Source organism: Aegilops tauschii, chromosome 7 (genome assembly GCF_002575655.3).
Source record: "Aegilops tauschii subsp. strangulata cultivar AL8/78 chromosome 7, Aet v6.0, whole genome shotgun sequence".
Lineage (NCBI taxonomy): Eukaryota > Viridiplantae > Streptophyta > Magnoliopsida > Poales > Poaceae > Aegilops > Aegilops tauschii.
The window spans coordinates 126,066,896-126,211,074 of NC_053041.3; positions in this window are offsets into that span (position 1 = coordinate 126,066,896).

Sequence of the window (144,179 nt, forward strand, 5' to 3'; positions counted from 1 at the left end):
ACAAATCGGAAAATGACTGAAAAACAGCAAATGATGTCAGAACGTGTTGGAAATTGATGACGTCGCTTTGAATGATGCATACTGAACGCAAAAATAGGCTGGAGTTCAAATAAGTTTAAAAAACATTGAAGTGCCCGTGTAAGAGATGAGTTCTCGTCCGAAACCCTGATACTCCGAAAGAGATTGTCCAGTTTGTACACGAGGTGCGTCCAGTTTTCGCCGCGACCCTCTCTACTCTTTTGCACATGCTATGCGGGTGAAATGATGATACCATGCCAAGTTCCAACATTATCAGAGTTCATTTTGTAGTGATTTTCAATTTCACCGTCATTTAGCTCTCTAAACAAATCGGTAAATGACTGAAAAACTGCAAATGATGTCAGAACGTGTTGGAAATTGATGACGTCGCTTTGAATGATGCATACTGAACGCAAAAAGAGGCTGGAGTTCAAATAAGTTCAAAAAACATTGAAGTGCCCGTGTAACAGATGAGTTCTCGTCCGAAACCCTGGTACTCCGAAAGAGATTGTCCAGTTTGTACATGATGTGCGTCCAGTTTTCGCCGTGACCCTCTCTACTCTTTTGCACATGTTGTGCAGGTGAAATGATGATACCATGCCAAGTTCCAACATTTTCAGATTTCATTTTGTAGTGATTTTCAATTTCACCGTCATTTAGCTCTCTAAACAAATCGGTAAATGACTGAAAAACAGCAAATGATGTCAGAACGTGTTGGAAACTGATGACGTCACTTTGAATGATGCATACTGAACGCAAAAATAGGCTGGAGTTCAAATAAGTTCAAAAAACATTGAAGTGCCCGTGTAACGGATGAGTTCTTGTCCGAAACCTTGATACTCCGAAAGAGGTTGTCCAGTTTGTACACGAGGTGCGTCCAGTTTTCGCCGCGACCCTCTCTACTCTTTTGCACATGCTATGCGGGTGAAATGATGATACCATGCCAAATTCCAACATTATCAGAGTTCATTTTGTAGTGATTTTCAATTTCACCGTCATTTAGCTCTCTAAACAAATCGGTAAATGACTGAAAAACTGCAAATGATGTCAGAACGTGTTGGAAATTGATGACGTCGCTTTGAATGATGCATACTGAACGCAAAAATAGGCTGGAGTTCAAATAAGTTCAAAAAACATTGAAGTGCCCGTGTAACAGATGAGTTCTCGTCCGAAACCCTGGTACTCCGAAAGAGATTGTCCAGTTTGTACATGAGGTGCGTCCAGTTTTCGCCGTGACCCTCTCTACTCTTTTGCACCTGTTGTGCAGGTGAAATGATGATACCATGCCAAGTTCCAACATTTTCAGAGTTCATTTTGTAGTGATTTTCAATTTCACCGTCATTTAGCTCTCTAAACAAATCGGTAAATGACTGAAAACAGCAAATGATGTCAGAACGTGTTGGAAATTGATGACGTCGCTTTGAATGATGCATACTGAACGCAAAAATAGGCTGGAGTTCAAATAAGTTCAAAAAACATTGAAGTGCCCGTGTAACGGATGAGTTCTTGTCCGAAACCCTGATACTCCGAAAGAGGTTGTCCAGTTTGTACACGAGGTGCGTCCAGTTTTCGCCGTGACCCTCTCTACTCTTTTGCACATGCTATGTGGGTGAAATGATGATACCATGTCAAGTTCCAACATTTTCATAGTTCATTTTGTAGTGATTTTCAATTTCACCGTCATTTAGCTCTCTAAACAAATCGGTAAATGACTGAAAAAAGCAAATAATGTCAGAACGTGTTGGAAATTGATGACGTCGCTTTGAATGATGCATACTGAACGCAAAAACAGGCTGGAGTTCAAATAAGTTTAAAAAACATTGAAGTGCCCGTGTAACAGATGAGTTCTCGTCCGAAACCCTGATACTCCGAAAGAGGTTGTCCAGTTTGTACACGAGGTGCGTCCAGTTTTTGCCGCGACCCTCTCTACTCTTTTGCACATGCTATGCGGGTGAAATGATGATACCATGCCAAGTTCCAACATTTTCAGAGTTTAGTTTGTAGTGATTTTCAATTTCACCGTCATTTAGCTCTCTAAACAAATCGGTAAATGACTGAAAAACAACAAATGATGTCAGAACATGTTGGAATTTGACGACGTCGCTTTGAATGATGTATACTGAACGCAAAAATAGGCTGGAGTTCAAATAAGTTTAAAAAACATTGAAGTGCCCGTGTAACAAATGAGTTCTCGTCCGAAACCCTGATACTCCGAAAGAGATTGTCCAGTTTGTACACGAGGTGCGTCCAGTTTTCGCCGTGACCCTCTCTACTCTTTTGCACATGCTGTGCGGGTGAAATGATGATACCGTGCCAAGTTCCAACATTTTCATAGTTCATTTTGTAGTGATTTTCAATTTCACCGTCATTTAGCTCTCTAAACAAATCGGTAAATGACTGAAAAACTGGAAATGATGTCAGAACGTGTTGGAAATTGATGACGTCGCTTTGAATGATGCATACTGAACGCAAAAATAGGCTGGAGTTCAAATAAGTTTAAAAAACATTGAAGTGCCCGTGTAACAGATGAGTTCTTGTCCGAAACCCTCTCTACTCTTTTCGCCGTGACCCTCTCTACTCTTTTGCACATGCTATGTGGGTGAAATGATGATACCATGCCAAGTTCCAACATTTTCATAGTTAATTTTCTAGTGATTTTCAATTTCACCGTCATTTAGCTCTCTAAACAAATAGGTAAATGACTGAAAAAAAGCAAATGATGTCAGAACGTGTTGGAAGTTGATGACGTCGCTTTGAATGATGCATACTGAACGCAAAAACAGGCTGGAGTTCAAATAAGTTTAAAAAACATTGAAGTCCCCGTGTAACAGATGAGTTCTCGTCCGAAACCCTGATACTCCGAAAGAGGTTGTCCAGTTTGTACACGAGGTGCGTCCAGTTTTCGCCATGACCCTCTATACTCTTTTGCACATGCTATGCGGGTGAAATGATGATACCATGCCAAGTTCCAACATTTTCAGAGTCCAGTTTGTAGTGATTTTCAATTTCACCATCATTTAGCTCTCTAAACAAATCGGTAAATGACTGAAAAACAGCAAATGATGTCAGAACGTGTTGGAAATTGATGACGTCGCTTTGAATGATGCATACTGAACGCAAAAATAGGCTGGAGTTCAAATAAGTTTAAAAAACATTGAAGTGCCCGTGTAACAGATGAGTTCTCGTCCGAAACCCTGATACTCCGAAAGAGATTGTCCAGTTTGTACACGAGGTGCGTCCAGTTTTCGCCGCGACCCTCTCTACTCTTTTGCACATGCTATGCGGGTGAAATGATGATACCATGCCAAGTTCCAACATTATCAGAGTTCATTTTGTAGTGATTTTCAATTTCACCGTCATTTAGCTCTCTAAACAAATCGGTAAATGACTGAAAAACTGCAAATGATGTCAGAACGTGTTGGAAATTGATGACGTCACTTTGAATGATGCATACTGAACGCAAAAATATGCTGGAGTTCAAATAAGTTCAAAAAACATTGAAGTGCCCGTGTAACAGATGAGTTCTCGTCCGAAACCCTGGTACTCCGAAAGAGATTGTCCAGTTTGTACATGAGGTGCGTCCAGTTTTCGCCGTGACCCTCTCTACTCTTTTGCACATGTTGTGCGGGTGAAATGATGATACCATGCCAAGTTCCAACATTTTCAGAGTTCATTTTGTAGTGATTTTCAATTTCACCGTCATTTAGCTCTCTAAACAAATCGGTAAATGACTGAAAAACAGCAAATGATGTCAGAACGTGTTGGAAATTGATGACTTCACTTTGAATGATGCATACTGAACGCAAAAATAGGCTGGAGTTCAAATAAGTTCAAAAAACATTGAAGTGCCCGTGTAACAGATGAGTTCTTGTCCGAAACCCTGATACTCCGAAAGAGGTTGTGCAGTTTGTACACGAGGTGCGTGCAGTTTTCGCCGTGACCCTCTCTACTCTTTTGCACATGCTATGTGGGTGTAATGATGATACCATGTCAAGTTCCAACATTTTCATAGTTCATTTTGTAGTGATTTTCAATTTCACCGTCATTTAGCTCTCTAAACAAATCGGTAAATGACTGAAAAAAAGCAAATGATGTCAGAACGTGTTGGAAATTGATGACGTCGCTTTGAATGATGCATACTGAACGCAAAAACAGGCTGGAGTTCAAATAAGTTTAAAAAACATTGAAGTGCCCGTGTAACAGATGAGTTCTCGTCCGAAACCCTGATACTCCGAAAGAGGTTGTCCAGTTTGTACACGAGGTGCGTCCAGTTTTTGCCGCGACCCTCTCTACTCTTTTGCACATGCTATGCGGGTGAAATGATGATACCATGCCAAGTTCCAACATTTTCAGAGTTTATTTTGTAGTGATTTTCAATTTCACCATCATTTAGCTCTCTAAACAAATCGGTAAATGACTGAAAAACAGCAAATGATGTCAGAACATGTTGGAATTTGACGACGTCGCTTTGAATGATGCATACTGAATGCAAAAATAGGCTGGAGTTCAAATAAGTTTAAAAAACATTGAAGTGCCCGTGTAACAGATGAGTTCTCGTCCGAAACCCTGATACTCCGAAAGAGATTGTCCAGTTTGTACACGAGGTGCGTCCAGTTTTCGCCGTGACCCTCTCTACTCTTTTGCACATGCTGTGCGGGTGAAATGATGATACCATGCCAAGTTCCAACATTTTCATAGGTCATTTTGTAGTGATTTTCAATTTCACCGTCATTTAGCTCTCTAAACAAATCGGTAAATGACTGAAAACAGCAAATGATGTCCGAACGTGTTGGAAATTGATGACGTCGCTTTGAATGATGCATACTGAACACAAAAATAGGCTGGAGTTCAAATAAGTTTAAAAAACATTGAAGTGCCCGTGTAACAGATGAGTTCTCGTCCGAAACCCTAATACTCCGAAAGAGATTGTCCAGTTTGTACACGAGGTGCATCCAGTTTTCGCCGCGACCCTCTCTACTCTTTTGCACATGCTATGCGGGTGAAATGATGATACCATGCCAAGTTCCAACAATTTCAGAGTTCATTTTGTAGTGATTTTCAATTTCACCATCATTTAGCTCTCTAAACAAATCGGTAAATGACTGAAAAACAGCAAATGATGTCAGAACGTGTTGGAAATTGATGACGTCGCTTTCAATGATGCATACTGAACGCAAAAATAGGCTGGAGTTCTAATAAGTTTAAAAAACATTGAAGTGCCCGTGTAACAGATGAGTTCTCGTCCGAAACCCTGATACTCCGAAAGAGATTGTCCAGTTTGTACACGAGGTGCGTCCAGTTTTCGCCGTGACCCTCTCTACTCTTTTGCACATGCTATGCGGGTGAAACGATGATACCATGCCAAGTTCCAACATTTTCATAGTTCACTTTGTAGTGATTTTCAATTTCACCGTCATTTAGCTCTCTAAACAAATCGGTAAATGACTGAAAAAAAGCAAATGATGTCAGAACGTGTTGGAAATTGATGACGTCGCTTTGAATGATGCATACTGAATGCAAAAATAGGCTGGAGTTCAAATAAGTTTAAAAAACATTGAAGTGCCCGTGTAACAGATGAGTTCTCGTCCGAAACCCTGATAGTCGGAAAGAGGTTGTCCAGTTTGTACACGAGGTGCGTCTAGTTTTCGCCGTGACCCTCTCTACTCTTTTGCACATGCTATGCGGGTGAAATGATGACACCATGCCAACTTCCAACATCTTTAGAGTTCATTTTGTAGTGATTTTCAATTTCACCGTCATTTAGCTCTCTAAACAAATCGGTAAATGACTGAAAAAAAGCAAATGATGTCAGAACGTGTTGGAAGTTGATGACGTTGCTTTGAATGATGCATACTGAACGCAAAAACAGGCTGGAGTTCAAATAAGTTTAAAAAACATTGAAGTCCCCGTGTAACAGATGAGTTCTCGTCCGAAACCCTGATACTCCGAAAGAGGTTGTCCAGTTTGTACACGAGGTGCGTCCAGTTTTCACCGTGACCCTCTCTACTCTTTTGCACATGCTATGCGGGTGAAATGATGATACCATGCCAAGTTCCAACATTTTCAGAGTCCAGTTTGTAGTGATTTTCAATTTCACCATCATTTAGCTCTCTAAACAAATCGGTAAATGACTGAAAAACAGCAAATGATGTCAGAACGTGTTGGAAATTGATGACGTCGCTTTGAATGATGCATACTGAACGCAAAAATAGGCTGGAGTTCAAATAAGTTTAAAAAACATTGAAGTGCCCGTGTAACAGATGAGTTCTCGTCCGAAACCCTGATACTCCGAAAGAGATTGTCCAGTTTGTACACGAGGTGCGTCCAGTTTTCGCCGCGACCCTCTCTACTCTTTTGCACATGCTATGCGGGTGAAATGATGATACCATGCCAAGTTCCAACATTATCAGAGTTCATTTTGTAGTGATTTTCAATTTCACCGTCATTTAGCTCTCTAAACAAATCGGTAAATGACTGAAAAACTGCAAATGATGTCAGAACGTGTTGGAAATTGATGACGTCACTTTGAATGATGCATACTGAACGCAAAAATATGCTGGAGTTCAAATAAGTTCAAAAAACATTGAAGTGCCCGTGTAACAGATGAGTTCTCGTCCGAAACCCTGGTACTCCGAAAGAGATTGTCCAGTTTGTACATGAGGTGCGTCCAGTTTTCGCCGTGACCCTCTCTACTCTTTTGCACATGTTGTGCGGGTGAAATGATGATACCATGCCAAGTTCCAACATTTTCAGAGTTCATTTTGCAGTGATTTTCAATTTCACCGTCATTTAGCTCTCTAAACAAATCGGTAAATGACTGAAAAACAGCAAATGATGTCAGAACGTGTTGGAAATTGATGATGTCACTTTGAATGATGCATACTGAACGCAAAAATAGGCTGGAGTTCAAATAAGTTCAAAAAACATTGAAGTGCCCGTGTAACAGATGAGTTCTTGTCCGAAACCCTGATACTCCGAAAGAGGTTGTGCAGTTTGTACACGAGGTGCGTCCAGTTTTCGCCGTGACCCTCTCTACTCTTTTGCACATGCTATGTGGGTGTAATGATGATACCATGTCAAGTTCCAACATTTTCATAGTTCATTTTGTAGTGATTTTCAATTTCACCGTCATTTAGCTCTCTAAACAAATCGGTAAATGACTGAAAAAAGCAAATGATGTCAGAACGTGTTGGAAATTGATGATGTCGCTTTGAATGATGCATACTGAACGCAAAAACAGGCTGGAGTTCAAATAAGTTTAAAAAACATTGAAGTGCCCGTGTAACAGATGAGTTCTCGTCCGAAACCCCGATACTCCGAAAGAGGTTGTCCAGTTTGTACACGAGGTGCGTCCAGTTTTTGCCGCGACCCTCTCTACTCTTTTGCACATGCTATGCGGGTGAAATGATGATACCATGCCAAGTTCCAACATTTTCAGAGTTTATTTTGTAGTGATTTTCAATTTCACCATCATTTAGCTCTCTAAACAAATCGGTAAATGACTGAAAAACAGCAAATGATGTCAGAACATGTTGGAATTTGACGACGTCGCTTTGAATGATGCATACTGAATGCAAAAATAGGCTGGAGTTCAAATAAGTTTAAAAAACATTGAAGTGCCCGTGTAACAGATGAGTTCTCGTCCGAAACCCTGATACTCCGAAAGAGATTGTCCAGTTTGTACACGAGGTGCGTCCAGTTTTCGCCGTGACCCTCTCTACTCTTTTGCACATGCTGTGCGGGTGAAATGATGATACCATGCCAAGTTCCAACATTTTCATAGGTCATTTTGTAGTGATTTTCAATTTCACCGTCATTTAGCTCTCTAAACAAATCGGTAAATGACTGAAAACAGCAAATGATGTCCGAACGTGTTGGAAATTGATGACGTCGCTTTGAATGATGCATACTGAACACAAAAATAGGCTGGAGTTCAAATAAGTTTAAAAAACATTGAAGTGCCCGTGTAACAGATGAGTTCTCGTCCGAAACCCTAATACTCCGAAAGAGATTGTCCAGTTTGTACACGAGGTGCATCCAGTTTTCGCCGCGACCCTCTCTACTCTTTTGCACATGCTATGCGGGTGAAATGATGATACCATGCCAAGTTCCAACAATTTCAGAGTTCATTTTGTAGTGATTTTCAATTTCACCATCATTTAGCTCTCTAAACAAATCGGTAAATGACTGAAAAACAGCAAATGATGTCAGAACGTGTTGGAAATTGATGACGTCGCTTTCAATGATGCATACTGAACGCAAAAATAGGCTGGAGTTCTAATAAGTTTAAAAAACATTGAAGTGCCCGTGTAACAGATGAGTTCTCGTCCGAAACCCTGATACTCCGAAAGAGATTGTCCAGTTTGTACACGAGGTGCGTCCAGTTTTCGCCGTGACCCTCTCTACTCTTTTGCACATGCTATGCGGGTGAAACGATGATACCATGCCAAGTTCCAACATTTTCATAGTTCACTTTGTAGTGATTTTCAATTTCACCGTCATTTAGCTCTCTAAACAAATCGGTAAATGACTGAAAAAAAGCAAATGATGTCAGAACGTGTTGGAAATTGATGACGTCGCTTTGAATGATGCATACTGAATGCAAAAATAGGCTGGAGTTCAAATAAGTTTAAAAAACATTGAAGTGCCCGTGTAACAGATGAGTTCTCGTCCGAAACCCTGATACTCCGAAAGAGATTGTCCAGTTTGTACACGAGGTGCGTCCAGTTTTCGCCGTGACCCTCTCTACTCTTTTGCACATGCTGTGCGGGTGAAATGATGATACCATGCCAAGTTCCAACATTTTCATAGGTCATTTTGTAGTGATTTTCAATTTCACCGTCATTTAGCTCTCTAAACAAATCGGTAAATGACTGAAAACAGCAAATGATGTCCGAACGTGTTGGAAATTGATGACGTCGCTTTGAATGATGCATACTGAACACAAAAATAGGCTGGAGTTCAAATAAGTTTAAAAAACATTGAAGTGCCCGTGTAACAGATGAGTTCTCGTCCGAAACCCTAATACTCCCAAAAAGATTGTCCAGTTTGTACACGAGGTGCATCCAGTTTTCGCCGCGACCCTCTCTACTCTTTTGCACATGCTATGCGGGTGAAATGATGATACCATGCCAAGTTCCAACAATTTCAGAGTTCATTTTGTAGTGATTTTCAATTTCACCATCATTTAGCTCTCTAAACAAATCGGTAAATGACTGAAAAACAGCAAATGATGTCAGAACGTGTTGGAAATTGATGACGTCGCTTTCAATGATGCATACTGAACGCAAAAATAGGCTGGAGTTCTAATAAGTTTAAAAAACATTGAAGTGCCCGTGTAACAGATGAGTTCTCGTCCGAAACCCTGATACTCCGAAAGAGATTGTCCAGTTTGTACACGAGGTGCGTCCAGTTTTCGCCGTGACCCTCTCTACTCTTTTGCACATGCTATGCGGGTGAAACGATGATACCATGCCAAGTTCCAACATTTTCATAGTTCACTTTGTAGTGATTTTCAATTTCACCGTCATTTAGCTCTCTAAACAAATCGGTAAATGACTGAAAAAAAGCAAATGATGTCAGAACGTGTTGGAAATTGATGACGTCGCTTTGAATGATGCATACTGAATGCAAAAATAGGATGGAGTTCAAATAAGTTTAAAAAACATTGAAGTGCCCATGTAACAGATGAGTTCTCGTCCGAAACCCTGATAGTCGGAAAGAGGTTGTCCAGTTTGTACACGAGGTGCGTCTAGTTTTCGCCGTGACCCTCTCTACTCTTTTGCACATGCTATGCGGGTGAAATGATGACACCATGCCAACTTCCAACATCTTTAGAGTTCATTTTGTAGTGATTTTCAATTTCACCGTCATTTAGCTCTCTAAACAAATCGGTAAATGACTGAAAAACAGCAAATGATGTCAGAACGTGTTGGAAATTCATGACGTCGCTTTGAATGATGCATACTGAACGCAAAAATAGGCTGGAGTTCAAATAAGTTTAAAAAACATTGAAGTGCCCGTGTAACAGATGAGTTCTCGTCCGAAACCCTGATACTCCGAAAGAGATTGTCCAGTTTGTACACGAGGTGCGTCCAGTTTTCGCCGTGACCCTCTCTACTCTTTTGCACATGCTATGCGGGTGAAATGATGATACCATGCCAACTTCCAACATTTTTAGAGTTCATTTTGTAGTGATTTTCAATTTCACCGTCAGTTAGCTCTCCAAATAAATCGGTAAATGACTGAAAACAGCAAATGATGTCAGAACGTGTTGGAATTTGATGACCTCGCTTTGAATGATGCATACTGAACGCAAAAATAGGCTGGAGTTCAAATAAGTTTAAAAAACATTGAACTGCCCGTGTAACAGATGAGTTCTCGTCCGAAACCCTGATACTCTGAAAGAGATTGTCCAGTTTGTACACGAGGTGCGTCCAGTTTTCGCCGTGACCCTCTCTACTCTTTTGCACATGCTATGCGGGTGAAATGATGATACCATGCCAACTTCTAACATCTTTAGAGTTCATTTTGTAGTGATTTTCAATTTCACCGTCATTTAGCTCTCTAAAAAATCAGTAAATGACTGAAAAACAGCAAATGATGTCAGAACGTGTTGGAAATTGATGATGTCGCCTTGAATGATGCATACTGAACGCAAAAATAGGCTGGAGTTCAAATAAGTTTAAAAAACATTGAAGTGCCAGTGTAACAGATGAGTTCTCGTCCAAAACCCTGATACTCCGAAAGAGATTGTCCAGTTTGTACACGAGGTGCGTCCAGTTTTCGCCGCGACCCTCTCTACTCTTTTGCACATGCTATGCGGGTGAAATGATGATACCATGCCAACTTCCAACATTTTCAGAGTTCATTTTGTAGTGATTTTCAATTTCACCGTCATTTAGCTCTCTAAACAAATCGCTAAATGAATGAAAACAACAAATGATGTCAGAACGTGTTGGAAATTGATGACGTCTCTTTGAATGATGCATACTGAACGCAAAAATAGGCTGGAGTTCAAATAAGTTTAAAAAACATTGAAGTGCCCGTGTAACAGATGAGTTCTTATCCGAAACCCTGATACTCCGAAAGAGGTTATCCAGTTTGTACACGAGGTGCGTCCAGTTTTCGCCGTGACCCTCTCTACTCTTTTGCACATGCTATGTGGGTGAAATGATGATACCATGCCAAGTTCCAACATTTTCAGAGTTCATTTTGTAGTGACTTTCAATTTCACCGTCATTTAGCTCTCTAAATAAATCGGTAAATGACTGAAAACAGCAAATGATGTCCGAACGTGTTGGAAATTGATGACGTCGCTTTGAATGATGCATACTGAACACAAAAATAGGCTGGAGTTCAAATAAGTTTAAAAAACATTGAAGTGCCCATCTAACAGATGAGTTCTCGTCCGAAACCCTAATACTCCGAAAGAGATTGTCCAGTTTGTACACGAGGTGCATCCAGTTTTCGCCGTGACCCTCTCTACTCTTTTGCACATGCTATGCAGGTGAAATGATGATACCATGCCAAGTTCCAACATTTTCAGAGTTCATTTTGTAGTCATTTTCAATTTCACCATCATTTAGCTCTCTAAACAAATCGGTAAATGACTGAAAAACAGCAAATGATGTCAGAACATGTTGGAAATTGATGACGTCGCTTTCAATGATGCATACTGAACGCAAAAATAGGCTGGAGTTCAAATAAGTTTAAAAAACATTGAAGTGCCCGTGTAACAGATGAGTTCTCGTCCGAAACCCAGATACTCCGAAAGAGATTGTCCAGTTTGTACACGAGCTGCGTCCAGTTTTCGCCGTGACCCTCTCTACTCTTTTGCACATGCTATGCGGGTGAAATGATGATACCATGCCAAGTTCCAACATTTTCATAGTTCACTTTGTAGTGATTTTCAATTTCACCGTCATTTAGCTCTCTAAACAAATCGGTAAATGACTGAAAAAAAGCAAATGATGTCAGAACGTGTTGGAAATTGATGACGTCGCTTTGAATGATGCATACTGAATGCAAAAATAGGCTGGAGTTCAAATAAGTATAAAAAACATTGAAGTGCCCGTGTAACAGATGAGTTCTCGTCCGAAACCCTGATACTCCGAAAGAGGTTGTCCAGTTTGTACACGAGGTGCGTCTAGTTTTCGCCGTGACCCTCTCTACTCTTTTGCACATGCTATGCGGGTGAAATGATGACACCATGCCAACTTCCAACATCTTTAGAGTTCATTTTGTAGTGATTTTCAATTTCACCGTCATTTAGCTCTCTAAACAAATCGGTAAATGACTGAAAAACAGCAAATGATGTCAGAACGTGTTGGAAATTCATGACGTCGCTTTGAATGATGCATACTGAACGCAAAAATAGGCTAGAGTTCAAATAAGTTTAAAAAACATTGTAGTGCCCGTGTAACAGATGAGTTCTCGTTCGAAACCCTGATACTCCGAAAGAGATTGTCCAGTTTGTACACGAGGTGCGTCCAGTTTTCGCCGTGACCCTCTCTACTCTTTTGCACATGCTATGCGGGTGAAATGATGATACCATGCCAACTTCCAACATTTTTAGAGTTCATTTTGTAGTGATTTTCAATTTCACCGTCAGTTAGCTCTCTAAACAAATCGCTAAATGAATGAAAACAACAAATGATGTCAGAACGTGTTGGAAATTGATGACGTCTCTTTGAATGATGCATACTGAACGCAAAAATAGGCTGGAGTTCAAATAAGTTTAAAAAACATTGAAGTGCCCGTGTAACAGATGAGTTCTTATCCGAAACCCTGATACTCCGAAAGAGGTTATCCAGTTTGTACACGAGGTGCGTCCAGTTTTCGCCGTGACCCTCTCTACTCTTTTGCACATGCTATGTGGGTGAAATGATGATACCATGCCAAGTTCCAACATTTTCAGAGTTCATTTTGTAGTGACTTTCAATTTCACCGTCATTTAGCTCTCTAAATAAATCGGTAAATGACTGAAAACAGCAAATGATGTCCGAACGTGTTGGAAATTGATGACGTCGCTTTGAATGATGCATACTGAACACAAAAATAGGCTGGAGTTCAAATAAGTTTAAAAAACATTGAAGTGCCCATCTAACAGATGAGTTCTCGTCCGAAACCCTAATACTCCGAAAGAGATTGTCCAGTTTGTACACGAGGTGCATCCAGTTTTCGCCGCGACCCTCTCTACTCTTTTGCACATGCTATGCAGGTGAAATGATGATACCATGCCAAGTTCCAACATTTTCAGAGTTCATTTTGTAGTCATTTTCAATTTCACCATCATTTAGCTCTCTAAACAAATCGGTAAATGACTGAAAAACAGCAAATGATGTCAGAACATGTTGGAAATTGATGACGTCGCTTTCAATGATGCATACTGAACACAAAAATAGGCTGGAGTTCAAATAAGTTTAAAAAACATTGAAGTGCCCGTGTAACAGATGAGTTCTCGTCCGAAACCCAGATACTCCGAAAGAGATTGTCCAGTTTGTACACGAGCTGCGTCCAGTTTTCGCCGTGACCCTCTCTACTCTTTTGCACATGCTATGCGGGTGAAATGATGATACCATGCCAAGTTCCAACATTTTCATAGTTCACTTTGTAGTGATTTTCAATTTCACCGTCATTTAGCTCTCTAAACAAATCGGTAAATGACTGAAAAAAAGCAAATGATGTCAGAACGTGTTGGAAATTGATGACGTCGCTTTGAATGATGCATACTGAATGCAAAAATAGGCTGGAGTTCAAATAAGTTTAAAAAACATTGAAGTGCCCGTGTAACAGATGAGTTCTCGTCCGAAACCCTGATACTCCGAAAGAGGTTGTCCAGTTTGTACACGAGGTGCGTCTAGTTTTCGCCGTGACCCTCTCTACTCTTTTGCACATGCTATGCGGGTGAAATGATGACACCATGCCAACTTCCAACATCTTTAGAGTTCATTTTGTAGTGATTTTCAATTTCACCGTCATTTAGCTCTCTAAACAAATCGGTAAATGACTGAAAAACAGCAAATGATGTCAGAACGTGTTGGAAATTCATGACGTCGCTTTGAATGATGCATACTGAACGCAAAAATAGGCTAGAGTTCAAATAAGTTTAAAAAACATTGTAGTGCCCGTGTAACAGATGAGTTCTCGTTCGAAACCCTGATACTCCGAAAGAGATTGTTCAGTTTGTACACGAGGTGCGTCCAGTTTTCGCCGTGACCCTCTCTACTCTTTTGCACATGCTATGCGGGTGAAATGATGATACCATGCCAACTTCCAACATTTTTAGAGTTCATTTTGTAGTGATTTTCAATTTCACCGTCAGTTAGCTCTCTAAACAAATCGGTAAATGACTGAAAACAGCAAATGATGTCAGAACGTGTTGGAATTTGATGACGTCGCTTTGAATGATGCATACTGAACGCAAAAATAGGCTGGAGTTCAAATAAGTTTAAAAAACATTGAACTGCCCGTGTAACAGATGAGTTCTCGTCCGAAACCCTGATACTCTCAAAGAGATTGTCCAGTTTGTACACGACGTGCGTCCAGTTTTTGCCGTGACCCTCTCTACTCTTTTGCACATGCTATGCGGGTGAAATGATGATACCATGCCAACTTCCAACATCTTTAGAGTTCATTTTGTAGTGATTTTCAATTTCACCGTCATTTAGCTCTCTAAAAAATCAGTAAATGACTGAAAAACAGCAAATGATGTCAGAACGTGTTGGAAATTGATGACGTCGCCTTGAATGATGCATACTGAACGCAAAAATAGGCTGGAGTTCAAATAAGTTTAAAAAACATTGAAGTGCCCCTGTAACAGATGAGTTCTCGTCCAAAACCCTGATACTCCGAAAGAGATTGTCCAGTTTGTACACGAGGTGCGTCCAGTTTTCGCCGCGACCCTCTCTACTCTTTTGCACATGCTATGCGGATGAAATGATGATACCATGCCAACTTCCAACATTTTCAGAGTTCATTTTGTAGTGATTTTCAATTTCACCGTCATTTAGCTCTCTAAACAAATCGGTAAATGACTGAAAATAGCAAATGATGTCCGAACGTGTTGGAAATTGATGACGTCGCTTTGAATGATGCATACTGACCGCAAAAATAGGCTGGAGTTCAAATAAGTTTAAAAAACATTGAAGTGCCCCTGTAACAGATGAGTTCTCGTCCGAAACCCTGATACTCCGAAAGAGGTTGTCCAGTTTGTACACGAGGTGCGTCCAGTTTTCGCCGTGACCCACTCTACTCTTTTGCACATGCTATGTGGGTGAAATGATGATACCATGCCAAGTTCCAACATTTTCAGAGTTCATTTTGTAGTGACTTTCAATTTCACCGTCATTTAGCTCTCTAAACAAATCGGTAAATGACTGAAAACAGCAAATGATGTCCGAACGTGTTGGAAATTGATGACGTTGCTTTGAATGATGCATACTGAACACAAAAATAGGCTGGAGTTCAAATAAGTTTAAAAAACATTGAAGTGCCCGTGTAACAGATGAGTTCTCGTCCGAAACCCGAATACTCCGAAAGAGATTGTCCAGTTTGTACACGAGGTGCATCCAGTTTTCGCCGCGACCCTCTCTACTCTTTTGCACATGCTATGCGGGTGAAATGATGATACCATGCCAAGTTCCAACATTTTCAGAGTTCATTTTGTAGTCATTTTCCATTTCACCATCATTTAGCTCTCTAAACAAATCGGTAAATCACTGAAAAACAGCAAATGATGTCAGTACGAGTTGGAAATTGATGACGTCGCTTTCAATGATGCATACTGAACGCAAAAATAGGCTGGAGTTCAAATAAGTTTAAAAAACATTGAAGTGCCCTTGTAACAGATGAGTTCTCATCCGAAACCCTGATACTCCGAAAGAGGTTGTCCAGTTTGTACACGAGGTGCGTCTAGTTTTCGCCGTGACCCTCTCTACTCTTTTGCACATGCTATGCGGGTGAAATGATGACACCATGCCAACTTCCAACATCTTTAGAGTTCATTTTGTAGTGATTTTCAATTTCACCGTCATTTAGCTCTGTAAACAAATCGGTAAATGACTGAAAAACAGCAAATGATGTGAGAACGTGTTGGAAATTCATGACGTCGCTTTGAATGATGCATACTGAACGCAAAAATAGGCTGGAGTTCAAATAAGTTTAAAAAACATTGAAGTGCCCGTGTAACAGATGAGTTCTCGTCCGAAACCCTGATACTCCGAAAGAGATTGTCTAGTTTGTACACGAGGTGCGTCCAGTTTTCGCCGTGACCCTCTCTACTCTTTTGCACATGCTATGCGGGTGAAATGATGATACCATGCCAACTTCCAACATTTTTAGAGTTCATTTTGTAGTGATTTTCAATTTCACCGTCATTTAGCTCTCTAAACAAATCGGTAAATGACTAAAAACAGCAAATGATGTCAGAACGTGTTGGAATTTGATGACGTCGCTTTGAATGATGCATACTGAACGCAAAAATAGGCTGGAGTTCAAATAAGTTTAAAGAACATTGAACTGCCCGTGTAACAGATGAGTTCTCGTCCGAAACCCTGATACTCCGAAAGAGATTGTCAAGTTTGTACACGAGGTGCATCCAGTTTTCGCCGTGACCCTCTCTACTCTTTTGCACATGCTATGCGGGTGAAATGATGATACCATGCCAACTTCCAACATCTTTAGAGTTCATTTTGTAGTTATTTTCAATTTCACCGTCATTTAGCTCTCTAAACAAATCGGTAAATGACTGAAAAACAGCAAATGATGTCAGAACGTGTTGGAAATTGATGACGTCGCTTTGAATGATGCATACTGAACGCAAAAATAGGCTGGAGTTCAAATAATTTTAAAAAACATTGAAGTGCCCGTGTAACAGATGAGTTCTCGTCCGAAACCCTGATACTCCGAAAGAGATTGTCCAGTTTGTACACGAGGTGCGTCCAGTTTTCGCCGTGACCCTCTATACTCTTTTGCACATGCTATGCTGGTGAAATGATGATACCATGCCAAGTTCCAACATTTTCAGAGTTCATTTTGTAGTGATTTTCAATTTCACCATCATTTAGCTCTCTAAACAAATCGGTAAATGACTGAAAAACAACAAATGATGTCAGAACGTGTTGGAAATTGATGACGTCGCTTTGAATGATGCATACTGAACGCAAAAATAGGCTGGAGTTCAAATAAGTTTAAAAAACATTGATTTGCCCGTGTAACAGATGAGTTCTCGTCCGAAACCCTGATACTCCGAAAGAGATTGTCCGGTTTGTACACGAGGTGCGTCCAGTTTTCGCCGTGACCCTCTCTACTCTTTTGAACATGCTATGCGGGTGAAATGATGATACCATGCCAAGTTCCAACATTTTCAGAGTTCATTTTGTAGTGATTTTAAATTTCACCGTCATTTAGCTCTCTAAACAAATCGGTAAATGACTAAAAAAAGCAAATGATGTCAGAACGTGTTGGAAATTGATGACGTCGCTTTGAATGATGCATACTGAACGCAAAAATAGGCTGGAGTTCAAATAAGTTTAAAAAACATTGAAGTGCCTGTGTAACAGATGAGTTCTCGTCCGAAACCGTGATACTCCGAAAGAGATTGTCCAGTTTGTACACGAGGTGCGTCCAGTTTTCACCGTGACCCTATCTACTCTTTTGCACATGCTCTGTGGGTGAAATAATGATACCATGCCAAGTTCTAACATTTTCAGAGTTCATTTTGTAGTGATTTTCAATTTCACCGTCATTTAGCACTCTAAACTAATCGGTAAATGACTGAAAACAGCAAATGATGTCAGAACGTGTTGGAAATTGATGACGTCGCTTTGAATGATGCATACTGAACACAAAAATAGGCTGGAGTTCAAATAAGTTTAAAAAACATTGAAGTGCCCGTGTAACGGATGAGTTCTCGTCCGAAACCCTGATACTCCGAAAGAGATTGTCCAGTTTGTACACGAGGTGCGTCCAGTTTTCGCCATGACCCACTCTACTCTTTTGCACATGCTATGCGGGTGAAATGATGATACCATGCCAACTTCCAACATTTTTAGAGTTCATTTTGTAGTGATTTTCAATTTCACCATCATTTAGCTCTCTAAACAAATCGGTAAATGACTGAAAATAGCAAATGATGTCAGAACATGTTGGAATTTGGTGACGTCGCTTTGAATGATGCATACTGAACACAAAAATAGACTGGAGTTCAAATAAGTTTAAAAAACATTGAACTGCCGGTGTAACAGATGAGTTCTCGTCCGAAACCCTGATACTCCGAAAGAGATTGCACAGTTTGTACACGAGGTGCGTCCAGTTTTCGCCGTGACCCTGTCTACTCTTTTGCACATGCTATGCGGGTGAAATGATGATGCCATGCCAACTTCCAACATTTTTAGAGTTCATTTTGTAGTGATTTTCAATTTCACCGTCATTTAGCTCTCTAAACAAATCGGTAAATGACTGAAAAACAGCAAATGATGTCAGAACGTGTTGGAAATTGATGTCGTCGCTTTGAATGATGCATACTGAACGCAAAAATAGGCTGGAGTTCAAATAAATTTAAAAAACATTGAACTGCCCGTGTAACAGATGAGTTCTCGTCCGAAACCCTGATAGTCCGAAAGAGATTATCCAGTTTGTACACGAGGTGCGTCCAATTTTCGCCGTGACCCTCTCTACTCTTTTGCACATGCTATGCAGGTGAAATGATGATACCATGCCAACTTCCAACATTTTTAGAATTCATTTTGTAGTGATTTTCAATTTCACCGTCATTTAGCTCTCTAAACAAATCGGTAAATGACTGAAAAACAGCAAATGATGTCAGAATGTGTTGGAAATTGATGACGTCGCTTTGAATGATGCATACTGAACGCAAAATAGGCTGGAGTTCAAATAAGTTTAAAAAACATTGAAGTGCCCGTGTAACAGATGAGTTCTCGTCCGAAACCCTGATACTCCGAAAGAGATTGTCCGGTTTGTACACGAGGTGCGTCCAGTTTTCGTCGTGACCCTCTCTACTCTTTTGCACATGCTATGCGGGTGAAATGATGATACCATGCCAAGTTCCAACATTTTCAGAGTTCATTTTGTAGTGATTTTCAATTTCACCGTCATTTAGCTCTCTAAACAAATCGGTAAATGACTGAAAAAAGCAAATGATGTCAGAACGTGTTGGAAATTGATGACGTCGCTTTGAATGATGCAGACTGAACGCAAAAATAGGCTGGAGTTCAAATAAGTTTAAAAAACATTGAAGTGCCCGGGTAACAGATGAGTTCTCGTCCGAAACCCTGATACTCCGAAAGAGATTGTCCAGTTTGTACACCAGGTGCGTCCAGTTTTCGCCGTGACCCTCTCTACTCTTTTGCACATGCTATGCGGGTGAAATGATGATACCATGCCAAGTTCCAACATTTTCAGAGTTCATTTTGTAGTGATTTTCAATTTCACCGTCATTTAGCTCTCTAAACAAATCGGTAAATGACAGAAAACAGCAAATGATGTCAGAACGTGTTGGAAATTGATGACGTCGCTTTGAATGATGCATACTGAACACAAAAATAGGCTGGAGTTCAAATAAGTTTAAAAAACATTGAAGTGCCCGTGTAACAAATGAGTTCTCGTCCGAAACCCTGATACTCCAAAAGAGATTATCCAGTTTGTACACGAGGTGCGTCCAGTTTTCGCCGTGACCCTCTCTACTCTTTTGCACATGCTATGCGGGTGAAATGATGATACCATGCCAATTTCCAACATTTTTAGAGTTCATTTTGTAGTGATTTTCAATTTCACCGTCATTTAGCTCTCTAAACAAATCGGTAAATGGCTGAAAACAGCAAATGATGTCAGAACGTGTTGGAATTTGGTGACGTCGCTTTGAATGATGCATACTGAACACAAAAATAGACTGGAGTTCAAATAAGTTTAAAAAACATTGAACTTCCCATGTAACAGATGAGTTCTCGTCCGGAACCCTGATACTCCGAAAGAGATTCAACAGTTTGTACACGAGGTGCGTCCAGTTTTCCCCGTGACCCTCTCTACTCTTTTGCACATGCTATGCGGGTGAAATGATGATACCATGCCAACTTCCAACATTTTTAGAGTTCATTTTGTAGTGATTTTCAATTTCACCGTCATTTAGCTCTCTAAACAAATCGGTAAATGACTGAAAAACAGCAAATGATGTCAGAACGTGTTGGAAATTGATGTCGTCGCTTTGAATGATGCATACTGAACGCAAAAATAGGCTGGAGTTCAAATAAGTTTAAAAAACATTGAACTGCCCGTGTAACAGATGAGTTCTCGTCCAAAACCCTGATACTCCGAAAGAGATTATCCAGTTTGTACACGAGGTGCGTCCAGTTTTCGCCATGACCCTCTCTACTCTTTTGCACATGCTATGCGGGTGAAATGATGATACCATGCCAACTTCCAACATTTTTAGAGTTCATTTTGTAGTGATTTTCAATTTCACCGTCATTTAGCTCTCTAAACAAATCGGTAAATGACTGAAAAACAGCAAATGATGTCAGAACGTGTTGGAAATTGATGTCGCCGCTTTGAATGATGCATACCGAACGCAAAAATAGGCTGGAGTTCAAATAAGTTTAAAAAACATTGAATTGCTCGGGTAACAGATGAGTTCTCGTCCGAAACCCTCATACTCCGAAAGAGATTGTCCAGTTTGTACAAGAGGTGCGTCCAGTTTTCGTCGTGACCCTCTCTACTCTTTTGCACATGCTATGCGGGTGAAATGATGATACCATGCCAAGTTCCAACATTTTCAGGGTTCATTTTGTAGTGATTTTTAATTTCACCATCATTTAGCTCTCTAAACAAATCGGTAAATGACTGAAAAACAGCAAATGATGTCAGAACGTGTTGGAAATTGATGACGTCGCTTTGAATGATGCATACTGAACGCAAAATAGGCTGGAGTTCAAATAAGTTTAAAAAACATTGAAGTGCCCGTGTAACAGATGAGTTCTCGTCCGAAACCCTGATACTCCGAAAGAGATTGTCCGGTTTGTACACGAGGTGCGTCCAGTTTTCGCCGTGATCCTCTCTACTCTTTTGCACATGCTATGCGGGTGACATGATGATACCATGCCAAGTTCCAACATTTTCAGAGTTCATTTTGTAGTGATTTTCAATTTCACCGTCATTTAGCTCTCTAAACAAATCGGTAAATGACTGAAAAAAGCAAATGATGTCAGAACGTGTTGGAAATTGATGACGTCGCTTTGAATGATGCATACTGAACGCAAAAATAGGCTAGAGTTCAAATAAGTTTAAAAAACATTGAAGTGCCCGTGTAACAGATGAGTTCTCGTCCGAAACCCTGATACTCCGAAAGAGGTTGTCCAGTTTGTACACGAGGTGCGTCCAGTTTTCGCCGTGACCCTCTCTACTCTTTTGCACATGCTATGTGGGTGAAATGATGATACCATGCCAAGTTCCAACATTTTCAGAGTTCATTTTGTAGTGATTTTCAATTTCACCGTCATTTAGCTCTCTAAACAAATCGGTAAATGAGTGAAAACAACAAATGATGTCAGAACATGTTGGAAATTGATGACGTCGCTTTGAATGATGCATATTGAACGCAAAATAGGCTGGAGTTCAAATAAGTTTAAAAAACATTGAAGTGCCCGTGTAACAGATGAGTTCTCGTCCGAAACCCTGATACTCCGAAAGAGATTGTCCGGTTTGTACACGAGGTGCGTCCAGTTTTCGCCGTGACCCTCTCTACTCTTTTGCACATGCTATGCGGGTGAAATGATGATACCATGCCAAGTTCCAACGTTTTCAGAGTTCATTTTGTAGTGATTTTCAATTTCACCGTCATTTAGCTCTCTAAACAAATCGGTAAATGATTGAAAAAAGCAAATGATTTCAGAACGTGTTGGAAATTGATGACGTCGCTTTGAATGATGCATACTGAACGCAAAAATAGGCTGGAGTTCAAATAAGTTTAAAAAACATTGAAGTGCCCGCGTAACAAATGAGTTCTCGTCTGAAACCCTGATACTCCGAAAGAGGTTGTCCAGTTTGTACACGAGGTGCATCCAGTTTTCGCCGTGACCCTCTCTACTCTTTTGCACATGCTATGTGGGTGAAATGATGATACCATGCCAAGTTCCAACATTTTCAGAGTTCATTTTGTAGTGATTTTCAATTTCACCGTCATTTAGCTCTCTAAACAAATCGGTAAATGACTGAAAAAAGCAAATGATTTCAGAACGTGTTGGAAATTGATGACGTCGCTTTGAATGATGCATACTGAACGCAAAAACAGGCTGGAGTTCAAATAAGTTTAAAAAACATTGAAGTGCCCGTGTAACAAATGAGTTCTCGTCTGAAACCCTGATACTCCGAAAGAGGTTGTCCAGTTTGTACACGAGGTGCATCCAGTTTTCGCCGTGACCCTCTCTACTCTTTTGCACATGCTATGTGGGTGAAATGATGATACCATGCCAAGTTCCAACATTTTCAGAGTTCATTTTGTAGTGATTTTCAATTTCACCGTCATTTAGCTCTCTAAACAAATCGGTAAATGAGTGAAAACAGCAAATGATGTCAGAACATGTTGGAAATTGATGACGTCGCTTTGAATGATGCATACTGAACGCAAAATAGGCTGGAGTTCAAATAAGTTTAAAAAACATTGAAGTGCCCGTGTAACAGATGAGTTCTCGTCCGAAACCCTGATACTCCGAAAGAGATTGTCCGGTTTGTACACGAGGTGCGTCCAGTTTTCGCCGTGACCCTCTCTACTCTTTTGCACATGCTATGCGGGTGAAATGATGATACCATGCCAAGTTCCAACATTTTCAGAGTTCATTTTGTAGTGATTTTCAATTTCACCGTCATTTAGCTCTCTAAACAAATCGGTAAATGACTGAAAAAAGCAAATGATGTCAGAACGTGTTGGAAATTGATGACGTCGCTTTGAATGATGCATACTGAACGCAAAAATAGGCTGGAGTTCAAGTAAGTTTAAAAAACATTGAAGTGCCCGTGTAACAGATGAGTTCTCGTCCGAAACCCTGATACTCCGAAAGAGGTTGTCCAGTTTGTACACGAGGTACGTCCAGTTTTCGCCGTGACCCTCTCTACACTTTTGCACATGCTATGTGGGTGAAATGATGATACCATGCCAAGTTCCAACATTTTCAGAGTTCATTTTGTAGTGATTTTCAATTTCACCGTCATTTAGCTCTCTAAACAAATCGGTAAATGACTGAAAACAGCAAATGATGTCCGAACGTGTTGGAAATTGATGATGTCGCTTTGAATGATGCATACTGAACACAAAAATAGGCTGGAGTTCAAATAATTTTAAAAAACATTGAAGTGCCCGTGTAACAGATGAGTTCTCGTCCGAAACCCTGATACTCCAAAAGAGATTGTCCAGTTTGTACACGAGGTGCGTCCAGTTTTCGCCGTGACCCTCTCTACTCTTTTGCACATGCTATGCGGGTGAAATGATGATACCATGCCGACTTCCAACATTTTTAGAGTTCATTTTGTAGTGATTTTCAATTTCACCGTCATTTAGCTCTCTAAACAAATCGGTAAATGACTGAATAAAGCAAATGATGTAAGAACGTGTTGGAATTTGGTGACGTCGCTTTGAATGATGCATACTAAACACAAAAATAGACTGGAGTTCAAATAAGTTTAAAAAACATTGAACTGCCCGTGTAACAGATGAGTTCTCGTCCGAAACCCTGATACTCCGAAAGAGATTGCACAGTTTGTACACGAGGTGCGTCCAGTTTTCGCCGTGACCCTCTCTACTCTTTTGCACATGCTATGCGGGTGAAATGATGATACCATGCCAACTTCCAACATTTTTAGAGTTCATTTTGTAGTGATTTTCAATTTCACCGTCATTTAGCTCTCGAAACAAATCGGTAAATGACTGAAAAACAGCAATGTCAGAACGTGTTGGAAATTGATGTCGTCGCTTTGAATGATGCATACTGAACGCAAAAATAGGCTGGAGTTCAAATAAGTTTAAAAAACATTGAACTGCCCATGTAACAGATGTGTTCTCGTCCGAAACCCTGATACTCCGAAAGAGATTATCCAGTTTGTACACGAGGTGCGTCCAGTTTTCGCCGTGACCCTCTCTACTCTTTTGCACATGCTATGCGGGTGAAATGATGATACCATGCCAACTTCCAACATTTTTAGAGTTCATTTTGTAGTGATTTTCAATTTCACCGTCATTTAGCTCTCTAAACAAATTGGTAAATGACTGAAAAACAGCAAATTATGTCAGAATGTGTTGGAAATTGATGACGTCGCTTTGAATAATTCATACCGAACGCAAAAATAGGCTGGAGTTCAAATAAGTTTAAAAAACATTGAATTGCTCGGGTAACAGATGAGTTCTCGTCCGAAACCCTCATACTCCGAAAGAGATTGTCCAGCTTGTACACGAGGTGCGTCCAGTTTTCGCCGTGACCCTCTCTACTCTTTTGCACATGCTATCCGGGTGAAATGATGATACCATGCCAAGTTCCAACATTTTCAGAGTTCATTTTGTAGTGATTTTCAATTTCACCATCATTTAGCTCTCTAAACAAATCGGTAAATGACTGAAAAACAACAAATGATGTCAGAACGTGTTGGAAATTGATGACGTCGCTTTGAATGATGCATACTGAACGCAAAATAGGCTGGAGTTCAAATAAGTTTAAAAAACATTGAAGTGCCCGTGTAACAGATGAGTTCTCGTCCAAAACCCTGATACTCCGAAAGAGATTGTCCGGTTTGTACACGAGGTGCGTCTAGTTTTCACCGTGACCCTCTCTACTCTTTTGCACATGCTATGCGGGTGAAATGATGATACCATGCCAACTTCCAACATTTTTAGAGTTCATTTTGTAGTGATTTTCAATTTCACCGTCATTTAGCTCTCTAAACAAATCGGTAAATGACTGAAAAAAGCAAATGATGTCAGAACGTGTTGGAAATTGATGACGTCGCTTTGAATGATGCATACTGAATGCAAAAATAGGCTAGAGTTCAAATAAGTTTAAAAACATTGAAGTGCCCGTGTAACAGATGAGTTCTCGTCCGAAACCCTGATACTCCGAAAGAGGTTGTCCAGTTTGTACACGAGGTGCGTCCAGTTTTCGCCGTGACCCTCTCTACTCTTTTGCACATGCTATGTGGGTGAAATGATGATACCATGCCAAGTTCCAACATTTTCAGAGTTCATTTTGTAGTGATTTTCAATTTCACCGTCATTTAGCTCTCTAAACAAATCGGTAAATGAGTGAAAACAGCAAATGATGTCAGAACGTGTTGGAAATTGATGACGTTGCTTTGAATGATGCATACCGAACACAAAAATAGGCTGGAGTTCAAATAAGTTTAAAAAACATTGAAGTGCCCGGGTAACAGATGAGTTCTCGTCCGAAACCCTGATACTCCGAAAGAGATTGTCCAGTTTGTACACCAGGTGCGTCTAGTTTTCGCCGTGACCCTCTCTACTCTTTTGCACATGCTATGCAGGTGAAATGATGATACCATGCCAAGTTCCAACATTTTCAGAGTTCATTTTGTAGTGATTTTCAATTTCACCATCATTTAGCTCTCTAAACAAATCGGTAAATGACTGAAAAACAGCAAATGATGTCAGAACGTGTTGGAAATTGATGACGTCGCTTTGAATGATGCATACTGAACGCAAAAATAGGCTGGAGTTCAAATAAGTTTAAAAAACATTGAAGTGCCCGTGTAACAGATGAGTTCTCGTCCGAAACCCTGATACTCCGAAAGAGATTGTCCGGTTTGTACACGAGGTGCGTCCAGTTTTCGCCGTGACCCTCTCTACTCTTTTGCACATGCTATGCGGGTGAAATGATGATACCATGCCAAGGTCCAACATTTTTAGAGTTCATTTTGTAGTGATTTTAAATTTCACCGTCATTTAGCTCTCTAAACAAATCGGTAAATGACTAAAAAAAGCAAATGATGTCAGAACGTGTTGGAAATTGATGACGTCGCTTTGAATGATGCATACTGAACGCAAAAATAGGCTGGAGTTCAAATAAGTCTAAAAAACAGTGAAGTGCCCGTGTAACAGATGAGTTCTCGTCCGAAACCCTGATACTCCGAAAGAGATTGTCCAGTTTGTACACGAGGTGCGTCCAGTTTTCGCCATGACCCTCTCTACTCTTTTGCACATGCTCTGCGGGTGAAATGATGATACCATGCCAAGTTCCAACATTTTCAGAGTTCATTTTGTAGTGATTTTCAATTTCACCGTCATTTAGCTCTCTAAACAAATCGGTAAATGACTGAAAACAACAAATGATGTCAGAACGTGTTGGAAATTGATGACGTCGCTTTGAATGAGGCATACTGAACACATAAATAGGCTGGAGTTCAAATGAGTTTAAAAAACATTGAAGTGCCCGTGTAACAGATGAGTTCTCGTCCGAAACCCTGATACTCCAAAAGAGATTGTCTAGTTTGTACACGAGGTGCGTCCAGTTTTCGCCATGACCCTCTCTACTCTTTTGCACATGCTATGCGGGTGAAAGGATGATACCATGCCAACTTCCAACATTTTTAGAGTTCATTTTGTAGTGATTTTCAATTTCACCGTCATTTAGCTCTCTAAACAAATCGGTAAATGACTGAAAACAGCAAATGATGTCAGAACGTGTTGGAATTTGATGACGTCGCTTTGAATGATGTATACTGAACACAAAAATAGGCTGGAGTTCAAATAAGTTTAAAAAACATTGAAGTGCCCGTGTAACAGATGAGTTCTCGTCCAAAACCCTGATACTCCGAAAGAGATTGTCCAGTTTGTACACGAGGTGCGTCCAGTTTTCGCCGTGACCCTCTCTACTCTTTTGCACATGCTATGCGGGTGAAATGATGATACCATGCCAATTTCCAACATTTTTAGAGTTCATTTTGTAGTGATTTTCAATTTCACCGTCATTTAGCTCTCTAAACAAATCGGTAAATGACTGAAAAACAGCAAATGATGTCAGAACGTGTTGGAAATTGATGTCGTCGCTTTGAATGATGCATACTGAACGCAAAAATAGGCTGGAGTTCAAATAAGTTTAAAAAACATTGAACTGCTCGTGTAACAGATGAGTTCTCGTCCGAAACCCTGATACTCCAAAAGAGATTATCCAGTTTGTACACGAGGTGCGTCCAGTTCTCGCCGTGACCCTCTCTACTCTTTTGCACAGGCTATGCGGGTGAAATGATGATACCATGCCAACTTCCAACATTTTTAGAGTTCATTTTGTAGTGATTTTCAATTTCACCGTCATTTAGCTCTCTAAACAAATCGGTAAATGACTGAAAAACAGCAAATGAAGTCAGAATGTGTTGGAAATTGATGACGTCGCTTTGAATAATGCATACCGAACACAAAAATAGGCTGGAGTTCAAATAATTTTAAAAAACATTGAAGTGCTCGGGTAACAGATGAGTTCTCGTCCGAAACCCTGATACTCCAAAAGAGATTGTCCAGTTTGTACACGAGGTGCGTCCAGTTTTCGCCATGACCCTCTCTACTCTTTTGCACATGCTCTGCGGGTGAAATGATGATACCATGCCAAGTTCCAACATTTTCAGAGTTCATTTTGTAGTGATTTTCAATTTCACCGTCATTTAGCTCTCTAAACAAATCGGTAAATGACTGAAAACAGCAAATGATGTCAGAACGTGTTGGAAATTGATGACGTCGCTTTGAATGATGCATACTGAACACAAAAATAGGCTAGAGTTCAAATAAGTTTAAAAAACATTGAAGTGCCCGTGTAACAGATGAGTTCTCGTCCGAAACCCTGATACTCCGAAAGAGATTGTCCAGTTTGTACACGAGATGCATCCAGTTTTCGCCGTGACCCTCTCTACTCTTTTGCACATGCTATGCAGGTGAAATGAAGATACCATGCCAAGTTCCAACATTTTTAGAGTTCATTTTGTAGTGATTTTCAATTTCACCGTCATTTAGCTCTCTAAACAAATCGGTAAATGACTGAAAAACAGCAAATGATGTCAGAACGTGTTGGAAATTGATGTCGTCGCTTTGAATGATGCATACTGACCGCAAAAATAGGCTGGAGTTCAAGTAAGTTTAAAAAACATTGAACTGCCCGTGTAACAGATGAGTTCTCGTCCGAAACCTTGATACTCCAAAAGAGATTATCCAGTTTGTACACGAGGTGCGTCCAGTTTTCGCCGTGACCCTCTCTACTCTTTTGCACATGCTATGCGGGTGAAATGATGATACCATGCCAACTTCCAACATTTTTAGAGCTACATTTTGTAGTGATCTTCAATTTCACCGTCATTTAGCTCTCTAAACAAATCGGTAAATGACTGAAAAACAACAAATGATGTCAGAATGTGTTGGAAATTGATGACGTCGCTTTGAATAATGCATACCGAACGCAAAAATAGGCTGGAGTTCAAATAAGTTTAAAAAACATTGAAGTGCTCGGGTAACAGATGAGTTCTCGTCCGAAACCCTGATACTCCGGAAGAGATTGTCCAGTTTGTACACGAGGTGCGTCCAGTTTTCGCCGTGACCCTCTCTACTCTTTTGCACATGCTCTGCGGGTGAAATGATGATACCATGCCAAGTTCCAACATTTTCAGAGTTCATTTTGTAGTGATTTTCAATTTCACCGTCATTTAGCTCTCTAAACAAATCGGTAAATGACTGAAAACAGCAAATGATGTCAGAACGTGTTGGAAATTGATGACGTCGCTTTGAATGAGGCATACTGAACACAAAAATAGGCTAGAGTTCTAATAAGTTTAAAAAACATTGAAGTGCCCGTGTAACAGATGAGTTCTCGTCCGAAACCCTGATACTCCGAAAGAGATTGTCCAGTTTGTACACGAGATGCGCCAGTTTTCGCCGTGACCCTCTCTACTCTTTTGCACATGCTATGCGGGTGAAATGATGATACCATGCCAAGTTCCAACATTTTTAGAGTTCATTTTGTAGTGATTTTCAATTTCACCGTCATTTAGCTCTCTAAACAAATCGGTAAATGACTGAAAACAACAAATGATGTCAAAACATGTTGGAATTTGATGACGTCGCTTTGAATGATGTATACTGAACACAAAAATTGGCTGGAGTTCAAATAAGTTTAAAAACATTGAAGTGCCCGTGTAACAGATGAGTTCTCGTCCAAAACCCTGATACTCCGAAAGAGATTGTCCAGTTTGTACACGAGGTGCGTCCAGTTTTCGCCGTGACCCTCTCTACTCTTTTGCACATGCTATGCGGGTGAAATGATGATACCATGCCAACTTCCAACATTTTTAGAGTTCATTTTGTAGTTATTTTCAAATTCACCGTCATTTAGCTCTCTAAACAAATCGGTAAATGACTGAAAAACAGCAAATGATGTCAGAACGTGTTGGAAATTGATGTCGTCGCTTTGAATGATGCATACTGACCGCAAAAATAGGCTGGAGTTCAAATAAGTTTAAAAAAAATTGAACTGCCCGTGTAACAGATGAGTTCTCGTCCGAAACTCTGATACTCCAAAAGAGATTATCCAGTTTGTACACGAGGTGCGTCCAGTTTTCGCCGTGACCCTCTCTACTCTTTTGCACATGCTATGCGGGTGAAATGATGATACCATGCCAAGTTCCAACATTTTCAGAGTTCATTTTGTAGTGATTTTCAATTTCACCATCATTTAGCTCTCTAAACAAATCGGTAAATGACTGAAAAACAGCAAATGATGTCAGAACGTGTTGGAAATTGATGAAGTCGCTTTGAATGATGCATACTGAACGCAAAATAGGCTGGACTTCAAATAAGTTTAAAAAACATTGAAGTGCCCATGTAACAGATGAGTTCTCGTCCGAAACCCTGATACTCCGAAAGAGATTGTCCGGTTTGTACATGAGGTGCGTCCAGTTTTCACCGTGACCCTCTCTACTCTTTTGCACATGCTATGCGGGTGAAATGATGATACCATGCCAAGTTCCAACATTTTCAGAGTTCATTCTGTAGTGATTTTCAATTTCACCGTCATTTAGCTCTCAAAACAAATCGGTAAATGACTGAAAAACAACAAATGATGTCGGAACGTGTTGGAAATTGATGTCGTCGCTTTGAATGATGCATATTGAACGCAAAAATAGGCTGGAGTTCAAATAAGTTTAAAAAATATTGAACTGCCCGTGTAACAGATGAGTTCTCGTCCGAAACCCTGATATTCCGAAAGAGATTATCCAGTTTGTACACGAGGTGCGTCCAGTTTTTGCCGTGACCCTCTCTACTCTTTTGCACATGCTATGCGGGTGAAATGATGGTACCATGCCAACTTCCAACATTTTTAGAGTTCATTTTGTAGTGATTTTCAATTTCACCGTCATTTAGCTCTCTAAACAAATCGGTAAATGACTGAAAACAGCAAATGATGTCAGAACGTGTTGGAAATTGATGACGTCGCTTTGAATGATGCATTCTGAACGCAAAATAGGCTGGAGTTCAAATAAGTTTAAAAAACATTGAAGTGCCCGTGTAACAGATGAGTTCTCGTCCGAAACCCTGATACTCCGAAAGAGATTGTCCGGTTTGTACACGAGGTGCGTCCAGTTTTCGCCGTGACCCTCTCTACTCTTTTGCACATGCTATGCGGGTGAAATGATGATACCATGCCAAGTTCCAACATTTTCAGAGTTCATTTTGTAGTGATTTTCAATTTCACCGTCATTTAGCTCTCTAAACAAATCGGTAAATGACTGAAAAAAGCAAATGATGTCAGAACGTGTTGGAAATTGATGACGTCGCTTTGAATGATGCATACTGAACGCAAAAATAGGCTAGAGTTCAAATAAGTTTAAAAAACATTGAAGTGCCCGTGTAACAGATGAGTTCTCGTCCGAAACCCTGATACTCCGAAAGAGGTTGTCCAGTTTGTACACGAGGTGCGTCCAGTTTTCAACGTGAACCTCTCTACTCTTTTGCACATGCTATGTGGGTGAAATGATGATACCATGCCAAGTTCCAACATTTTCAGAGTTCATTTTGTTGTGATTTTCAATTTCACCATCATTTAGCTCTCTAAACAAATCGGTAAATGACTGAAAACAGTAAATGATGTCAGAACGTGTTGGAAATTGATGACGTCGCTTTGAATGATGCATTCTGAACGCAAAATAGGCTAGAGTTCAAATAAGTTTAAAAAACATTGAAGTGCCCGTGTAACAGATGAGTTCTCGTCCGAAACCCTGATACTCCCAAAGAGATTGTCCGGTTTGTACACGAGGTGCGTCCAGTTTTCGCCGTGACCCTCTCTACTCTTTTGCACATGCTATGCGGGTGAAATGATGATACCATGCCAAGTTCCAACATTTTCAGAGTTCATTTTGTAGTGATTTTCAATTTCACCATCATTTAGCTCTCTCAACAAATCGGTAAATGACTGAAAAACAGCAAATGATGTCAGAACGTGTTGGAAATTGATGAAGTCGCTTTGAATGATGCATACTGAACGCAAAATAGGCTGGAGTTCAAATAAGTTTAAAAAACATTGAAGTTCCCGTGTAACAGATGAGTTCTCGTCCGAAACCCTGATACTCCGAAAGAGATTGTCCGGTTTGTACATGAGGTGCGTCCAGTTTTCGCCGTGACCCTCTCTACTCTTTTGCACATGCTATGCGGGTGAAATAATGATACCATGCCAAGTTCCAACATTTTCAGAGTTCATTCTGTAGTGATTTTCAATTTCACCGTCATTTAGCTCTCAAAACAAATCGGTAAATGACTGAAAAACAGCAAATGATGTCAGAACGTGTTCGAAATTGATGTTGTCGCTTTGAATGATGCATATTGAACGCAAAAATAGGCTGGAGTTCAAATAAGTTTAAAAAACATTGAACTGCCCGTGTAACAGATGAGTTCTTGTCCGAAACCCTGATATTCCGAAAGAGATTATCCAGTTTGTACACGAGGTGCGTCCAGTTTACGCCGTGACCCTCTCTACTCTTTTGCACATGCTATGCGGGTGAAATGATGGTACCATGCCAACTTCCAACATTTTTAGAGTTCATTTTGTAGTGATTTTCAATTTCACCGTCATTTAGCTCTCTAAACAAATCGGTGAATGACTGAAAAACAGCAAATGATGTCAGAATGTGTTGGAAATTGATGACGTCGCTTTGAATAATTCATACCGAACGCAAAAATATGCTGTAGTTCAAATAAGTTCAAAAAACATTGAAGTGCTCGGGTAACAGATGAGTTCTCGTCCGAAACCCTCATACTCCGAAAGAGATTGTCCAGTTTGTACACGAGGTGCGTCCAGTTTTCGCCGTGACCCTGTCTACTCTTTTGCACATGCTATGCGGGTGAAATGATGATACCATGCCAAGTTCCAACATTTTCAGAGTTCATTTTGTAGTGATTTTCAATTTCACCATCATTTAGCTCTCTAAACAAATCGGTAAATGACTGAAAACAGCAAATGATGTCAGAACGTGTTGGAAATTGATGACATCGCTTTGAATGATGCATACTGAACGCAAAAATAGGCTGGAGTTCAAATAAGTTTAAAGAATATTGAACTGCCCGTGTAACAGATGAGTTCTCGTCCGAAACCCTGATATTCCGAAAGAGATTATCCAGTTTGTACACGAGGTGCGTCCAGTTTTTGCCGTGACCCTCTCTACTCTTTTGCACATGCTATGCGGGTGAAATGATGATACCATGCCAAGTTCCAACATTTTCAGAGTTCATTTTGTAGTGATTTTCAATTTCACCATCATTTAGCTCTCCAAACAAATCGGTAAATGACTGAAAACAGCAAATGATGTCAGAACGTGTTGGAAATTGATGACATCGCTTTGAATGATGCATACTGAACGCAAAAATAGGCTGGAGTTCAAATAAGTTTAAAGAATATTGAACTGCCCGTGTAACAGATGAGTTCTCGTCCGAAACCCTGATATTCCGAAAGAGATTATCCAGTTTGTACACGAGGTGCGTCCAGTTTTTGCCGTGACCCTCTCTACTCTTTTGCACATGCTATGCGGGTGAAATGATGGTACCATGCCAACTTCCAACATTTTTAGAGTTCATTTTGTAGTGATTTTCAATTTCACCGTCATTTAGCTCTTTAAACAAATCGGTAAATGGCTGAAAACAGCAAATGATGTCAGAACGTGTTGGAAATTGATGACGTTGCTTTGAATGATGCATTCTGAACGCAAAATAGGCTGGAGTTCAAATAAGTTTAAAAAACATTGAAGTGCCCGTGTAACAGATGAGTTCTCGTCCGAAACCCTGATACTCTGAAAGAGATTGTCCGGTTTGTACACGAGCTGCGTCCAGTTTTCGCCGTGACCCTCTCTACTCTTTTGCACATGCTATGCGGGTGAAATGATGATACCATGCCAAGTTCCAACATTTTCAGAGTTCATTTTGTAGTGATTTTCAATTTCACCGTCATTTAGCTCTCTAAACAAATCGGTAAATGACTGAAAATCAGCAAATGATGTCAGAATGTGTTGGAAATTGATGACGTCGCTTTGAATAATGCATACCGAACGCAAAAATAGGCTGGAGTTCAAATAAGTTTAAAAAACATTGAAGTGCTCGGGTAACAGATGAGTTCTCGTCCGAAACCCTGATACTCCGAAAGAGATTGTCTAGTTTGTACACGAGGTGCGTCCAGTTTTCGCCGTGACCCTCTCTACTCTTTTGCACATGCTATGCGGGTGAAATGATGATACCATGCCAAGTTCCAACATTTTCAGAGTTCATTTGGTAGTGATTTTCAATTTCACCATCATTTAGCTCTCTAAACAAATCGGTAAATGACTGAAAAACAGCAAATGATGTCAGAACGTGTTGGAAATTGATGAAGTCGCTTTGAATGATGCATACTGAACGCAAAATAGGCTGGAGTTCAAATAAGTTTAAAAAACATTGAAGTGCCCGTGTAACGGATGAGTTCTCGTCCGAAACCCTGATACTCCGAAAGAGATTGTCCGATTTGTACATGAGGTGCGTCCAGTTTTCGCCTTGACCCTCTCTACTCTTTTGCACATGCTATGCGGGTGAAATGATGATACCATGCCAAGTTCCAACATTTTCAGAGTTCTTTTTGTAGTGATTTTCAATTTCACCATCATTTAGCTCTCTAAACAAATCGGTAAATGACTGAAAACAGCAAATGATGTCAGAACGTGTTGGAAATTGATGACATCGCTTTGAATGATGCATACTGAACGCAAAAATAGGCTGGAGTTCAAATAAGTTTAAAGAATATTGAACTGCCCGTGTAACAGATGAGTTCTTGTCCGAAACCCTGATATTCCGAAAGAGATTATCCAGTTTGTACACGAGGTGCGTCCAGTTTTTGCCGTGACCCTCTCTACTCTTTTGCACATGCTATGCGGGTGAAATGATGGTACCATGCCAACTTCCAACATTTTTAGAGTTCATTTTGTAGTGATTTTCAATTTCACCATCATTTAGCTCTCTAAACAAATCGGTAAATGGCTGAAAACAGCAAATGATGTCAGAACGTGTTGGAAATTGATGACGTTGCTTTGAATGATGCATTCTGAATGCAAAATAGGCTGGAGTTCAAATAAGTTTAAAAAACATTGAAGTGCCCGTGTAACAGATGAGTTCTCGTCCGAAACCCTGATACTCTGAAAGAGATTGTCCGGTTTGTACACGAGGTGCGTCCAGTTTTCGCCGTGACCCTCTCTACTCTTTTGCACATGCTATGCGGGTGAAATGATGATACCATGCCAAGTTCCAACATTTTCAGAGTTCATTTTGTAGTGATTTTCAATTTCACCGTCATTTAGCTCTCTAAAAAAATCGGTAAATGACTGAAAAACAGCAAATGATGTCAGAATGTGTTGGAAATTGATGACGTCGCTTTGAATAATGCATACCGAACGCAAAAATAGGCTGGAGTTCAAATAAGTTTAAAAAACATTGAAGTGCTCGGGTAACAGATGAGTTCTCGTCCGAAACCCTGATACTCCGAAAGAGATTGTCTAGTTTGTACACGAGGTGCGTCCAGTTTTCGCCGTGACCCTCTCTACTCTTTTGCACATGCTATGTGGGTGAAATGATGATACCATGCCAAGTTCCAACATTTTCAGAGTTCATTTGGTAGTGATTTTCAAGTTCACCATCATTTAGCTCTCTAAACAAATCGGTAAATGACTGAAAAACAGCAAATGATGTCAGAACGTGTTGGAAATTGATGAAGTCGCTTTGAATGATGCATACTGAACGCAAAATAGGCTGGAGTTCAAATAAGTTTAAAAAACATTGAAGTGCCCGTGTAACAGATGAGTTCTCGTCCGAAACCCTGATACTCCGAAAGAGATTGTCCGGTTTGTACATGAGGTGCGTCCAGTTTTCGCCGTGACCCTCTCTACTCTTTTGCACATGCTATGCGGGTGAAATGATGATACCATGCCAAGTTCCAACATTTTCAGAGTTCATTTTGTAGTGATTTTCAATTTCACCGTCATTTAGCTCTCAAAACAAATCGGTAAATGACTGAAAAACAGCAAATGATGTCAGAACGTGTTGGAAATTGATGTCGTCGCTTTGAATGATGCATACTGAACGCAAAAATAGGCTGGAGTTCAAATAAGTTTAAAAAACATTGAACTGCCCGTGTAACAGATGAGTTCTCGTCCGAAACCCTGATACTCCGAAAGGGATTATCCAGTTTGTACACGAGGTTCGTCCAGTTTTCGCCGTGACCCTGTCTACTCTTTTGCACATGCTATGCGGGTGAAATGATGATACCATGCCAACTTCCAACATTTTTAGAGTTCATTTTGTAGTGATTTTCAATTTCACCGTCATTTAGCTCTCTAAACAAATCGGTGAATGACTGAAAAACAGCAAATGATGTCAGAATGTGTTGGAAATTGATGACGTCGCTTTGAATAATGCATACCGAACGCAAAAATAGGCTGGAGTTCAAATAAGTTTAAAAAATATTGAACTCCCCGTGTAACAGATGAGTTCTCGTCCGAAACCCTGATATTCCGAAAGAGATTATCCAGTTTGTACACGAGGTGCGTCCAGTTTTTGCCGTGACCCTCTCTACTCTTTTGCACATGCTATGCGGGTGAAATGATGGTACCATGCCAACTTCCAACATTTTTAGAGTTCATTTTGTATTGATTTTCAATTTCACCGTCATTTAGCTCCCTAAACAAATCGGTAAATGACTGAAAACAGCAAATGATGTCAGAACGTGTTGGAAATTGATGACGTCGCTTTGAATGATGCATTCTGAACGCAAAATAGGCTGGAGTTCAAATAAGTTTAAAAAACATTGATGTGCCCATGTAACAGATGAGTTCTCGTCCGAAACCCTGATACTCCGAAAGAGATTGTCCGGTTTGTACACGAGGTGCGTCCAGTTTTCGCCGTGACCCTCTCTACTCTTTTGCACATGCTATGCGGGTGAAATGATGATACCATGCCAAGTTCCAACATTTTCAGAGTTCATTTTGTAGTGATTTTCAATTTCACCGTCATTTAGCTCTCTAAACAAATCGGTAAATGACTGAAAAACAGCAAATGATGTCAGAATGTGTTGGAAATTGATGACGTCGCTTTGAATAATGCATACCGAACGCAAAAATAGGCTGGAGTTCAAATAAGTTTAAAAAACATTGAAGTGCTCGGGTAACAGATGAGTTCTCGTCCGAAACCCGGATACTCCGAAAGAGATTGTCCAGTTTGTACACGAGGTGCGTCCAGTTTTCGCCGTGACCCTCTCTACTCTTTTGCACATGCTATGCGGGTGAAATGATGATACCATGCCAAGTTCCAACATTTTCAGAGTTCATTTTGTAGTGATTTTCAATTTCACCATCATTTAGCTCTCTAAACAAATCGGTAAATGACTGAAAAACAGCAAATGATGTCAGAACGTGTTGGAAATTGATGAAGTCGCTTTGAATGATGCATACTGAACGCAAAATAGGCTGGAGTTCAAATAAGTTTAAAAAACATTGAAGTGCCCGTGTAACAGATGAGTTCTCGTCCGAAACCCTGATACTCCGAAAGAGATTGTCCGGTTTGTACATGAGGTGCGTCCAGTTTTCGCCGTGACCCTCTCTACTCTTTTGCACATGCTATGCGGGTGAAATGATGATACCATGCCAAGTTCCAACATTTTCAGAGTTCATTTTGTAGTGATTTTCAATTTCACCGTCATTTAGCTCTCAAAACAAATCGGTAAATGACTGAAAAACAGCAAATGTTGTCAGAACGAGTTGGAAATTGATGTCGTCGCTTTGAATGATGCATACTGAACGCAAAAATAGGCTGGAGTTCAAATAAGTTTAAAAAACATTGAGCTGCCCGTGTAACAGATGAGTTCTCGTCCGAAACCCTGATACTCCCAAAGGGATTATCCAGTTTGTACACGAGGTTCGTCCAGTTTTCGCCGTGACCCCGTCTACTCTTTTGCACATGCTATGCGGGTGAAATGATGATACCATGCCAACTTCCAACATTTTTAGAGTTCATTTTGTAGTGATTTTCAATTTCACCGTCATTTAGCTCTCTAAACAAATCGGTGAATGACTGAAAAACAGCAAATGATGTCAGAATGTGTTGGAAATTGATGACGTCGCTTTGAATAATGCATACCAAACACAAAAATAGGCTGGAGTTCAAATAAGTTTAAAAAACATTGAAGTGCTCGGGTAACAGATGAGTTCTCGTCCGAAACCCTGATACTCCGAAAGAGATTGTCCAGTTTATACACGAGGTGCGTCCAGTTTTCGCCGTGACCCTCTCTACTCTTTTGCACATGCTATGCGGGTGAAATGATGATACCATGCCAAGTTCCAACATTTTCAGAGTTCATTTCGTAGTGATTTTCAATTCCACCATCATTTAGGTCTCTAAACAAATCGGTAAATGACTGAAAATAGCAAATGGTGTCAGAACGTGTTGGAAATTGACGACGTCGCTTTGAATGATGCATACTAAACGCAAAATAGGCTGGAGTTCAAATAAGTTTAAAAACCATTGAAGTGCCCGTGTAACAGATGAGTTCTCGTCCGAAACCCTGATACTCCGAAAGAGATTGTCCGGTTTGTACACGAGGTGCGTCCAGTTTTCGCCGTGACCCTCTCTACTCTTTTGCACATGCTATGCGGGTGAAATGATGATACCATGCCAAGTTCCAACATTTTCAGAGTTCATTTTGTAGTGATTTTCAATTTCACCGTCATTTAGCTCTCTAAACAAATCGGTAAATGACTGAAAAACAGCAAATGATGTCAGAATGTGTTGGAAATTGATGACGTCGCTTTGAATGATGCATACTAAACACAAAAATAGGCTGGAGTTCAAATAAGTTTAAAAAACATTGAACTGCCCGTGTAACAGATGAGTTCTCGTCCGAAACCCTGATGCTCCGAAAGAGATTGTCCAGTTTGTACACGAGGTGCGTCCAGTTTTCGCCGTGACCCTCTCTACTCTTTTGCACATGCTATGCGGGTGAAATGATGATACCATGCCAACTTCCAACATTTTTAGAGTTCATTTTGTAGTGATTTTCAATTTCACCGTCATTTAGCTCTCTAAAAAAATCGGTAAATGACTGAAAAACAGCAAATGAAGTCAGAATGTGTTGGAAATTGATGGCGTCGCTTTGAATGATGCATATCGAACGCAAAAATAGGCTGGAGTTCAAATAAGTTTAAAAAACATTGAAGTGCTCGGGTAACAGATGAGTTCTCGTCCGAAACCCTGATACTCCGAAAGAGATTGTCCGGTTTGTACACGAGGTGCGTCCAGTTTTCGCCGTGACCCTCTCTACTCTTTTGCACATGCTATGCGGGTGAAATGATGATACCATGCCAATTTCCAACATTTTCAGAGTTCATTTTGTAGTGATTTTCAATTTCACCATCATTTAGCTCTCTAAACAAATCGGTAAATGACTGAAAAACAGCAAATGATGTCAGAACGTGTTGGAAATTGATGACGTCGCTTTGAATGATGCATACCGAACGCAAAAATAGGCTGGAGTTCAAATAAGTTTAAAAAACATTGAAGTGCCCGTGTAACAGATGAGTTCTCGTCCGAAACCCTGATACCCCGAAAGAGATTGTCCGGTTTGTACACGAGGTGCGTCCAGTTTTCGCCGTGACCCTCTCTAATCTTTTGCACATGCTATGCGGGTGAAATGATGATACCATGCCAACTTCCAACATTTTCAGAGTTCATTTTGTAGTGATTTTCAATTTCACCGTCATTTAGCTCTCTAAACAAATCGGTAAGTGACTGAAAACAACAAATGATGTCAGAACGTGTTGGAAATTGATGACGTCGCTTTGAATGATGCATACTGAACGCAAAAATAGGCTGGAGTTCAAATAAGTTTAAAAAACATTGAACTGCCCGTGTAACAGATGAGTTCTCGTCCGAAACCCTGATACTCCGAAAGAGATTGTCCAGTTTGTACACGAGGTGCGTCCAGTTTTCGCCGTGACCCTCTCTACTCTTTTGCACATGCTATGCGGTTGAAATGATGATACCATGCCAACTTCCAACATTTTTAGAGTTCATTTTGTAGTGATTTTCAATTTCACCGTCATTTAGCTCTCTAAACAAATCGGTAAATGACTGAAAAACAGCAAATGATGTCAGAATGTGTTGGAAATTGATGACGTCGCTTTGAATGATGCATATCGAACGCAAAAATAGGCTGGAGTTCAAATAAGTTTAAAAAACATTGAAGTGCTCGGGTAACAGATGAGTTCTCGTCCGAAACCCTGATACTCCGAAAGAGATTGTCCAGTTTGTACACGAGGTGCGTCCAGTTTTCGCCGTGACCCTCTCTACTCTTTTGCACATGCTATGTGGGTGAAATGATGATACCATGCCAATTTCGAACATTTTCAGATTTCATTTTGTAGTGATTTTCAATTTCACCATCATTTAGCTCTCTAAACAAATCGGTAAATGACTGAAAAACAGCAAATGATGTCAGAACGTGTTGGAAATTGATGACGTCTCTTTGAATGATGCATACTGAACGCAAAAATAGGCTGGAGTTCAAATAAGGTTAAAAAACATTGAAGTGCTCGTGTAACAGATGAGTTCTCGTCCGAAACCCTGATACTCCGAAAGAGATTGTCCGGTTTGTACACGAGGTGCGTCCAGTTTTCGCCGTGACCCTCTCTACTCTTTTGCACATGCTATGCGGGTGAAATGATGATACCATGCCAACTTCCAACATTTTTAGAGTTCATTTTGTAGTGATTTTCAATTTCACCGTCATTTAGCTCTCTAAACAAATCGGTGAATGACTGAAAAACAGCAAATGATGTCAGAATGTGTTGGAAATTGATGACGTCGCTTTGAATAATGCATACCAAACACAAAAATAGGCTGGAGTTCAAATAAGTTTAAAAAACATTGAAGTGCTCGGGTAACAGATGAGTTCTCGTCCGAAACCCTGATACTCCGAAAGAGATTGTCCAGTTTATACACGAGGTGCGTCCAGTTTTCGCCGTGACCCTCTCTACTCTTTTGCACATGCTATGCGGGTGAAATGATGATACCATGCCAAGTTCCAACATTTTCAGAGTTCATTTCGTAGTGATTTTCAATTCCACCATCATTTAGGTCTCTAAACAAATCGGTAAATGACTGAAAATAGCAAATGGTGTCAGAACGTGTTGGAAATTGACGACGTCGCTTTGAATGATGCATACTAAACGCAAAATAGGCTGGAGTTCAAATAAGTTTAAAAACCATTGAAGTGCCCGTGTAACAGATGAGTTCTCGTCCGAAACCCTGATACTCCGAAAGAGATTGTCCGGTTTGTACACGAGGTGCGTCCAGTTTTCGCCGTGACCCTCTCTACTCTTTTGCACATGCTATGCGGGTGAAATGATGATACCATGCCAAGTTCCAACATTTTCAGAGTTCATTTTGTAGTGATTTTCAATTTCACCGTCATTTAGCTCTCTAAACAAATCGGTAAATGACTGAAAAACAGCAAATGATGTCAGAATGTGTTGGAAATTGATGACGTCGCTTTGAATGATGCATACTAAACACAAAAATAGGCTGGAGTTCAAATAAGTTTAAAAAACATTGAACTGCCCGTGTAACAGATGAGTTCTCGTCCGAAACCCTGATGCTCCGAAAGAGATTGTCCAGTTTGTACACGAGGTGCGTCCAGTTTTCGCCGTGACCCTCTCTACTCTTTTGCACATGCTATGCGGGTGAAATGATGATACCATGCCAACTTCCAACATTTTTAGAGTTCATTTTGTAGTGATTTTCAATTTCACCGTCATTTAGCTCTCTAAAAAAATCAGTAAATGACTGAAAAACAGCAAATGAAGTCAGAATGTGTTGGAAATTGATGGCGTCGCTTTGAATGATGCATATCGAACGCAAAAATAGGCTGGAGTTCAAATAAGTTTAAAAAACATTGAAGTGCTCGGGTAACAGATGAGTTCTCGTCCGAAACCCTGATACTCCGAAAGAGATTGTCCGGTTTGTACACGAGGTGCGTCCAGTTTTCGCCGTGACCCTCTCTACTCTTTTGCACATGCTATGCGGGTGAAATGATGATACCATGCCAATTTCCAACATTTTCAGAGTTCATTTTGTAGTGATTTTCAATTTCACCATCATTTAGCTCTCTAAACAAATCGGTAAATGACTGAAAAACAGCAAATGATGTCAGAACGTGTTGGAAATTGATGACGTCGCTTTGAATGATGCATACCGAACGCAAAAATAGGCTGGAGTTCAAATAAGTTTAAAAAACATTGAAGTGCCCGTGTAACAGATGAGTTCTCGTCCGAAACCCTGATACCCCGAAAGAGATTGTCCGGTTTGTACACGAGGTGCGTCCAGTTTTCGCCGTGACCCTCTCTAATCTTTTGCACATGCTATGCGGGTGAAATGATGATACCATGCCAACTTCCAACATTTTCAGAGTTCATTTTGTAGTGATTTTCAATTTCACCGTCATTTAGCTCTCTAAACAAATCGGTAAGTGACTGAAAACAACAAATGATGTCAGAACGTGTTGGAAATTGATGACGTCGCTTTGAATGATGCATACTGAACGCAAAAATAGGCTGGAGTTCAAATAAGTTTAAAAAACATTGAACTGCCCGTGTAACAGATGAGTTCTCGTCCGAAACCCTGATACTCCGAAAGAGATTGTCCAGTTTGTACACGAGGTGCGTCCAGTTTTCGCCGTGACCCTCTCTACTCTTTTGCACATGCTATGCGGTTGAAATGATGATACCATGCCAACTTCCAACATTTTTAGAGTTCATTTTGTAGTGATTTTCAATTTCACCGTCATTTAGCTCTCTAAAGAAATCGGTAAATGACTGAAAAACAGCAAATGATGTCAGAATGTGTTGGAAATTGATGACGTCGCTTTGAATGATGCATATCGAACGCAAAAATAGGCTGGAGTTCAAATAAGTTTAAAAAACATTGAAGTGCTCGGGTAACAGATGAGTTCTCGTCCGAAACCCTGATACTCCGAAAGAGATTGTCCAGTTTGTACACGAGGTGCGTCCAGTTTTCGCCGTGACCCTCTCTACTCTTTTGCACATGCTATGTGGGTGAAATGATGATACCATGCCAATTTCGAACATTTTCAGATTTCATTTTGTAGTGATTTTCAATTTCACCATCATTTAGCTCTCTAAACAAATCGGTAAATGACTGAAAAACAGCAAATGATGTCAGAACGTGTTGGAAATTGATGACGTCTCTTTGAATGATGCATACTGAACGCAAAAATAGGCTGGAGTTCAAATAAGGTTAAAAAACATTGAAGTGCTCGTGTAACAGATGAGTTCTCGTCCGAAACCCTGATACTCCGAAAGAGATTGTCCGGTTTGTACACGAGGTGCGTCCAGTTTTCGCCGTGACCCTCTCTACTCTTTTGCACATGCTATGCGGGTGAAATGATGATACCATGCCAACTTCCAACATTTTCAGAGTTCATTTTGTAGTGATTTTCAATTTCACCGTCATTTAGCTCTCTAAACAAATCGGTAAGTGACTGAAAACAACAAATGATGTCAGAACGTGTTGGAAATTGATGACGTCGCTTCGAATGATGCATACTGAACGCAAAAATAGGCTGGAGTTCAAATAAGTTTAAAAAACATTGAACTGCCCGTGTAACAGATGAGTTCTCGTCCGAAACCCTGATACTCCGAAAGAGATTGTCCGGTTTGTACACGAGGTGCGTCCAGTTTTCGCCGTGACCCTCTCTACTCTTTTGCACATGCTATGCGGGTGAAATGATGATACCATGCCAACTTCCAACATTTTTAGAGTTCATTTTGTAGTGATTTTCAATTTCACCGTCATTTAGCTCTCTAAACAAATCGGTAAATGACTGAAAAACAGCAAATGATGTCAGAATATGTTGGAAATTGATGACGTCGCTTTGAATGATGCATATCGAACGCAAAAATAGGCTGGAGTTCAAATAAGTTTAAAAAACATCGAAGTGCTCGGGTAACAGATGAGTTCTCGTCTGAAACCCTGATACTCCGAAAGAGATTGTCCAGTTTGTACACGAGGTGCGTCCAGTTTTCGCCGTGACCCTCTCTACTCTTTTGCACATGCTATGCGGGTGAAATGATGATACCATGCCAATTTCCAACATTTTCAGAGTTCATTTTGTAGTGATTTTCAATTTCACCATCATTTAGCTCTCTAAACAAATCGGTAAATGACTGAAAAACAGCAAATGATGTCAGAACGTGTTGGAAATTGATGACGTCTCTTTGAATGATGCATACTGAACGCAAAAATAGGCTGGAGTTCAAATAAGTTTAAAAAACATTGAAGTGCCCGTGTAACAGATGAGTTCTCGTCCGAAACCCTGATACTCCGAAAGAGATTGTCCGGTTTGTACACGAGGTGCGTCCAGTTTTCGCCGTGACCCTCTCTACTCTTTTGCACATGCTATGCGGGTGAAATGATGATACCATGCCAACTTCCAACATTTTCAGAGTTCATTTTGTAGTGATTTTCAATTTCACCGTCATTTAGCTCTCTAAACAGATCGGTAAGTGACTGAAAACAACAAATGATGTCAGAACGTGTTGGAAATTGATGACGTCGCTTTGAATGATGCATACTGAACGCAAAAATAGGCTGGAGTTCAAATAAGTTTAAAAAACATTGAACTGCCCGTGTAACAGATGAGTTCTCGTCCGAAACCCTGATACTCCGAAAGAGATTGTCCAGTTTGTACACGAGGTGCGTCCAGTTTTCGCCGTGACCCTCTCTACTCTTTTGCACATGCTATGCGGGTGAAATGATGATACCATGCCAACTTCCAACATTTTTAGAGTTCATTTTGTAGTGATTTTCAATTTCTCCGTCATTTAGCTCTCTAAACAAATCGGTAAATGACTGAAAAACAGCAAATGATATCAGAATGTGTTGGAAATTGATGACGTCGCTTTGAATGATGCATATCGACCGTAAAAATAGGCTGGAGTTCAAATAAGTTTAAAAAACATTGAAGTTCTCGGGTAACAGATGAGTTCTCGTCCGAAACCCTGATACTCCGAAAGAGATTGTCCAGTTTGTACACGAGGTGCGTCCAGTTTTCGCCGTGACCCTCTCTACTCTTTTGCACATGCTATGCGGGTGAAATGATGATACCATGCCAACTTCCAACATTTTCAGAGTTCATTTTGTAGTGATTTTCAATTTCACCATCATTTAGCTCTCTAAACAAATCGGTAAGTGACTGAAAACAACAAATGATGTCAGAACGTGTTGGAAATTGATGACGTCGCTTTGAATGATGCATACTGAACGCAAAAATAGGCTGGAGTTCAAATAAGTTTAAAAAACATTGAACTGCCCGTGTAACAGATGAGTTCTCGTCCGAAACCCTGATACTCCGAAAGAGATTGTCCAGTTTGTACACGAGGTGCGTCCAGTTTTCGCCGTGACCCTCTCTACTCTTCTGCACATGCTATGCGGTTGAAATGATGATACCATGCCAACTTCCAACATTTTTAGAGTTCATTTTGTAGTGATTTTCAATTTCACCGTCATTTAGCTCTCTAAACAAATCGGTAAATGACTGAAAAACAGCAAATGATGTCAGAATGTGTTGGAAATTGATGACGTCGCTTTGAATGATGCATATCGAACGCAAAAATAGGCTGGAGTTCAAATAAGTTTAAAAAACATTGAAGTGCTCGGGTAACAGATGAGTTCTCGTCCGAAACCCTGATACTCCGAAAGAGATTGTCCAGTTTGTACACGAGGTGCGTCCAGTTTTCGCCGTGACCCTCTCTACTCTTTTGCACATGCTATGCGGGTGAAATGATGATACCATGCCAATTTCCAACATTTTCAGAGTTCATTTTGTAGTGATTTTCAATTTCACCATCATTTAGCTCTCTAAACAAATCGGTAAATGACTGAAAAACAGCAATGATGTCAGAACGTGTTGCAAAATTGATGACGTCTCTTTGAATGATGCATACTGAACGCAAAAATAGGCTGGAGTTCAAATAAGTTTAAAAAACATTGAAGTGCCCGTGTAACAGATGAGTTCTCATCCGAAAGCCTGATACTCCGAAAGAGATTGTCCGGTTTGTACACGAGGTGCGTCCAGTTTTCGCCGTGACCCTCTCTACTCTTTTGCACATGCTATGCGGGTGAAATGATGATACCATGCCAACTTCCAACATTTTCAGAGTTCATTTTGTAGTGATTTTCAATTTCACCGTCATTTAGCTCTCTAAACAAATCGGTAAGTGACTGAAAACAACAAATGATGTCAGAACGTGTTGGAAATTGATGACGTCGCTTTGAATGATGCATACTGAACGCAAAAATAGGCTGGTGTTCAAATAAGTTTAAAAAACATTGAACTGCCCGTGTAACAGATGAGTTCTCGTCCGAAACCCTGATACTCCGAAAGAGATTGTCCAGTTTGTACACGAGGTGCGTCCAGTTTTCGCCGTGACCCTCTCTACTCTTTTGCACATGCTATGCGGGTGAAATGATGATACCATGCCAGCTTCCAACATTTTTAGAGTTCATTTTGTAGTGATTTTCAATTTCACCGTCATTTAGCTCTCTAAACAAATCGGTAAATGACTGAAAAACAGCAAATGATGTCAGAATGTGTTGGAAATTGATGACGTCGCTTTGAATGATGCATATCGAACGTAAAAATAGGCTGGAGTTCAAATAAGTTTAAAAAACATTAAAGTTCTCGGGTAACAGATGAGTTCTCGTCCGAAACCCTGATACTTCGAAAGAGATTGTCCAGTTTGTACACGAGGTGCGTCCAGTTTTCGCCGTGACCCTCTCTACTCTTTTGCACATGCTATGCGGGTGAAATGATGATACCATGCCAACTTCCAACATTTTCAGAGTTCATTTTGTAGTGACTTTCAATTTCACCATCATTTAGCTCTCTAAACAAATCGGTAAGTGACTGAAAACAACAAATGATGTCAGAACGTGTTGGAAATTGATGACGTCGCTTTGGATGATGCATACTGAACGCAAAAATAGGCTGGAGTTCAAATAAGTTTAAAAAACATTGAACTGCCCGTGTAACAGATGAGTTCTCGTCCGAAACCCTCATACTCCGAAAGAGATTGTCCAGTTTGTACACGAGGTGCGTCCAGTTTTTTCCGTGACCCTCTCTACTCTTTTGCACATGCTATGCGGGTGAAATGATGATACCATGCCAACTTCCAACATTTTTAGATTTCATTTTGTAGTGATTTTCAATTTCACAGTCATTTAGCTCTCTAAACAAATCGGTAAATGACTGAAAAACAGCAAATGATGTCAGAATGTGTTGGAAATTGATGACGTCGCTTTGAATGATGCATATCGAACACAAAAATAGGCTGGAGTTCAAATAAGTTTAAAAAACATTGAAGTTCTCGGGTAACAGATGAGTTCTCGTCCGAAACCCTGATACTCCGAAAGAGATTGTCCAGTTTGTACACGAGGTGCGTCCAGTTTTCGCCGTGACCCTCTCTACTCTTTTGCACATGCTATGGGGTTGAAATGATGATACCATGCCAACTTCCAACATTTTTAGAGTTCATTTTGTAGTGATTTTCAATTTCACCGTCATTTAGCTCTCTAAACAAATCGGTAAATGACTGAAAAACAGCAAATGATGTCAGAACGTGTTGGAAATTGATGACGTCGCTTTGAATGATGCATACTGAACGCAAAAATAGGCTAGAGTTCAAATAAGTTTAAAAAACATTGAAGTGCTCGGGTAACAGATGAGTTCTCGTCCGAAACCCTGATACTCCGAAAGAGATTGTCCAGTTTGTACACGAGGTGCGTCCAGTTTTCGCCGTGACCCTCTCTACTCTTTTGCACATGCTATGCGGGTGAAACGATGATACCATGCCAAGTTCCAACATTTTCAGAGTTCATTTTGTAGTGATTTTCAATTTCACCGTCATTTAGCTCTCTAAACAAATCGGTAAATGACTGAAAAACAGCAAATGATGTCAGAACGTGTTGGAAATTGATGACGTCGCTTTGAATGATGCATACTGAACGCAAAAATAGGCTGGAGTTCAAATAAGTTTAAAAAACATTGAACTGCCCGTGTAACAGATGAGTTTTCGTCCGAAACCCTGATACTCCGAAAGAGATTGTCCAGTTTGTACACGAGGTGCGTCCAGTTTTCGCCGTGACCCTCTCCACTCTTTTGCACATGCTATGCGGTTGAAATGATGATACCATGCCAACTTCCAACATTTTTCGAGTTCATTTTGTAGTGATTTTCAATTTCACCGTCATTTAGCTCTCTAAACAAATCGATAAATGACTGAAAAACAGCCAATGATGTCAGAATGTGTTGGAAATTGATGACGTCGCTTTGAATGATGCATATCGAACGCAAAAATAGGCTGGAGTTCAAATAAGTTTAAAAAACATTGAAGTGCCCGTGTAACAGATGAGTTCTCGTCCGAAACCCTGATACTCCGAAAGAGATTGTCCGGTATGTACACGAGGTGCGTCCAGTTTTCGCCGTGACCCTCTCTACTCTTTTGCACATGCTATGCGGGTGAAATGATGATACCATGCCAACTTCCAACATTTTCAGAGTTCATTTTGTAGTGATTTTCAATTTCACCGTCATTTAGCTCTCTAAACAAATCGGTAAGTGACTGAAAACAACAAATGATGTCAGAACGTGTTGGAAATTGATGACGTCGCTTTGAATGATGCATACTGAACGCAAAAATAGGCTGGTGTTCAAATAAGTTTAAAAAACATTGAACTGCCCGTGTAACAGATGAGTTCTCGTCCGAAACCCTGATACTCCGAAAGAGATTGTCCAGTTTGTACACGAGGTGCGTCCAGTTTTCGCCGTGACCCTCTCTACTCTTTTGCACATGCTATGCGGGTGAAATGATGATACCATGCCAGCTTCCAACATTTTTAGAGTTCATTTTGTAGTGATTTTCAATTTCACCGTCATTTAGCTCTCTAAACAAATCGGTAAATGACTGAAAAACAGCAAATGATGTCAGAATGTGTTGGAAATTGATGACGTCGCTTTGAATGATGCATATCGAACGTAAAAATAGGCTGGAGTTCAAATAAGTTTAAAAAACATTAAAGTTCTCGGGTAACAGATGAGTTCTCGTCCGAAACCCTGATACTTCGAAAGAGATTGTCCAGTTTGTACACGAGGTGCGTCCATTTTTCGCCGTGACCCTCTCTACTCTTTTGCACATGCTATGCGGGTGAAATGATGATACCATGCCAACTTCCAACATTTTCAGAGTTCATTTTGTAGTGACTTTCAATTTCACCATCATTTAGCTCTCTAAACAAATCGGTAAGTGACTGAAAACAACAAATGATGTCAGAACGTGTTGGAAATTGATGACGTCGCTTTGGATGATGCATACTGAACGCAAAAATAGGCTGGAGTTCAAATAAGTTTAAAAAACATTGAACTGCCCGTGTAACAGATGAGTTCTCGTCCGAAACCCTCATACTCCGAAAGAGATTGTCCAGTTTGTACACGAGGTGCGTCCAGTTTTTTCCGTGACCCTCTCTACTCTTTTGCACATGCTATGCGGGTGAAATGATGATACCATGCCAACTTCCAACATTTTTAGATTTCATTTTGTAGTGATTTTCAATTTCACCGTCATTTAGCTCTCTAAACAAATCGGTAAATGACTGAAAAACAGCAAATGATGTCAGAATGTGTTGGAAATTGATGACGTCGCTTTGAATGATGCATATCGAACACAAAAATAGGCTGGAGTTCAAATAAGTTTAAAAAACATTGAAGTTCTCGGGTAACAGATGAGTTCTCGTCCGAAACCCTGATACTCCGAAAGAGATTGTCCAGTTTGTACACGAGGTGCGTCCAGTTTTCGCCGTGACCCTCTCTACTCTTTTGCACATGCTATGGGGTTGAAATGATGATACCATGCCAACTTCCAACATTTTTAGAGTTCATTTTGTAGTGATTTTTCAATTTCACCGTCATTTAGCTCTCTAAACAAATCGGTAAATGACTGAAAAACAGCAAATGATGTCAGAATGTGTTGGAAATTGATGACGTCGCTTTGAATGATGCATATCAAACGCAAAAATAGGCTAGAGTTCAAATAAGTTTAAAAAACATTGAAGTGCTCGGGTAACAGATGAGTTCTCGTCCGAAACCCTGATACTCCGAAAGAGATTGTCCAGTTTGTACACGAGGTGCGTCCAGTTTTCGCCGTGACCCTCTCTACTCTTTTGCACATGCTATGCGGGTGAAATGATGATACCATGCCAAGTTCCAACATTTTCAGAGTTCATTTTGTAGTGATTTTCAATTTCACCGTCATTTAGCTCTCTAAACAAATCGGTAAATGACTGAAAAACAGCAAATGATGTCAGAACGTGTTGGAAATTGATGACGTCGCTTTGAATGATGCATACTGAACGCAAAAATAGGCTAGAGTTCAAATAAGTTTAAAAAACATTGATGTGCTCGGGTAACAGATGAGTTCTCGTCCGAAACCCTGATACTCCGAAAGAGATTGTCCAGTTTGTACACGAGGTGCGTCCAGTTTTCGCCGTGACCCTCTCTACTCTTTTGCACATGCTATGCGGGTGAAACGATGATACCATGCCAAGTTCCAACATTTTCAGAGTTCATTTTGTAGTGATTTTCAATTTCACCGTCATTTAGCTCTCTAAACAAATCGGTAAATGACTGAAAAACAGCAAATGATGTCAGAATGTGTTGGAAATTGATGACGTCGCTTTGAATGATGCATACTGAACGCAAAAATAGGCTGGAGTTCAAATAAGTTTAAAAAACATTGAACTGCCCGTGTAACAGATGAGTTTTCGTCCGAAACCCTGATACTCCGAAAGAGATTGTCCAGTTTGTACACGAGGTGCGTCCAGTTTTCGCCGTGACCCTCTCCACTCTTTTGCACATGCTATGCGGTTGAAATGATGATACCATGCCAACTTCCAACATTTTCAGAGTTCATTTTGTAGTGATTTTCAATTTCACCGTCATTTAGCTCTCTAAACAAATCGGTAAATGACTGAAAAACAGCAAATGATGTCAGAACGTGTTGGAAATTGATGACGTCGCTTTGAATGATGCATACTGAACGCAAAAATAGGCTAGAGTTCAAATAAGTTTAAAAAACATTGAAGTGCTCGGGTAACAGATGAGTTCTCGTCCGAAACCCTGATACTCCGAAAGAGATTGTCCAGTTTGTACACGAGGTGCGTCCAGTTTTCGCCGTGACCCTCTCTACTCTTTTGCACATGCTATGCGGGTGAAACGATGATACCATGCCAAGTTCCAACATTTTCAGAGTTCATTTTGTAGTGATTTTCAATTTCACCGTCATTTAGCTCTCTAAACAAATCGGTAAATGACTGAAAAACAGCAAATGATGTCAGAATGTGTTGGAAATTGATGACGTCGCTTTGAATGATGCATATCGAACACAAAAATAGGCTGGAGTTCAAATAAGTTTAAAAAACATTGAAGTTCTCGGGTAACAGATGAGTTCTCGTCCGAAACCCTGATACTCCGAAAGAGATTGTCCAGTTTGTACACGAGGTGCGTCCAGTTTTCGCCGTGACCCTCTCTACTCTTTTGCACATGCTATGGGGTTGAAATGATGATACCATGCCAACTTCCAACATTTTTAGAGTTCATTTTGTAGTGATTTTCAATTTCACCGTCATTTAGCTCTCTAAACAAATCGGTAAATGACTGAAAAACAGCAAATGATGTCAGAATGTGTTGGAAATTGATGACGTCGCTTTGAATGATGCATACTGAACGCAAAAATAGGCTGGAGTTCAAATAAGTTTAAAAAACATTGAACTGCCCGTGTAACAGATGAGTTTTCGTCCGAAACCCTGATACTCCGAAAGAGATTGTCCAGTTTGTACACGAGGTGCGTCCAGTTTTCGCCGTGACCCTCTCCACTCTTTTGCACATGCTATGCGGTTGAAATGATGATACCATGCCAACTTCCAACATTTTTCGAGTTCATTTTGTAGTGATTTTCAATTTCACCGTCATTTAGCTCTCTAAACAAATCGATAAATGACTGAAAAACAGCAAATGATGTCAGAATGTGTTGGAAATTGATGACGTCGCTTTGAATGATGCATATCGAACGCAAAAATAGGCTGGAGTTCAAATAAGTTTAAAAAACATTGAAGTGCTCGGGTAACAGATGAGTTCTCGTCCGAAACCCTGATACTCCGAAAGAGATTGTCCAGTTTGTACACGAGGTGCGTCCAGTTTTCGCCGTGACCCTCTCTACTCTTTTGCACATGCTATGCGGGTGAAATGATGATACCATGCCAATTTCCAACATTTTCAGAGTTCATTTTGTAGTGATTTTCAATTTCACCATCATTTAGCTCTCTAAACAAATCGGTAAATGACTGAAAAACAGCAATGATGTCAGAACGTGTTGCAAAATTGATGACGTCTCTTTGAATGATGCATACTGAACGCAAAAATAGGCTGGAGTTCAAATAAGTTTAAAAAACATTGAAGTGCCCATGTAACAGATGAGTTCTCATCCGAAACCCTGATACTCCGAAAGAGATTGTCCGGTTTGTACACGAGGTGCGTCCAGTTTTCGCCGTGACCCTCTCTACTCTTTTGCACATGCTATGCGGGTGAAATGATGATACCATGCCAACTTCCAACATTTTCAGAGTTCATTTTGTAGTGATTTTCAATTTCACCGTCATTTAGCTCTCTAAACAAATCGGTAAGTGACTGAAAACAACAAATGATGTCAGAACGTGTTGGAAATTGATGACGTCGCTTTGAATGATGCATACTGAACGCAAAAATAGGCTGGAGTTCAAATAAGTATAAAAAACATTGAACTGCCCGTGTAACAGATGAGTTCTCGTCCGAAACCCAGATACTCCGAAAGAGATTGTCCAGTTTGTACACGAGGTGCGTCCAGTTTTCGCCGTGACCCTCTCTACTATTTTGCACATGCTATGCGGGTGAAATGATGATACCATGCCAGCTTCCAACATTTTTAGAGTTCATTTTGTAGTGATTTTCAATTTCACCGTCATTTAGCTCTCTAAACAAATCGGTAAATGACTGAAAAACAGCAAATGATGTCAGAATGTGTTGGAAATTGATGACGTCGCTTTGAATGATGCATATCGAACGCAAAAATAGGCTGGAGTTCAAATAAGTTTAAAAAACATTGAAGTGCTCGGGTAACAGATGAGTTCTCGTCCGAAACCCTGATACTCCGAAAGAGATTGTCCAGTTTGTACACGAGGTGCGTCCAGTTTTCGCCGTGACCCTCTCTACTCTTTTGCACATGCTATGCGGGTGAAATGATGATACCATGCCAATTTCCAACATTTTCAGAGTTCATTTTGTAGTGATTTTCAATTTCACCATCATTTAGCTCTCTAAACAAATCGGTAAATGACTAAAAACAGCAATGATGTCAGAACGTGTTGCAAAATTGATGACGTCTCTTTGAATGATGCATACTGAACGCAAAAATAGGCTGGAGTTCAAATAAGTTTAAAAAACATTGAAGTGCCCGTGTAACAGATGAGTTCTCATCCGAAACCCTGATACTCCGAAAGAGATTGTCCGGTTTGTACACGAGGTGCGTCCAGTTTTCGCCGTGACCCTCTCTACTCTTTTGCACATGCTATGCGGGTGAAATGATGATACCATGCCAACTTCCAACATTTTCAGAGTTCATTTTGTAGTGATTTTCAATTTCACCGTCATTTAGCTCTCTAAACAAATCGGTAAGTGACTGAAAACAACAAATGATGTCAGAACGTATTGGAAATTGATGACGTCGCTTTGAATGATGCATACTGAACGCAAAAATAGGCTGGAGTTCAAATAAGTTTAAAAAACATTGAACTGCCCGTGTAACAGATGAGTTCTCGTCCGAAACCCTGATACTCCGAAAGAGATTGTCCAGTTTGTACACGAGGTGCGTCCAGTTTTCGCCGTGACCCTCTCTACTCTTTTGCACATGCTATGCGGGTGAAACGATGATACCATGCCAGCTTCCAACATTTTTAGAGTTCATTTTGTAGTGATTTTCAATTTCACCGTCATTTAGATCTCTAAACAAATCGGTAAATGACTGAAAAACAGCAAATGATGTCAGAACGTGTTGGAAATTGATGACGTCGCTTTGAATGATGCATACTGAACGCAAAAATAGGCTGGAGTTCAAATAAGTTTAAAAAACATTGAACTGCCCGTGTAACAGATGAGTTTTCGTCCGAAACCCTGATACTCCGAAAGAGATTGTCCAGTTTGTACACGAGGTGCGTCCAGTTTTCGCCGTGACCCTCTCCACTCTTTTGCACATGCTATGCGGTTGAAATGATGATACCATGCCAACTTCCAACATTTTTCGAGTTCATTTTGTAGTGATTTTCAATTTCACCGTCATTTAGCTCTCTAAACAAATCGATAAATGACTGAAAAACAGCAAATGATGTCAGAATGTGTTGGAAATTGATGACGTCGCTTTGAATGATGCATATCGAACGCAAAAATAGGCTGGAGTTCAAATAAGTTTAAAAAACATTGAAGTGCTCGGGTAACAGATGAGTTCTCGTCCGAAACCCTGATACTCCGAAAGAGATTGTCCAGTTTGTACACGAGGTGCGTCCAGTTTTCGCCGTGACCCTCTCTACTCTTTTGCACATGCTATGCGGGTGAAATGATGATACCATGCCAATTTCCAACATTTTCAGAGTTCATTTTGTAGTGATTTTCAATTTCACCATCATTTAGCTCTCTAAACAAATCGGTAAATGACTGAAAAACAGCAATGATGTCAGAACGTGTTGCAAAATTGATGACGTCTCTTTGAATGATGCATACTGAACGCAAAAATAGGCTGGAGTTCAAATAAGTTTAAAAAACATTGAAGTGCCCATGTAACAGATGAGTTCTCATCCGAAACCCTGATACTCCGAAAGAGATTGTCCGGTTTGTACACGAGGTGCGTCCAGTTTTCGCCGTGACCCTCTCTACTCTTTTGCACATGCTATGCGGGTGAAATGATGATACCATGCCAACTTCCAACATTTTCAGAGTTCATTTTGTAGTGATTTTCAATTTCACCGTCATTTAGCTCTCTAAACAAATCGGTAAGTGACTGAAAACAACAAATGATGTCAGAACGTGTTGGAAATTGATGACGTCGCTTTGAATGATGCATACTGAACGCAAAAATAGGCTGGAGTTCAAATAAGTATAAAAAACATTGAACTGCCCGTGTAACAGATGAGTTCTCGTCCGAAACCCAGATACTCCGAAAGAGATTGTCCAGTTTGTACACGAGGTGCGTCCAGTTTTCGCCGTGACCCTCTCTACTATTTTGCACATGCTATGCGGGTGAAATGATGATACCATGCCAGCTTCCAACATTTTTAGAGTTCATTTTGTAGTGATTTTCAATTTCACCGTCATTTAGCTCTCTAAACAAATCGGTAAATGACTGAAAAACAGCAAATGATGTCAGAATGTGTTGGAAATTGATGACGTCGCTTTGAATGATGCATATCGAACGCAAAAATAGGCTGGAGTTCAAATAAGTTTAAAAAACATTGAAGTGCTCGGGTAACAGATGAGTTCTCGTCCGAAACCCTGATACTCCGAAAGAGATTGTCCAGTTTGTACACGAGGTGCGTCCAGTTTTCGCCGTGACCCTCTCTACTCTTTTGCACATGCTATGCGGGTGAAATGATGATACCATGCCAATTTCCAACATTTTCAGAGTTCATTTTGTAGTGATTTTCAATTTCACCATCATTTAGCTCTCTAAACAAATCGGTAAATGACTAAAAACAGCAATGATGTCAGAACGTGTTGCAAAATTGATGACGTCTCTTTGAATGATGCATACTGAACGCAAAAATAGGCTGGAGTTCAAATAAGTTTAAAAAACATTGAAGTGCCCGTGTAACAGATGAGTTCTCATCCGAAACCCTGATACTCCGAAAGAGATTGTCCGGTTTGTACACGAGGTGCGTCCAGTTTTCGCCGTGACCCTCTCTACTCTTTTGCACATGCTATGCGGGTGAAATGATGATACCATGCCAACTTCCAACATTTTCAGAGTTCATTTTGTAGTGATTTTCAATTTCACCGTCATTTAGCTCTCTAAACAAATCGGTAAGTGACTGAAAACAACAAATGATGTCAGAACGTATTGGAAATTGATGACGTCGCTTTGAATGATGCATACTGAACGCAAAAATAGGCTGGAGTTCAAATAAGTTTAAAAAACATTGAACTGCCCGTGTAACAGATGAGTTCTCGTCCGAAACCCTGATACTCCGAAAGAGATTGTCCAGTTTGTACACGAGGTGCGTCCAGTTTTCGCCGTGACCCTCTCTACTCTTTTGCACATGCTATGCGGGTGAAACGATGATACCATGCCAGCTTCCAACATTTTTAGAGTTCATTTTGTAGTGATTTTCAATTTCACCGTCATTTAGCTCTCTAAACAAATCGGTAAATGACTGAAAAACAGCAAATGATGTCAGAACGTGTTGGAAATTGATGACGTCGCTTTGAATGATGCATACTGAACGCAAAAATAGGCTGGAGTTCAAATAAGTTTAAAAAACATTGAACTGCCCGTGTAACAGATGAGTTTTCGTCCGAAACCCTGATACTCCGAAAGAGATTGTCCAGTTTGTACACGAGGTGCGTCCAGTTTTCGCCGTGACCCTCTCCACTCTTTTGCACATGCTATGCGGTTGAAATGATGATACCATGCCAACTTCCAACATTTTTCGAGTTCATTTTGTAGTGATTTTCAATTTCACCGTCATTTAGCTCTCTAAACAAATCGATAAATGACTGAAAAACAGCAAATGATGTCAGAATGTGTTGGAAATTGATGACGTCGCTTTGAATGATGCATATCGAACGCAAAAATAGGCTGGAGTTCAAATAAGTTTAAAAAACATTGAAGTGCTCGGGTAACAGATGAGTTCTCGTCCGAAACCCTGATACTCCGAAAGAGATTGTCCAGTTTGTACACGAGGTGCGTCCAGTTTTCGCCGTGACCCTCTCTACTCTTTTGCACATGCTATGCGGGTGAAATGATGATACCATGCCAATTTCCAACATTTTCAGAGTTCATTTTGTAGTGATTTTCAATTTCACCATCATTTAGCTCTCTAAACAAATCGGTAAATGACTGAAAAACAGCAATGATGTCAGAACGTGTTGCAAAATTGATGACGTCTCTTTGAATGATGCATACTGAACGCAAAAATAGGCTGGAGTTCAAATAAGTTTAAAAAACATTGAAGTGCCCATGTAACAGATGAGTTCTCATCCGAAACCCTGATACTCCGAAAGAGATTGTCCGGTTTGTACACGAGGTGCGTCCAGTTTTCGCCGTGACCCTCTCTACTCTTTTGCACATGCTATGCGGGTGAAATGATGATACCATGCCAACTTCCAACATTTTCAGAGTTCATTTTGTAGTGATTTTCAATTTCACCGTCATTTAGCTCTCTAAACAAATCGGTAAGTGACTGAAAACAACAAATGATGTCAGAACGTGTTGGAAATTGATGACGTCGCTTTGAATGATGCATACTGAACGCAAAAATAGGCTGGAGTTCAAATAAGTATAAAAAACATTGAACTGCCCGTGTAACAGATGAGTTCTCGTCCGAAACCCAGATACTCCGAAAGAGATTGTCCAGTTTGTACACGAGGTGCGTCCAGTTTTCGCCGTGACCCTCTCTACTATTTTGCACATGCTATGCGGGTGAAATGATGATACCATGCCAGCTTCCAACATTTTTAGAGTTCATTTTGTAGTGATTTTCAATTTCACCGTCATTTAGCTCTCTAAACAAATCGGTAAATGACTGAAAAACAGCAAATGATGTCAGAATGTGTTGGAAATTGATGACGTCGCTTTGAATGATGCATATCGAACGCAAAAATAGGCTGGAGTTCAAATAAGTTTAAAAAACATTGAAGTGCTCGGGTAACAGATGAGTTCTCGTCCGAAACCCTGATACTCCGAAAGAGATTGTCCAGTTTGTACACGAGGTGCGTCCAGTTTTTGCCGTGACCCTCTCTACTCTTTTGCACATGCTATGCGGGTGAAATGATGATACCATGCCAATTTCCAACATTTTCAGAGTTCATTTTGTAGTGATTTTCAATTTCACCATCATTTAGCTCTCTAAACAAATCGGTAAATGACTAAAAACAGCAATGATGTCAGAACGTGTTGCAAAATTGATGACGTCTCTTTGAATGATGCATACTGAACGCAAAAATAGGCTGGAGTTCAAATAAGTTTAAAAAACATTGAAGTGCCCGTGTAACAGATGAGTTCTCATCCGAAACCCTGATACTCCGAAAGAGATTGTCCGGTTTGTACACGAGGTGCGTCCAGTTTTCGCCGTGACCCTCTCTACTCTTTTGCACATGCTATGCGGGTGAAATGATGATACCATGCCAACTTCCAACATTTTCAGAGTTCATTTTGTAGTGATTTTCAATTTCACCGTCATTTAGCTCTCTAAACAAATCGGTAAGTGACTGAAAACAACAAATGATGTCAGAACGTATTGGAAATTGATGACGTCGCTTTGAATGATGCATACTGAATGCAAAAATAGGCTGGAGATCAAATAAGTTTAAAAAACATTGAAGTGCCCGTGTAACAGATGAGTTCTCGTCCGAAACCCTGATACTCCGAAAGAGATTGTCCAGTTTGTACACGAGGTGCGTCCAGTTTTCGCCGTGACCCTCTCTACTCTTTTGCACATGCTATGCGGGTGAAATGATGATACCATGCCAATTTCCAACATTTTCAGAGTTCATTTTGTAGTGATTTTCAATTTCACCATCATTTAGCTCTCTAAACAAATCGGTAAATGACTGAAAAACAGCAATGATGTCAGAACGTGTTGCAAAATTGATGACGTCTCTTTGAATGATGCATACTGAACGCAAAAATAGGCTGGAGTTCAAATAAGTTTAAAAAACATTGAAGTGCCCATGTAACAGATGAGTTCTCATCCGAAACCCTGATACTCCGAAAGAGATTGTCCGGTTTGTACACGAGGTGCGTCCAGTTTTCGCCGTGACCCTCTCTACTCTTTTGCACATGCTATGCGGGTGAAATGATGATACCATGCCAACTTCCAACATTTTCAGAGTTCATTTTGTAGTGATTTTCAATTTCACCGTCATTTAGCTCTCTAAACAAATCGGTAAGTGACTGAAAACAACAAATGATGTCAGAACGTGTTGGAAATTGATGACGTCGCTTTGAATGATGCATACTGAACGCAAAAATAGGCTGGAGTTCAAATAAGTATAAAAAACATTGAACTGCCCGTGTAACAGATGAGTTCTCGTCCGAAACCCAGATACTCCGAAAGAGATTGTCCAGTTTGTACACGAGGTGCGTCCAGTTTTCGCCGTGACCCTCTCTACTATTTTGCACATGCTATGCGGGTGAAATGATGATACCATGCCAGCTTCCAACATTTTTAGAGTTCATTTTGTAGTGATTTTCAATTTCACCGTCATTTAGCTCTCTAAACAAATCGGTAAATGACTGAAAAACAGCAAATGATGTCAGAATGTGTTGGAAATTGATGACGTCGCTTTGAATGATGCATATCGAACGCAAAAATAGGCTGGAGTTCAAATAAGTTTAAAAAACATTGAAGTGCTCGGGTAACAGATGAGTTCTCGTCCGAAACCCTGATACTCCGAAAGAGATTGTCCAGTTTGTACACGAGGTGCGTCCAGTTTTTGCCGTGACCCTCTCTACTCTTTTGCACATGCTATGCGGGTGAAATGATGATACCATGCCAATTTCCAACATTTTCAGAGTTCATTTTGTAGTGATTTTCAATTTCACCATCATTTAGCTCTCTAAACAAATCGGTAAATGACTAAAAACAGCAATGATGTCAGAACGTGTTGCAAAATTGATGACGTCTCTTTGAATGATGCATACTGAACGCAAAAATAGGCTGGAGTTCAAATAAGTTTAAAAAACATTGAAGTGCCCGTGTAACAGATGAGTTCTCATCCGAAACCCTGATACTCCGAAAGAGATTGTCCGGTTTGTACACGAGGTGCGTCCAGTTTTCGCCGTGACCCTCTCTACTCTTTTGCACATGCTATGCGGGTGAAATGATGATACCATGCCAACTTCCAACATTTTCAGAGTTCATTTTGTAGTGATTTTCAATTTCACCGTCATTTAGCTCTCTAAACAAATCGGTAAGTGACTGAAAACAACAAATGATGTCAGAACGTATTGGAAATTGATGACGTCGCTTTGAATGATGCATACTGAACGCAAAAATAGGCTGGAGTTCAAATAAGTTTAAAAAACATTGAACTGCCCGTGTAACAGATGAGTTCTCGTCCGAAACCCTGATACTCCGAAAGAGATTGTCCAGTTTGTACACGAGGTGCGTCCAGTTTTCGCCGTGACCCTCTCTACTCTTTTGCACATGCTATGCGGGTGAAATGATGATACCATGCCAGCTTCCAACATTTTTAGAGTTCATTTTGTAGTGATTTTCAATTTCACCGTCATTTAGCTCTCTAAACAAATCGGTAAATGACTGAAAAACAGCAAATGATGTCAGAACGTGTTGGAAATTGATGACGTCGCTTTGAATGATGCATACTGAACGCAAAAATAGGCTGGAGTTCAAATAAGTTTAAAAAACATTGAACTGCCCGTGTAATAGATGAGTTCTCGTCCGAAACCCTGATACTCCGAAAGAGATTGTCCAGTTTGTACACGAGATGCGTCCAGTTTTCGCCGTGACCCTCTCTACTCTTTTGCACATGCTATGCGGGTGAAATGATGATACCATGCCAGCTTCCAACATTTTTAGAGTTCATTTTGTAGTGATTTTCAATTTCACCGTCAATTAGCTCTCTAAACAAATCGGTAAATGACTGAAAAACAGCAAATGATGTCAGAATGTGTTGGAAATTGATGACGTCGCTTTGAATGATGCATATCGAACGTAAAAATAGGCTGGAGTTCAAATAAGTTTAAAAAACATTGAAGTGCTCGGGTAACAGATGAGTTCTCGTCCGAAACCCTGATACTCCGAAAGAGATTGTCCAGTTTGTACACGAGGTGCGTCCAGTTTTTGCCGTGACCCTCTCTACTCTTTTGCACATGCTATGCGGGTGAAATGATGATACCATGCCAATTTCCAACATTTTCAGAGTTCATTTTGTAGTGATTTTCAATTTCACCATCATTTAGCTCTCTAAACAAATCGGTAAATGACTAAAAACAGCAATGATGTCAGAACGTGTTGCAAAATTGATGACGTCTCTTTGAATGATGCATACTGAACGCAAAAATAGGCTGGAGTTCAAATAAGTTTAAAAAACATTGAAGTGCCCGTGTAACAGATGAGTTCTCATCCGAAACCCTGATACTCCGAAAGAGATTGTCCGGTTTGTACACGAGGTGCGTCCAGTTTTCGCCGTGACCCTCTCTACTCTTTTGCACATGCTATGCGGGTGAAATGATGATACCATGCCAACTTCCAACATTTTCAGAGTTCATTTTGTAGTGATTTTCAATTTCACCGTCATTTAGCTCTCTAAACAAATCGGTAAGTGACTGAAAACAACAAATGATGTCAGAACGTATTGGAAATTGATGACGTCGCTTTGAATGATGCATACTGAACGCAAAAATAGGCTGGAGTTCAAATAAGTTTAAAAAACATTGAACTGCCCGTGTAACAGATGAGTTCTCGTCCGAAACCCTGATACTCCGAAAGAGATTGTCCAGTTTGTACACGAGGTGCGTCCAGTTTTCGCCGTGACCCTCTCTACTCTTTTGCACATGCTATGCGGGTGAAATGATGATACCATGCCAGCTTCCAACATTTTTAGAGTTCATTTTGTAGTGATTTTCAATTTCACCGTCATTTAGCTCTCTAAACAAATCGGTAAATGACTGAAAAACAGCAAATGATGTCAGAACGTGTTGGAAATTGATGACGTCGCTTTGAATGATGCATACTGAACGCAAAAATAGGCTGGAGTTCAAATAAGTTTAAAAAACATTGAACTGCCCGTGTAATAGATGAGTTCTCGTCCGAAACCCTGATACTCCGAAAGAGATTGTCCAGTTTGTACACGAGATGCGTCCAGTTTTCGCCGTGACCCTCTCTACTCTTTTGCACATGCTATGCGGGTGAAATGATGATACCATGCCAGCTTCCAACATTTTTAGAGTTCATTTTGTAGTGATTTTCAATTTCACCGTCAATTAGCTCTCTAAACAAATCGGTAAATGACTGAAAAACAGCAAATGATGTCAGAATGTGTTGGAAATTGATGACGTCGCTTTGAATGATGCATATCGAACGTAAAAATAGGCTGGAGTTCAAATAAGTTTAAAAAACATTGAAGTTCTCGGGTAACAGATGAGTTCTCGTCCGAAACCCTGATACTCCGAAAGAGATTGTCCAGTTTGTACACGAGGTGCGTCCAGTTTTCGCCGTGACCCTCTCTACTCTTTTGCACATGCTATGCGGGTGAAATGATGATACCATGCCAACTTCCAACATTTTCAGAGTTCATTTTGTAGTGATTTTCAATTTCACCATCATTTAGCTCTCTAAACAAATCGGTAAGTGACTGAAAACAACAAATGATGTCAGAACGTGTTGGATATTGATGACGTCGCTTTGAATGATGCATACTGAACGCAAAAATAGGCTGGGGTTCAAATAAGTTTAAAAAACATTGAACTGCCCGTGTAACAGATGAGTTCTCGTCCGAAACCCTGATACTCCGAAAGAGATTGTCCAGTTTGTACACGAGGTGCGTCCAGTTTTTGCCGTGACCCTCTCTACTCTTTTGCACATGCTATGCGGGTGAAATGATGATACCATGCCAACTTCCAACATTTTTAGAGTTCATTTTGTAGTGATTTTCAATTTCACCGTCATTTAGCTCTCTAAACAAATCGGTAAATGACTGAAAAACAGCAAATGATGTCAGAATGTGTTGGAAATTGATGACGTCGCTTTGAATGATGCATATCGAACACAAAAATAGGCTGGAATTCAAATAAGTTTAAAAAACATTGAAGTTCTCGGGTAACAGATGAGTTCTCGTCCGAAACCCTGATACTCCGAAAGAGATTGTCCAGTTTGTACACGAGGTGCGTCCAGTTTTCGCCGTGACCCTCTCTACTCTTTTGCACATGCTATGCGGTTGAAATGATGATACCATGCCAACTTCCAACATTTTTAGAGTTCATTTTGTAGTGATTTTCAATTTCACCGTCATTTAGCTCTCTAAACAAATCGGTAAATGACTGAAAAACAGCAAATGATGTCAGAATGTGTTGGAAATTGATGACGTCGCTTTGAATGATGCATATCGAACGCAAAAATAGGCTGGAGTTCAAATAAGTTTAAAAAACATTGAAGTGCTCGGGTAACAGATGAGTTCTCGTCCGAAACCCTGATACTCCGAAAGAGATTGTCCAGTTTGTACACGAGGTGCGTCTAGTTTTCGCCGTGACCCTCTCTACTCTTTTGCACATGCTATGCGGGTGAAATGATGATACCATGCCAATTTCCAACATTTTTAGAGTTCATTTTGTAGTGATTTTCAATTTCACCGTCATTTAGCTCTCTAAACAAATCGGTAAATGACTGAAAAACAGCAAATGATGTCAGAACGTGTTGGAAATTGATGACGTCGCTTTGAATGATGCATACTGAACGCAAAAATAGGCTGGAGTTCAAATAAGTTTAAAAAACATTGAACTGCCCGTGTAACAGATGAGTTCTCGTCCGAAACCCTGATACTCCGAAAGAGATTGTCCAGTTTGTACACGAGGTGCGTCCAGTTTTCGCCGTGACCCTCTCCACTCTTTTGCACATGCTATGCGGTTGAAATGATGATACCATGCCAACTTCCAACATTTTTAGAGTTCATTTTGTAGTGATTTTCAATTTCACCGTCATTTAGCTCTCTAAACAAATCGGTAAATGACTGAAAAACAGCAAATGATGTCAGAATGTGTTGGAAATTGATGACGTCGCTTTGAATGATGCATATCGAACGCAAAAATAGGCTAGAGTTCATATAAGTTTAAAAAACATTGAAGTGCTCGGGTAACAGATGAGTTCTCGTCTGAAACCCTGATACTCCGAAAGAGATTGTCCAGTTTGTACACGAGGTGCGTCCAGTTTTCGCCGTGACCCTCTCTACTCTTTTGCACATGCTATGCGGGTGAAATGATGATACCATGCCAATTTCCAACATTTTCAGAGTTCATTTTGTAGTGATTTTCAATTTCACCATCATTTAGCTCTCTAAACAAATCGGTAAATGACTGAAAAACAGCAAATGATGTCAGAACGTGTTGCAAAATTGATGACGTCTCTTTGAATGATGCATACTGAACGCAAAAATAGGCTGGAGTTCAAATAAGTTTAAAAAACATTGAAGTGCCCGTGTAACAGATGAGTTCTCGTCCGAAACCCTGATACTCCGAAAGAGATTGTCCGGTTTGTACACGAGGTGCGTCCAGTTTTCGCCGTGACCCTCTCTACGCTTTTGCACATGCTATGCGGGTGAAATGATGATACCATGCCAACTTCCAACATTTTCAGAGTTCATTTTGTAGTGATTTTCAATTTCACCGTCATTTAGCTCTCTAAACAAATCGGTAAGTGACTGAAAACAACAAATGATGTCAGAACGTGTTGGAAATTGATGACGTCGCTTTGAATGATGCATACTGAACGCAAAAATAGGCTGGAGTTCAAATAAGTTTAAAAAACATTGAACTGCCTGTGTAACAGATGAGTTCTCGTCCGAAACGTTGATACTCCGAAAGAGATTGTCCAGTTTGTACACGAGGTGCGTCCAGTTTTCGCCGTGACCCTCTCTACTCTTTTGCACATGCTATGCGGGTGAAATGATGATACCATGCCAACTTCCAACATTTTTAGAGTTCATTTTGTAGTGATTTTCAATTTCACCGTCATTTAGCTCTCTAAACAAATCGGTAAATGACTGAAAAACAGCAAATGATGTCAGAATGTGTTGGAAATTGATGACGTCGCTTTGAATGATGCATATCGAACGTAAAAATAGGCTGGAGTTCAAATAAGTTTAAAAAACATTGAAGTTCTCGGGTAACAGATGAGTTCTCGTCCGAAACCCTGATACTCCGAAAGAGATTGTCCGGTTTGTACACGAGGTGCGTCCAGTTTTCGCCGTGACCCTCTCTGCTCTTTTGCACATGCTATGCGGGTGAAATGATGATACCATGCCAACTTCCAACATTTTCAGAGTTCATTTTGTAGTGATTTTCAATTTCACCGTCATTTAGCTCTCTAAACAAATCGATAATTGACTGAAAACAACAAATGATGTCAGAACGTGTTGGAAATTGATGACGTCGCTTTGAATGATGCATACTGAACGCAAAAATAGGCTGGAGTTCAAATAAGTTTAAAAAACATTGAACTGCCCGTGTAACAGATGAGTTCTCGTCCGAAACCCTGATACTCCGAAAGAGATTGTCCAGTTTGTACACGAGGTGCGTCCAGTTTTCGCCGTGACCCTCTCTACTCTTTTGCACATGCTATGCGGGTGAAATGATGATACCATGCCAACTTCCAACATTTTTAGAGTTCATTTTGTAGTGATTTTTAATTTCACCGTCATTTAGCTCTCTAAACAAATCGGTAAATGACTGAAAACAGCAAATGATGTCAGAATGCCCTGGAAATTGATGACGTCGCTTTGAATGATGCATATCGAACACAAAAATAGGCTGGAGTTCAAATAAGTTTAAAAAACATTGAAGTGCTCGGGTAACAGATGAGTTCTCGTCCGAAACCCTGATACTCCGAAAGAGATTGTCCAGTTTGTACACGAGGTGCGTCCAGTTTTCGCCGTGACCCTCTCTACTCTTTTGCACATGCTATGCGGTTGAAATGATGATACCATGCCAACTTCCAACATTTTTAGAGTTCATTTTGTAGTGATTTTCAATTTCACCGTCATTTAGCTCTCTAAACAAATCGGTAAATGACTGAAAAACAGCAAATGATGTCAGAATGTGTTGGAAATTGATGACGTCGCTTTGAATGATGCATATCGAACGCAAAAATAGGCTGGAGTTCAGATAAGTTTAAAAAACATTGAAGTGCTCGGGTAACAGATGAGTTCTCGTCCGAAACCCTGATACTCCGGAAGAGATTGTCCAGTTTGTACACGAGGTGCGTCCAGTTTTCGCCGTGACCCTCTCTACACTTTTGCACATGCTATGCGGGTGAAATGATGATACCATGCCAACTTCCAACATTTTCAGAGTTCATTTTGTAGTGATTTTCAATTTCACCATCATTTAGCTCTCTAAACAAATCGGTAAGTGACTGAAAACAACAAATGATGTCAGAACGGGTTGGAAATTGATGACGTCGCTTTGAATGATGCATACTGAACGCAAAAATAGGCTGGAGTTCAAATAAGTTTAAAAAACATTGAACTGCCCGTGTAACAGATGAGTTCTCGTCCGAAACGCTGATACTCCGAAAGAGATTGTCCAGTTTGTACACGAGGTGCGTCCAGTTTTTGCCGTGACCCTCTCTACTCTTTTGCACATGCTATGCGGGTGAAATGATGATACCATGCCAACTTCCAACATTTTTAGAGTTCATTTTGTAGTGATTTTCAATTTCACCGTCATTTAGCTCTCTAAACAAATCGGTAAATGACTGAAAAACAGCAAATGATGTCAGAATGTGTTGGAAATTGATGACGTCGCTTTGAATGATGCATATCGAACACAAAAATAGGCTGGAATTCAAATAAGTTTAAAAAACATTGAAGTTCTCGGGTAACAGATGAGTTCTCGTCCGAAACCCTGATACTCCGAAAGAGATTGTCCAGTTTGTACACGAGGTGCGTCCAGTTTTCGCCGTGACCCTCTCTACTCTTTTGCACATGCTATGCGGTTGAAATGATGATACCATGCCAACTTCCAACATTTTTAGAGTTCTATTTGTAGTGATTTTCAATTTCACCGTCATTTAGCTCTCTAAACAAATCGGTAAATGACTGAAAAACAGCAAATGATGTCAGAATGTGTTGGAAATTGATGACGTCGCTTTCAATGATGCATATCGAACGCAAAAATAGGCTGGAGTTCAAATAAGTTTAAAAAACATTGAAGTGCTCGGGTAACAGATGAGTTCTCGTCCGAAACCCTGATACTCCGAAAGAGATTGTCCAGTTTGTACACGAGGTGCGTCTAGTTTTCGCCGTGACCCTCTCTACTCTTTTGCACATGCTATGCGGGTGAAATGATGATACCATGCCAACTTCCAACATTTTTAGAGTTCATTTTGTAGTGATTTTCAATTTCACCGTCATTTAGCTCTCTAAACAAATCGGTAAATGACTGAAAAACAGCAAATGATGTCAGAACGTGTTGGAAATTGATGACGTCGCTTTGAATGATGCATACTGAACGCAAAAATAGGCTGGAGTTCAAATAAGTTTAAAAAACATTGAAGTGCCCGTGTAACAGATGAGTTCTCGTCCGAAACCCTGATACTCCGAAAGAGATTGTCCGGTTTGTACACGAGGTGCGTCCAGTTTTCGCCGTGACCCTCTCTACTCTTTTGCACATGCTATGCGGGTGAAATGATGATACCATGCCAACTTCCAACATTTTCAGAGTTCATTTTGTAGTGATTTTCAATTTCACCGTCATTTAGCTCTCTAAACAAATCGGTAAGTGACTGAAAACAACAAATGATGTTAGAACGTGTTGGAAATTGATGACGTCGCTTTGAATGATGCATACTGAACGCAAAAATAGGCTGGAGTTCAAATAAGTTTAAAAAACATTGAACTGCCTGTGTAACAGATGAGTTCTCGTCCGAAACCCTGATACTCCGAAAGAGATTGTCCAGTTTGTACACGAGGTGCGTCCAGTTTTCGCTGTGACCCTCTCTACTCTTTTGCACATGCTATGCGGGTGAAATGATGATACCATGCCAACTTCCAACATTTTTAGAGTTCATTTTGTAGTGATTTTCAATTTCACCGTCATTTAGCTCTCTAAACAAATCGGTAAATGACTGAAAAACAGCAAATGATGTCAGAATGTGTTGGAAATTGATGACGTCGCTTTGAATGATGCATATCGAACGTAAAAATAGGCTGGAGTTCAAATAAGTTTAAAAAACATTGAAGTTCTCGGGTAACAGATGAGTTCTCGTCCGAAACCCTGATACTCCGAAAGAGATTGTCCGGTTTGTACACGAGGTGCGTCCAGTTTTCGCCGTGACCCTCTCTGCTCTTTTGCACATGCTATGCGGGTGAAATGATGATACCATGCCAACTTCCAACATTTTCAGAGTTCATTTTGTAGTGATTTTCAATTTCACCGTCATTTAGCTCTCTAAACAAATCGATAAGTGACTGAAAACAACAAATGATGTCAGAACGTGTTGGAAATTGATGACGTCGCTTTGAATGATGCATACTGAACGCAAAAATAGGCTGGAGTTCAAATAAGTTTAAAAAACATTGAACTGCCCGTGTAACAGATGAGTTCTCGTCTGAAACCCTGATACTCCGAAAGAGATTGTCCAGTTTGTACACGAGGTGCGTCCAGTTTTCGCCGTGACCCTCTCTACTCTTTTGCACATGCTATGCGGGTGAAATGATGATACCATGCCAACTTCCAACATTTTTAGAGTTCATTTTGTAGTGATTTTTAATTTCACCGTCATTTAGCTCTCTAAACAAATCGGTAAATGACTGAAAACAGCAAATGATGTCAGAATGTCTTGGAAATTGATGACGTCGCTTTGAATGATGCATATCGAACGCAAAAATAGGCTGGAGTTCAAATAAGTTTAAAAAACATTGAAGTGCTCGGGTAACAGATGAGTTCTCGTCCGAAACCCTGATACTCCGAAAGAGATTGTCCAGTTTGTACACGAGGTGCGTCCAGTTTTCGCCGTGACCCTCTCTACTCTTTTGCACATGCTATGCGGTTGAAATGATGATACCATGCCAACTTCCAACATTTTTAGAGTTCATTTTGTAGTGATTTTCAATTTCACCGTCATTTAGCTCTCTAAACAAATCGGTAAATGACTGAAAAACAGCAAATGATGTCAGAATGTGTTGGAAATTGATGACGTCGCTTTGAATGATGCATATCCAACGCAAAAATAGGCTGGAGTTCAGATAAGTTTAAAAAACATTGAAGTGCTCGGGTAACAGATGAGTTCTCGTCCGAAATCCTGATACTCCGGAAGAGATTGTCCAGTTTGTACACGAGGTGCGTCCAGTTTTCGCCGTGACCCTCTCTACTCTTTTGCACATGCTATGCGGGTCAAATGATGATACCATGCCAACTTCCAACATTTTTAGAGTTCATTTTGTAGTGATTTTTAATTTCACCGTCATTTAGCTCTCTAAACAAATTGGTAAATGACTGAAAACAGCAAATGATGTCAGAATGTCTTGGAAATTGATGACGTCGCTTTGAATGATGCATATCGAACGCAAAAATAGGCTGGAGTTCAAATAAGTTTAAAAAACATTGAAGTGCTCGGGTAACAGATGAGTTCTCGTCCGAAACCCTGATACTCCGAAAGAGATTGTCCAGTTTGTACACGAGGTGCGTCCAGTTTTCGCCGTGACCCTCTCTACTCTTTTGCACATGCTATGCGGTTGAAATGATGATACCATGCCAACTTCCAACATTTTTAGAGTTCATTTTGTAGTGATTTTCAATTTCACCGTCATTTAGCTCTCTAAACAAATCGGTAAATGACTGAAAAACAGCAAATGATGTCAGAATGTGTTGGAAATTGATGACGTCGCTTTGAATGATGCATATCGAACGCAAAAATAGGCTGGAGTTCAGATAAGTTTAAAAAACATTGAAGTGCTCGGGTAACAGATGAGTTCTCGTCCGAAATCCTGATACTCCGGAAGAGATTGTCCAGTTTGTACACGAGGTGCGTCCAGTTTTCGCCGTGACCCTCTCTACTCTTTTGCACATGCTATGCGGGTGAAATGATGATACCATGCCAACTTCCAACATTTTTAGAGTTCATTTTGTAGTGATTTTCAATTTCACCGTCATTTAGCTCTCTAAACAAATCGGTAAATGACTGAAAAACAGCAAATGATGTCAGAATGTGTTGGAAATTGATGACGTCGCTTTGAATGATGCATATCGAACGTAAAAATAGGCTGGAGTTCAAATAAGTTTAAAAAACATTGAAGTTCTCGGGTAACAGATGAGTTCTCGTCCGAAACCCTGATACTCCGAAAGAGATTGTCCAGTTTGTACACGAGGTGCGTCCAGTTTTCGCCGTGACCCTCTCTACTCTTTTGCACATGCTATGCGGGTGAAATGATGATACCATGCCAACTTCCAACATTTTCAGAGTTCATTTTGTAGTGATTTTCAATTTCACCATCATTTAGCTCTCTAAACAAATCGGTAAGTGACTGAAAACAACAAATGATGTCAGAACGTGTTGGAAATTGATGACGTCGCTTTGAATGATGCATACTGAACGCAAAAATAGGCTGGAGTTCAAATAAGTTTAAAAAACATTGAACTACCCGTGTAACATATGAGTTCTCGTCCGAAACCCTGATACTCCGAAAGAGATTGTCCAGTTTGTACACGAGGTGCGTCCAGTTTTTGCCGTGACCCTCTCTACTCTTTTGCACATGCTATGCGGGTGAAATGATGATACCATGCCAACTTCCAACATTTTTAGAGTTCATTTTGTAGTGATTTTCAATTTCACCGTCATTTAGCTCTCTAAACAAATCAGTAAATGACTGAAAAACAGCAAATGATGTCAGAATGTGTTGGAAATTGATGACGTCGCTTTGAATGATGCATATCGAACACAAAAATAGGCTAGAGTTCAAATAAGTTTAAAAAACATTGAAGTTCTCGGGTAACAGATGAGTTCTCGTCCGAAACCCTGATACTCCGAAAGAGATTGTCCAGTTTGTACACGAGGTGCGTCCAGTTTTCGCCATGACCCTCTCTACTCTTTTGCACATGCTATGCGGTTGAAATGATGATACCATGCCAACTTCCAACATTTTTAGAGTTCATTTTGTAGTGAATTTCAATTTCACCGTCATTTAGCTCTCTAAACAAATCGGTAAATGACTGAAAAATAGCAAATGATGTCAGAATGTGTTGGAAATTGATGACGTCGCTTTGAATGATGCATATCGAACGCAAAAATAGGCTGGAGTTCAAATAAGTTTAAAAAACATTGAAGTGCTCGGGTAACAGATGAGTTCTCGTCCGAAACCCTGATACTCCGAAAGAGATTGTCCGGTTTGTACACGAGGTGCGTCCAGTTTTCGCCGTGACCCTCTCTACTCTTTTGCACATGCTATGCGGGTGAAATGATGATACCATGCCAACTTCCAACATTTTTAGAGTTCATTTTGTACTGATTTTCAATTTCACCGTCATTTAGCTCTCTAAACAAATCGGTAAGTGACTGAAAACAACAAATGATGTCAGAACGTGTTGGAAATTGATGACGTCGCTTTGAATGATGCATACTGAACGCAAAAATAGGCTGGAGTTCAAATAAGTTTAAAAAACATTGAACTGCCCGTGTAACAGATGAGTTCTCGTCTGAAACCCTGATACTCCGAAAGAGATTGTCCAGTTTGTACACGAGGTGCGTCCAGTTTTCGCCGTGACCCTCTCTACTCTTTTGCACATGCTATGCGGGTGAAATGATGATACCATGCCAACTTCCAACATTTTTAGAGTTCATTTTGTAGTGATTTTCAATTTCATCGTCATTTAGCTCTCTAAGCAAATCGGTAAATGACTAAAAACAGCAAATGATGTCAGAATGTGTTGGAAATTGATGACGTCGCTTTGAATGATGCATATCGAACGTAAAAATAGGCTGGAGTTCAAATAAGTTTAAAAAACATTGAAGTTCTCGGGTAACAGATGAGTTCTCGTCCGAAACCCTGATACTCCGAAAGAGATTGTCCAGTTTGTACACGAGGTGCGTCCAGTTTTCGCCGTGACCCTCTCTACTCTTTTGCACATGCTATGCGGGTGAAATGATGATACCATGCCAACTTCCAACATTTTCAGAGTTCATTTTGTAGTGATTTTAAATTTCACCATCATTTAGCTCTCTAAACAAATCGGTAAGTGACTGAAAACAACAAATGATGTCAGAACGTGTTGGAAATTGATGACGTCGCTTTGAATGATGCATACTGAACGCAAAAATAGGCTGGAGTTCAAATAAGTTTAAAAAACATTGAATTGCCCGTGTAACAGATGAGTTCTCGTCCGAAACCCTGATACTCCGAAAGAGATTGTCCAGTTTGTACACGAGGTGTGTCTAGTTTTCGCCGTGACCCTCTCTACTCTTTTGCACATGCTATGCGGGTGAAATGATGATACCATGCCAACTTCCAACATTTTAAGAGTTCATTTTGTAGTGATTTTCAATTTCACCGTCATTTAGCTCTCTAAACAAATCGGTAAATGACTGAAAAACAGCAAATGATGTCAGAATGTGTTGGAAATTGATGACGTCGCTTTGAATGATGCATATCGAACGCAAAAATAGGCTGGAGTTCAAATAAGTTTAAAAAACATTGAAGTGCTCGGGTAACAGATGAGTTCTCGTCCGAAACCCTGATACTCCGAAAGAGATTGTCCAGTTTGTACACGAGGTGCGTCCAGTTTTCGCCGTGACCCTCTCTACTCTTTTGCACATGCTATGCGGGTGAAATGATGATACCATGCCAATTTCCAACATTTTTAGAGTTCATTTTGTAATGATTTTCAATTTCACCATCATTTAGCTCTCTAAACAAATCGGTAAATGACTGAAAAACAGCAAATGATGTCAGAACGTGTTGGAAATTGATGACGTCTCTTTGAATGATGCATACTGAACGCAAAAATAGGCTGGAGTTCAAATAAGTTTAAAAAACATTGAAGTGCCCGTGTAACAGATGAGTTCTCGTCCGAAACCCTGATACTCCGAAAGAGATTGTCCGGTTTGTACACGAGGTGCGTCCAGTTTTCGCCGTGACCCTCTCTACTCTTTTGCACATGCTATGCGGGTGAAATGATGATACCATGCCAACTTCCAACATTTTCAGAGTTCATTTTGTAGTGATTTTCAATTTCACCGTCATTTAGCTCTCTAAACAAATCGGTAAGTGACTGAAAACAACAAATGATGTCAGAACGTGTTGGAAATTGATGACGTCGCTTTGAATGATGCATACTGAACGCAAAAATAGGCTGGAGTTCAAATAAGTTTAAAAAACATTGAACTGCCCGTGTAACAGATGAGTTCTCGTCCGAAACCATGATACTCCGAAAGAGATTGTCCAGTTTGTACACGAGGTGCGTCCAGTTTTCGCCGTGACCCTCTCTACTCTTTTGCACATGCTATGCGGGTGAAATGATGATACCATGCCAACTTCCAACATTTTTAGAGTTCATTTTGTAGTGATTTTCACTTTCACCGTCATTTAGCTCTCTAAACAAATCGGTAAATGACTAAAAACAGCAAATGATGTCAGAATGTGTTGGAAATTGATGACGTCGCTTTGAATGATGCATATCGAACGTAAAAATAGGCTGGAGTTCAAATAAGTTTAAAAAACATTGAAGTTCTCGGGTAACAGATGAGTTCTCGTCCGAAACCCTGATACTCCGAAAGAGATTGTCCAGTTTGTACACGAGGTGCGTCCAGTTTTCGCCGTGACCCTCTCTACTCTTTTGCACATGCTATGCGGGTGAAATGATGATACCATGCCAACTTCCAACATTTTCAGAGTTCATTTTGTAGTGATTTTCAATTTCACCATCATTTAGCTCTCTAAACAAATCGGTAAGTGACTGAAAACAACAAATGATGTCAGAACGTGTTGGAAATTGATGACGTCGCTTTGAATGATGCATACTGAACGCAAAAATAGGCTGGAGTTCAAATAAGTTTAAAAAACATTGAATTGCCCGTGTAACAGATGAGTTCTCGTCCGAAACCCTGATACTCCGAAAGAGATTGTCCAGTTTGTACACGAGGTGCGTCCAGTTTTCGCCGTGACCCTCTCTACTCTTTTGCACATGCTATGCGGGTGAAATGATGATACCATGCCAACTTCCAACATTTTTAGAGTTCATTTTGTAGTGATTTTCAATTTCACCGTCATTTAGCTCTCTAAACAAATCGGTAAATGACTGAAAAACAGCAAATGTTGTCAGAATGTGTTGGAAATTGATGACGTCGCTTTGAATGATGCATATCGAACGTAAAAATAGGCTGGAGTTCAAATAAGTTTAAAAAACATTGAAGTTCTCGGGTAACAGATGAGTTCTCGTCCGAAACCCTGATACTCCGAAAGAGATTGTCCAGTTTGTACACGAGGTGCGTCCAGTTTTCGCCGTGACCCTCTCTACTCTTTTGCACATGCTATGCGGGTGAAATGATGATACCATGCCAAGTTCCAACATTTTCGGAGTTCATTTTGTAGTGATTTTCAATTTCACCATCATTTAGCTCTCTAAACAAATCGGTAAATGACTGAAAAACAGCAAATGATGTCAGAACGTGTTGGAAATTGATGACGTCGCTTTGAATGATGCATACTGAACGCAAAAATAGGCTGGAGTTCAAATAAGTTCAAAAAACATTGAAGTGCCCGTGTAACAGATGAGTTTTCGTCCGAAACCCTGATACTCCGAAAGAGATTGTCCAAATTGTACACGAGGTGCGTCCAGTTTTTGCCGTGACCCTCTCTACTCTTTTGCACATGCGATGCGGGTGAAATGATGATACCATGCCAAGTTCCAAAAATTTTAGAGTTCATTTTGTAGTGATTTTCAATTTCACCGTCATTTAGCTCTCTAAACAAATCGGTAAATGACTGAAAAACAGCAAATGGTGTCAGAATGTGTTGGAAATTGATGATGTTGCTTTGAATGATGCATATCGAACACAAAAATAGGCTGGAGTTCAAATAAGTTTAAAAAACATTGAAGTTCTCGGGTAACAGATGAGTTCTCGTCCGAAACCCTGATACTCCGAAAGAGATTGTCCAGTTTGTACACGAGGTGCGTCCAGTTTTCGCCGTGACCCTCTCTACTCTTTTGCACATGCTATGCGGGTGAAATGATAATACCATGCCAATTTCCAACATTTTCAGAGTTCATTTTGTAGTGATTTTCAATTTCACCATCATTTAGCTCTCTAAACAAATCGGTAAATGACTGAAAAACAGCAAATGATGTCAGAACGTGTTGGAAATTGATGACGTCTCTTTGAATGATGCATACTGAACGGAAAAATAGGCTGGAGTTCAAATAAGTTTAAAAAACATTGCAGTGCCCGTGTAACAGATGAGTTCTCGTCCGAAACCCTGATACTCTGAAACATATTGTCCGGTTTGTACACGAGGTGCGTCCAGTTTTCGCCGTGACCCTCTCTACTCTTTTGCACATGCTATGCGGGTGAAATGATCATACCATGCCAAGTTCCAACATTTTCAGAGTTCATTTTGTAGTGATTTTCAATTTCACCGTCATTTAGCTCTCTAAACAAATCGGTAAATGACTGAAAAAAGCAAATGATGTCAGAACGTGCTAGAAATTGATGACGTCGCTTTGTATGATGCATACTGAACGCAAAAATAGGCTGGAGTTCAAATAAGTTTAAAAAACATTGAAGTGCCCGTGTAACAGATGAGTTCTCGTCCGAAACCCTGATACTCCGAAAGAGGTTGTCCAGTTTGTACACGAGGTGCGTCCAGTTTTCACCGTGACCCTCTCTACTCTTTTGCACATGCTATGTGGGTGAAATGATGATACCATGCCAAGTTCCAACATTTTCAGAGTTCATTTTGTAGTGATTTTCAATTTCACCGTCATTTAGCTCGCTAAACAAATCGGTAAATGAGTGAAAACAACAAATGATGTCAGAACGTGTTGGAAATTGATGACGTGGCTTTGAATGATGCATACCCAACACAGAAATAGGCTGGAGTTCAAATAAGTTTAAAAACATTGAAGTGCCCGTGTAACAGATGAGTTCTCGTCCGAAACCCTGATACTCCGAAAGAGGTTGTCCAGTTTGTACACGAGGTGCGTCCAGTTTTCGCCGTTACCCTCTCTACTCTTTCGCACATGCTATGCGGGTGAAATGATGATACCATGCCAACTTCCAACATTTTTAGAGTTCATTTTGTAGTGATTTTCAATTTCACCGTCATTTAGCTCTCTAAACAAATCGGTAAATGACTGAAAAACAGCAAATGATGTCAGAATGTGTTGGAAATTGATGACGTCGCTTTGAATGATGCATATCGAACGTAAAAATAGGCTGGAGTTCAAATAAGTTTAAAAAACATTGAAGTTCTCGGGTAACAGATGAGTTCTCGTCCGAAACCCTGATACTCCGAAAGAGATTGTCATGTTTGTACACGAGGTGCGTCCAGTTTTCGCCGTGACCCTCTCTACTCTTTTGCACATGCTGTGCGGGTGAAATGATGATACCATGCCAACTTCCAACATTTTCAGAGTTCATTTTGTAGTGATTTTCAATTTCACCATCATTTAGCTCTTTAAACAAATCGGTAAGTGACTGAAAACAACAAATGATGTCAGAACATGTTGGAAATTGATGACGTCGCTTTGAATGATGCATACTGAACGCAAAAATAGGCTGGAGTTCAAATAAGTTTAAAAAACATTGAACTGCCCGTGTAACAGATGAGTTCTCGTCCGAAACCCTGATACTCCGAAAGAGATTGTCCAGTTTGTACACGAGGTGCGTCCAGTTTTTGCCGTGACCCTCTCTACTCTTTTGCACATGCTATGCGGGTGAAATGATGATACCATGCCAAGTTCCAACATTTTTAGAGTTCATTTTGTAGTGATTTTCAATTTCACCGTCATTTAGCTCTCTAAACAAATCGGTAAATGACTGAAAAACAGCAAATGATGTCAGAATGTGTTGGAAATTGATGACGTTGCTTTGAATGATGCATATCGAACACAAAAATAGGCTGGAGTTCAAATAAGTTTAAAAAACATTGAAGTTCTCGGGTAACAGATGAGTTCTCGTCCGAAACCCTGATACTCCGAAAGAGATTGTCCAGTTTGTACACGAGGTGCGTCCAGTTTTCGCCGTGACCCTCTCTACTCTTTTGCACATGCTATGCGGGTGAAATGATGATACCATGCCAATTTCCAACATTTTCAGAGTTCATTTTGTAGTGATTTTCAATTTCACCATCATTTAGCTCTCTAAACAAATCGGTAAATGACTGAAAAACAGCAAATGATGTCAGAACGTGTTGGAAATTCATGACGTCTCTTTGAATGATGCATACTGAACGGAAAAATAGGCTGGAGTTCAAATAAGTTTAAAAAACATTGCAGTGCCCGTGTAACAGATGAGTTCTCGTCCGAAACCCTGATACTCCGAAACATATTGTCCGGTTTGTACACGAGGTGCGTCCAGTTTTCGCCGTGACCCTCTCTACTCTTTTGCACATGCTATGCGGGTGAAATGATGATACCATGCCAAGTTCCAACATTTTCAGAGTTCATTTTGTAGTGATTTTCAATTTCACCGTCATTTAGCTCTCTAAACAAATCGGTAAATGACTGAAAAAAGCAAATGATGTCAGAACGTGCTGGAAATTGATGACGTCGCTTTGAATGATGCATACTGAACGCAAAAATAGGCTGGAGTTCAAATAAGTTTAAAAAACATTGAAGTGCCCGTGTAACAGATGAGTTCTCGTCCGAAACGCTGATACTCCGAAAGAGGTTGTCCAGTTTGTACACGAGGTGCGTCCAGTTTTCACCGTGACCCTCTCTACTCTTTTGCACATGCTATGTGGGTGAAATGATGATACCATGCCAAGTTCCAACATTTTCAGAGTTCATTTTGTAGTGATTTTCAATTTCACCGTCATTTAGCTCGCTAAACAAATCGATAAATGAGTGAAAACAACAAATGATGTCAGAACATGTTGGAAATTGATGACGTCGCTTTGAATGATGCATACCGAACACAAAAATAGGCTGGAGTTCAAATAAGTTTAAAAACATTGAAGTGCCCGTGTAACAGATGAGTTCTCGTCCGAAACCCTGATACTCCGAAAGAGGTTGTCCAGTTTGTACACGAGGTGCGTCCAGTTTTCGCCGTGACCCTCTCTACTCTTTTGCACATGCTATGCGGGTGAAATGATGATACCATGCCAACTTCCAACATTTTTAGAGTTCATTTTGTAGTGATTTTCAATTTCACCGTCATTTAGCTCTCTAAACAAATCGGTAAATGACTGAAAAACAACAAATGATGTCAGAATGTGTTGGAAATTGATGACGTCGCTTTGAATGATGCATATCGAACGTAAAAATAGGCTGGAGTTCAAATAAGTTTAAAAAACATTGAAGTTCTCGGGTAACAGATGAGTTCTCGTCTGAAACCCTGATACTCCGAAAGAGATTGTCCAGTTTGTACACGAGGTGCGTCCAGTTTTCGCCGTGACCCTCTCTACTCTTTTGCACATGCTATGCGGGTGAAATGATGATACCATGCCAACTTCCAACATTTTCAGAGTTCATTTTGTAGTGATTTTCAATTTCACCATCATTTAGCTCTTTAAACAAATCGGTAAGTGACTGAAAACAACAAATGATGTCAGAACGTGTTGGAAATTGATGACGTCGCTTTGAATGATGCATACTGAACGCAAAAATAGGCTGGAGTTCAAATAAGTTTAAAAAACATTGAACTGCCCGTGTAACAGATGAGTTCTCGTCCGAAACCCTGATACTCCGAAAGAGATTGTCCAGTTTGTACACGAGGTGCATCCAGTTTTTGCCGTGACCCTCTCTACTCTTTTGCACATGCTATGCGGGTGAAATGATGATACCATGCCAAGTTCCAACATTTTTAGAGTTCATTTTGTAGTGATTTTCAATTTCACCGTCATTTAGCTCTCTAAACAAATCGGTAAATGACTGAAAAACAGCAAATGATGTCAGAATGTGTTGGAAATTGATGACGTCGCTTTGAATGATGCATATCGAACACAAAAATAGGCTGGAGTTCAAATAAGTTTAAAAAACATTGAAGTTCTCGGGTAACAGATGAGTTCTCGTCCGAAACCCTGATACTCCGAAAGAGATTGTCCAGTTTGTACATGAGGTGCGTCCAGTTTTCGCCGTGACCCTCTCTACTCTTTTGCACATGCTATGCGGGTGAAATGATGATACCATGCCAATTTCCAACATTTTCAGAGTTCATTTTGTAGGGATTTTCAATTTCACCATCATTTAGCTCTCTAAACAAATCGGTAAATGACTGAAAAACAGCAAATGATGTCAGAACGTGTTGGAAATTGATGACATCTCTTTGAATGATGCATACTGAACGGAAAAATAGGCTGGAGTTCAAATAAGTTTAAAAAACATTGCAGTGCCCGTGTAACAGATGAGTTCTCGTCCGAAACCCTGATACTCCGAAACATATTGTCCGGTTTGTACACGAGGTGCGTCCAGTTTTCGCCGTGACCCTCTCTACTCTTTTGCACATGCTATGCGGGTGAAATGATGATACCATGCCAAGTTCCAACATTTTCAGAGTTCATTTTGTAGTGATTTTCAATTTCACCGTCATTTAGCTCTCTAAACAAATCGGTAAATGACTGAAAAAAGCAAATGATGTCAGAACGTGCTGGAAATTGATGACGTCGCTTTGAATGATGCATACTGAACGCAAAAATAGGCTGGAGTTCAAATAAGTTTAAAAAACATTGAAGTGCCCGTGTAACAGATGAGTTCTCGTCCGAAACCCTGATACTCCGAAAGAGGTTGTCCAGTTTGTACACGAGGTGCGTCCAGTTTTCACCGTGACCCTCTCTACTCTTTTGCACATGCTATGTGGGTGAAATGATGATACCATGCCAAGTTCCAACATTTTCAGAGTTCATTTTGTAGTGATTTTCAATTTCACCGTCATTTAGCTCGCTAAACAAATCGGTAAATGAGTGAAAACAACAAATGATGTCAGAACGTGTTGGAAATTGATGACGTCGCTTTGAATGATGCATACCGAACACAAAAATAGGCTGGAGTTCAAATAAGTTTAAAAAACATTGAAGTGCCCGGGTAACAGATGAGTTCTCGTCCGAAACCCTGATACTCCGAAAGAGATTGTCCAGTTTGTACACGAGGTGCGTCCAGTTTTCGCCGTGACCCTCTCTACTCTTTTGCACATGCTATGCGGGTGAAATGATGATACCATGCCAAGTTCCAACATTTTCAGAGTTCATTTTTTAGTGATTTTCAATTTCACCGTCATTTAGCTCTCTAAACAAATCGGTAAATGGCTGAAAAACAACAAATGATGTCAGAACGTGTTGGAAATTGATGACGTCGCTTTGAATGATGCATACTGAACGCAAAAATAGGCTGGAGTTCAAATAAGTTTAAAAACATTGAAGTGCCCGTGTTACAGATGAGTTCTCGTCCGAAACCCTGATACTCCGAAAGAGATTACCAGTTTGTACACGAGGTGCGTCCAATTTTCGCCGTGACCATCTCTACTCTTTTGCACATGCGATGTGGGTGAAATGATGATACCATGCCAAGTTCCAACATTTTCAGAGTTCATTTTGTAGTGATTTTCAATTTCACTGTCATTTAGCTCTCTAAACAAATCGGTAAATGACTGAAAACAACAAATGATGTCAGAAAGTGTTGGAAATTGATGACGTCGCTTTGAATGATGCATACCGAACACAAAAATAGGCTGGAGTTCAAATAAGTTTAAAATACATTGAAGTGCCCGGGTAACAGATGAGTTCTCGTCCGAAACCCTGATACTCCGAAAGAGATTGTCCAGTTTGTACACGAGGTGCGTCTAGTTTTCGCCGTGACCCTCTCTACTCTTTTGGACATGCTATGCGGGTGAAATGATGATACCATGCCAAGTTCCAACATTTTCAGAGTTCATTTTGTAGTGATTTTCAATTTCACCATCATTTAGCTCTCTAAACAAATCGGTAAATGACTGAAAAACAGCAAATGATGTCAGAACGTGTTGGAATTTGATGACGTCGCTTTGAATGATGCATACTGAACGCAAAAATAGGCTGGAGTTCAAATAAGCTTAAAAACATTGAAGTGCCCGTGTAACAGATGAGTTCTCGTCCGAAACCCTGATACTCCGAAAGAGATTGTCCAGTTTGTACACGAGGTGCGTCCAGTTTTCGCCGTGACCCTCTCTACTCTTTTGCACATGCGATGTGGGTGAAATGATGATACCATGCAAAGTTCCAACATTTTCAGAGTTCATTTTGTAGTGATTTTCAATTTCACCGTCATTTAGCTCTGTAAACAAATCGGTAAATGACTGAAAACAGCAAATGATGTCAGAACATGTTGGAAATTGATGACGTCGCTTTGAATGATGCATACCAAACACAAAAATAGGCTGGAGTTCAAATAAGTTTAAAAAACATTGAAGTGCCCGGGTAAGAGATGAGTTCTCGTCCGAAACCCTAATACTCCGGAAGAGATTGTCCAGTTTGTACACGAGGTGCGTCCAGTTTTCGCCGTGACCCTCTCTACTCTTTTGCACATGCTATGCGGGTGAAATGATGATACCATGCCAAGTTCCAACATTTTCGGAGTTCATTTTGTAGTGATTTTCAATTTCACCATCATTTAGCTCTCTAAACAAATCGGTAAATGACTGAAAAACAGCAAATGATGTCAGAACGTGTTGGAAATTGATGACGTCTCTTTGAATGATGCATACTGAACGGAAAAATAGGCTGGAGTTCAAATAAGTTTAAAAAACATTGCAGTGCCCGTGTAACAGATGAGTTCTCGTCCGAAACCCTGATACTCCGAAAGAGATTGTCCAGTTTGTACACGAGGTGCATCCAGTTTTTGCCGTGACCCTCTCTTCTCTTTTGCACATGCTATGCGGGTGAAATGATGATACCATGCCAAGTTCCAACATTTTTAGAGTTCATTTTGTAGTGATTTTCAATTTCACCGTCATTTAGCTCTCTAAACAAATCGGTAAATGACTGAAAAACAGCAAATGATGTCAGAATGTGTTGGAAATTGATGACGTCGCTTTGAATGATGCATATCGAACACAAAAATAGGCTGGAGTTCAAATAAGTTTAAAAAACATTGAAGTTCTCGGGTAACAGATGAGTTCTCGTCCGAAACCCTGATACTCCGAAAGAGATTGTCCAGTTTGTACATGAGGTGCGTCCAGTTTTCGCCGTGACCCTCTCTACTCTTTTGCACATGCTATGCGGGTGAAATGATGATACCATGCCAATTTCCAACATTTTCAGAGTTCATTTTGTAGTGATTTTCAATTTCACCATCATTTAGCTCTCTAAACAAATCGGTAAATGACTGAAAAACAGCAAATGATGTCAGAACGTGTTGGAAATTGATGACGTCTCTTTGAATGATGCATACTGAACGGAAAAATAGGCTGGAGTTCAAATAAGTTTAAAAAACATTGCAGTGCCCGTGTAACAGATGAGTTCTCGTCCGAAACCCTGATACTCCGAAACATATTGTCCGGTTTGTACACGAGGTGCGTCCAGTTTTCGCCGTGACCCTCTCTACTCTTTTGCACATGCTATGCGGGTGAAATGATGATACCATGCCAAGTTCCAACATTTTCAGAGTTCATTTTGTAGTGATTTTCAATTTCACCGTCATTTAGCTCTCTAAACAAATCGGTAAATGACTGAAAAAAGCAAATGATGTCAGAACGTGCTGGAAATTGATGACGTCGCTTTGAATGATGCATACTGAACGCAAAAATAGGCTGGAGTTCAAATAAGTTTAAAAAACATTGAAGTGCCCGTGTAACAGATGAGTTCTCGTCCGAAACCCTGATACTCGGAAAGAGGTTGTCCAGTTTGTACACGAGGTGCGTCCAGTTTTCACCGTGACCCTCTCTACTCTTTTGCACATGCTATGTGGGTGAAATGATGATACCATGCCAAGTTCCAACATTTTCAGAGTTCATTTTGTAGTGATTTTCAATTTCACCGTCATTTAGCTCGCTAAACAAATCGGTAAATGAGTGAAAACAACAAATGATGTCAGAACGTGTTGGAAATTGATGACGTCGCTTTGAATGATGCATACCGAACACAAAAATAGGCTGGAGTTCAAATAAGTTTAAAAAACATTGAAGTGCCCGGGTAACAGATGAGTTCTCGTCCGAAACCCTGATACTCCGAAAGAGATTGTCCAGTTTGTACACGAGGTGCGTCCAGTTTTCGCCGTGACCCTCTCTACTCTTTTGCACATGCTATGCGGGTGAAATGATGATACCATGCCATGTTCCAACATTTTCAGAGTTCATTTTTTAGTGATTTTCAATTTCACCGTCATTTAGCTCTCTAAACAAATCGGTAAATGGCTGAAAAACAACAAATGATGTCAGAACGTGTTGGAAATTGATGACGTCGCTTTGAATGATGCATACTGAACGCAAAAATAGGCTGGAGTTCAAATAAGTTTAAAAACATTGAAGTGCCCGTGTTACAGATGAGTTCTCGTCCGAAACCCTGATACTCCGAAAGAGATTACCAGTTTGTACACGAGGTGCGTCCAATTTTCGCCGTGACCATCTCTACTCTTTTGCACATGCGATGTGGGTGAAATGATGATACCATGCCAAGTTCCAACATTTTCAGAGTTCATTTTGTAGTGATTTTCAATTTCACTGTCATTTAGCTCTCTAAACAAATCGGTAAATGACTGAAAACAACAAATGATGTCAGAAAGTGTTGGAAATTGATGACGTCGCTTTGAATGATGCATACCGAACACAAAAATAGGCTGGAGTTCAAATAAGTTTAAAATACATTGAAGTGCCCGGGTAACAGATGAGTTCTCGTCCGAAACCCTGATACTCCGAAAGAGATTGTCCAGTTTGTACACGAGGTGCGTCTAGTTTTCGCCGTGACCCTCTCTACTCTTTTGGACATGCTATGCGGGTGAAATGATGATACCATGCCAAGTTCCAACATTTTCAGAGTTCATTTTGTAGTGATTTTCAATTTCACCATCATTTAGCTCTCTAAACAAATCGGTAAATGACTGAAAAACAGCAAATGATGTCAGAACGTGTTGGAATTTGATGACGTCGCTTTGAATGATGCATACTGAACGCAAAAATAGGCTGGAGTTCAAATAAGCTTAAAAACATTGAAGTGCCCGTGTAACAGATGAGTTCTCGTCCGAAACCCAGATACTCCGAAAGAGATTGTCCAGTTTGTACACGAGGTGCGTCCAGTTTTCGCCGTGACCCTCTCTACTCTTTTGCACATGCGATGTGGGTGAAATGATGATACCATGCAAAGTTCCAACATTTTCAGAGTTCATTTTGTAGTGATTTTCAATTTCACCGTCATTTAGCTCTGTAAACAAATCGGTAAATGACTGAAAACAGCAAATGATGTCAGAACATGTTGGAAATTGATGACGTCGCTTTGAATGATGCATACCAAACACAAAAATAGGCTGGAGTTCAAATAAGTTTAAAAAACATTGAAGTGCCCGGGTAAGAGATGAGTTCTCGTCCGAAACCCTAATACTCCGGAAGAGATTGTCCAGTTTGTACACGAGGTGCGTCCAGTTTTCGCCGTGACCCTCTCTACTCTTTTGCACATGCTATGCGGGTGAAATGATGATACCATGCCAAGTTCCAACATTTTCGGAGTTCATTTTGTAGTGATTTTCAATTTCACCATCATTTAGCTCTCTAAACAAATCGGTAAATGACTGAAAAACAGCAAATGATGTCAGAACGTGTTGGAAATTGATGACGTCTCTTTGAATGATGCATACTGAACGGAAAAATAGGCTGGAGTTCAAATAAGTTTAAAAAACATTGCAGTGCCCGTGTAACAGATGAGTTCTCGTCCGAAACCCTGATACTCCGAAACATATTGTCCGGTTTGTACACGAGGTGCGTCCAGTTTTCGCCGTGACCCTCTCTACTCTTTTGCACATGCTATGCGGGTGAAATGATGATACCATGCCAAGTTCCAACATTTTCAGAGTTCATTTTGTAGTGATTTTCAATTTCACCGTCATTTAGCTCTCTAAACAAATCGGTAAATGACTGAAAAAAGCAAATGATGTCAGAACGTGCTGGAAATTGATGACGTCGCTTTGAATGATGCATACTGAACGCAAAAATAGGCTGGAGTTCAAATAAGTTTAAAAAACATTGAAGTGCCCGTGTAACAGATGAGTTCTCGTCCGAAACCCTGATACTCCGAAAGAGGTTGTCCAGTTTGTACACGAGGTGCGTCCAGTTTTCACCGTGACCCTCTCTACTCTTTTGCACATGCTATGTGGGTGAAATGATGATACCATGCCAAGTTCCAACATTTTCAGAGTTCATTTTGTAGTGATTTTCAATTTCACCGTCATTTAGCTCGCTAAACAAATCGGTAAATGAGTGAAAACAACAAATGATGTCAGAACGTGTTGGAAATTGATGACGTCGCTTTGAATGATGCATACCGAACACAAAAATATGCTGGAGTTCAAATAAGTTTAAAAAACATTGAAGTGCCCGGGTAACAGATGAGTTCTCGTCCGAAACCCTGATACTCCGAAAGAGATTGTCCAGTTTGTACACGAGGTGCGTCCAGTTTTCGCCGTGACCCTCTCTACTCTTTTGCACATGCTATGCGGGTGAAATGATGATACCATGCCAAGTTCCAACATTTTCAGAGTTCATTTTTTAGTGATTTTCAATTTCACCGTCATTTAGCTCTCTAAACAAATCGGTAAATGGCTGAAAAACAACAAATGATGTCAGAACGTGTTGGAAATTGATGACGTCGCTTTGAATGATGCATACTAAACGCAAAAATAGGCTGGAGTTCAAATAAGTTTAAAAACATTGAAGTGCCCGTGTTACAGATGAGTTCTCGGCCGAAACCCTGATACTCCGAAAGAGATTACCAGTTTGTACACGAGGTGCGTCCAATTTTCGCCGTGACCATCTCTACTCTTTTGCACATGCGATGTGGGTGAAATGATGATACCATGCCAAGTTCCAACATTTTCAGAGTTCATTTTGTAGTGATTTTCAATTTCACTGTCATTTAGCTCTCTAAACAAATCGGTAAATGACTGAAAACAACAAATGATGTCAGAAAGTGTTGGAAATTGATGACGTCGCTTTGAATGATGCATACCGAACACAAAAATAGGCTGGAGTTCAAATAAGTTTAAAATACATTGAAGTGCCCGGGTAACAGATGAGTTCTCGTCCGAAACCCTGATACTCCGAAAGAGATTGTCCAGTTTGTACACGAGGTGCGTCCAGTTTTCGCCGTGACCCTCTCTACTCTTTTGGACATGCTATGCGGGTGAAATGATGATACCATGCCAAGTTCCAACATTTTCAGAGTTCATTTTGTAGTGATTTTCAATTTCACCATCATTTAGCTCCCTAAACAAATCGGTAAATGACTGAAAAACAGCAAATGATGTCAGAACGTGTTGGAATTTGATGACATCGCTTTGAATGATGCATACTGAACGCAAAAATAGGCTGGAGTTCAAATAAGCTTAAAAACATTGAAGTGCCCGTGTAACAGATGAGTTCTCGTCCGAAACCCTGATACTCCGAAAGAGATTGTCCAGTTTGTACACGAGGTGCGTCCAGTTTTCGCCGTGACCCTCTCTACTCTTTTGCACATGCGATGTGGGTGAAATGATGATACATTGCAAAGTTCCAACATTTTCAGAGTTCATTTTGTAGTGATTTTCAATTTCACCGTCATTTAGCTCTGTAAACAAATCGGTAAATGACTGAAAACAGTAAATGATGTCAGAACATGTTGGAAATTGATGACGTCGCTTTGAATGATGCATACCAAACACAAAAATAGGCTGGAGTTCAAATAAGTTTAAAAAACATTGAAGTGCCCGGGTAAGAGATGAGTTCTCGTCCGAAACCCTAATACTCCGGAAGAGATTGTCCAGTTTGTACACGAGGTGCGTCCAGTTTTCGCCGTGACCCTCTCTACTCTTTTGCACATGCAATGCGGGTGAAATGATGATACCATGCCAAGTTCCAACATTTTCGGAGTTCATTTTGTAGTGATTTTCAATTTCACCATCATTTAGCTCTCTAAACAAATCGGTAAATGACTGAAAAACAGCAAATGATGTCAGAACGTGTTGGAAATTGATGACGTCGCTTTGAATGATGCATACTGAACGCAAAAATAGGCTGGAGTACAAATAAAATTAAAAAACATTGAAGTGCCCGTGTAACAGATGAGTTTTCGTCCGAAACCCTGATACTCCGAAAGAGATTGTCCAAATTGTACATGAGGTGCGTCCAGTTTTCGCCGTGACCCTCTCTACTCTTTTGCACATGCGATGTGGGTGAAATGATGATACCATGCCAAGTTCCAACATTTTCAGAGTTCATTTTGTAGTGATTTTCAATTTCACCGTCATTTAGCTCTCTAAACAAATCGGTAAATGACTGCAAACAGCAAATGAAGTCAGAACGTGTTGGAAATTGATGACGTCGCTTTGAATGATGCATACCGAACACAAAAATAGGCTGGAGTTCAACTAAGTTTAAAAAACATTGAAGTGCCCGGGTAACAGATGAGTTCTCGTCCGAAACCCTGATACTCCGAAAGAGATTGTCCAGTTTGTACACGAGGTGCGTCCAGTTTTTGCCGTGACCCTCTCTACTCTTTTGCACATGCTATGCGGGTGAAATGATGATACCATGCCAAGTTCCAACATTTTCAGAGTTCATTTTGTAGTGATTTTCAATTTCACCATCATTTAGCTCTCTAAACAAATCGGTAAATGACTGAAAACAGCAAATGATGTCAGAACATGTTGGAAATTGATGACGTCGCTTTGAATGATGCATACCAAACACAAAAATAGGCTGGAGTTCAAATAAGTTTAAAAAACATTGAAGTGCCCAGGTAAGAGATGAGTTCTCGTCCGAAACCCTGATACTCCGGAAGAGATTGTCCAGTTTGTACACGAGGTGCGTCCAGTTTTCGCCGTGACCCTCTCTACTCTTTTGCACATGCGATGTGGTTGAAATGATGATACCATGCCAAGTTCCAACATTTTCGGAGTTCATTTTGTAGTGATTTTCAATTTCACCATCATTTAGCTCTCTAAACAAATCGGTAAATGACTGCAAACAGCAAATGAAGTCAGAACGTGTTGGAAATTGATGACGTCGCTTTGAATGATGCATACCGAACACAAAAATAGGCTGGAGTTCAAATAAGTTTAAAAAACATTGAAGTGCCCGGGTAAGAGATGAGTTCTCGTCCGAAACCCTGATACTCCGAAAGAGATTGTCCAGTTTGTACACGAGGTGCGTCCAGTTTTTGCCGTGACCCTCTCTACTCTTTTGCACATGCTATGCGGGTGAAATGATGATACCATGCCAAGTTCCAACATTTTCAGAGTTCATTTTGTAGTGATTTTCAATTTCACCATCATTTAGCTCTCTAAACAAATCGGTAAATGACTGAAAAACAGCAAATGATGTCAGAACGTGTTGGAAATTGATGACGTCGCTTTGAATGATGCATACTAAACGCAAAAATAGGCTGGAGTTCAAATAAGTTTAAAAAACATGGAAGTGCCCGTGTAACAGATGATTTCTCGTCCGAAACCCTGATACTCCCAAAGAGATTGTCCAGTTTGTACACGAGGTGCGTCCAGTTTTCGCCGTGACCCTCTCTACTCTTTTGCACATGCTATGTGGGTGAAATGATGATACCATGCCAAGTTCCAACATTTTCAGAGTTCATTTTGTAGTGATTTTCAATTTCACCGTCATTTAGCTCTCTAAACAAATCGGTAAATGACTGAAAACAGCAAATGATGTCAGAACGTGTTGGCAATTGATGACGTCACTTTGAATGATGCATACCAAACACAAAAATAGGCTGGAGTTCAAATAAGTTTAAAAAACATTGAAGTGCCCGGGTAACAGATGAGTTCTCATCCGAAACCCTGATACTCCGAAAGAGATTGTCCAGTTTGTACACGAGGTGCGTCCAGTTTTCACCGTGACCCTCTCTACTCTTTTGCACATGCTATGCGGGTGAAATGATCATACCATGCCAAGTTCCAACATTTTCAGAGTTCATTTTGTAGTGATTTTCAATTTCACCATCATTTAGCTCTCCAAACAAATCGGTAAATGACTGAAAAAAAGCAAATGATGTCAGAACGTGTTGGAAATTGATGACGTCGCTTTGAATGATGCATACTGAACGCAAAAATAGGCTGGAGTTCAAATAAGTTTAAAAAACATTGATGTGCCCGTGTAACAGATGAGTTCTCGTCCGAAACCCTAATACTCCGAAAGAGATTGTCCAGTTTGTACACGAGGTGTGTCCAGTTTTCGCCGTGACCCTCTCTACTCTTTTGCACATGCTATGTGGGTGAAATGATGATACCATGCCAAGTTCCAACATTTTCAGAGTTCATTTTGTAGTGATTTTCTATTTCACCGTCATTTAGCTCTCTAAACAAATCGATAAATGACTGAAAAACAACAAATGATGTCAGAACGTGTTGGAAATTGATGACGTTGCTTTGAATAATGCATACTGAACGCAAAAATAGGCTGGAGTTCAAATAAGTTTAAAAACATTGAAGTGCCCGTGTAACAGATGAGTTCTCGTCCGAAACCCTGATACTCCGAAAGAGATTGTCCAGTTTGTACACGAGGTGCGTCCAGTTTTCGCCGTGACCCTCTCTACTCTTTTGCACATGCGATGTGGGTGAAATGATGATACCATGCAAAGTTCCAACATTTTCAGAGTTCATTTTGTAGTGATTTTCAATTTCACCGTCATTTAGCTCTGTAAACAAATCGGTAAATGACTGAAAACAGCAAATGATGTCAGAACATGTTGGAAATTGATGACGTCGCTTTGAATGATGCATACCAAACACAAAAATAGGCTGGAGTTCAAATAAGTTTAAAAAACATTGAAGTGCCCGGGTAAGAGATGAGTTCTCGTCCGAAACCCTAATACTCCGGAAGAGATTGTCCAGTTTGTACACGAGGTGCGTCCAGTTTTCGCCGTGACGCTCTCTACTCTTTTGCACATGCTATGCGGGTAAAATGATGATACCATGCCAAGTTCCAACATTTTCGGAGTTCATTTTGTAGTGATTTTCAATTTCACCATCATTTAGCTCTCTAAACAAATCGGTAAATGACTGAAAAACAGCAAATGATGTCAGAACGTGTTGGAAATTGATGACGTCGCTTTGAATGATGCATACTGAACGCAAAAATAGGCTGGAGTACAAATAAAATTAAAAAACATTGAAGTGCCCGTGTAACAGATGAGTTTTCGTCCGAAACCCTGATACTCCGAAAGAGATTGTCCAAATTGTACATGAGGTGCGTCCAGTTTTCGCCGTGACCCTCTCTACTCTTTTGCACATGCGATGTGGGTGAAATGATGATACCATGCCAAGTTCCAACATTTTCAGAGTTCATTTTGTAGTGATTTTCAATTTCACCGTCATTTAGCTCTCTAAACAAATCGGTAAATGACTGCAAACAGCAAATGAAGTCAGAACGTGTTGGAAATTGATGACGTCGCTTTGAATGATGCATACCGAACACAAAAATAGGCTGGAGTTCAAATAAGTTTAAAAAACATTGAAGTGCCCGGGTAACAGATGAGTTCTCGTCCGAAACCCTGATACTCCGAAAGAGATTGTCCAGTTTGTACACGAGGTGCGTCCAGTTTTTGCCGTGACCCTCTCTACTCTTTTGCACATGCTATGCGGGTGAAATGATGATACCATGCCAAGTTCCAACATATTCAGAGTTCATTTTGTAGTGATTTTCAATTTCACCATCATTTAGCTCTCTAAACAAATCGGTAAATGACTGAAAACAGCAAATGATGTCAGAACATGTTGGAAATTGATGACGTCGCTTTGAATGATGCATACCAAACACAAAAATAGGCTGGAGTTCAAATAAGTTTAAAAAACATTGAAGTGCCCAGGTAAGAGATGAGTTCTCGTCCGAAACCCTGATACTCCGGAAGAGATTGTTCAGTTTGTACACGAGGTGCGTCCAGTTTTCGCCGTGACCCTCTCTACTCTTTTGCACATGCTATGCGGGTGAAATGATGATACCATGCCAAGTTCCAACATTTTCGGAGTTCATTTTGTAGTGATTTTGAATTTCACCATCATTTAGCTCTCTAAACAAATCGGTAAATGACTGAAAAACAGCAAATGATGTCAGAACGTGTTGGAAATTGATGACGTCGCTTTGAATGATGCATACTGAACGCAAAAATAGGCTGGAGTACAAATAAAATTAAAAAACATTGAAGTGCCCGTGTAACAGATGAGTTTTCGTCCGAAACCCTGATACTCCGAAAGAGATTGTCCAAATTGTACATGAGGCGCGTCCAGTTTTCGCCGTGACCCTCTCTACTCTTTTGCACATGCGATGTGGGTGAAATGATGATACCATGCCAAGTTCCAACATTTTCGGAGTTCATTTTGTAGTGATTTTCAATTTCACCATCATTTAGCTCTCTAAACAAATCGGTAAATGACTGCAAACAGCAAATGAAGTTAGAACGTGTTGGAAATTGATGACGTCGCTTTGAATGATGCATACCGAACACAAAAATAGGCTGGAGTTCAAATAAGTTTAAAAAACATTGAAGTGCCCGGGTAACAGATGAGTTCTCGTCCGAAACCCTGATACTCCGAAAGAGATTGTCCAGTTTGTACACGAGGTGCGTCCAGTTTTTGCCGTGACCCTCTCTACTCTTTTGCACATGCTATGCGGGTGAAATGATGATACCATGCCAAGTTCCAACATTTTCAGAGTTCATTTTGTAGTGATTTTCAATTTCACCATCATTTAGCTCTCTAAACAAATCGGTAAATGACTGAAAAACAGCAAATGATGTCAGAACGTGTTGGAAATTGATGACGTCGCTTTGAATGATGCATACTAAACGCAAAAATAGGCTGGAGTTCAAATAAGTTTAAAAAACATTGAAGTGCCCGTGTAACAGATGATTTCTCGTCCGAAACCCTGATACTCCCAAAGAGATTGTCCAGTTTGTACACGAGGTGCGTCCAGTTTTTGCCGTGACCCTCTCTACTCTTTTGCACATGCTATGTGGGTGAAATGATGATACCATGCCAAGTTCCAACATTTTCAGAGTTCATTTTGTAGTGATTTTCAATTTCACCGTCATTTAGCTCTCTAAACAAATCGGTAAATGACTGAAAACAGCAAATGATGTCAGAACGTGTTGGCAATTGATGACGTCACTTTGAATGATGCATACCAAACACAAAAATAGGCTGGAGTTCAAATAAGTTTAAAAAACATTGAAGTGCCCGGGTAACAGATGAGTTCTCATCCGAAACCCTGATACTCCGAAAGAGATTGTCCAGTTTGTACACGAGGTGCGTCCAGTTTTCACCGTGACCCTCTCTACTCTTTTGCACATGCTATGCGGGTGAAATGATCATACCATGCCAAGTTCCAACATTTTCAGAGTTCATTTTGTAGTGATTTTCAATTTCACCATCATTTAGCTCTCCAAACAAATCGGTAAATGACTGAAAAAAAGCAAATGATGTCAGAACATGTTGGAAATTGATGACGTCGCTTTGAATGATGCATACTGAACGCAAAAATAGGCTGGAGTTCAAATAAGTTTAAAAAACATTGATGTGCCCGTGTAACAGATGAGTTCTCGTCCGAAACCCTAATACTCCGAAAGAGATTGTCCAGTTTGTACACGAGGTGTGTCCAGTTTTCGCCGTGACCCTCTCTACTCTTTTGCACATGCTATGTGGGTGAAATGATGATACCATGCCAAGTTCCAACATTTTCAGAGTTCATTTTGTAGTGATTTTCTATTTCACCGTCATTTAGCTCTCTAAACAAATCGATAAATGACTGAAAAACAACAAATGATGTCAGAACGTGTTGGAAATTGATGACGTTGCTTTGAATAATGCATACTGAACGCAAAAATAGGCTGGAGTTCAAATAAGTTTAAAAACATTGAAGTGCCCGTGTAACAGATGAGTTCTCGTCCGAAACCCTGATACTCCGAAAGAGATTGTCCAGTTTGTACACGAGGTGCGTCCAATTTTCGCCGTGACCCTCTCTACTCTTTTGCACATGCGATGTGGGTGAAATGATGATACCATGCCAAGTTCCTAGATTTTCAGAGTTCATTTTGTAGTGATTTTCAATTTCACCGTCATTTAGCTCTCTAAACAAATCGGTAAATGACTGAAAACAGCAAATGATGTCAGAAAGTGTTGGAAATTGATGCCGTCGCTTTGGATGATGCATACCGAACACAAAAATAGGCTGGAGTTCAAATAAGTTTAAAAACATTGAAGTCCCGGGTAACAGATGAGTTCTCGTCCGAAACCCTGATACTCCGAAAGAGATTGTCCAGTTTGTACACGAGGTGCGTCCAGTTTTCGCCGTGACCCTCTCTACTCTTTTGCACATGCTATGCGGGTGAAATGATGATACCATGCCAAGTTCCAACATTTTCGGAGTTCATTTTGTAGTGATTTTCAATTTCACCATCATTTAGCTCTCTAAACAAATCGGTAAATGACTGAAAAACAGCAAATGATGTCAGAACGTGTTGGAAATTGATGACGTCACTTTGAATGATGCATACTGAACGCAAAAATAGGCTGGATTTCAAATAAGTTTAAAAAACATTGAGGTGCCCGTGTAACAGATGAGTTCTCGTCCGAAACCCTAATACTCCGAAAGAGATTGTCCAGTTTGTACACGAGGTGCGTCCAGTTTTCGCCGTGACCCTCTCTACTCTTTTGCACATGCTATGTGGGTGAAATGATGATACCATGCCAAGTTCCAACATTTTCAGAGTTCATTTTGTAGTGATTTTCAATTTCACCGTCATTTAGCTCTCTAAACAAATCGATAAATGGCTGAAAAACAACAAATGATGTCAGAACGTGTTGGAAATTGATGACGTCGCTTTGAATGATGCATACTGAACGCAAAAATAGGCTGGAGTTCAAATAAGTTTAATAACATTGAAGTGCCCGTGTAACAGATGAGTTCTCGTCCGAAACCCTGATACTCCGAAAGAGATTGTCCAGTTTGTACACGAGGTGCGTCCAGTTTTTGCCGTGACCCTCTCTACTCTTTTGCACATGCTATGCGGGTGAAATGATGATACCATGCCAAGTTCCAACATTTTCAGAGTTCATTTTGTAGTGATTTTCAATTTCACCATCATTTAGCTCTCTAAACAAATCGGTAAATGACTGAAAAACAGCAAATGATGTCAGAACGTGTTGGAAATTGATGACGTCGCTTTGAATGATGCATACTAAACGCAAAAATAGGCTGGAGTTCAAATAAGTTTAAAAAACATTGAAGTGCCCGTGTAACAGATGATTTCTCGTCCGAAACCCTGATACTCCCAAAGAGATTGTCCAGTTTGTACACGAGGTGCGTCCAGTTTTTGCCGTGACCCTCTCTACTCTTTTGCACATGCTATGTGGGTGAAATGATGATACCATGCCAAGTTCCAACATTTTCAGAGTTCATTTTGTAGTGATTTTCAATTTCACCGTCATTTAGCTCTCTAAACAAATCGGTAAATGACTGAAAACAACAAATGATGTCAGAACGTGTTGGCAATTGATGACGTCACTTTGAATGATGCATACCAAACACAAAAATAGGCTGGAGTTCAAATAAGTTTAAAAAACATTGAAGTGCCCGGGTAACAGATGAGTTCTCATCCGAAACCCTGATACTCCGAAAGAGATTGTCCAGTTTGTACACGAGGTGCGTCCAGTTTTCACCGTGACCCTCTCTACTCTTTTGCACATGCTATGCGGGTGAAATGATCATACCATGCCAAGTTCCAACATTTTCAGAGTTCATTTTGTAGTGATTTTCAATTTCACCATCATTTAGCTCTCCAAACAAATCGGTAAATGACTGAAAAAAGCAAATGATGTCAGAACGTGTTGGAAATTGATGACGTCGCTTTGAATGATGCATACTGAACGCAAAAATAGGCTGGAGTTCAAATAAGTTTAAAAAACATTGATGTGCCCGTGTAACAGATGAGTTCTCGTCCGAAACCCTAATACTCCGAAAGAGATTGTCCAGTTTGTACACGAGGTGTGTCCAGTTTTCGCCGTGACCCTCTCTACTCTTTTGCACATGCTATGTGGGTGAAATGATGATACCATGCCAAGTTCCAACATTTTCAGAGTTCATTTTGTAGTGATTTTCTATTTCACCGTCATTTAGCTCTCTAAACAAATCGATAAATGACTGAAAAACAACAAATGATGTCAGAACGTGTTGGAAATTGATGACGTTGCTTTGAATAATGCATACTGAACGCAAAAATAGGCTGGAGTTCAAATAAGTTTAAAAACATTGAAGTGCCCGTGTAACAGATGAGTTCTCGTCCGAAACCCTGATACTCCGAAAGAGATTGTCCAGTTTGTACACGAGGTGCGTCCAATTTTCGCCGTGACCCTCTCTACTCTTTTGCACATGCGATGTGGGTGAAATGATGATACCATGCCAAGTTCCTAGATTTTCAGAGTTCATTTTGTAGTGATTTTCAATTTCACCGTCATTTAGCTCTCTAAACAAATCGGTAAATGACTGAAAACAGCAAATGATGTCAGAAAGTGTTGGAAATTGATGCCGTCGCTTTGGATGATGCATACCGAACACAAAAATAGGCTGGAGTTCAAATAAGTTTAAAAACATTGAAGTCCCGGGTAACAGATGAGTTCTCGTCCGAAACCCTGATACTCCGAAAGAGATTGTCCAGTTTGTACACGAGGTGCGTCCAGTTTTCGCCGTGACCCTCTCTACTCTTTTGCACATGCTATGCGGGTGAAATGATGATACCATGCCAAGTTCCAACATTTTCGGAGTTCATTTTGTAGTGATTTTCAATTTCACCATCATTTAGCTCTCTAAACAAATCGGTAAATGACTGAAAAACAGCAAATGATGTCAGAACGTGTTGGAAATTGATGACGTCACTTTGAATGATGCATACTGAACGCAAAAATAGGCTGGATTTCAAATAAGTTTAAAAAACATTGAGGTGCCCGTGTAACAGATGAGTTCTCGTCCGAAACCCTAATACTCCGAAAGAGATTGTCCAGTTTGTACACGAGGTGCGTCCAGTTTTCGCCGTGACCCTCTCTACTCTTTTGCACATGCTATGTGGGTGAAATGATGATACCATGCCAAGTTCCAACATTTTCAGAGTTCATTTTGTAGTGATTTTCAATTTCACCGTCATTTAGCTCTCTAAACAAATCGATAAATGGCTGAAAAACAACAAATGATGTCAGAACGTGTTGGAAATTGATGACGTCGCTTTGAATGATGCATACTGAACGCAAAAATAGGCTGGAGTTCAAATAAGTTTAATAACATTGAAGTGCCCGTGTAACAGATGAGTTCTCGTCCGAAACCCTGATACTCCGAAAGAGATTGTCCAGTTTGTACACGAGGTGCGTCCAGTTTTTGCCGTGACCCTCTCTACTCTTTTGCACATGCTATGCGGGTGAAATGATGATACCATGCCAAGTTCCAACATTTTCAGAGTTCATTTTGTAGTGATTTTCAATTTCACCATCATTTAGCTCTCTAAACAAATCGGTAAATGACTGAAAAACAGCAAATGATGTCAGAACGTGTTGGAAATTGATGACGTCGCTTTGAATGATGCATACTAAACGCAAAAATAGGCTGGAGTTCAAATAAGTTTAAAAAACATTGAAGTGCCCGTGTAACAGATGATTTCTCGTCCGAAACCCTGATACTCCCAAAGAGATTGTCCAGTTTGTACACGAGGTGCGTCCAGTTTTTGCCGTGACCCTCTCTACTCTTTTGCACATGCTATGTGGGTGAAATGATGATACCATGCCAAGTTCCAACATTTTCAGAGTTCATTTTGTAGTGATTTTCAATTTCACCGTCATTTAGCTCTCTAAACAAATCGGTAAATGACTGAAAACAGCAAATGATGTCAGAACGTGTTGGCAATTGATGACGTCACTTTGAATGATGCATACCAAACACAAAAATAGGCTGGAGTTCAAATAAGTTTAAAAAACATTGAAGTGCCCGGGTAACAGATGAGTTCTCATCCGAAACCCTGATACTCCGAAAGAGATTGTCCAGTTTGTACACGAGGTGCGTCCAGTTTTCACCGTGACCCTCTCTACTCTTTTGCACATGCTATGCGGGTGAAATGATCATACCATGCCAAGTTCCAACATTTTCAGAGTTCATTTTGTAGTGATTTTCAATTTCACCATCATTTAGCTCTCCAAACAAATCGGTAAATGACTGAAAAAAGCAAATGATGTCAGAACGTGTTGGAAATTGATGACGTCGCTTTGAATGATGCATACTGAACGCAAAAATAGGCTGGAGTTCAAATAAGTTTAAAAAACATTGATGTGCCCGTGTAACAGATGAGTTCTCGTCCGAAACCCTAATACTCCGAAAGAGATTGTCCAGTTTGTACACGAGGTGTGTCCAGTTTTCGCCGTGACCCTCTCTACTCTTTTGCACATGCTATGTGGGTGAAATGATGATACCATGCCAAGTTCCAACATTTTCAGAGTTCATTTTGTAGTGATTTTCTATTTCACCGTCATTTAGCTCTCTAAACAAATCGATAAATGACTGAAAAACAACAAATGATGTCAGAACGTGTTGGAAATTGATGACGTTGCTTTGAATAATGCATACTGAACGCAAAAATAGGCTGGAGTTCAAATAAGTTTAAAAACATTGAAGTGCCCGTGTAACAGATGAGTTCTCGTCCGAAACCCTGATACTCCGAAAGAGATTGTCCAGTTTGTACACGAGGTGCGTCCAATTTTCGCCGTGACCCTCTCTACTCTTTTGCACATGCGATGTGGGTGAAATGATGATACCATGCCAAGTTCCTAGATTTTCAGAGTTCATTTTGTAGTGATTTTCAATTTCACCGTCATTTAGCTCTCTAAACAAATCGGTAAATGACTGAAAACAGCAAATGATGTCAGAAAGTGTTGGAAATTGATGCCGTCGCTTTGGATGATGCATACCGAACACAAAAATAGGCTGGAGTTCAAATAAGTTTAAAAACATTGAAGTCCCGGGTAACAGATGAGTTCTCGTCCGAAACCCTGATACTCCGAAAGAGATTGTCCAGTTTGTACACGAGGTGCGTCCAGTTTTCGCCGTGACCCTCTCTACTCTTTTGCACATGCTATGCGGGTGAAATGATGATACCATGCCAAGTTCCAACATTTTCGGAGTTCATTTTGTAGTGATTTTCAATTTCACCATCATTTAGCTCTCTAAACAAATCGGTAAATGACTGAAAAACAGCAAATGATGTCAGAACGTGTTGGAAATTGATGACGTCGCTTTGAATGATGCATACTGAACGCAAAAATAGGCTGGATTTCAAATAAGTTTAAAAAACATTGAGGTGCCCGTGTAACAGATGAGTTCTCGTCCGAAACCCTAATACTCCGAAAGAGATTGTCCAGTTTGTACACGAGGTGCGTCCAGTTTTCGCCGTGACCCTCTCTACTCTTTTGCACATGCTATGTGGGTGAAATGATGATACCATGCCAAGTTCCAACATTTTCAGAGTTCATTTTGTAGTGATTTTCAATTTCACCGTCATTTAGCTCTCTAAACAAATCGATAAATGGCTGAAAAACAACAAATGATGTCAGAACGTGTTGGAAATTGATGACGTCGCTTTGAATGATGCATACTGAACGCAAAAATAGGCTGGAGTTCAAATAAGTTTAATAACATTGAAGTGCCCGTGTAACAGATGAGTTCTCGTCCGAAACCCTGATACTCCGAAAGAGATTGTCCAGTTTGTACACGAGGTGCGTCCAGTTTTCGCCGTGACCCTCTCTACTCTTTTGCACATGCGATGTGGGTGAAATGATGATACCATGCCAAGTTCCAAGATTTTCAGAGTTCATTTTGTAGTGATTTTCAATTTCACCGTCATTTAGCTCTCTAAACAAATCGGTAAATGACTGAAAACAGCAAATGATGTCAGAAAGTGTTGGAAATTGATGACGTCGCTTTGGATGATGCATACCGAACAAAAAAATAGGCTGGAGTTCAAATAAGTTTAAAAACATTGAAGTGCCCGGGTAACAGATGAGTTCTTGTCCGAAACCCTGATACTCCGAAAGAGATTGTCTAGTTTGTACACGAGGTGCGTCCAGTTTTCGCCGTGACCCTCTCTAATTTTTTGCACATGCTATGCGGGTGAAATGATGATACCATGCCAAGTTCCAACATTTTCAGAGTTCATTTTGTAGTGATTTTCAATTTCACCATCATTTAGCTCTCTAAACAAATCGATAAATGACTGAAAAACAACAAATGATGTCAGAACGTGTTGGAAATTGATGACGTCGCTTTGAATGATGCATACTGAACGCAAAAATAGGCTGGAGTTCAAATAAGGTTAAAAAACATTGAAGTGCCCGGGTAACAGATGAGTTCTCGTCCGAAACCCTGATACTCCGAAAGAGATTGTCCAGTTTGTACACGAGGTGCGTCCAATTTTCGCCGTGACCCTCTCTACTCTTTTGCATATGCGATGTGGGTGAAATGATGATACCATGCCAAGTTCCAAGATTTTCAGAGTTCATTTTGTAGTGATTTTCAATTTCACCGTCATTTAGCTCTCTAAACAAATCGGTAAAAGACTGAAAACAGCAAATGATGTCAGAAAGTGTTGGAAAATTATGACGTCGCTTTGGATGATGCATACCGAACAAAAAAATAGGCTGGAGTTCAAATAAGTTTAAAAACATTGAAGTGCCCGGGTAACAGATGAGTTCTCGTCCGAAACCCTGATACTCCGAAAGAGATTGTCCAGTTTGTACACGAGGTGCGTCCAGTTTTCGCCGTGACCCTCTCTACTCTTTTGCACATGCTATGCGGGTGAAATGATGATACCATGCCAAGTTCCAACATTTTCAGAGTTCATTTTGTAGTGATTTTAAATTTCACCGTCATTTAGCTCTCTAAACAAATCGGTAAATGACTGAAAAACAGCAAATGATGTCAGAACATGTTGGAAATTGATGACCTCGCTTCGAATGACGCATACTGAACGCAAAAATAGGCTGGAGTTCAAATAAGTTTAAAAAACATTGAAGTGCCCGGGTAACAGATGAGTTCTCGTCCGAAACCCTGATACTCCGAAAGAGATTGTCCAGTTTGTACACGAGGTGCGTCCAGTTTTCGCCGTGACCCTCTCTACTCTTTTGCACATGCTATGCGGGTGAAATGATGATACCATGCCAAGTTCCAACATTTTCAGAGTTCATTTTGTAGTGATTTTAAATTTCACCGTCATTTAGCTCTCTAAACAAATCGGTAAATGACTGAAAAACAGCAAATGATGTCAGAACATGTTGGAAATTGATGACCTCGCTTCGAATGACGCATACTGAACGCAAAAATAGGCTGGAGTTCAAATAAGTTTAAAAAACATTGAAGTGCCCGTGTAACAGATGAGTTCTCGTCTGAAGCCCTGATACTCCGAAAGAGATTGTCCAGTTTGTACACGAGGTGGGTCCAGTTTTCGCCGTGACCCTCTCTACTCTTTTGCACATGCTATGCGGGTGAAATGATGATACCATGCCAAGTTCCAACATTTTCAGAGTTCATTTTGTAGTGATTTTCAATTTCACCGTCATTTAGCTCTCTAAACAAATCGGTAAATGACTGAAAAACAGCAAATGATGTCAGAACGTGTTGGAAATTGATGACGTCGCTTTGAATGATGCATACTGAACGAAAAAATAGGCTGGAGTTCAAATAAGTTCAAAAAACATTGAAGTGCCCGTGTAACAGATGAGTTCTCGTCCGAAACCTTAATATTCCGAAAGAGATTGTCCAGTTTGTACATGAGGTGCATCCAGTTTTCGCCGTGACCCTCTCTACTCTTTTGCACATGCGATGTGGGTGAAATGATGATACCATGCCAAGTTCCAACAATTTCAGAGTTCATTTGGTAGTGATTTTCAATTTCACCGTCATTTAGCTCTCTAAACAAATCGGTAAATGACTGAAAAACAGCAAATGATGTCAGAACATGTTGGAAATTGATGACGTCGCTTCGAATGATGCATACTGAACGCAAAAATAGGCTGGAGTTCAAATAAGTTTAAAAAACATTGAAGTGCCCGGGTAACAGATGAGTTCTCGTCCGAAACCCTGATACTCCGAAAGAGATTGTCCAGTTTGTACACGAGGTGCGTCCAGTTTTCGCCGTGACCCTCTCTAATTTTTTGCACATGCTATGCGGGTGAAATGATGATACCATGCCAAGTTCCAACATTTTCAGAGTTCATTTTGTAGTGATTTTCAATTTCACCATCATTTAGCTCTCTAAACAAATCGATAAATGACTGAAAAACAACAAATGATGTCAGAACGTGTTGGAAATTGATGACGTCGCTTTGAATGATGCATACTGAACGCAAAAATAGGCTGGAGTTCAAATAAGTTTAAAAACATTGAAGTGCCCTTGTAACAGATGAGTTCTCGTCCGAAACCCTGATACTCCGAAAGAGATTGTCCAGTTTGTACACGAGGTGCGTCCAATTTTCGCCGTGACCCTCTCTACTCTTTTGCACATGCGATGTGGGTGAAATGATGATACCATGCCAAGTTCCAAGATTTTCAGAGTTCATTTTGTAGTGATTTTCAATTTCACCGTCATTTAGCTCTCTAAACCAATCGGTAAATGACTGAAAACAGCAAATGATGTCAGAAAGTGTTGGAAATTGATGACGTCGCTTTGGATGATGCATACCGAACAAAAAAATAGGCTGGAGTTCAAATAAGTTTAAAAACATTGAAGTGCCCGGGTAACAGATGAGTTCTCGTCCGAAACCCTGATACTCCGAAAGAGATTGTCCAGTTTGTACACGAGGTGCGTCCAGTTTTCGCCGTGACCCTCTCTACTCTTTTGCACATGCTATGCGGGTGAAATGATGATACCATGCCAACTTCCAACATTTTCAGAGTTCATTTTGTAGTGATTTTCAATTTCACCGTCATTTAGCTCTCTAAACAAATCGGTAAATGACTGAAAAACAGCAAATGATGTCAGAACATGTTGGAAATTGATGACGTCGCTTCGAATGATGCATACTGAACGCAAAAATAGGCTGGAGTTCAAATAAGTTTAAAAAACATTGAAGTGCCCGGGTAACAGATGAGTTCTCGTCCGAAACCCTCATACTCCGAAAGAGATTGTCCAGTTTGTACACGAGGTGCGTCCAGTTTTCGCCATGACCCTCTCTACTCTTTTGCACATGCTATGCGGGTGAAATGATGATACCATGCCAAGTTCCAACATTTTCAGAGTTCATTTTGTAGTGATTTTCAATTTCACCGTCATTTAGCTCTCTAAACAAATCGGTAAATGACTGAAAAACAGCAAATGATGTCAGAACATGTTGGAAATTGATGACGTCGCTTCGAATGATGCATACTGAACGCAAAAATAGGCTGGAGTTCAAATAAGTTTAAAAAACATTGAAGTGCCCGTGTAACAGATGAGTTCTCGTCCGAAACCCTGATACTCCGAAAGAGATTGTCCAGTTTGTACACGAGGTGGGTCCAGTTTTCGCCGTGACCCTCTCTACTCTTTTGCACATGCTATGCGGGTGAAACGATGATACCATGCCAAGTTCCAACATTTTCAGAGTTCATTTTGTAGTGATTTTCAATTTCACCGTCATTTAGCTCTCTAAACAAATCGGTAAATGACTGAAAAACAGCAAATGATGTCAGAACGTGTTGGAAATTGATGACGTCGCTTTGAATGATGCATACTGAACGAAAAAATAGGCTGGAGTTCAAATAAGTTCAAAAAACATTGAAGTGCCCGTGTAACAGATGAGTTCTCGTCCGAAACCTTAATATTCCGAAAGAGATTGTCCAGTTTGTACATGAGGTGCGTCCTGTTTTCGCCGTGACCCTCTCTACTCTTTTGCACATGCGATGTGGGTGAAATGATGATACCATGCCAGGTTCCAACATTTTCAGAGTTCATTTGGTAGTGATTTTCAATTTCACCGTCATTTAGCTCTCTAAACAAATCGGTAAATGACTGAAAACAGCAAATGATGTCAGAACGTGTTGGAAATTGATGACGTCGCTTTGAATGATGCATACCGAACACAAAAATAGGCTGGAGTTCAAATAAGTTTAAAAAACATTGAAGTGCCCGGGTAACAGATGAGTTCTCATCCGAAACCCTGATACTCCGAAAGAGATTGTCCAGTTTGTACACGAGGTGCGTCCAGTTTTCGCCGTGACCCTCTCTACTCTTTTGCACATGCTACGTGGGTGAAATGATGATACCATGCCAAGTTCCAACATTTTCAGAGTTCATTTTGTAGTGATTTTCAATTTCACCGTCATTTAGCTCTCTAAACAAATCGGTAAATGACTGAAAAAAAGCAAATGATGTCAGAACGTGTTGGAAATTGATGACGTCGCTTTGAATGATGCAAACTGAACGCAAAAATAGGCTGGAGTTCAAATAAGTTTAAAAAACATTGAAGTGCCCGTGTAACAGATGAGTTCTCGTCCGAAACCTTGATACTCCGAAAGAGATTGTCCAGTTTGTAGATGAGGTGCGTCCAGTTTTCGCTGTGACCCTCTCTACTCTTTTGCACATGCGATGTGGGTCAAATGATGATACCATGCCAAGTTCCAACATTGTCAGAGTTCATTTTGTAGTGATTTTCAATTTCACCGTCATTTAGCTCTCTAAACAAATCGGTAAATGACTGAAAAACAGCAAATGATGTCAGAACATGTTGGAAATTGATGACGTCGCTTCGAATGATGCATACTGAACGCAAAAATAGGCTGGAGTTCAAATAAGTTTAAAAAACATTGAAGTGCCCGTGTAACAGATGAGTTCTCGTCCGAAACCCTGATACTCCGAAAGAGATTGTCCAGTTTGTACACGAGGTGGGTCCAGTTTTCGCCGTGACCCTCTGTACTCTTTTGCACATGCTATGCGGGTGAAATGATGATACCATGCCAAGTTCCAACATTTTCAGAGATCATTTTGTAGTGATTTTCAATTTCACCGTCATTTAGCTCTCTAAACAAATCGGTAAATGACTGAAAAACAGCAAATGATGTCAGAACGTGTTGGAAATTGATGACGTCGCTTTGAATGATGCATACTGAACGAAAAAATAGGCTGGAGTTCAAATAAGTTCAAAAAACATTGAAGTGCCCATGTAACAGATGAGTTCTCGTCCGAAACCTTAATATTCCGAAAGAGATTGTCCAGTTTGTACATGAGGTGCGTCCAGTTTTCGCCGTGACCCTCTCTACTCTTTTGCACATGCGATGTGGGTTAAATGATGATACCATGCCAAGTTCCAACATTTTCAGAGTTCATTTGGTAGTGATTTTCAATTTCACCGTCATTTAGCTCTCTAAACAAATCGGTAAATGACTGAAAACAGCAAATGATGTCACAACGTGTTGGAAATTGATGACGTCGCTTTGAATGATGCATACCGAACATAAAAATAGGCTGGAGTTCAAATAAGTTTAAAAAACATTGAAGTGCCCGGGTAACAGATGAGTTCTTATCCGAAACCCTGATACTCCGAAAGAGATTGTCCAGTTTGTACACGAGGTGCGTCCAGTTTTCGCCGTGACCCTCTCTACTCTTTTGCACATGCTATGTGGGTGAAATGATGATACCATGCCAAGTTCCAACATTTTCAGAGTTCATTTTGTAGTGATTTTCAATTTCACCGTCATTTAGCTCTCTAAACAAATCGGTAAATGACTGAAAAAAAGCAAATGATGTCAGAACGTGTTGGAAATTGATGACGTCGCTTTCAATGATGCATACTGGACGCAAAAATAGGCTGGAGTTCAAATAAGTTTAAAAAACATTGAAGTGCCCGTGTAACAGATGAGTTCTCGTCCGAAACCCTAATACTCCGAAAGAGATTGTCCAGTTTGTACACGAGGTGCGTCCAGTTTTCGCCGTGACCCTCTCTACTCTTTTGCACATGCTATGTGGGTGAAATGATGATACCATGCCAAGTTCCAACATTTTGAGAGTTCATTTTGTAGTGATTTTCAGTTTCACCGTCATTTAGCTCTCTAAACAAATCGATAAATGACTGAAAAACAACAAATGATGTCAGAACGTGTTGGAAATTGATGACGTCGCTTTGAATGATGCATACTGAACGCAAAAATAGGCTGGATTTGAAATAAGTTTAAAAACATTGAAGTGCCCGTGTAACAGATGAGTTCTCGTCCGAAACCCTGATACTCCAAAAGAGATTGTCCAGTTTGTACACGAGGTGCGTCCAATTTTCACCGTGACCCTCTCTACTCTTTTGCACATGCGATGTGGGTGAAATGATGATACCATGCCAAGTTCCAAGATTTTCAGAGTTCATTTTGTAGTGATTTTCAATTTCACCGTCATTTAGCTCTCTAAACAAATCGGTAAATGACTGAAAACAGCAAATGATGTCAGAAAGTGTTGGAAATTGATGACGTCGCTTTGAATGATGCATACCGAACACAAAAATAGGCTGGAGTTCAAATAAGTTTAAAAACATTGAAGTGCCCGGGAAACAGATGAGTTCTCGTCCGAAACCCTGATACTCCGAAAGAGATTGTCCAGTTTGTACACGAGGTGCGTCCAGTTTTCGCCGTGACCCTCTCTACTCTTTTGCACATGCTATGTGGGTGAAATGATGATACCATGCCAAGTTCCAACATTTTCAGAGTTCATTTTGTAGTGATTTTCAATTTCACCGTCGTTTAGCTCTCTAAACAAATCGGTAAATGACTGAAAAAAAGCAAATGATGTCAGAACGTGTTGGAAATTGATGACGTCGCTTTGAATGATGCATACTGAATGCAAAAATAGGCTGGAGTTCAAATAAGTTTAAAAAACATTGAAGTGCCCGTGTAACAGATGAGTTCTCGTCCGAAACCTTGATACTCCGAAAGAGATTGTCCAGTTTGTACATGAGGTGCGTCCAGTTTTCGCTGTGACCCTCTCTACTCTTTTGCACATGCGATGTGGGTCAAATGATGATACCATGCCAAGTTCCAACATTGTCAGAGTTCATTTTGTAGTGATTTTCAATTTCACCGTCATTTAGCTCTCTAAACAAATCGGTAAATGACTGAAAAACAGCAAATGATGTCAGAACATGTTGGAAATTGATGACGTCGCTTCGAATGATGCATACTGAACGCAAAAATAGGCTGGAGTTCAAATAAGTTTAAAAAACATTGAAGTTCCCGTGTAACAGATGAGTTCTCGTCCGAAACCCTGATACTCCGAAAGAGATTGTCCAGTTTGTACACGAGGTGGGTCCAGTTTTCGCCGTGACCCTCTCTACTCTTTTGCACATGCTATGCGGGTGAAATGATGATACCATGCCAAGTTCCAACATTTTCAGAGTTCATTTTGTAGTGATTTTCAGTTTCACCGTCATTTAGCTCTCTAAACAAATCGGTAAATGACTGAAAAACAGCAAATGATGTCAGAACGTGTTGGAAATTGATGACGTCGCTTTGAATGATGCATACTGAACGAAAAAATAGGCTGGAGTTCAAATAAGTTCAAAAAACATTGAAGTGCCCGTGTAACAGATGAGTTCTCGTCCGAAACCTTAATATTCCGAAAGAGATTGTCCAGTTTGTACATGATGTGCGTCCAGTTTTCGCCGTGACCCTCTCTACTCTTTTGCACATGCGATGTGGGTGAAATGATGATACCATGCCAAGTTCCAACATTTTCAGAGTTCATTTGGTAGTGATTTTCAATTTCACCGTCATTTAGCTCTCTAAACAAATCGGTAAATGACTGAAAACAGCAAATGATGTCAGAACGTGTTGGAAATTGATGACGTCGCTTTGAATGATGCATACCGAACACAAAAATAGGCTGGAGTTCAAATAAGTTTAAAAAACATTGAAGTGCCCGGGTAACAGATGAGTTCTTATCCGAAACCCTGATACTCCGAAAGAGATTGTCCAGTTTGTACACGAGGTGCGTCCAGTTTTCACCGTGACCCTCTCTACTCTTTTGCACATGCTATGTGGGTGAAATGATGATACCATGCCAAGTTCCAACATTTTCAGAGTTCATTTTGTAGTGATTTTCAATTTCACCGTCATTTAGCTCTCTAAACAAATCGGTAAATGACTGAAAAAAAGCAAATGATGTCAGAACGTGTTGGAAATTGATGACGTCGCTTTGAATGATGCATACTGGACGCAAAAATAGGCTGGAGTTCAAATAAGTTCAAAAAACATTGAAGTGCCCGTGTAACAGATGAGTTCTCGTCCGAAACCCTAATACTCCGAAAGAGATTGTCCAGTTTGTACACGAGGTGCGTCCAGTTTTCGCCGTGACCCTCTCTACTGTTTTGCACATGCTATGTGGGTGAAATGATGATACCATGCCAAGTTCCAACAGTTTGAGAGTTCATTTTGTAGTGATTTTCAATTTCACCGTCATTTAGCTCTCTAAACAAATCGGTAAATGACTGAAAACAGCAAATGATGTCAGAACGTGTTGGAAATTGATGACGTCGCTTTGAATGATGCATACCGAACACAAAAATAGGCTGGAGTTCAAATAAGTTTAAAAACATTGAAGTGCCCGGGTAACAGATGAGTTCTTATCCGAAACCCTGATACTCCGAAAGAGATTGTCCAGTTTGTACACGAGGTGCGTCCAGTTTTCGCCGTGACCCTCTCTACTCTTTTGCACATGCGATGTGGGTGAAATGATGATACCATGCCAAGTTCCAACATTTTCAGAGTTCATTTTGTAGTGATTTTCAATTTCACCGTCATTTAGCTCTCTAAACAAATCGGTAAATGACTGAAAAAAAGCAAATGATGTCAGAAAGTGTTGGAAATTGATGACGTCGCTTTGAATGATGCATACTGGACGCAAAAATAGGCTGGAGTTCAAATAAGTTTAAAAAACATTGAAGTGCCCGTGTAACAGATGAGTTCTCGTTCGAAACCCTAATACTCCGAAAGAGATTGTCCAGTTTGTACACGAGGTGCGTCCAGTTTTCGCCGTGACCCTCTCTACTCTTTTGCACATGCTATGTGGGTGAAATGATGATACCATGCCAAGTTCCAACATTTTGAGAGTTCATTTTGTAGTGATTTTCAATTTCACCGTCATTTAGCTCTCTAAACAAATCGATAAATGACTGAAAAACAACAAATGATGTCAGAACGTGTTGGAAATTGATGACGTCGCTTTGAATGATGCATACTGAACGCAAAAATAGGCTGGAGTTCAAATAAGTTTAAAAACATTGAAGTGCCCGTGTAACAGATGAGTTCTCGTCCGAAACCCTGATACTCCGAAAGAGATTGTCCAGTTTGTACACGAGGTGCGTCCAATTTTCGCGGTGACCCTCTCTACTCTTTTGCACATGCGATGTGGGTGAAATGATGATACCATGCCAAGTTCCAAGATTTTCAGAGTTCATTTTGTAGTGATTTTCAATTTCACCGTCATTTAGCTCTCTAAACAAATCGGTAAATGACTGAAAACAGCAAATGATGTCACAAAGTGTTGGAAATTGATGACGTCGCTTTGGATGATGCATACCGAACACAAAAATAGGCTGGAGTTCAAATAAGTTTAAAAACATTGAAGTGCCCGGGTAACAGATGAGTTCTCGTCCGAAACCCTGATACTCCGAAAGAGATTGTCCAGTTTGTACACGAGGTGCGTCCAGTTTTCGCCGTGACCCTCTCTACTCTTTTGCACATGCTATGTGGGTGAAATGATGATACCATGCCAAGTTCCAACATTTTCAGAGTTCATTTGGTAGTGATTTTCAATTTCACCGTCATTTAGCTCTCTAAACAAATCGGTAAATGACTGAAAACAGCAAATGATGTCAGAAAGTGTTGGAAATTGATGACGTCGCTTTGAATGATGCATACCGAACACAAAAATAGGCTGGAGTTCAAATAAGTTTAAAAAACATTGAAGTGCCCGGGTAACAGATGAGTTCTTATCCGAAACCCTGATACTCCGAAAGAGATTGTCCAGTTTGTACACGAGGTGCGTCCAGTTTTCGCCGTGACCCTCTCTACTCTTTTGCACATGCTATGTGGGTGAAATGATGATACCATGCCAAGTTCCAACATTTTCAGAGTTCATTTTGTAGTGATTTTCAATTTCACCGTCATTTAGCTCTCTAAACAAATCGGTAAATGACTGAAAAAAAGCAAATGATGTCAGAACGTGTTGGAAATTGATGACGTCGCTTTGAATGATGCATACGGGACGCAAAAATAGGCTGGAGTTCAAATAAGTTTAAAAAACATTGAAGTGCCCGTGTAACAGATGAGTTCTCGTCCGAAACCCTAATACTCCGAAAGAGATTGTCCAGTTTGCACACGAGGTGCGTCCAGTTTTCGCCGTGACCCTCTCTACTCTTTTGCACATGCTATGTGGGTGAAATGATGATACCATGCCAAGTTCCAACATTTTGAGAGTTCATTTTGTAGTGATTTTCAATTTCACCGTCATTTAGCTCTCTAAGCAAATCGATAAATGACTGAAAAACAACAAATGATGTCAGAACGTGTTGGAAATTGATGACGTCGCTTTGAATGATGCATATTGAACGCAAAAATAGGCTGGAGTTCAAATAAGTTTAAAAACATTGAAGTGCCCGTGTAACAGATGAGTTCTCGTCCGAAACCCTGATACTCCGAAAGAGATTGTCCAGTTTGTACACGAGGTGCGTCCAATTTTCGCCGTGACCCTCTCTACTCTTTTGCACATGCGATGTGGGTGAAATGATGATACCATGCCAAGTTCCAAGATTTTCAGAGTTCATTTTGTAGTGATTTTCAATTTCACCGTCATTTAGCTCTCTAAACAAATCGGTAAATGACTGAAAACAGCAAATGATGTCAGAAAGTGTTGGAAATTGATGACGTCGCTTTGGATGATGCATACTGAACGCAAAAAATAGGCTGGAGTTCAAATAAGTTTAAAAACATTGAAGTGCCCGTGTAACAGATGAGTTCTCGTCCGAAACCCTGATGCTCCGAAAGAGATTGTCCAGTTTGTACACGAGGTGCGTCCAGTTTTCGCCGTGACCCTCTCTACTCTTTTGCACATGCTATGTGGGTGAAATGATGATACCATGCCAAGTTCCAACATTTTCAGAGTTCATTTGGTAGTGATTTTCAATTTCACCGTCATTTAGCTCTCTAAACAAATCGGTAAATGACTGAAAACAGCAAATGATGTCAGAACGTGTTGGAAATTGATGACGTCGCTTTGAATGATGCATACCGAACACAAAAATAGGCTGGAGTTCAAATAAGTTTAAAAAACATTGAAGTGCCCGGGTAACAGATGAGTTCTTATCCGAAACCCTGATACTCCGAAAGAGATTGTCCAGTTTGTACACGAGGTGCGTCCAGTTTTCGCCGTGACCCTCTCTACTCTTTTGCACATGCTATGTGGGTGAAATGATGATACCATGCCAAGTTCCAACATTTTCAGAGTTCATTTTGTAGTGATTTTCAATTTCACCGTCATTTAGCTCTCTAAACAAATCGGTAAATGACTGAAAAAAAGCAAATGATGTCAGAACGTGTTGGAAATTGATGACGTCGCTCTGAATGATGCATACGGGACGCAAAAATAGGCTGGAGTTCAAATAAGTTTAAAAAACATTGAAGTGCCCGTGTAACAGATGAGTTCTCGTCCGAAACCCTAATACTCCGAAAGAGATTGTCCAGTTTGCACACGAGGTGCGTCCAGTTTTCGCCGTGACCCTCTCTACTCTTTTGCACATGCTATGTGGGTGAAATGATGATACCATGCCAAGTTCCAACATTTTGAGAGTTCATTTTGTAGTGATTTTCAATTTCACCGTCATTTAGCTCTCTAAGCAAATCGATAAATGACTGAAAAACAACAAATGATGTCAGAACGTGTTGGAAATTGATGACGTCGCTTTGAATGATGCATATTGAACGCAAAAATAGGCTGGAGTTCAAATAAGTTTAAAAACATTGAAGTGCCCGTGTAACAGATGAGTTCTCGTCCGAAACCCTGATACTCCGAAAGAGATTGTCCAGTTTGTACACGAGGTGCGTCCAATTTTCGCCGTGACCCTCTCTACTCTTTTGCACATGCGATGTGGGTGAAATGATGATACCATGCCAAGTTCCAAGATTTTCAGAGTTCATTTTGTAGTGATTTTCAATTTCACCGTCATTTAGCTCTCTAAACAAATCGGTAAATGACTGAAAACAGCAAATGATGTCAGAAAGTGTTGGAAATTGATGACGTCGCTTTGGATGATGCATACTGAACGCAAAAAATAGGCTGGAGTTCAAATAAGTTTAAAAACATTGAAGTGCCCGTGTAACAGATGAGTTCTCGTCCGAAACCCTGATGCTCCGAAAGAGATTGTCCAGTTTGTACACGAGGTGCGTCCAGTTTTCGCCGTGACCCTCTCTACTCTTTTGCACATGCGATGTGGGTGAAATGATGATACCATGCCAAGTTCCAAGATTTTCAGAGTTCATTTTGTAGTGATTTTCAATTTCACCGTCACTTAGCTCTCTAAACAAATCGGTAAATGACTGAAAACAGCAAATGATGTCAGAAAGTGTTGGAAATTGATGACGTCGCTTTGGATGATGCATACCGAACGCAAAAATAGGCTGGAGTTCAAATAAGTTTAAAAACATTGAAGTGCCCGTGTAACAGATGAGTTCTCGTCCGAAACCCTGATGCTCCGAAAGAGATTGTCCAGTTTGTACACGAGGTGCGTCCAGTTTTCGCCGTGACCCTCTCTACTCTTTTGCACATGCGATGTGGGTGAAATGATGATACCATGCCAAGTTCCAAGATTTTCAGAGTTCATTTTGTAGTGATTTTCAATTTCACCGTCACTTAGCTCTCTAAACAAATCGGTAAATGACTGAAAACAGCAAATGATGTCAGAAAGTGTTGGAAATTGATGACGTCGCTTTGGATGATGCATACCGAACGCAAAAATAGGCTGGAGTTCAAATAAGTTTAAAAACATTGAAGTGCCCGTGTAACAGATGAGTTCTCGTCCGAAACCCTGATGCTCCGAAAGAGATTGTCCAGTTTGTACACGAGGTGCGTCCAGTTTTCGCCGTGACCCTCTCTACTCTTTTGCACATGCTATGTGGGTGAAATGATGATACCATGCCAAGTTCCAAGATTTTCAGAGTTCATTTTGTAGTGATTTTCAATTTCACCGTCATTTAGCTCTCTAAACAAATCGGTAAATGACTGAAAACAACAAATGATGTCAGAAAGTGTTGGAAATTGATGACGTCGCTTTGGATGATGCATACCGAACACAAAAATAGGCTGGAGTTCAAATAAGTTTAAAAACATTGAAGTGCCCGGGTAACAGATGAGTTCTCGTCCGAAACCCTGATACTCCGAAAGAGATTGTCCAGTTTGTACACGAGGTGCGTCCAGTTTTCGCCGTGACCCTCTCTACTCTTTTGCACATGCTATGTGGGTGAAATGATGATACCATGCCAAGTTCCAACATTTTCAGAGTACATTTGGTAGTGATTTTCAATTTCACCGACATTTAGCTCTCTAAACAAATCGGTAAATGACTGAAAACAGCAAATGATGTCAGAACGTGTTGGAAATTGATGACGTCGCTTTGAATGATGCATACCGAACACAAAAATAGGCTGGAGTTCAAATAAGTTTAAAAAACATTGAAGTGCCCGGGTAACAGATGAGTTCTTATCCGAAACCCTGATACTCCGAAAGAGATTGTCCAGTTTGTACACGAGGTGGGTCCAGTTTTCGCCGTGACCCTCTCTACTCTTTCGCACATGCTATGTGGGTGAAATGATGATACCATGCCAAGTTCCAACATTTTCAGAGTTCATTTCGTAGTGATTTTCAATTTCACCATCATTTAGCTCTCTAAACAAATTGGTAAATGACTGAAAAAAAGCAAATGATGTCAGAACATGTTGGAAATTGATGACGTCGCTTCGAATGATGCATGCTGAACGCAAAAATAGGCTGGAGTTCAAATAAGTTTAAAAAACATTGAAGTGCCCGTGTAACAGATGAGTTCTCGTCCGAAACCCTGATACTCCGAAAGAGATTGTCCAGTTTGTACACGAGGTGGGTCCAGTTTTCGCCGTGACCCTCTCTACTCTTTTGCACATGCTATGCGGGTGAAATGATGATACCATGCCAAGTTCCAACATTTTCAGAGTTCATTTTGTAGTGATTTTCAATTTCACCGTCATTTAGCTCTCTAAACAAATCGGTAAATGACTGAAAAACAGCAAATGATGTCAGAACGTGTTGGAAATTGATGACGTCGCTTTGAATGATGCATACTGAACGCAAAAATAGGCTGGAGTTCAAATAAGTTCAAAAAACATTGAAGTGCCCGTGTAACAGATGAGTTCTCGTCCGAAACCCTAATACTCCGAAAGAGATTGTCCAGTTTGCACACGAGGTGCGTCCAGTTTTCGCCGTGACCCTCTCTACTATTCTGCACATGCTATGTGGGTGAAATGATGATACCATGCCAAGTTCCAACATTTTCAGAGTTCATTTGGTAGTGATTTTCAATTTCACCGTCATTTAGCTCTCTAAGCAAATCGATAAATGACTGAAAAACAACAAATGATGTCAGAACGTGTTGGAAATTGATGACGTCGCTTTGAATGATGCATACTGAACGCAAAAATAGGCTGGAGTTCAAATAAGTTTAAAAAACATTGAAGTGCCCGTGTAACAGATGAGTTCTCGTCCGAAACCCTGATACTCCGAAAGAGATTGTCCAGTTTGTACACGAGGTGCGTCCAATTTTCGCCGTGACCCTCTCTACTCTTTTGCACATGCGATGTGGGTGAAATGATGATACCATGCCAAGTTCCAAGATTTTCAGAGTTCATTTTGTAGTGATTTTCAATTTCACCGTCATTTAGCTCTCTAAACAAATCGGTAAATGACTGAAAACAGCAAATGATGTCAGAAAGTGTTGGAAATTGATGACGTCGCTTTGGATGATGCATACCGAACACAAAAATAGGCTGGAGTTCAAATAAGTTTAAAAACATTGAAGTGCCCGGGTAACAGATGAGTTCTCGTCCGAAACCCTGATACTCCGAAAGAGATTGTCCAGTTTGTACACGAGGTGCGTCCAGTTTTCACCGTGACCCTCTCTACTCTTTTGCACATGCTATGTGGGTGAAATGATGATACCATGCCAAGTTCCAACATTTTCAGAGCTCATTTTGTAGTGATTTTCAATTTCACCGTCATTTAGCTCTCTAAACAAATCGGTAAATGACTGGAAAAAAGCAAATGATGTCAGAACGTGTTGGAAATTGATGACGTCGCTTTGAATGATGCATACTGAACGCAAAAATAGGCTGGAGTTCAAATAAGTTTAAAAAACATTGAAGTGCCCGTGTAACAGATGAGTTCTCGTCCGAAACCTTGATACTCCGAAAGAGATTGTCCAGTTTGTACATGAGGTGCGTCTAGTTTTCGCTGTGACCCTCTCTACTCTTTTGCACATGCGATGTGGGTCAAATGATGATACCATGCCAAGTTCCAACATTGTCAGAGTTCATTTTGTAGTGATTTTCAATTTCACCGTCATTTAGCTCTCTAAACAAATCGGTAAATGACTAAAAAACAGCAAATGATGTCAGAACATGTTGGAAATTGATGACGTCGCTTCGAATGATGCATACTGAACGCAAAAATAGGCTGGAGTTCAAATAAGTTTAAAAAACATTGAAGTGCCCGTGTAACAGATGAGTTCTCGTCCGAAACCCTGATACTCCGAAAGAGATTGTCCAGTTTGTACACGAGGTGGGTCCAGTTTTCGCCGTGACCCTCTCTACTCTTTTGCACATGCTATGCGGGTGAAATGATGATACCATGCCAAGTTCCAACATTTTCAGACTTCATTTTGTAGTGATTTTCAATTTCACCGTTATTTAGCTCTCTAAACAAATCGGTAAATGACTGAAAAACAGCAAATGATGTCAGAACGTGTTGGAAATTGATGACGTCGCTTTGAATGATGCATACTAAACGAAAAAATAGGCTGGAGTTCAAATAAGTTCAAAAAACATTGAAGTGCCCGTGTAACAGATGAGTTCTCGTCCGAAACCTTAATATTCCGAAAGAGATTGTCCAGTTTGTACATGAGGTGCGTCCAGTTTTCGCCGTGACCCTCTCTACTCTTTTGCACATGCGATGTGGGTGAAATGATGATACCATGCCAAGTTCCAACATTTTCAGAGTTCATTTGGTAGTGATTTTCAATTTCACCGTCATTTAGCTCTCTAAACAAATCGGTAAATGACTGAAAACAGCAAATGATGTCAGAACGTGTTGGAAATTGATGACGTCGCTTTGAATGATGCATACCGAACACAAAAATAGGCTGGAGTTCAAATAAGTTTAAAAAACATTGAAGTGCCCGGGTAACAGATGAGTTCTTATCCGAAACCCTGATACTCCGAAAGAGTTTGTCCAGTTTGTACACGAGGTGCGTCCAGTTTTCGCCGTGACCCTCTCTACTCTTTTGCACATGCTATGCGGGTGAAATGATGATACCATGCCAAGTTCCAACATTTTCAGAGTTCATTTTGTAGTGATTTTCAATTTCACCATCATTTAGCTCTCTAAACAAATCGGTAAATGACTGAAAAACAGCAAATGATGTCAGAACGTGTTGGAAATTGATGGCATCGCTTTGAATGATGCATACTGAACGCAAAAATAGGCTGGAGTTCAAATAAGTTCAAAAAACATTGAAGTGCCCGTGTAACAGATGAGTTCTCGTCCGAAACCTTGATATTCCGAAAGAGATTGTCCAGTTTGTACATGAGGTGCGTCCAGTTTTCGCTGTGACCCTCTCTACTCTTTTGCACATGCGATGTGGGTGAAATAATAATACCATTCCAAGTTCCAACATTTTCAGAGTTCATTTTGTAGTGATTTTCAATTTCACCGTCATTTAGCTCCCTAAACAAATCGGTAAATGACTGAAAACAGCAAATGAAGTCAGAACGTGTTGGAAATTGATGACGTCGCTTTGAATGATGCATACCGAACACAAAAATAGGCTGGAGTTCAAATAAGTTTACAAAACATTGAAGTGCCCGGGTAACAGATGAGTTCTCGTCCGAAACCCTGATACTCCGAAAGAGATTGTCCAGTTTGTACACGAGGTGCGTCCAGTTTTTGCCGTGACCCTCTGTACTCTTTTGCACATGCTATGCGGGTGAAATGATGATACCATGCCAAGTTCCAACATTTTCAGAGTTCATTTTGTAGTGATTTTCAATTTCACCATCATTTTGCTCTCCAAACAAATCGGTAAATGACTGAAAAAAACAAATGATGTCAGAACGTGTTGGAAATTGATGACGTCGCTTTGAATGATGCATACTGAATGCAAAAATAGGCTGGAGTTCAAATAAGTTTAAAAAACATTGAAGTGCCCGTGTAACAGATGAGTTCTCGTCCGAAACCCTGATACTCCGAAAGAGATTGTCCAGTTTGTACACGAGGTGCGTCCAGTTTTCGCCGTGACCCTCTCTACTCTTTTGCACATGCTATGTGGGTGAAATGATGATACCATGCCAAGTTCCAACATTTTCAGAGTTCATTTTGTAGTGATTTTCAATTTCACCGTCATTTAGCTCTCTAAACAAATCGGTAAATGACTGAAAACAGCAAATGATGTCAGAACGTGTTGGAAATTGATGACGTTGCTTTGAATGAAGCATACCGAACACAAAAATAGGCTGGAGTTCAAATAAGTTTAAAAAACATTGAAGTGCCCGGGTAACAGATGAGTTCTCATCCGAAACCCTGACACTCCGAAAGAGATTGTCCAGTTTGTACACGAGGTGCGTCTAGTTTTTGCCGTGACCCTCTCCACTCTTTTGCACATGCTATGCGGGTGAAATGATGATACCATGCCAAGTTCCAACATTTTCAGAGTTCATTTTGTAGTGATTTTCAATTTCACCGTCATTTAGCTCTCTAAAAAATCGGTAAATGACTGAAAAACAGCAAATGATGTCAGAACGTGTTGGAAATTGATGACGTCGCTTCGAATGATGCATACTGAACGCAAAAATAGGCTGGAGTTCAAATAAGTTTAAAAACATTGAAGTGCCCGTGTAACAGATGAGTTCTCGTCCGAAACCCTGATACTCCGAAAGAGATTGTCCAATTTGTACACGAGGTGCGTCCAATTTTCGCCGTGACCCTCTCTACTCTTTTGCGCATGCGATGTGGGTGAAATGATGGTACCATGCCAAGTTCCAACATTTTCAGAGTTCATTTTGTAGTGATTTTCAATTTCACCATCATTTAGCTCTCTAAACAAATCGGTAAATGACTGAAAAACAGCAAATGATGTCAGAACGTGTTGGAAATTGATGGCATCGCTTTGAATGATGCATACTGAACGCAAAAATAGGCTGGAGTTCAAATAAGTTCAAAAAACATTGAAGTGCCCGTGTAACAGATGAGTTCTCGTCCGAAACCTTGATATTCCGAAAGAGATTGTCCAGTTTGTACATGAGGTGCGTCCAGTTTTCGCTGTGACCCTCTCTACTCTTTTGCACATGCGATGTGGGTGAAATAATAATACCATTCCAAGTTCCAACATTTTCAGAGTTCATTTTGTAGTGATTTTCAATTTCACCGTCATTTAGCTCCCTAAACAAATCGGTAAATGACTGAAAACAGCAAATGAAGTCAGAACGTGTTGGAAATTGATGACGTCGCTTTGAATGATGCATACCGAACACAAAAATAGGCTGGAGTTCAAATAAGTTTAAAAAACATTGAAGTGCCCGTGTAACAGATGAGTGCTCGTCCGAAACCCTGATACTCCGAAAGAGATTGTCCAGTTTGTACACGAGGTGGGTCCAGTTTTCGCCGTGACCCTCTCTACTCTTTTGCACATGCTATGCGGGTGAAATGATGATACCATGCCAAGTTCCAACATTTTCAGAGTTCATTTTGTAGTGATTTTCAATTTCACCGTCATTTAGCTCTCTAAACAAATCGATAAATGACTGAAAAACAGCAAATGATGTCAAAACGTGTTGGAAATTGATGACGTCGCTTTGAATGATGCATACTGAACGCAAAAATAGGCTGGAGTTCAAATAAGTTCAAAAAACATTGAAGTGCCCGTGTAACAGATGAGTTCTCGTCCGAAACCTTGATATTCCGAAAGAGATTGTCCAGTTTGTACATGAGGTGCGTCCAGTTTTCGCCGTGGCCCTCTCTACTCTTTTGCACATGCGATGTGGGTGAAATGATGATACCATGCCAAGTTCCAACATTTTCAGAGTTCATTTTGTAGTGATTTTCAATTTCACCGTCATTTAGCTCTCTAAATAAATCGGTAAATGACTGAAAACAGCAAATGATGTCAGAAAGTGTTGGAAATTGATGACGTCGCTTTGAATGGGCATACCGAACACAAAAATAGGCTGGAGTTCAAATAATTTTAAAAAACATTGAAGTGCCCGGGTAACAGATGAGTTCTCGTCCGAAACCCTGATACACCGAAAGAGATTGTCCAGTTTGTACACGAGGTGCGTCCAGTTTTCGCCGTGACCCTCTCTACTCTTTTGCACATGCTATGCGGGTGAAATGATGATACCATGCCAAGTTCCAACATTTTCAGAGTTCATTTTGTAGTGATTTTCAATTTCACCATCATTTAGCTCTCTAAACAAATCGGTACATGACTGGAAAACAGCAAATGATGTCAGAACGTGTTGGAAATTGATGACGTCGCTTCGAATGATGCATACTGAACGCAAAAATAGGCTGGAGTTCAAATAAGTTTAAAAAACATTGAAGTCCCCGTGTAACAGATGAGTTCTCGTCCGAAACCCTGATACTCCGAAAGAGATTGTCCAGTTTGTACACGAGGTGGGTCCAGTTTTCGCCGTGACCCTCTCTACTCTTTTGCACATGCTATGTGGGTGAAATGATGATACCATGCCAAGTTCCAACATTTTCAGGGTTCATTTTGTAGTGATTTTCAATTTCACCGTCATTTAGCTCTCTAAACAAATCGGTAAATGACTGAAAACAGCAAATGATGTCAGAACGTGTTGGAAATTGATGACGTTGCTTTGAATGAAGCATACCGAACACAAAAATAGGCTGGAGTTCAAATAAGTTTAAAAAACATTGAAGTGCCCGGGTAACAGATGAGTTCTCATCCGAAACCCTGACACTCCGAAAGAGATTGTCCAGTTTGTACACGAGGTGCGTCCAGTTTTCGCCGTGACCCTCTCCACTCTTTTGCACATGCTATGCGGGTGAAATGATGATACCATGCCAAGTTCCAACATTTTCAGAGTTCATTTTGTAGTGATTTTCTATTTCACCGTCATTTAGCTCTCTAAAAAATCGGTAAATGACTGAAAAACAGCAAATGATGTCAGAACGTGTTGGAAATTGATGACGTCGCTTCGAATGATGCATACTGAACGCAAAAATAGGCTGGAGTTCAAATAAGTTTAAAAACATTGAAGTGCCCGTGTAACAGATGAGTTCTCGTCCGAAACCCTGATACTCCGAAAGAGATTGTCCAATTTGTACACGATGTGCGTCCAATTTTCGTCGTGACCCTCTCTACTCTTTTGCGCATGCGATGTGGGTGAAATGATGGTACCATGCCAAGTTCCAACATTTTCAGAGTTCATTTTGTAGTGATTTTCAATTTCACCGTCATTTAGCTCTCTAAACAAATCGGTAAATGACTGAAAACAGCAAATGATGTCAGAAAGTGTTGGAAATTGATGACGTCGCTTTGAATGGGCATACCGAACACAAAAATAGGCTGGAGTTCAAATAAGTTTAAAAAACATTGAAGTGCCCGGGTAACAGATGAGTTCTCGTCCGAAACCCTGATACTCCGAACGAGATTGTCCAGTTTGTACACGAGGTGCGTCCAGTTTCGCCGTGACCCTCTCTACTCTTTTGCACATGCTATGCGGGTGAAATGATGATACCATGCCAAGTTCCAACATTTTCAGAGTTCATTTTGTAGTGATTTTCAATTTCACCATCATTTAGCTCTCTAAACAAATCGGTAAATGACTGAAAAACAGCAAATGATGTCAGAACGTGTTGGAAATTGATGATGTCGCTTTGAATGATGCATACCGAACACAAAAATAGGCTGGAGTTCAAATAATTTTAAAAAACATTGAAATGCCCGGGTAACAGATGAGTTCTCATCCGAAACCCTGATACTCCGAAAGAGATTGTCCAGTTTGTACACGAGGTGCGTCTAGTTTTCGCCGTGACCCTCTCTACTCTTTTGCACATGCTATGCGGGTGAAATGATGATACCATGCCAAGTTCCAACATTTTCAGAGTTCATTTTGTAGTGATTTTCAATTTCACCGTCATTTAGCTCTCTAAACAAATCGGTACATGACTGGAAAACAGCAAATGATGTCAGAACGTGTTGGAAATTGATGACGTCGCTTCGAATGATGCATACTGAACGCGAAAATAGGCTGGAGTTCAAATAAGTTTAAAAAACATTGAAGTGCCCGTGTAACAGATGAGTTCTCGTCCGAAACCCTGATACTCCGAAAGAGATTGTCCAGTTTGTACACGAGGTGCGTCCAGTTTTCGCCGTGACCCTCTCTACTCTTTTGCACATGCTATGTGGGTGAAATGATGATACCATGCCAAGTTCCAACATTTTCAGAGTTCATTTTGTAGTGATTTTCTATTTCACCGTCATTTAGCTCTCTAAACAAATCGGTAAATGACTGAAAACAGCAAATGATGTCAGAACGTGTTGGAAATTGATGACGTCGCTTTGAATGATGCATACCGAACACAAAAATAGGCTGGAGTTCAAATAAGTTTCAAAAACATTGAAATGCCCGGGTAACCGATGAGTTCTCATCCGAAACCCTGATACTCCGAAAGAGATTGTCCAGTTTGTACACGAGGTGCGTCTAGTTTTCGCCGTGACCCTCTCTACTCTTTTGCACATGCTATGTGGGTGAAATGATGATACCATGCCAAGTTCCAACATTTTCAGAGTTCATTTTGTAGTGATTTTCAATTTCACCGTCATTTAGCTCTCTAAACAAATCGGTAAATGACTGAAAAACAACAAATGATGTCAGAACGTGTTGGAAATTGATGACGTCACTTTGAATGATGCATACTGAACGCAAAAATAGGCTGGAGTTCAAATAAGTTTAAAAACATTGAAGTGGCCGTGTAACAGATGAGTTCTCGTCCGAAACCCTGATACTCCGAAAGAGATTGTCCAGTTTGTACACGAGGTGCGTCCAATTTTCGCCGTGACCCTCTCTACTCTTTTGCACATGCGATGTGGGTGAAATGATGGTACCATGCCAAGTTCCAACATTTTCAGAGTTCATTTTGTAGTGATTTTCAATTTCACCGTCATTTAGCTCTCTAAACAAATCGGTAAATGACTGAAAACAGCAAATGATGTCAGAAAGTGTTGGAAATTGATGACGTCGCTTTGAATGGGCATACCGAACACAAAAATAGGCTGGAGTTCAAATAAGTTTAAAAAACATTGAAGTGCCCGGGTAACAGATGAGTTCTCGTCCGAAACCCTGATACACCGAAAGAGATTGTCCAGTTTGTACACGAGGTGCGTCCAGTTTTCGCCGTGACCCTCTCTACTCTTTTGCACATGCTATGCGGGTGAAATGATGATACCATGCCAAGTTCCAACATTTTCAGAGTTCATTTTGTAGTGATTTTCAATTTCACCATCATTTAGCTCTCTAAACAAATCGGTACATGACTGGAAAACAGCAAATGATGTCAGAACGTGTTGGAAATTGATGACATCGCTTCGAATGATGCCTACTGAACGCAAAAATAGGCTGGAGTTCAAATAAGTTTAAAAAACATTGAAGTCCCCGTGTAACAGATGAGTTCTTGTCCGAAACCCTGATACTCCGAAAGAGATTGTCCAGTTTGTACACGAGGTGGGTCCAGTTTTCGCCGTGACCCTCTCTACTCTTTTGCACATGCTATGCGGGTGAAATGATGATACCATGCCAAGTTCCAACATTTTCAGGGTTCATTTTGTAGTGATTTTCAATTTCACCGTCATTTAGCTCTCTAAACAAATCGGTAAATTACTGAAAAACAGCAAACGATGTCAGAACGTGTTGGAAATTGATGACGTCGCTTTGAATGATGCATACTGAACGCAAAAATAGGCTGGAGTTCAAATAAGTTTAAAAAACATTGAAGTGCCCGTGTAACAGATGAGTTCTCGTCCGAAACCTTGATACTCCGAAAGAGATTGTCCAGTTTGTACATGAGGTGCGTCCAGTTTTCACGGTGACCCTCTCTACTCTTTTGCACATGCGATGTGGGTCAAATGATGATACCATGCCAAGTTCCAACATTTTCAGAGTTCATTTTGTAGTGATTTTCAATTTCACCGTCATTTAGCTCTCTAAACAAATCGGTAAATGACTGAAAACAGCAAATGATGTCAGAACGTGTTGGAAATTGATGACGTCGCTTTGAATGATGCATACCGAACACAAAAATAGGCTGGAGTTCAAATAAGTTTCAAAAACATTGAAATGCCCGGGTAACAGATGAGTTCTCATCCGAAACCCTGATACTCCGAAAGAGATTGTCCAGTTTGTACACGAGGTGCGTCTAGTTTTCGCCGTGACCCTCTCTACTCTTTTGCACATGCTATGTGGGTGAAATGATGATACCATGCCAAGTTCCAACATTTTCAGAGTTCATTTTGTAGTGATTTTCAATTTCACCGTCATTTAGCTCTCTAAACAAATCGGTAAATGACTGAAAAACAACAAATGATGTCAGAACGTGTTGGAAATTGATGACGTCACTTTGAATGATGCATACTGAACGCAAAAATAGGCTGGAGTTCAAATAAGTTTAAAAACATTGAAGTGGCCGTGTAACAGATGAGTTCTCGTCCGAAACCCTGATACTCCGAAAGAGATTGTCCAGTTTGTACACGAGGTGCGTCCAATTTTCGCCGTGACCCTCTCTACTCTTTTGCACATGCGATGTGGGTGAAATGATGGTACCATGCCAAGTTCCAACATTTTCAGAGTTCATTTTGTAGTGATTTTCAATTTCACCGTCATTTAGCTCTCTAAACAAATCGGTAAATGACTGAAAACAACAAATGATGTCAGAAAGTGTTGGAAATTGATGACGTCGCTTTGAATGGGCATACCGAACACAAAAATAGGCTGGAGTTCAAATAAGTTTAAAAAACATTGAAGTGCCCGGGTAACAGATGAGTTCTCGTCCGAAACCCTGATACACCGAAAGAGATTGTCCAGTTTGTACACGAGGTGCGTCCAGTTTTCGCCGTGACCCTCTCTACTCTTTTGCACATGCTATGCGGGTGAAATGATGATACCATGCCAAGTTCCAACATTTTCAGAGTTCATTTTGTAGTGATTTTCAATTTCACCATCATTTAGCTCTCTAAACAAATCGGTAAATGACTGAAAACAGCAAATGATGTCAGAACGTGTTGGAAATTGATGACGTCGCTTTGAATGATGCATACCGAACACAAAAATAGGCTGGAGTTCAAATAAGTTTCAAAAACATTGAAATACCCGGGTAACCGATGAGTTCTCATCCGAAACCCTGATACTCCGAAAGAGATTGTCCAGTTTGTACACGAGGTGCGTCTAGTTTTCGCCGTGACCCTCTCTACTCTTTTGCACATGCTATGTGGGTGAAATGATGATACCATGCCAAGTTCCAACATTTTCAGAGTTCATTTTGTAGTGATTTTCAATTTCACCGTCATTTAGCTCTCTAAACAAATCAGTAAATGACTGAAAAACAACAAATGATGTCAGAACGTGTTGGAAATTGATGACGTCACTTTGAATGATGCATACTGAACGCAAAAATAGGTTGGAGTTCAAATAAGTTTAAAAACATTGAAGTGGCCGTGTAACAGATGAGTTCTCGTCCGAAACCCTGATACTCCGAAAGAGATTGTCCAGTTTGTACACGAGGTGCGTCCAATTTTCGCCGTGACCCTCTCTACTCTTTTGCACATGCGATGTGGGTGAAATGATGGTACCATGCCAAGTTCCAACATTTTCAGAGTTCATTTTGTAGTGATTTTCAATTTCACCGTCATTTAGCTCTCTAAACAAATCGGTAAATGACTGAAAACAGCAAATGATGTCAGAAAGTGTTGGAAATTGATGACGTCGCTTTGAATGGGCATACCGAACACAAAAATAGGCTGGAGTTCAAATAAGTTTAAAAAACATTGAAGTGCCCGGGTAACAGATGAGTTCTCGTCCGAAACCCTGATACACCGAAAGAGATTGTCCAGTTTGTACACGAGGTGCGTCCAGTTTTCGCCGTGCCCCTCTCTACTCTTTTGCACATGCTATGCGGGTGAAATGATGATACCATGCCAAGTTCCAACATTTTCAGAGTTCATTTTGTAGTGATTTTCAATTTCACCATCATTTAGCTCTCTAAACAAATCGGTACATGACTGGAAAACAGCAAATGATGTCAGAACGTGTTGGAAATTGATGACATCGCTTCGAATGATGCCTACTGAACGCAAAAATAGGCTGGAGTTCAAATAAGTTTAAAAAACATTGAAGTCCCCGTGTAACAGATGAGTTCTCGTCCGAAACCCTGATACTCCGAAAGAGATTGTCCAGTTTGTACACGAGGTGGGTCCAGTTTTCGCCGTGACCCTCTCTACTCTTTTGCACATGCTATGCGGGTGAAATGATGATACCATGCCAAGTTCCAACATTTTCAGGGTTCATTTTGTAGTGATTTTCAATTTCACCGTCATTTAGCTCTCTGAACAAATCGGTAAATTACTGAAAAACAGCAAACGATGTCAGAACGTGTTGGAAATTGATGACGTCGCTTTGAATGATGCATACTGAACGCAAAAATAGGCTGGAGTTCAAATAAGTTTAAAAAACATTGAAGTGCCCGTGTAACAGATGAGTTCTCGTCCGAAACCTTGATACTCCGAAAGAGATTGTCCAGTTTGTACATGAGGTGCGTCCAGTTTTCGCGGTGACCCTCTCTACTCTTTTGCACATGCGATGTGGGTCAAATGATGATACCATGCCAAGTTCCAACATTTTCAGAGTTCATTTTGTAGTGATTTTCAATTTCACCGTCATTTAGCTCTCTAAACAAATCGGTAAATGACTGAAAACAGCAAATGATGTCAGAACGTGTTGGAAATTGATGACGTCGCTTTGAATGATGCATACCGAACACAAAAATAGGCTGGAGTTCAAATAAGTTTCAAAAACATTGAAATGCCCGGGTAACAGATGAGTTCTCATCCGAAACCCTGATACTCCGAAAGAGATTGTCCAGTTTGTACACGAGGTGCGTCTAGTTTTCGCCGTGACCCTCTCTACTCTTTTGCACATGCTATGTGGGTGAAATGATGATACCATGCCAAGTTCCAACATTTTCAGAGTTCATTTTGTAGTGATTTTCAATTTCACCGTCATTTAGCTCTCTAAACAAATCGGTAAATGACTGAAAAACAACAAATGATGTCAGAACGTGTTGGAAATTGATGACGTCACTTTGAATGATGCATACTGAACGCAAAAATAGGCTGGAGTTCAAATAAGTTTAAAAACATTGAAGTGGCCGTGTAACAGATGAGTTCTCGTCCGAAACCCTGATACTCCGAAAGAGATTGTCCAGTTTGTACACGAGGTGCGTCCAATTTTCGCCGTGAACCTCTCTACTCTTTTGCACATGCGATGTGGGTGAAATGATGGTACCATGCCAAGTTCCAACATTTTCAGAGTTCATTTTGTAGTGATTTTCAATTTCACCGTCATTTAGCTCTCTAAACAAATCGGTAAATGACTGAAAACAGCAAATGATGTCAGAAAGTGTTGGAAATTGATGACGTCGCTTTGAATGGGCATACCGAACACAAAAATAGGCTGGAGTTCAAATAAGTTTAAAAAACATTGAAGTGCCCGGGTAACAGATGAGTTCTCGTCCGAAACCCTGATACACCGAAAGAGATTGTCCAGTTTGTACACGAGGTGCGTCCAGTTTTCGCCGTGACCCTCTCTACTCTTTTGCACATGCTATGCGGGTGAAATGATGATACCATGCCAAGTTCCAACATTTTCAGAGTTCATTTTGTAGTGATTTTCAATTTCACCATCATTTAGCTCTCTAAACAAATCGGTACATGACTGGAAAACAGCAAATGATGTCAGAACGGGTTGGAAATTGATGACATCGCTTCGAATGATGCCTACTGAACGCAAAAATAGGCTGGAGTTCAAATAAGTTTAAAAAACATTGAAGTCCCCGTGTAACAGATGAGTTCTCGTCCGAAACCCTGATACTCCGAAAGAGATTGTCCAGTTTGTACACGAGGTAGGTCCAGTTTTCGCCGTGACCCTCTCTACTCTTTTGCACATGCTATGCGGGTGAAATGATGATACCATGCCAAGTTCCAACATTTTCAGGGTTCATTTTGTAGTGATTTTCAATTTCACCGTCATTTAGCTCTCTAAACAAATCGGTAAATTACTGAAAAACAGCAAACGATGTCAGAACGTGTTGGAAATTGATGACGTCGCTTTGAATGATGCATACTGAACGCAAAAATAGGCTGGAGTTCAAATAAGTTTAAAAAACATTGAAGTGCCCGTGTAACAGATGAGTTCTCGTCCGAAACCTTGATACTCCGAAAGAGATTGTCCAGTTTGTACACGAGGTGCGTCCAGTTTTCGCGGTGACCCTCTCTACTCTTTTGCACATGCGATGTGGGTGAAATGATGATACCATGCCAAGTTCCAACATTTTCGGAGTTCATTTTGTAGTGATTTTCAATTTCATCGTCATTTAGCTCTCTAAACAAATCGGTAAATGACTGAAAAACAGCAAATGATGTCAAAACGTGTTGGAAATTGATGACGTCGCTTTGAATGATGCATACTGAACGCAAAAATAGGCTGGAGTTCAAATAAGTTCAAAAAACATTGAAGTGCCCGTGTAACAGATGAGTTCTCGTCCGAAACCTTGATATTCCGAAAGAGATTGTCCAGTTTGTACATGAGGTGCGTCCAGTTTTCGCCGTGACCCTCTCTACTCTTTTGCACATGCGATGTGGGTGAAATGATGATACCATGCCAAGTTCCAACATTTTCAGAGTTCATTTTGTAGTGATTTTCAATTTCACCGTCATTTAGCTCCCTAAACAAATCGGTAAATGACTGAAAACAGCAAATGAAGTCAGAACGTGTTGGAAATTGATAACGTTGCTTTGAATGATGCATACCGAACACAAAAATAGGCTGGAGTTCAAATAAGTTTAAAAAACATTGAAGTGCCCGGGTAACGGATGAGTTCTCGTCCGAAACCCTGATACTCTGAAAGAGATTGTCCAGTTTGTACACGAGGTGCGTCCAGTTTTTGCCATGACCCTCTCTACTCTTTTGCACATGCTATGCGGGTGAAATGATGATACCATGCCAAGTTCCAACATTTTCAGAGTTCATTTTGTAGTGATTTTCAATTTCACCATCATTTAGCTCTCCAAACAAATCGGTAAATGACTGAAAAAAGCAAATGATGTCAGAACGTGTTGGAAATTGATGACGTCGCTTTGAATGATGCATACTGGACGCAAAAATAGGCTGGAGTTCAAATAAGTTTAAAAAACATTGAAGTGCCCGTGTAACAGATGAGTTCTCGTCCGAAACCCTGATACTCCGAAAGAGATTGTCCAGTTTGTACACGAGGTGCGTCCAGTTTTCGCCGTGACCCTCTCTACTCTTTTGCACATGCTATGTGGGTGAAATGATGATACCATGCCAAGTTCCAACATTTTCAGAGTTCATTTTGTAGTGATTTTCAATTTCACCGTCATTTAGCTCTCTAAACAAATCGGTAAATGACTGAAAACAGCAAATGATGTCAGAACGTGTTGGAAATTGATGACGTCGCTTTGAATGATGCATACCGAACACAAAAATAGGCTGGAGTTCAAATAAGTTTAAAAAACTTTGAAGTGCCCGTGTAACAGATGAGTTCTCATCCGAAACCCTGATACTCCGAAAGAGATTGTCCAGTTTGTACACGAGGTGCGTCTAGTTTTCGCCGTGACCCTCTCTACTCTTTTGCACATGCTATGTGGGTGAAATGATGATACCATGCCAAGTTCCAACATTTTCAGAGTTCATTTTGTAGTGATTTTCAATTTCACCGTCATTTAGCTCTCTAAACAAATCGGTAAATGACTGAAAAACAACAAATGATGTCAGAACGTGTTGGAAATTGATGACGTCGCTTTGAATGATGCATACTGAACGCAAAAATAGGCTGGAGTTCAAATAAGTTTAAAAACATTGAAGTGCCCGTGTAACAGATGAGTTCTCGTCCGAAACCCTGATACTCCGAAAGAGATTGTCCAGTTTGTACACGAGGTGCGTCCAATTTTCGCCGTGACCCTCTCTACTCTTTTGCACATGCGATGTGGGTGAAATGATGGTACCATGCCAAGTTCCAACATTTTCAGAGTTCATTTTGTAGTGATTTTCAATTTCACCGTCATTTAGCTCTCTAAACAAATCGGTAAATGACTGAAAACAGCAAATGATGTCAGAAAGTGTTGGAAATTGATGACGTCGCTTTGAATGGGCATACCGAACACAAAAATAGGCTGGAGTTCAAATAAGTTTAAAAAACATTGAAGTGCCCGGGTAACAGATGAGTTCTCGTCCGAAACCCTGATACTCCGAACGAGATTGTCCAGTTTGTACACGAGGTGCGTCCAGTTTTCGCCGTGACCCTCTCTACTCGTTTGCACATGCTATGCGGGTGAAATGATGATACCATGCCAAGTTCCAACATTTTTAGAGTTCATTTTGTAGTGATTTTCAATTTCACCATCATTTAGCTCTCTAAACAAATCGGTAAATGACTGAAAAACAGCAAATGATGTCAGAACGTGTTGGAAATTGCTGACGTCGCTTCGAATGATGCATACTGAACGCAAAAATAGGCTGGAGTTCAAATAAGTTTAAAAAACATTGAAGTGCCCGTGTAACAGATGAGTTCTCGTCCGAAACCCTGATACTCCGAAAGAGATTGTCCAGTTTGTACACGAGGTGGGTCCAGTTTTCGCCGTGACCCTCTCTACTCTTTTGCACATGCTATGCGGTTGAAATGATGATACCATGCCAAGTTCCAACATTTTCAGAGTTCATTTTGTAGTGATTTTCAATTTCACCGTCATTTAGCTCTCTAAACAAATCGGTAAATTGCTGAAAACAGCAAATGATGTCAGAACGTGTTGGAAATTGATGACGTCGCTTTGAATGATGCATACTGAACGCAAAAATAGGCTGGAGTTCAAATAAGTTTAAAAAACATTGAAGTGCCCGTGTAACAGATGAGTTCTCGTCCGAAACATTGATATTCCGAAAGAGATTGTCCAGTTTGTACATGAGGTGCGTCCAGTTTTCGCCGTGACCCTCTCTACTCTTTTGCACATGCGATGTGGGTGAAATGATGATACCATGCCAAGTTCCAACATTTTCAGAGTTCATTTTGTAGTGATTTTCAATTTCACCGTCATTTAGCTCCCTAAACAAATCGGTAAATGACTGAAAACAGCAAATGAAGTCAGAACGTGTTGGAAATTGATGACGTTGCTTTGAATGATGCATACCGAACACAAAAATAGGCTGGAGTTCAAATAAGTTTAAAAAACATTGAAGTGCCCGGGTAACCCATGAGTTCTCGTCCGAAACCCTGATACTCCGAAAGTGATTGTCCAGTTTGTACACGAGGTGCGTCCAGTTTTTGCCGTGACCCTCTCTACTCTTTTGCACATGCTATGCTGGTGAAATGATGATACCATGCCAAGTTCCAACATTTTCAGAGTTCATTTTGTAGTGATTTTCAATTTCTCATCATTTAGCTCTCTAAACAAATCGGTAAATGACTGAAAAAAAGCAAATGATGTCAGAACGTGTTGGAAATTGATGACATCGCTTTGAATGATACATACTGAACGCAAAAATAGGTTGGAGTTCAAATAAGTTTAAAAAACATTGAAGTGCCCGTGTAACAGATGAGTTCTCGTCCGAAACCCTGATACTCCGAAAGAGATTGTCCAGTTTGTACACGAGGTGCATCCAATTTTCGCCGTGACCCTCTCTACTCTTTTGCACATGCTATGTGGGTGAAATGATGATACCATGCCAAGTTCCAACATTTTCAGAGTTCATTTTGTAGTGATTTTCAATTTCATCGTCATTTAGCTCTCTAAACAAATCGGTAAATGACTGAAAACAGCAAATGATGTCAGAACGTGTTGGAAATTGATGACGTCGCTTTGAATGATGCATACCGAACACAAAAATAGGTTGGAGTTCAAATAAGTTTAAAAAACATTGAAGTGCCCGGGTAACAAATGAGTTCTCATCCGAAACCCTGATACTCCGAAAGAGATTGTCCAGTTTGTACACGAGGTGCGTCTAGTTTTCGCCGTGACCCTCTCTACTCTTTTGCACATGCTATGTGGGTGAAATGATGATACCATGCCATGTTCCAACATTTTCAGAGTTCATTTTGTAGTGATTTTCAATTTCACCGTCATTTAGCTCTCTAAACAAATCGGTAAATGACTGAAAAACAACAAATGATGTCAGAACGTGTTGGAAATTGATGACGTCGCTTTGAATGATGCATACTGAACGCAAAAATAGGCTGGAGTTCAAATAAGTTTAAAAAACATTGAAGTGCCCGTGTAACAGATGAGTTCTCGTCCGAAACCCTGATACTCCGAAAGAGATTGTCCAGTTTGTACACGAGGTGCATCCAATTTTCGCCGTGACCCTCTCTACTCTTTTGCACATGCTATGTGGGTGAAATGATGATACCATGCCAAGTTCCAACATTTTCAGAGTTCATTTTGTAGTGATTTTCAATTTCATCGTCATTTAGCTCTCTAAACAAATCGGTAAATGACTGAAAACAGCAAATGATGTCAGAACGTGTTGGAAATTGATGACGTCGCTTTGAATGATGCATACCGAACACAAAAATAGGTTGGAGTTCAAATAAGTTTAAAAAACATTGAAGTGCCCGGGTAACAAATGAGTTCTCATCCGAAACCCTGATACTCCGAAAGAGATTGTCCAGTTTGTACACGAGGTGCGTCTAGTTTTCGCCGTGACCCTCTCTACTCTTTTGCACATGCTATGTGGGTGAAATGATGATACCATGCCATGTTCCAACATTTTCAGAGTTCATTTTGTAGTGATTTTCAATTTCACCGTCATTTAGCTCTCTAAACAAATCGGTAAATGACTGAAAAACAACAAATGATGTCAGAACGTGTTGGAAATTGATGACGTCGCTTTGAATGATGCATACTGAACGCAAAAATAGGCTGGAGTTCAAATAAGTTTAAAAACATTGAAGTGGCCGTGTAACAGATAAGTTCTCGTCCGAAACCCTGATACTCCGAAAGAGATTGTCCAGTTTGTACACGAGGTGCGTCCAATTTTCGCCGTGACCCTCTCTACTCTTTTGCACATGCGATGTGGGTGAAATGATGGTACCATGCCAAGTTCCAACATTTTCAGAGTTCATTTTGTAGTGATTTTCAATTTCACCGTCATTTAGCTCTCTAAACAAATCGGTAAATGACTGAAAACAGCAAATGATGTCAGAAAGTGTTGGAAATTGATGACGTCGCTTTGAATGGGCATACCGAACACAAAAATAGGCTGGAGTTCAAATAAGTTTAAAAAACATTGAAGTGCCCGGGTAACAGATGAGTTCTCGTCCGAAACCCTGATACTCCGAACGAGATTGTCCAGTTTGTACACGAGGTGCGTCCAGTTTTCGCCGTGACCCTCTCTACTCGTTTGCACATGCTATGCGGGTGAAATGATGATACCATGCCAAGTTCCAACATTTTTAGAGTTCATTTTGTAGTGATTTTCAATTTCACCATCATTTAGCTCTCTAAACAAATCGGTAAATGACTGAAAAACAGCAAATGATGTCAGAACGTGTTGGAAATTGCTGACGTCGCTTCGAATGATGCATACTGAACGCAAAAATAGGCTGGAGTTCAAATAAGTTTAAAAAACATTGAAGTGCCCGTGTAACAGATGAGTTCTCGTCCGAAACCCTGATACTCCGAAAGAGATTGTCCAGTTTGTACACGAGGTGGGTCCAGTTTTCGCCGTGACCCTCTCTACTCTTTTGCACATGCTATGCGGTTGAAATGATGATACCATGCCAAGTTCCAACATTTTCAGAGTTCATTTTGTAGTGATTTTCAATTTCACCGTCATTTAGCTCTCTAAACAAATCGGTAAATTGCTGAAAAACAGCAAATGATGTCAGAACGTGTTGGAAATTGATGACGTCGCTTTGAATGATGCATACTGAACGCAAAAATAGGCTGGAGTTCAAATAAGTTTAAAAAACATTGAAGTGCCCGTGTAACAGATGAGTTCTCGTCCGAAACATTGATATTCCGAAAGAGATTGTCCAGTTTGTACATGAGGTGCGTCCAGTTTTCGCCGTGACCCTCTCTACTCTTTTGCACATGCGATGTGGGTGAAATGATGATACCATGCCAAGTTCCAACATTTTCAGAGTTCATTTTGTAGTGATTTTCAATTTCACCGTCATTTAGCTCCCTAAACAAATCGGTAAATGACTGAAAACAGCAAATGAAGTCAGAACGTGTTGGAAATTGATGACGTTGCTTTGAATGATGCATACCGAACACAAAAATAGGCTGGAGTTCAAATAAGTTTAAAAAACATTGAAGTGCCCGGGTAACCCATGAGTTCTCGTCCGAAACCCTGATACTCCGAAAGTGATTGTCCAGTTTGTACACGAGGTGCGTCCAGTTTTTGCCGTGACCCTCTCTACTCTTTTGCACATGCTATGCTGGTGAAATGATGATACCATGCCAAGTTCCAACATTTTCAGAGTTCATTTTGTAGTGATTTTCAATTTCTCATCATTTAGCTCTCTAAACAAATCGGTAAATGACTGAAAAAAGCAAATGATGTCAGAACGTGTTGGAAATTGATGACATCGCTTTGAATGATACATACTGAACGCAAAAATAGGTTGGAGTTCAAATAAGTTTAAAAAACATTGAAGTGCCCGTGTAACAGATGAGTTCTCGTCCGAAACCCTGATACTCCGAAAGAGATTGTCCAGTTTGTACACGAGGTGCATCCAATTTTCGCCGTGACCCTGTCTACTCTTTTGCACATGCTATGTGGGTGAAATGATGATACCATGCCAAGTTCCAACATTTTCAGAGTTCATTTTGTAGTGATTTTCAATTTCATCGTCATTTAGCTCTCTAAACAAATCGGTAAATGACTGAAAACAGCAAATGATGTCAGAACGTGTTGGAAATTGATGACGTCGCTTTGAATGATGCATACCGAACACAAAAATAGGTTGGAGTTCAAATAAGTTTAAAAAACATTGAAGTGCCCGGGTAACAAATGAGTTCTCATCCGAAACCCTGATACTCCGAAAGAGATTGTCCAGTTTGTACACGAGGTGCGTCTAGTTTTCGCCGTGACCCTCTCTACTCTTTTGCACATGCTATGTGGGTGAAATGATGATACCATGCCATGTTCCAACATTTTCAGAGTTCATTTTGTAGTGATTTTCAATTTCACCGTCATTTAGCTCTCTAAACAAATCGGTAAATGACTGAAAAACAACAAATGATGTCAGAACGTGTTGGAAATTGATGACGTCGCTTTGAATGATGCATACTGAACGCAAAAATAGGCTGGAGTTCAAATAAGTTTAAAAACATTGAAGTGGCCGTGTAACAGATAAGTTCTCGTCCGAAACCCTGATACTCCGAAAGAGATTGTCCAGTTTGTACACGAGGTGCGTCCAATTTTCGCCGTGACCCTCTCTACTCTTTTGCACATGCGATGTGGGTGAAATGATGGTACCATGCCAAGTTCCAACATTTTCAGAGTTCATTTTGTAATGATTTTCAATTTCATCGTCATTTAGCTCGCTAAACAAATCGGTAAATGACTGAAAACAGCAAATGATGTCAGAAAGTGTTGGAAATTGATGACGTCGCTTTGAATGGGCATACCGAACACAAAAATAGGCTGGAGTTCAAATAAGTTTAAAAAACATTGAAGTGCCCGTGTAACAGATGAATTCTCGTCCGAAACCCTGATACTCCGAAAGAGATTGTCCAGTTTGTACACGAGGTGGGTCCAGTTTTCGCCGTGACCCTCTCTACTCTTTTGCACATGTTATGCGGGTGAAATGATGATACCATGCCAAGTTCCAACATTTTCAGAGTTCATTTTGTAGTGATTTTCAATTTCACCTTCATTTAGCTCTCTAAACAAATCGGTAAATGACTGAAAAACAGCAAATGATGTCAGAACGTGTTGGAAATTGATGACGTCGCTTCGAATGATGCATACTGACCGCAAAAATAGGCTGGAGTTCAAATAAGTTTAAAAAACATTGAAGTGCCCGTGTAACAGATGAGTTCTCGTCCGAAACCCTGATACTCCGAAAGAGATTGTCCAGTTTGTACACGAGGTGCGTCCTATTTTCGCCGTGACCCTCTCTACTCTTTTGCACATGCTATGCGGGTGAAATGATGATACCATGCCAAGTTCCAACATTTTCAGAGTTCATTTTGTAGTGATTTTCAATTTCACCGTCATTTAGCTCTCTAAACAAATCGGTAAATTACTGAAAAACAGCAAATGATGTCAGAACGTGTTGGAAATTGATGACGTCGCTTTGAATGATGCATACTGAACGCAAAAATAGGCTGGAGTTCAAATAAGTTTAAAAAACATTGAAGTGCCCGTGTAACAGATGAGTTCTCGTCCGAAACCTTGATACTCCGAAAGAGATTGTCCAGTTTGTACATGAGGTGCGTCCAGTTTTCGCTGTGACCCTCTCTACTCTTTTGCACATGCGATGTGGGTGAAATGATGATACCATGCCAAGTTCCAAAATTTTCAGAGTTCAATTTGTAGTGATTTTCAATTTCACCGTCATTTAGCTCTCTAAACAAATCGGTAAATGACTGAAAACAGCAAATGAAGTCAAAACGTGTTGGAAATTGATGACGTCACTTTGAATGATGCATACTGAACGCAAAAATAGGCTGGAGTTCAAATAAGTTTAAAAAACATTGAAGTGCCCGTGTAACAGATGAGTTCTCATCCGAAACCCTGATACTCCGAAAGAGATTGTCCAGTTTGTACACGAGGTGCGTCCAGTTTTCGCCGTGACCCTCTCTAGTCTTTTGCACATGCTATGTGGGTGAAATGATGATACCATGCCAAGTTCCAACATTTTCAGAGTTCATTTTGTAGTGATTTTCAATTTCACTGTCATTTAGCTCTCTAAACAAATCGGTAAATGACTGAAAAACAACAAATGATGTCAGAACGTGTTGGAAATTGATGACGTCGCTTTGAATGATGCATACTGAACGCAAAAATAGGCTGGAGTTCAAATCAGTTTAAAAAACATTGAAGTGCCCGTGTAACAGATGAGTTCTCGTCCGAAACCCTCATACTCCGAAAGAGATTGTCCAGTTTGTACACGAGGTGCGTCCAGTTTTCGCCGTGACCCTCTCTACTCTTTTGCACATGCTATGCGGGTGAAATGATGATACCATGCCAAGTTCCAACATTTTCAGAGTTCATTTTGTAGTGATTTTCAATTTCACCGTCATTTAGCTCTCTAAACAAATCGGTAAATGACTGAAAAACAGCAACTGATGTCAAAACGTGTTGGAAATTGATGATGTCGCTTTGAATGATGCATACTGAACGCAAAAATAGGCTGGAGTTCAAATAAGTTCAAAAAACATTGAAGTGCCCGTGTAACAGATGAGTTCTCGTCCGAAACCCTGATATTCCGAAAGAGATTGTCCAGTTTGTACATGAGGTGCGTCCAGTTTTCGCCGTGACCCTCTCTACTCTTTTGCACGTGCGATGTGGGTGAAATGATGATACCATGCCAAGTTCCAACATTTTCAGAGTTCATTTTGTAGTGATTTTCAATTTCACCGTCATTTGGCTCCCTAAACAAATCGGTAAATGACTGAAAACAGCAAATGAAGTCAGAACGTGTTGGAAATTGATGACGTCGCTTTGAATGATGCATACCGAACACAAAAATAGGCTGGAGTTCAAATAAGTTTAAAAAACATTGAAGTGCCCGGGTAACAGATGAGTTCTCGTCCGAAACCCTGATACTCCGAAAGTGATTGTCCAGTTTGTCCACGAGGTGCGTCCAGTTTTTGCCGTGACCCTCTCTACTCTTTTGCACATGCTATGCGGGTGAAATGATGATACCATGCCAAGTTCCAACATTTTCAGAGTTCATTTTGTAGTGATTTTCAATTTCACCGTCATTTAGCTCTCTAAACAAATCGGTAAATGACTGAAAAACAGCAAATGATGTCCGAACGTGTTGGAAATTGATGACGTCGCTTTGAATGATGCATACCGAACGCAAAAATAGGCTGGAGTTCAAATAAGTTTAAAAAACATTGAAGTGCCCGTGTAACCGATGAGTTCTCATCCGAAACCCTGATACTCCAAAAGAGATTTTCTAGATTGTACACGAGGTGCGTCCAGTTTTCGCCGTGACCCTCTCTACTCTTTTGCACATGCTATGCGGGTGAAATGATGATACCATGCCAAGTTCCAAAATTTTCAGAGTTCATTTTGTAGTGATTTTCAATTTCACCGTCATTTAGCTCTCTAAACAAATCGGTAAATGACTGAAAAACAGCAAATGATGTCAGAACGTGTTGGAAATTGATGACGTGCTTTGAATGATGCATACTGAACGCAAAAATAGGCTAGAGTTCGAATAAGTTTAAAAACATTGAAGTGCCCGTGTAACAGATGAGTTCTCGTCCGAAACCCTGATACTCCGAAAGAGATTGTCCAGTTTGTACACGAGGTGCGTCCAGTTTTCGCCGTGTCCCTCTCTACTCTTTTGCACATGCGATGCGGGTGAAATGATGATACCATGCCAAGTTCCAACATTTTCAGAGTTCATATTGTAGTGATTTTCAATTTCACCGTCATTTAGCTCTCTAAACAAATCGGTAAATGACTGAAAACAGCAAATGATGTCAGAACATGTTGGAAATCGATGACGTCGCTTTGAATGATGCATACCGAACGCAAAAACAGGCTGGAGTTCAAATAAGTTTAAAAAACATTGAAGTGCCCCTGTAACAGATGAGTTCTCATCCGAAACCCTGATACTCCGAAAGAGATTGTCTAGATTGTACACGAGGTGCGTCCAGTTTTCGCCGTGACCCTCTCTACTCTTTTGCAGATGCTATGCGCGTGAAATGATGATACCATGCCAAGTTCCAACATTTTCAGAGTTCATTTTGTAGTGATTTTCAATTTCACCGTCATTTAGCTCTCTAAACAAATCGGTAAATGACTGAAAAATAGCAAATGATGTCAGAACGTGTTGGAAATTGATGACGTCGCTTTGAATGATGCATACTGAACGCAAAAATAGGCTGGAGTTCAAATAAGTTTAAAAAACATTGAAGTGCCCGTGTAACAGATGAGTTCTCATCCGAAACCCTGATACTCCGAAAGAGATTGTCCAGTTTGTACACGAGGTGCGTCCAGTTTTCGCCGTGACCCTCTCTACTCTTTTGCACATGCTATGCGGGTGAAATGATGATACCATGCCAAGTTCCAACATTTTCAGAGTTCATTTTGTAGTGATTTTCAATTTCACCATCATTTAGCTCTCTAAACAAATCGGTAAATGACTGAAAAAAAGCAAATGATGTCAGAACGTGTTGGAAATTGATGACGTCGCTTTGAATGATCCATACCGAACGCAAAAATAGGCTGGAGTTCAGATAAGTTTAAAAAACATTGAAGTGCCCGTGTAACAGATGAGTTCTCATCCGAAACCCTGATACTCCGGAAGAGATTGTCTAGATTGTACACGAGGTGCGTCCAGTTTTCGCCGTGACCCTCTCTACTCTTTTGCACATGCTATGCGGGTGAAATGATGATACCATGCCAAGTTCCAACATTTTCAGAGTTCATTTTGTAGTGATTTTCAATTTCACCGTCATTTAGCTCTCTAAACAAATCGGTAAATGACTGAAAAACAGCAAATGATGTCAGAACGTGTTGGAAATTGATGACGTCGCTTTGAATTACGCGTACCGAACGCAAAAATAGGCTGGAGTTCAAATAAGTTTAAAAACATTGAAGTGCCCGTGTAACAGATGAGTTCTCGTCCGAAACCCTGATACTCCAAAAGAGATTTTCTAGATTGTACACGAGGTGCGTCCAGTTTTCGCCGTGACCCTCTCTACTCTTTTGCACATGCTATGCGGGTGAAATGATGATACCATGCCAAGTTCCAAAATTTTCAGAGTTCATTTTTTTGTGATTTTCAATTTCACCGTCATTTAGCTCTATAAACAAATCGGTAAATGACTGAAAAACAGCAAATGATGTCAGAACGTGTTGGAAATTGATGACGTGCTTTGAATGATGCATACTGAACGCAAAAATAGGCTAGAGTTCGAATAAGTTGAAAAACATTGAAGTGCCCGTGTAACAGATGAGTTCTCGTCCGAAACCCTGATACTCCGAAAGAGATTGTCCAGTTTGTACACGAGGTGCGTCCAGTTTTCGCCGTGTCCCTCTCTACTCTTTTGCACATGCGATGCGGGTGAAATGATGATACCATGCCAAGTTCCAACATTTTCAGAGTTCATTTTGTAGTGATTTTCAATTTCACCGTCATTTAGCTCTCTAAACAAATCGGTAAATGACTGAAAACAGCAAATGATGTCAGAACGTGTTGGAAATCGATGACGTCGCTTTGAATGATGCATACCGAACGCAAAAATAGGCTGGAGTTCAAATAAGTTTAAAAAACATTGAAGTGCCCCTGTAACAGATGAGTTCTCGTCCGAAACCCTGATACTCCGAAAGAGATTGTCCAGTTTGTACACGAGGTGCGTCCAGTTTTCGCCGTGACCCTCTCTACTCTTTTGCAGATGCTATGCGGGTGAAATGATGATACCATGCCAAGTTCCAACATTTTCAGAGTTCATTTTGTAGTGATTTTCAATTTCACCGTCATTTAGCAATTTCACCGTCATTTAGCTCTCTAAACAAATCGGTAAATGACTGAAAACAGCAAATGATGTCAGAACGTGTTGGAAATTGATGACGTCGCTTTGAATGATGCATACCGAACACAAAAATAGGCTGGAGTTCGAATAAGTTTAAAAAACATTGAAGTGCCCGTGTAACAGATGAGTTCTCGTCCGAAACCCTGATACTCCGAAAGAGATTGTCCAGTTTGTACACGAGGTGCGTCCAGTTTTCGCCGCGACCCTCTCTACTCTTTTGCACATGCTATGCGGGTGAAATGATGACACCATGCCAAGTTCCAACATTTTCAGAGTTCATTTTGTAGTGATTTTCAATTTCACCCTCATTTAGCTCTCTAAACAAATCGGTAAATGACTGAAAAACAGCAAATGATGTCAGAACGTGTTGGAAATGATGACGTCGCTTTGAATGATGCATACCGAACGCAAAAATAGGCTGGAGTTCAAATAAGTTTAAAAAACATTGAAGTGCCCGTGTAACAGATGAGTTCTCATCCGAAACCCTGATACTCCGAAAGAGATTGTCTAGATTGTACACGAGGTGCGTCCAGTTTTCGCCGTGACCCTCTCTACTCTTTTGCACATGCTATGCGGGTGAAATGATGATACCATGCCAAGTTCCAACATTTTCAGAGTTCATTTTGTAGTGATTTTCAATTTCACCGTCATTTAGCTCTCTAAACTAATCGGTAAATGACTGAAAAACAGCAAATGATGTCAGAACGTGTTGGAAATTGATGACGTCGCTTTGAATTACGCGTACCGAACGCAAAAATAGGCTGGAGTTCAAATAAGTTTAAAAACATTGAAGTGCCCGTGTAACAGATGAGTTCTCGTCCGAAACCCTGATACTCCGAAAGAGATTGTCCAGTTTGTACACGAGGTGCGTCCAGTTTTCGCCGTGACCCTCTCTACTCTTTTGCACATGCTATGCGGGTGAAATGATGATACCATGCCAAGTTCCAAAATTTTCAGAGTTCATTTTGTTGTGATTTTCAATTTCACCGTCATTTAGCTCTCTAAACAAATCGGTAAATGACTGAAAAACAGCAAATGATGTCAGAACGTGTTGGAAATTGATGACGTGCTTTGAATGATGCATACTGAACGCAAAAATAGGCTAGAGTTCGAATAAGTTTAAAAACATTGAAGTGCCCGTGTAACAGATGAGTTCTCGTCCGAAACCCTGATACTCCGAAAGAGATTGTCCAGTTTGTACACGAGGTGCGTCTAGTTTTCGCCGTGTCCCTCTCTACTCTTTTGCACATGCGATGCGGGTGAAATGATGATACCATGCCAAGTTCCAACATTTTCAGAGTTCATTTTGTAGTGATTTTCAATTTCACCGTCATTTAGCTCTCTAAACAAATCGGTAAATGACTGAAAACAGCAAATGATGTCAGAACGTGTTGGAAATCGATGACGTCGCTTTGAATGATGCATAACGAACGCAAAAATAGGCTGGAGTTCAAATAAGTTTAAAAAACATTGAAGTGCCCCTGTAACAGATGAGTTCTCGTCCGAAACCCTGATACTCCGAAAGAGATTGTCTAGATTGTACACGAGGTGCGTCCAGTTTTCGCCGTGACCCTCTCTACTCTTTTGCAGATGCTATGCGGGTGAAATGATGATACCATGCCAAGTTCCAACATTTTCAGAGTTCATTTTGTAGTGATTTTCAATTTCACCGTCATTTAGCTCTCTAAACAAATCGGTAAATGACTGAAAAATAGCAAATGATGTCAGAACGTGTTGGAAATTGATGACGTCGCTTTGAATGATGCATACTGAACGCAAAAATAACCTAGAGTCCAAATAAGTTTAAAAACATTGAAGTGCCCGTGTAACAGATGAGTTCTCGTCCGAAACCCTGATACTCCGAAAGAGATTGTCCAGTTTGTACACGAGGTGCGTCCAGTTTTCGCCGTGACCCTCTCTACTCTTTTGCACATGCCGTGTGGGTGAAATGATGATACCATGCCAAGTTCCAACATTTTCAGAGTTCATTTTGTAGTGATTTTCAATTTCACCGTCATTTAGCTCTCTAAACAAATCGGTAAATGACTGAAAACAGCAAATGATGTCAGAACGTGTTGGAAATTGATGACGTCGCTTTGAATGATGCATACCGAACACAAAAATAGGCTGGAGTTCGAATAAGTTTAAAAAACATTGAAGTGCCCGGGTAACAGATGAGTTCTCGTCCGAAACCCTGATACTCCGAAAGAGATTGTCCAGTTTGTACACGAGGTGCGTCCAGTTTTCGCCGCGACCCTCTCTACTCTTTTGCACATGCTATGCGGGTGAAATGATGACACCATGCCAAGTTCCAACATTTTCAGAGTTCATTTTGTAGTGATTTTCAATTTCACCCTCATTTAGCTCTCTAAACAAATCGGTAAATGACTGAAAAACAGCAAATGATGTCAGAACGTGTTGGAAATTGATGACGTCGCTTTGAATGATGCATACCGAACGCAAAAATAGGCTGGAGTTCAAATAAGTTTAAAAAACATTGAAGTGCCCGTGTAACAGATGAGTTCTCATCCGAAACCCTGATACTCCGAAAGAGATTGTCTAGATTGTACACGAGGTGCGTCCAGTTTTCGCCGTGACCCTCTCTACTCTTTTGCACATGCTATGCGGGTGAAATGATGATACCATGCCAAGTTCCAACATTTTCAGAGTTCATTTTGTAGTGATTTTCAATTTCACCGTCATTTAGCTCTCTAAACAAATCGGTAAATGACTGAAAAACAGCAAATGATGTCAGAACGTGTTGGAAATTGATGACGTCGCTTTGAATGATGCATACTGAACGCAAAAATAGGCTAGAATTCAAATAAGTTTAAATACATTGAAGTGCCCGTGTAACAGATGAGTTCCCGTCCGAAACCCTGATACTCCGAAAGAGATTGTCCAGTTTGTACACGAGGTGCGTCCAGTTTTCGCCGTGACCCTCTCTACTCTTTTGCACATGCTATGCGGGTGAAATGATGATACCATGCCAAGTTCCAAAATTTTCAGAGTTCATTTTGTAGTGATTTTCAATTTCACCGTCATTTAGCTCTCTAAACAAATCGGTAAATGACTGAAAAACAGCAAATGATGTCAGAACGTGTTGGAAATTGATGACGTCACTTTGAATGACGCGTACTGAACGCAAAAATAGGCTACAGTTCAAATAAGTTTAAAAACATTGAAGTGCCCGTGTAACAGATGAGTTCTCGTCCGAAACCCTGATACTCCGAAAGAGATTGTCCAGTTTGTACACGAGGTGCGTCCAGTTTTCGCCGTGACCCTCTCTACTCTTTTGCACATGCGGTGTGGGTGAAATGATGATACCATGCCAAGTTCCAACATTTTCAGAGTTCATTTTGTAGTGATTTTCAATTTCACCGTCATTTAGCTCTCTAAACAAATCGGTAAATGACTGAAAACAGCAAATGATGTCAGAACGTGTTGGAAATTGATGACGTCGCTTTGAATGATGCATACCGAAGACAAAAATAGGCTGGAGTTCAAATAAGTTTAAAAAACATTGAAGTGCCCGGGTAACAGATGAGTTCTCATCCGAAATCCTGACACTCCGAAAGAGATTGTCCAGTTTGTACACGAGGTGCGTCCAGTTTTCGCCGTGACCCTCTCTACTCTTTGGCACATGCTATGCGGGTGAAATGATGATACCATGCCAAGTTCCAACATTTTCAGAGTTCATTTTGTAGTGATTTTCAATTTCACCATCATTTAGCTCTCTAAACAAATCGGTAAATGACTGAAAAACAGCAAATGATGTCAGAACAAGTTGGAAATTGATGAGGTCGCTTTGAATGATGCATACCGAACGAAAAAATAGGCTGGAGTTCAAATAAGTTTAAAAAACATTGAAGTGCCCCTGTAACAGATGAGTTCTCGTCCGAAACCCTGATACTCCGAAAGAGATTGTCCAGTTTGTACACGAGGTGCGTCCAGTTTTCGCCGTGACCCTCTCTACTCATTTGCACATGCGGTGTGGGTGAAATGATGATACCATGCCAAGTTCCAACATTTTCAGAGTTCATTTTGTAGTGATTTTCAATTTCACCGTCATTTAGCTCTCTAAACAAATCGGTAAATGACTGAAAACAGCAAATGATGTCAGAACGTGTTGGAAATTGATGACGTCGCTTTGAATGATGCATACCGAACACAAAAATAGGCTGGAGTTCAAATAAGTTTAAAAAACATTGAAGTGCCCGTGTAACAGATGAGTTCTCATCCGAAACCCTGATACTCCGAAAGAGATTGTCTAGATTGTACACGAGGTGCGTCCAGTTTTCGCCGTGACCCTCTCTACTCTTTTGCACATGCTATGCGGGTGAAATGATGATACCATGCCAAGTTCCAACATTTTCAGAGTTCATTTTGTAGTGATTTTCAATTTCACCGTCATTTAGCTCTCTAAACAAATCGGTAAATGACTGAAAAACAGCAAATGATGTCAGAACGTGTTGGAAATTGATGACGTCGCTTTGAATGATGCATACTGAACGCAAAAATAGGCTAGAATTCAAATAAGTTTAAAAACATTGAAGTGCCCGTGTAACAGATGAGTTCCCGTCCGAAACCCTGATACTCCGAAAGAGATTGTCCAGTTTGTACACGAGGTGCGTCCAGTTTTCGCCGTGACCCTCTCTACTCTTTTGCACATGCTATGCGGGTGAAATGATGATACCATGCCAAGTTCCAAAATTTTCAGAGTTCATTTTGTAGTGATTTTCAATTTCACCGTCATTTAGCTCTCTAAACAAATCGGTAAATGACTGAAAAACAGCAAATGATGTCAGAACGTGTTGGAAATTGATGACGTCACTTTG